Source organism: Pleurodeles waltl, chromosome 1_1 (genome assembly GCF_031143425.1).
Source record: "Pleurodeles waltl isolate 20211129_DDA chromosome 1_1, aPleWal1.hap1.20221129, whole genome shotgun sequence".
Classification (NCBI taxonomy): domain Eukaryota; kingdom Metazoa; phylum Chordata; class Amphibia; order Caudata; family Salamandridae; genus Pleurodeles; species Pleurodeles waltl.
This window is the reverse complement of record NC_090436.1, coordinates 22,538,315-22,682,493: the sequence shown is the minus strand read 5'-3', so window position 1 is coordinate 22,682,493 and position 144,179 is coordinate 22,538,315. Positions and strand designations below refer to the sequence as shown.

General features: G+C 47.6%; 1 protein-coding gene across 2 annotated transcripts; it reads left to right on the top strand.

Moving 5' to 3' along the window:
* The first annotated feature begins 69,919 nt into the window (after window positions 1-69,919).
* On the top strand, window positions 69,920-136,850 carry LOC138265699 (uncharacterized). 2 transcript variants are annotated; one of them, XM_069217420.1, is made up of 5 exons: window positions 69,920-70,049; window positions 92,592-92,674; window positions 92,843-92,887; window positions 104,519-104,629; window positions 133,767-136,850. In XM_069217420.1, exons 4-5 carry the CDS (start codon window positions 104,551-104,553, stop codon window positions 135,452-135,454), a joined length of 1,767 nt encoding a protein of 588 aa, XP_069073521.1. In that variant the 5' UTR covers window positions 69,920-70,049; window positions 92,592-92,674; window positions 92,843-92,887; window positions 104,519-104,550; the 3' UTR covers window positions 135,455-136,850. The 2 variants fall into 2 exon arrangements, with proteins under 2 accessions (XP_069073521.1, XP_069075328.1); XM_069219227.1 differs by lacking the exons at window positions 69,920-70,049; window positions 92,592-92,674; window positions 92,843-92,887 and adding an exon at window positions 97,862-97,962 and having other exon boundaries at window positions 133,767-135,472.
* The last annotated feature ends 7,329 nt before the right edge of the window (window positions 136,851-144,179 follow it).

Here is a 144,179-nt window from a genome sequence, read left to right as displayed (position 1 = left end):
TTTGTTCAAAAACCCTTGCTCAAAACGAATACTTGAATCTTTTTGATGTTTGTTGTAAGGACACTGATATCATTGGTGGTTTCTCTGTTGACCTTGAGATAGCAAGCGCCATCCCCCAGTTATGTCAGCATTTCAGTGCGTTAGTGAGATATGTCCTGGATGAAAAATCCACCACCCTTGTCTGCCAATTTGATTACTATATCGGGGTTCTTTTTAAGTCCCATAATGGCCTGCTTTTCAGTCTTAGTTATGTTATACTTAACGCTTCTCTTTGCTCAAGGAATCAATGTGTCTCTGTTGGAAAAGGCCCTTTTTGCAGGATTATCCCCAAACTTTTTGCCTTCTTCCTCCTATTTTTTTCAAGTCTGTTTTTGCTGGTTTATTGTCTCTGCACACTTTACCACTGCAAAACAGTGCTAAAGTGCATATGCTCTCTGTGTAAATTGTACTCTTGATTGGTTTATCCACAATTGGAATATCTGATTTACTTGTAAGTCCCTAGTTGTAGGAGGCTGGCCTGGCTTATAGTGGGTACCAAGGGTACTTACACTCTGTGCCAGGTCCAGTTATCCCTTATTAGTGTAGAAGAGGTGTTTCTAGCAGCTTAGGCTGATAGAAGGTAGCTATGGCAAAGCAGCTTAGGCTGAACTAGGACACATGCAAAGCTCCTACTATACCACTAGTGTCATATGCAAAATATTATAAGAAAACACAATACACAGAATTACTAAAAATAAAGGTATTTTATTTTTATGACAATATGCCAAAAGTATCTCAGTGAGTACCCTCAGTATGAGGATAAGTTACATACACAACATATATATGTACACAAACCAAAATTAGGTAAGTAATAGCAAGAAAAGTAATGCAAACAGTGTAAAATTACAATAGGTTGCAATAGGAGCACATAGGGATAGGGGCAACACAAACCATATACTCCAAAAGTGGAATGCGAACCACGAATGGACCCAAGACCTATGTGAGCTTGTAGAGGGTCGCTGGGACTGTAAGAAAACAGCGAGGGTTAGAAAAATAGCCCACCCCAAGACCCTGAAAAGTAGGAGTAAATTACACCTACTACCCCCAGAGAGCACAGAAGTTGCGATAGGGGGTTTCTGCAGGAAGAACAAACACCAGCAATGCAACAACAGTGGATTTCCGGACCTGAGTACCTGTAAGACAAGGGGACCAAGTCCAATAGTCGCGACAGTGTCGAGAGTGGGCAGGAGCCCCGGAAATACCAGCTGAGGGTGCAAGGAAGCTGCCACCTGTTGGAAGAAGCTTGGAGTTCTGCAAGAAAGAAGAGAGCTAGGGACTTCTCCTTTGGAAGATGGATGTCCCGCGTCGCGAGGAAGTTCCCACACAGAAAGACCACAAATAAGCCTTGCTAGCTGCAAGGGTCACGGTAGAGGTTTTTGGGTGCTGCTGTGGCCCAGGAGGGACCAGGATGTCGCCACTTGGAGGAGGAGACAGGCGGGGCGCCCAGCAACACAGGGAGCCTTCACAGAAGCAGGCAGCACCCGCAGAAGTACCTCAACAGGCACTTGGAAGAAAAGTGAACCGGAGTCCAACCGAAGTCACAAAAGGGAGTCCAACGATGCCAGAGGACAACTCAGAAGGTTGTGCACTGCAGGAAGGAGTGTCAGGGACCCAGGCTTGGCTGTGCATGAAGGAAATCCTGAAAGAGTGCACAGGAGCTGGAGCAGCTGCAAATCACGTGGTACCCAGCAATGGGGTCTAGCGTGGGGAGGCAAGGACTTACCTCCACCAAACTTGGACTGAAGAGTCACTGGACTGTGGGAGTCACTTGGACAGAGATGCTGTGTTCCAGGGACCACGCTTGTCGTGCTGAGAGGGGACCCAGAGGACCAGTGATGCAGTCTTTTGGTGCCTGCGGTTGCAGGGGGAAGATTCCGTCGACCCACGGGAGATTTCTTCAGAGCTCCTGGTGCAGAGAGGAGGCAGGCTACCCCCAGAGCATGCACCACCTGGAAACAGTCGAGAAAGCCGGCAGGATGAGGCGATACAAGGTTGCTAGTAGTCGTCTTGCTACGTTGTTGCGGTTTTGCAGGCGTCCTGATTAGTCAGCGGTCGATCCTTTGGCAGAAGGTGAAGAGGGAGATGCAGAGGAACTCTGATGAGTCTTGCATTCGTTATCTGAAGAATTCCCCAAAGCAGAGACCCTAAATAGCCAGAAAAGGAGGTTTGGCTACCAAGTTAGGAGGATTGGCTACCAAGAGAGGTAAGAGCCTATCAGAAGGAGCCTCTGACGTCACATGCTGGCACTGGCCACTCAGAGAAGTTCAATAACGTGGACGTTGTTTCACCCAGGCTGCAGTGGCAGGCCTGTGTAAGAATTTTCAGAGCTCCCTATTGGTGTCAAAAGAAATGCTGCAGCCCATAGGGTTCTCCTGGAACCCCAATACCCTGGGTACCTCAGTACCATATACAAGGGAATTATATGGGTGTACCAGTGTGCCAATGTGAATTGGTAAATTTAGTCACTAGCCTGTTAGTGACAAGTTTGGAAAGCAGAGAGAGCATAACCACTGAGGTTCTGGTTAGCAGAGCCTCAGTGAGACAGTTAGGCATCACACAGGGAACACATACAGGGCACATACTTATGAGCACTGGGGCCCTGCCTGGCAGGGTCCCAGTGATACATGGACTAAAACAACATACATACAGTGAAATATGGGGGTAACATGCCAGGCAAGATGGTACTTTCCTACACTAGTAAAGTGCACTAGAGGTGCCTAGGGCCTGTAAATCAAATGTTACTAGTGGGCCTGCAGCACTGGTTGTGTCACCCACATTAGTAGCCCTGTAAACATGACTCAGACCTGCCACTGCAGTGTCTGCAGTTTCTAAATTGCCAATTCGACTTGGCAAGTGTACCCACTTGCCAGGCCTAACCCTTCCATTTTACTACATGTCAGGCAACCCTAATGTGGGCCCTAGGTAGCCCCAGGGGCAGGTGCAGTGTATGTTTAAGGTAGGACATATAGTAGTGTGTTTTATATGTCCTAACAGTGAAATGCTGCCAAATTCGATTTTCACTGTGCAAGGTCTATCTCTCTCATAGGTTAACATGGGGGCTACCTTAAATATCCCTAAAGTGTAGATTCCCTTTGAGAGCAGATACAAATATGGAGTTTAGAGTCTCTGAACTCACAATTTAAAAATACATATTTTGGTGAAGTTGGTTTTTATACTGTCTGTTTGAACCTGCCACTTTTAGAAAGTATGCATTTTCTTGCTTAAACCATTCTGTGACCCTGCCTGTTTGTGGATTGTCTGTCTGGGTAAGTTTGACAGTTGGGCTGTGTTAGACCTGACATGCCTTAGGGTGGTCACCCATAACTTTTTGCCTGCCTCCCTCCACTTTTTGTACCCTGTTTTGCTGGCTTTTAGACTCTGCGCACTTTACCACTGCTAACCAGTGCTAAAGTGCATATGCTCTCTCCCTTTTTAAACATGGTAACTTTGGATCATACCTGATTGGACTATTTAATTTACTTATAAGTCCCTAGTAATGTGCACTATATGTGCCTAGGGCCTGTAGATTAAATGCTACTAGTGGGCCTGCAGCACTGGTTGTGCCACCCACTTAAGTAGCCCCCTTAACCTTGTCTCAGGCCTGCCATTGCAAGGCCTGTATGTGCAGTTTCACTGCCACTTCGACTTGGCATTTAAAAGTACTTGCCAAGCCTAGAACTCCCCTTTTTCTACATATAAGTCACCCCTAATGTGTGCCCTGGGTAACCCCTAGAGCAGGGTGCTGTGTGGGTGAAAGGTAGGACATGCACCTGTGTAGTTTACATGCCCTGGTAGTGTAAAACTCCTAAATTCGTTTTTGCACTACTGTGAGGCCTGCTCCCTTCATAGGCTAACATTGGGGCTGCCCTCATACATTGTTAAAGTAGCAGCTGCTGATCTGAAAGAAGCAGGAAGGTCATATTTAGTATGGCCAGAATGGTAATACAAAATCCTGCTGACTGGTGAAGTCGGATTTAATATTACTATTCTAGAAATGCCACTTTTAGAAAGTGAGCATTTCTTTGCACTTAAATCTTTCTGTGCCTTACAATCCAAGTCTGGTTGGGCTTGGTTGACAGCTCCTTGTGCATTCACTCAGACACACCCCAAACACAGGGTACTCAGCCTCACTTGCATACATCTGCATTTTGAATGGGTCTTCCTGGGCTGGGAGGGTGGAGGGCCTGCTCTCACACAAAGGACTGCCACACCCCCTACTGGGACCCTGGCACACAGGATTGAACTGAAAGGGGACCTGGTGCACTTCTTAGCCACTCTTTGAAGTCTTCCACACTTCAAAGGCACATTTGGGTATAAAACAGGGCCTCTGCCCTACCTCATCAGACACTTGCTGGAGAAGAAAGCTGAACCAGAAACTACATCCTGCCAAACAGAACTGCCTGGCTGCTCAAAGAACTCACCTGTCTGCTTTCTACAAAGGACTGCTGCCTTGCTGTTGGCCTGCTGCCTTGCTGAACTCTTGTCTGGCTGTGAAAGTGCTCTCCAAGGGCTTGGATAGAGCTTGCCTCCTGTTCCCTGAAGTCTCAGGACCAAAAAGACTTCTCTTTTTCACTTGGACGCTTCGTGCGCCCAAATTTTCAACGCACAGCTTGTTCCGCAGGAAAAAACGCCGCACACCAACACTGATCGACGCAACGCCTTCGGGACAACCGGAACTTCAACGCACGGCCTCGCAAGGACAACGCTGCCCGATCTCCATAGGAGAAATCGACGTGACGCCTGCTGTGAGAGCGAAACTTCGACGCACAGCCCCGCAGAATGACGCGCAGCCGGAAAAACAAGCAGGAGAATCCACGCACAGACCCGGGACATCTGGTAATCCCCGCGATCCACAGAAAGAGACTGTCCGCGTGCCGGAAAACGACACACGACTTCCCCGCGTGAAAAATAACTACGCAAGTCCGTGTGTGCTGGGGAGAAATCGACGCACACACCATTTTTCCACATATCTCTTCTTCTGCGGCCCTCTGCGGAGATTTTCCACTCCAAACCAGGTACTTTGTGCTTGAAAGAGACTTTATTTGCCTTTTAAAGACTTAAGACACTTTATATCACTTTTCAGTGATATCTTTACAAATTCACATTGCAACTTTACTCGTTTTGACCTACAATTATCCCGATAAATATGATATATTTTTCTAAATACTGTGTGGTGTATTTTTGTGATGCTATATGGTGGTATTGTATGATTTATTGCACAAATACTTTACACATTGCCTTCTAAGTTAAGCCTGACTGCCTGTGTCAAGCTACCAGAGAATGGGCACAGGCTAATTTTGGATTGTGTGTGACTTACCCTGACTAGAGTGAGGTTTCTTGCTTGGACAGAGGGTAACCTGACTGCCAACCAATAACCCCATTTCTAACAGGCTGTATTGCACCTCTTTAGACAGTGACACAAAAGGGGGCGGGGTGTAGCCTGCATATCCTGATGAGCCATCTGAGCTAGAGGGGAGGGAGAAGTGGTCGTTCACACCTGAAAGGACTGTGCCTGCCCTCACACAATGCAGTCTCTGACCACCTGGTGTGTGTCTGGGGCCTGGCCTGGACAAGGAAGGATCTAGCAAACACTTGAGACTTTGCTTTGAAGTTTGCCAACTTCAAAGGCAGAACAGGGTATAAGAAGAAGACCCAAAACCCCCCGACTTTCTGTCTCAGGGACACCAAAGAATTCAGTTTCCTCGACCTGCAGCACTGGGAACTGTGTGTTTTGTGCTGTTCAAGAGGAGAAACCACCACTTGCATGCACTGTGACATGCCGCCGCACGAAGTCGCATTGCCCCACTTTGCACTGCGACCCTGGTCTCACAGACGACTTCACTGACGCGCTGCTCGCCCCACTACCTGTGGGCCCAGCACTCCAGCATCGCCTGCTCACACCGAAGCCTGGGCCTCCCTGATGACGACACTCCTGCTGACACCGGTGCCGCTGCCTGCACCGTGGCCTGTGAACACCACTCGTGAGGAGCACGAAGCACCGTCCCATCCCACAACGCAGCCCCGGTCCACCGTCGCCAGCACCATTGACTCCAGTGTCGTCACCAGGCATCCCTGCCTGCACCGTGGCCTGTGGACACCACTTTGAGGGACACGAACCACCGTCCCATCCCGCACTGCTGGCTTGGGCCTACCGATGACAGCGCTTCCGCAATGACGACGCCGCTGCTTGCACTGTGACCTGTGTACACCGCACGTTGCACCGCCCCGCTTCACACCGCATCCCTGGTATCACCGACACTGCTGGATGCCGTCACCGAGCCGCTGCCTGCACAGTGACCTGTGTGCACCACACGTCGCATCGTCCCACTTTGCACCGCAGCCTCGCCGTCATCCACGCCAGCGCTCCTGACTTCATCAGCCCGGAGTTCGATCTGCAATGCATGTGACTTCAAGGGCCCGACGACTCCTGCACCGACTCTGGAACCGACACTGCAACGTCAGCGATGCCATTCTCCAGAGCTCACCGCAAGGATCACGACGCCCTAAAAATCCAAGGTACTGTTTGCGGGTCTTCCCAACACCGTTGATCATGACGCCGTGATAGCCCCAGGTGGAGCTATTGACTTCAAGGAACTGTATTTTTAAGATAAATCTTGCAAAATTCATATCTTGAACACTGTATGTTGGATTTTTATCGTTTTGGTCCTGTTTTACACAGATAAATATTGGCTATTTTTCTAAAACTGGTGTGGTGTTCTTTTGTAGTGTTTTCACTTATTACTGTATGCTATGTGCAAATTGTAGGAAAGTACCATCTTACCTGGCATGTTACCCCCATTTTTCACTGTATATATGTTGTTTTAGTTGTATGTGTCACTGGGACCCTGGTAACCCAGGGCCCCAGTGCTCATAAGTGTGCCTGTATGTGTTACCTGTGTAGTGACTAACTGTCTCACTGAGGCTCTGCTAATCAGAACCTCAGTGGTTATGCTCTCTCATTTCTTTCCAAATTGTCACTGACAGGCTAGTGACCATTTTTACCAATTTACATTGGCTTACTGGAACACCCTTATAATCCCCTAGTATATGGTACTGAGGTACCCAGGGTATTGGGGTTCCAGGAGATCCCTATGGGCTGCAGCATTTCTTTTGCCACCCATAGGGAGCTCTGACAATTCTTACACAGGCCTGCCACTGCAGCCTGAGTGAAATAACGTCCACGTTATTTCACAGCCATTTTACACTGCACTTAAGTAACTTATAAGTCACCTATATGTCTAACCTTTACCTGGTAAAGGTTAGGTGCAAAGTTACTTAGTGTGAGGGCACCCTGGCACTAGCCAAGGTGCCCCCACATTGTTCAGAGCCAATTCACTGAACTTTGTGAGTGCGGGGACACCATTACACGCGTGCACTACATATAGGTCACTACCTATATGTAGCTTCACCATGGTAACTCCGAATATGGCCATGTAACATGTCTATGATCATGGAATTGCCCCCTCTATGCCATCCTGGCATTGTTGGGACAACTCCATGATCCCAGTGGTCTGTAGCACAGACCCTGGTACTGCCAGACTGCCCTTCCTGGGGTTTCTCTGCAGCTGCTGCTGCTGCCAACCCCTCAGACAGGCAGCTGCCCTCCTGGGGTCCAGCCAGGCCTGGCCCAGGATGGCAGAACAAAGAACTTCCTCTGAGAGAGGGTGTGACACCCTCTCCCTTTGGAAAATGGTGTGAAGGCAGGGGAGGAGTAGCCTCCCCCAGCCTCTGGAAATGCTTTGTTGGGCACAGAGGTGCCCAATTCTGCATAAGCCAGTCTACACCGGTTCAGGGACCCCTTAGCCCCTGCTCTGGCGCGAAACTGGACAAAGGAAAGGGGAGTGACCACTCCCCTGACCTGCACCTCCCCTGGGAGGTGTCCAGAGCTCCTCCAGTGTGCTCCAGACCTCTGCCATCTTGGAAACAGAGGTGCTGCTGGCACACTGGACTGCTCTGAGTGGCCAGTGCCACCAGGTGACGTCAGAGACTCCTTGTGATAGGCTCCTTCAGGTGTTAGTAGCCTTTCCTCTCTCCTAGGTAGCCAAACCCTCTTTTCTGGCTATTTAGGGTCTCTGTCTCTGGGGAAACTTTAGATAACGAATGCATGAGCTCAGCCGAGTTCCTCTGCATCTCCCTCTTCACCTTCTGATAAGGAATCGACCGCTGACCGCGCTGGAAGCCTGCAAACCTGCAACATAGTAGCAAAGACGACTACTGCAACTCTGTAACGCTGATCCTGCCGCCTTCTCGACTGTTTTCCTGCTTGTGCATGCTGTGGGGGTAGTCTGCCTCCCCTCTGCACCAGAAGCTCCGAAGAAATCTCCCGTGGGTCGACGGAATCTTCCCCCTGCAACCGCAGGCACCAAAAAGCTGCATCTCCGGTCCCTTGGGTCTCCTCTCAGCACGACGAGCGAGGTCCCTCGAATCCAGCGACACCGTCCAAGTGACCCCCACAGTCCAGTGACTCTTCAGCCCAAGTTTGGTGGAGGTAAGTCCTTGCCTCACCTCGCTGGGCTGCATTGCTGGGAACCGCGACTTTGCAAGCTTCTCCGGCCCCTGTGCACTTCCGGCGGAAATCCTGTGTGCACAGCCAAGCCTGGGTCCACGGCACTCTAACCTGCATTGCACGACTTTCTAAGTTGGTCTCCGGCGACGTGGGACTCCTTTGTGCAACTTCGGCGAGCACCGTTTCACGCATCCTCGTAGTGCCTGTTTCTGGCACTTCTCCGGGTGCTACCTGCTTCAGTGAGGGCTCTTTGTCTTGCTCGACGTCCCCTCTCTCTGCAGGTCCAATTTGCGACCTTCTGGTCCCTCCTGGGCCCCAGCAGCGTCCAAAAACGCCAAACGCACGATTTGCGTGTAGCAAGGCTTGTTGGCGTCCATCCGGCGGGAAAACACTTCTGCACGACTCTCCAAGGCGTGGGGGATCCATCCTCCAAAGGGGAAGTCTCTAGCCCTTGTCGTTCCTGCAGTATTCACAGTTCTTCAGCCTAGAAAGAGCTTCTTTGCACCAACCGCTGGCATTTCTTGGGCATCTGCCCATCTCCGAGCTGCTTGTGACTTTTGGACTTGGTCCCCTTGTTCCACAGGTACCTTCAGACAGGAATCCATCGTGGTTGCATTGCTGATTTGTGTTTTCCTTGCATTCTCCCTCTAACACGACTATTTTGTCCTTAGGGGAACTTTGGTGCACTTTGCACTCACTTTTCAGGGTCTTGGGGAGGGTTATTTTTCTAACTCTCACTATTTTCTAATAGTCCCAGCGACCCTCTACAAGGTCACATAGGTTTGGGGTCCATTCGTGGTTCACATTCCACTTTTGGAGTATATGGTTTGTGTTGCCCCTATCCCTATGTTTCCCCATTGCATCCTATTGTAACTATACATTGTTTGCACTGTTTTCTAAGACTATACTGCATATTTTTGCTATTGTGTATATATATCTTGTGTATATTTCCTATCCTCTCACTGAGGGTACACTCTAAGATACTTTGGCATATTGTCATAAAAATAAAGTACCTTTATTTTTAGTATAACTGTGTATTGTGTTTTCTTATGATATTGTGCAGATGACACTAAGTGGTACTGTAGTAGCTTCACACGTCTCCTAGTTCAGCCTGAGCTGCTTTGCTAAGCTACCATTATCTATCAGCCTAAGCTGCTAGACACCCTATACACTAATAAGGGATAACTGGGCCTGGTGCAAGGTGCAAGTACCCCTTGGTACTCACTACAAGCCAGTCCAGCCTCCTACATTGGTTGTGCAGTGGTGGGATAAGTGCTTTGAGACTACTTACCACTCTTGTCATTGTACTTTTCATAAGAGAAAAATATACAAAACAAGGTCAGTGTATATACACATAGCCAAAAAGTTTTGCATTTCCTCTTTTCACTCTTTTCTAAGTGCTGAAAAGTACTTCTAAACTTTCAAAAAGTTCTTAAAAGTTTAAAAAGTTTTTTTTTCTGTCTTTGCAAAAAGTTCTGAAAACTTTTTTCTCTTTGTCTATCACTTTTACTCTCTCTAAAAAATGTCTGGCACAGGCCAAAAAGTTGAACTGTCCAAACTTGCATATGATCACCTTAGCTGGAAAGGAGCAAGGAGTCTCTGCATAGAGAGAGGTTTGAGTGTAGGGAAGAATCCTTCCTTAGAACTGTTAATTAATATGCTTAGAGTACAGGATAAGGCCATAAGTGCCCAATCTGTAGAAAAAGTAGCTAATGGTTCTCAATCTGATCCAGGGACTCCCCCAGGAAAAGGTTCAGGAAAGAAACTTCTCAGCCTGCCCATTACTAGACAGTCTAGCATAGTTGGTACAGAGGTTGAATCACATCATACTGATGATGTGCTCTCACATTATACTGGTAGCCAAGCTGTTAGGGTGCCCTCTGTAAGGGACAGGTCTCCTTCTGCTCATTCCCATCATACCTCTGTATCTAGAAATGTCCCTCCCACCCACCCTGATGACAGATTGTTGGAAAGGGAGCTCAATAGATTGAGAGTGGAGCAAACCAGACTGAAGCTCAAGAAGCAACAGCTGGATTTGGATAGACAGTCTTTAGAAATAGAGAGGGAAAGACAGAAAATGGGTTTAGATACCCATGGTGGCAGCAGCAGTATTCCCCATAGTCATCCTGCAAAAGAGCATGATTCCAGGAATCTGCATAAGATAGTTCCCCCTTACAAGGAGGGGGATGACATTAACAAGTGGTTTGCTGCACTTGAGAGGGCCTGTGCTGTACAGGATGTCCCTCAAAGGCAGTGGGCTGCTATCCTATGGCTATCATTTACTGGAAAAGGTAGGGATAGGCTCCTTACTGTAAAAGAAAATGATGCTAACAATTTCCAAGTTCTTAAGAATGCACTCCTGGATGGTTATGGCTTAACCACTGAACAGTACAGGATAAAGTTCAGAGATACCAAAAAGGAGTCTTCACAAGACTGGGTTGATTTCATTGACCAGGCAGTGAAGGCCTTGGAGGGGTGGTTACATGGCAGTAAAGTTACTGATTATGACAGCCTGTATAACTTAATCCTGAGAGAGCATATTCTTAATAATTGTGTGTCTGATTTGTTGCACCAGTACTTGGTGGACTCTGATCTGACCTCTCCCCAAGAATTGGGAAAGAAGGCAGACAAATGGGTCAGAACAAGAGTGAACAGAAAAGTTCATACAGGGGGTGACAAAGATGGCAACAAAAAGAAGGATGGTAAGTCTTCTGACAAGGGTGGGGACAAATCTAAAAATGAGTCTTCATCAGGCCCACAAAAACACTCTGGTGGGGGTGGTGGGCCCAAACCTTCCTCTAATCAGAACAAGGAAAGGAAACCATGGTGCTATTTATGTAAGATAAAAGGCCATTGGACAACAGATCCCAGTTGTCCAAAGAAAGGCACCACAGCTCCTACCACTACAACCCCTACTGCTACACCTAGTGTCCCTACTAATAGCAGTGGTGGTGGGAGCAAACCTACTAATAGCCAATCCAAGGGAGTAGCTGGGCTCACTTTTGGTAATTTAGTTGGGGTTGGTCTGATTAGGGAGACCACAGAGGCTACTTTAGTCTCTGAAGGGGCTATTGACTTAGCCACTTTGGTTGCTTGCCCCCATAACTTGGAGAAGTACAAGCAACTAACCCTAATAAATGGTGTTGAGGTCCAGGCCTACAGGGACACAGGTGCCAGTGTCACAATGGTGATTGAGAAACTGGTGCACCCTGAACAACACATACTTGGACACCAGTACCAAGTAACCGATGCTCACAACATAACACAAAGCCACCCCATGGCTGTTGTAAATCTCAACTGGGGGGGGGTATCTGGTCCAAAGAAAGTTGTGGTAGCTTCAGATTTACCTGTAGACTGTCTATTAGGGAACGATTTGGAGACATCAGCTTGGTCAGATGTGGAGTTGGAGGCCCATGCAGCAATGCTGGGCATCCCAGGGCATATTTTTGCTTTGACAAGGGCTCAGGCCAAAAAGCAAAAAGGACAGGGAAGCTTGGATCCTGGAACAATGGACCAAGTGCTCCCTAAAGCTAGGGCTAGTAGAAGCAAACCACTTCCTACTATCCCTCCCTCTACAGTGGATTCTACTTCTGAGGAAGAAGAATTCCCTCCCTGTGCAGAACCTACACCAGAGGAGCTGGAAGCAGACACTGCTGAGCTTTTGGGTGAAGGGGGGCCTGCCAGAGAGGAGCTGAGTGTGGCACAGCAAACCTGTCCCACATTAGAGGGTCTCAGACAGCAAGCTGTCAAACAGGCTAATGGGGATGTCAGTGACTCACACAGAGTTTACTGGGAGGACAACCTCTTGTACACTGAGCAAAGGGATCCTAAACCTGGAGCTGCCAGGAGATTAGTGATTCCTCAGGAGTACAGAAAGTTCCTCCTAACACTGGCACATGACATTCCCTTAGCTGGACACCTGGGTCAAATGAAAACTTGGGACAGATTGGTACCACTGTTTCATTGGCCTAGGATGTCTGAGGACACAAAAGATTTTTGTAAGTCCTGTGAAACCTGTCAAGCCAGTGGCAAGACAGGTGGCACTCCAAAGGCACCCCTTATCCCACTGCCTGTGGTTGGGGTTCCCTTTGAAAGGGTAGGGGTTGACATAGTTGGCCCCCTTGACCCTCCTACTGCTTCAGGCAATAGGTTTATCTTGGTGGTAGTGGACCATGCCACAAGATATCCTGAAGCTATTCCTTTAAGGACCACTACAGCTCCTGCAGTGGCAAAGGCCCTCCTGGGAATATTTTCCAGGGTGGGCTTCCCAAAGGAAGTAGTATCAGACAGAGGAAGCAATTTCATGTCTGCATACTTAAAGGCCATGTGGAAGGAGTGTGGTGTAACTTACAAGTTCACAACACCCTATCATCCACAAACAAATGGACTGGTGGAGAGATTTAATAAAACTCTCAAAGGCATGATTATGGGACTCCCTGAAAAACTCCGCAGGAGATGGGATATCCTTCTACCATGCCTCCTTTTTGCCTACAGGGAGGTACCCCAGAAAGGAGTGGGCTTCAGCCCCTTTGAACTTCTTTTTGGACACCCTGTTAGGGGTCCACTCACACTTGTAAAGGAGGGTTGGGAACAACCTTTAAAAGCTCCTAAGCAGGATATTGTGGACTATGTACTTGGCCTCAGATCAAGGATGGCTGAGTACATGAAAAAGGCCAGTAAAAACCTTCAGGCCAGCCAAGAGCTCCAGAAGCAATGGCATGATCAGAAGGCTGTTTTGGTTCAGTACCAACCAGGGCAGAAAGTGTGGGTCTTGGAGCCTGTGGCCCCAAGAGCACTCCAAGATAAATGGAGTGGTCCACACACAATTGTTGAAAAGAAGGGTGAAGTCACCTACTTGGTTGACTTAGGCACTGCCAGGAGTCCCCTTAGGGTGCTCCATGTCAACCGCCTGAAACCCTACTATGACAGGGCTGATCTCACCCTGCTCATGGCAACAGATGAGGGACAGGAAGAAGACAGTGATCCTCTACCTGATCTCTTCTCTTCCACAGAACAAGATGCTCTTGTGGAAGGGGTAGTTTTGGCTGATTGTCTTACTGCTGAGCAGAAAGATAATTGCATAAATCTCCTAGGACAATTTTCAGAACTCTTCTCCATTGTGCCAGGCACCACTTCTTGGTGTGAGCACACTATAGATACTGGAGACAGTTTACCTGTCAAAAGTAAGATCTATAGGCAGCCTGACCATGTCAGGGACTGCATAAAGCAAGAAGTTCAGAAGATGTTGGAACTAGGAGTGGTTGAGCACTCTGACAGTCCATGGGCTTCTCCTGTGGTACTGGTACCAAAACCCAATTCTAAAGATGGAAAGAAGGAAATGAGGTTTTGTGTAGACTATAGAGGTCTCAACTTGGTAACCAAAACAGATGCTCACCCTATACCCAGGGCAGATGAGCTAATAGATACACTGGCATCTGCCAAGTATCTAAGCACTTTTGATTTAACTGCAGGGTATTGGCAGATCAAAATGTCAGAAGATGCTAAACCTAAGACTGCATTTTCTACCATTGGAGGACATTACCAGTTTACTGTAATGCCTTTTGGTTTGAAAAATGCACCTGCCACTTTTCAGAGGTTGGTGAACACAGTCCTGCAAGGGCTGGAAGCTTTCAGTGCAGCATATTTGGATGATATAGCTGTCTTTAGCTCCAGCTGGGATGATCACCTGGTCCACCTTTGGAAAGTTTTGGAGGCCCTGCAAAAGGCAGGCCTCACTATCAAGGCTTCAAAGTGCCAGATAGGGCAGGGTAAAGTGGTTTATCTGGGACACCTTGTTGGTGGGGAACAGATTGCACCACTTCAGGGGAAAATCCAAACTATTATTGATTGGATTCCCCCTACCACTCAGACTCAGGTGAGAGCCTTCCTAGGCCTCACTGGGTATTACAGGAGGTTCATTAAGAACTATGGCTCCATCGCAGCCCCTCTTAATGACCTCACATCCAAGAAAATGCCTAAAAAGGTATTATGGACAGCAAACTGTCAGAAAGCTTTTGAGGAGCTGAAGCAGGCCATGTGCTCTGCACCTGTCCTGAAAAGCCCTTGTTACTCTAAAAAATTCTATGTCCAAACTGATGCATCTGAATTAGGAGTAGGGGCAGTCCTATCACAACTTAATTCTGAGGGCCAGGATCAACCTGTTGCTTTTATTAGTAGAAGGTTGACCCCTAGAGAAAAGCGTTGGTCTGCCATTGAGAGGGAGGCCTTTGCTGTGGTCTGGGCTCTGAAGAAGTTGAGGCCATACCTGTTTGGCACTCACTTCATTGTTCAGACAGACCACAAACCTCTACTTTGGCTAAAACAAATGAAAGGTGAAAATCCTAAATTGTTGAGGTGGTCCATATCCCTACAGGGAATGGACTATACAGTGGAACATAGACCTGGGAGTAGCCACTCCAATGCAGATGGACTCTCCAGATATTTCCACTTAGACAATGAAGACTCATCAGGTAATGGCTAGTCTTATTGTCCTTCGTTTGGGGGGGGGTTGTGTAGGAAAGTACCATCTTACCTGGCATGTTACCCCCATTTTTCACTGTATATATGTTGTTTTAGTTGTATGTGTCACTGGGACCCTGGTAACCCAGGGCCCCAGTGCTCATAAGTGTGCCTGTATGTGTTACCTGTGTAGTGACTAACTGTCTCACTGAGGCTCTGCTAATCAGAACCTCAGTGGTTATGCTCTCTCATTTCTTTCCAAATTGTCACTGACAGGCTAGTGACCATTTTTACCAATTTACATTGGCTTACTGGAACACCCTTATAATCCCCTAGTATATGGTACTGAGGTACCCAGGGTATTGGGGTTCCAGGAGATCCCTATGGGCTGCAGCATTTCTTTTGCCACCCATAGGGAGCTCTGACAATTCTTACACAGGCCTGCCACTGCAGCCTGAGTGAAATAACGTCCACGTTATTTCACAGCCATTTTACACTGCACTTAAGTAACTTATAAGTCACCTATATGTCTAACCTTTACCTGGTAAAGGTTAGGTGCAAAGTTACTTAGTGTGAGGGCACCCTGGCACTAGCCAAGGTGCCCCCACATTGTTCAGAGCCAATTCACTGAACTTTGTGAGTGCGGGGACACCATTACACGCGTGCACTACATATAGGTCACTACCTATATGTAGCTTCACCATGGTAACTCCGAATATGGCCATGTAACATGTCTATGATCATGGAATTGCCCCCTCTATGCCATCCTGGCATTGTTGGGACAACTCCATGATCCCAGTGGTCTGTAGCACAGACCCTGGTACTGCCAGACTGCCCTTCCTGGGGTTTCTCTGCAGCTGCTGCTGCTGCCAACCCCTCAGACAGGCAGCTGCCCTCCTGGGGTCCAGCCAGGCCTGGCCCAGGATGGCAGAACAAAGAACTTCCTCTGAGAGAGGGTGTGACACCCTCTCCCTTTGGAAAATGGTGTGAAGGCAGGGGAGGAGTAGCCTCCCCCAGCCTCTGGAAATGCTTTGTTGGGCACAGAGGTGCCCAATTCTGCATAAGCCAGTCTACACCGGTTCAGGGACCCCTTAGCCCCTGCTCTGGCGCGAAACTGGACAAAGGAAAGGGGAGTGACCACTCCCCTGACCTGCACCTCCCCTGGGAGGTGTCCAGAGCTCCTCCAGTGTGCTCCAGACCTCTGCCATCTTGGAAACAGAGGTGCTGCTGGCACACTGGACTGCTCTGAGTGGCCAGTGCCACCAGGTGACGTCAGAGACTCCTTGTGATAGGCTCCTTCAGGTGTTAGTAGCCTTTCCTCTCTCCTAGGTAGCCAAACCCTCTTTTCTGGCTATTTAGGGTCTCTGTCTCTGGGGAAACTTTAGATAACGAATGCATGAGCTCAGCCGAGTTCCTCTGCATCTCCCTCTTCACCTTCTGATAAGGAATCGACCGCTGACCGCGCTGGAAGCCTGCAAACCTGCAACATAGTAGCAAAGACGACTACTGCAACTCTGTAACGCTGATCCTGCCGCCTTCTCGACTGTTTTCCTGCTTGTGCATGCTGTGGGGGTAGTCTGCCTCCCCTCTGCACCAGAAGCTCCGAAGAAATCTCCCGTGGGTCGACGGAATCTTCCCCCTGCAACCGCAGGCACCAAAAAGCTGCATCTCCGGTCCCTTGGGTCTCCTCTCAGCACGACGAGCGAGGTCCCTCGAATCCAGCGACACCGTCCAAGTGACCCCCACAGTCCAGTGACTCTTCAGCCCAAGTTTGGTGGAGGTAAGTCCTTGCCTCACCTCGCTGGGCTGCATTGCTGGGAACCGCGACTTTGCAAGCTTCTCCGGCCCCTGTGCACTTCCGGCGGAAATCCTGTGTGCACAGCCAAGCCTGGGTCCACGGCACTCTAACCTGCATTGCACGACTTTCTAAGTTGGTCTCCGGCGACGTGGGACTCCTTTGTGCAACTTCGGCGAGCACCGTTTCACGCATCCTCGTAGTGCCTGTTTCTGGCACTTCTCCGGGTGCTACCTGCTTCAGTGAGGGCTCTTTGTCTTGCTCGACGTCCCCTCTCTCTGCAGGTCCAATTTGCGACCTTCTGGTCCCTCCTGGGCCCCAGCAGCGTCCAAAAACGCCAAACGCACGATTTGCGTGTAGCAAGGCTTGTTGGCGTCCATCCGGCGGGAAAATACTTCTGCACGACTCTCCAAGGCGTGGGGGATCCATCCTCCAAAGGGGAAGTCTCTAGCCCTTGTCGTTCCTGCAGTATTCACAGTTCTTCAGCCTAGAAAGAGCTTCTTTGCACCAACCGCTGGCATTTCTTGGGCATCTGCCCATCTCCGAGCTGCTTGTGACTTTTGGACTTGGTCCCCTTGTTCCACAGGTACCTTCAGACAGGAATCCATCGTGGTTGCATTGCTGATTTGTGTTTTCCTTGCATTCTCCCTCTAACACGACTATTTTGTCCTTAGGGGAACTTTGGTGCACTTTGCACTCACTTTTCAGGGTCTTGGGGAGGGTTATTTTTCTAACTCTCACTATTTTCTAATAGTCCCAGCGACCCTCTACAAGGTCACATAGGTTTGGGGTCCATTCGTGGTTCACATTCCACTTTTGGAGTATATGGTTTGTGTTGCCCCTATCCCTATGTTTCCCCATTGCATCCTATTGTAACTATACATTGTTTGCACTGTTTTCTAAGACTATACTGCATATTTTTGCTATTGTGTATATATATCTTGTGTATATTTCCTATCCTCTCACTGAGGGTACACTCTAAGATACTTTGGCATATTGTCATAAAAATAAAGTACCTTTATTTTTAGTATAACTGTGTATTGTGTTTTCTTATGATATTGTGCAGATGACACTAAGTGGTACTGTAGTAGCTTCACACGTCTCCTAGTTCAGCCTGAGCTGCTTTGCTAAGCTACCATTATCTATCAGCCTAAGCTGCTAGACACCCTATACACTAATAAGGGATAACTGGGCCTGGTGCAAGGTGCAAGTACCCCTTGGTACTCACTACAAGCCAGTCCAGCCTCCTACACAAATCCTTTACACATTGCTTCTGAGATAAGCCTGACTGCTCGTGCCAAGCTACCAAGGGGGTGAGCGGGGGTTATCTGAGCTGGTTTCTCCCTTATCCTGACTAGAGTGAGGGTCCCTACTTGGACAGGGTGCAAACCGACTGCCAACTAGAGATCCCATCTCTAACACGCTCATTACCATCTTTTAAAAAAGCAGGATGATGCTTGGCATTTTGTGTGAGGGTGGCATGAATGTAGAGTGTGGTCTAAGCCCTGTAGCGTCAAGTTTAGCTAGAGTCGAGCTGCCAACAAAGAAGTGATTCAATCCGATCTTTCTAAAGAGCTGCTGCATCTCGAGTTTGGTCTAACAAATGTTTGGTCTGGTGGTAGGTACAAGGGCAGCCCCCTCCTAAGGATGTCAACCTTGCTGGGTGAAAGTATGTTTGGACAGATTATTCATAGGTGCAGTGGTGATAAGACCAGTAGAGGTAGTAGTGTTTGTATCAACTACCAGTGGTATTGCAGGCACTTTGTCTGCTGCTCGCAATGTGATTCTTGGTAAGAGTGACTCCTGCCTCTCCCTCTCTATCCCCTTAGGGGACTCCCCTCCCCATTTGTAGGAGGCTGGCCTGGCTTGTAGTGGGTACCTGATGGTACTTACACCTTGTGCCAGGTCCAGTTATCCCTTATCAGTAGATTAGTAGTGTTCTAGCAGTTTAGGCTGATAGAGGTAGCTATAGCAGAGCAGCTTAGGCTGAACTAGGAGACATGCAAAGCTCCTACTATACCACTTATATCATATAGCACTATATCATAAGAATCACAATACTCTGCTACTAAAAATAAAGGTACTTTATTTTAGTGACAATGTGTCAGAAATATCTCAGAGGATATACTCCCTTAGGAGGTAAATAAAATATACAAAATATACACACAAACCAAAATCAGGAAAGTAAACAGTTAGAAAAGTAGTGCAAACACTGTAGGATGCAATAGGCCTACGGGCAACACAAACCATATTCTAAGAAAGTGGAATGCGAACCACTTAGGGACCCCAGGCCTAGTGTAGTGTGTAGAGGGTCGCTGGGAGTGTAAGAAAACACTGAGAGTGTCCAAGATACCCCACCCCAAGACCCTGAAAAGTAGGAGTAAAGTTACCCTACTTCCCAGAAACACACTAAAGTCGTGATAGGAGATTCTGCAAAGACAACAACTGACTGCAAAGCACTGAAGACGGATTCCTGGACCTGAGGACCTGCAAAGGAAGGGGACCAAGTCCAAGAGTCATGAAAGTGTCCAGGGGGGGGCAGGAGCCCACTAAACCCCGGATGAAGGTGCAAAAGGGCTGCATCCGGGTCGAAGATGCTGAAGGAACTTCTCCTTTGCACAGAAGATGTTACACGGCATGCTGGAGGCTGCAGGGTTATTTCCACGCAGAAAGAACGCAAACAAGCCTTGCTAGCTGCAAAGGTCGCGGATGAAGAAAATGGGTGCTGCCCAGGTGCGTGAAGGTCTAGGAGGTCGCCCTTTGGAGGAGGAGACAGATGGGGGCGCTCAGCAACACAGAGAGCCCACACAGAAGCAGGCAGCAGCTGTAGAAGTACTTCAACATGGGTTCAAGAAAACTGAGCACAGCGGTCGTCTCAACACTACAAAGGAGGGTCCCACGAAGCCGGTGGTCAACTCAGCAAGTTGAGCAATGCAGGACGGAGTGCTGGGGACCTGTGCTGTGCGGTGCATGAAGGATTCCTTGCAAAAGTGCACAGAAGCCCTAGCAGCTGCAGTTCACGCAGTACAAAGGATTACTGTCTGGCATGGGGAGGCAAGGACTTATCTCCACCAAATTTGGACAGATGGACCACTGGACTGTCAGGGTCACTTGGATCCAGCTCCTGTGTTCCAGGGACCACGCTCGTCACAATGAGAGGGGACCCAGAGGACCGGTGATGCAGAAGTTTGGTGCCTGCGTTAGCAGGGTAAGATTCCGTCGACGCACAGGAGATTTCTTCTTGGCTTCCAGTGCAGGGTGAAGGCAGACAGCCCCCAGAGCATGCACCACCAGGAAACAGTTGAAAAAGCCGGCAGGATTAGGCACTACAGTGTCGTTGGTAGTCTTCTTGCTACTTTGTTGCAGTTTTGCAGGCGTCCTGGAGCAGTCAGCGGACAATCCTTGGCAGAAGTCGAAGAGGGATATGCTGAGGAACTCTGGTGAGCTCTTGCATTCTTTATCTGAAGAGAAGCCCACAGGGGAGACCCTAAATAGCCCTCAGAGGAGGATTGGCCACCTAGTCAGGTAAGCACCTATCAGGAGGGGTCTCTGACGTCACCTGCTGGCACTGGCCACTCACAGGCCTCCATTGTGCCCTCACACCTCTGCATTCAAGATGGCAGAGGTCTGGGACACACTGGAGGAGCTCTGGGCACCATCCCTGGGGTGATGATGGACAGGGGAGTGCTCACTCCCCTTTCCTTTGTCCAGTTTTGCACCAGAGCAGGGGCTGGGGGATCCCTGAACCAGTGTAGACTGGCTTATGCAGGAGGGCACCATCTGTGTCCTTCAAAGCATTTCCAGAGGCTGGGGGAGGCTACTCCTCCCCAGCCCTGAACACCTATTTCCAAAGAGAGAGAGTGTAACACCCTCTCTCAGAGGAAATTCTTTGTTCTGCCTTCCTGGGCCTGGGCTACCCAGACCCCAGGAAGGCAGCAGCCTGTCTGTGGGTTGGCAACAGTGGCAGCTGCAGTGAAAACCCCAGAGAGATAGTTTGGCATGCTGGAGCCCCGGGATGTATCAGATTGGCACCCCAATACCAGAGTTGGCATGGGGGGACAATTCCATGATCTTAGACATGTTACATGGCCATATTCGGAGTTACCATTGTGAAGCTACATATAGGTATTGACCTATATGTACTGCACACGTGTAATGGTGTCCCCGCACTCACAAAGTCTGGGGAAATTGCCCTGAACTATGTGGGGGCACCTTGGCTAGTGCCAGGGTGCCCTCACACTTAGTAACTTTGCGCCTAACCTTCACTAAGTGAGGGTTAGACATATAGGTGACTTATAAGTTACTTAAGTGCAGTGTAAAATGACTGTGAAATAACGTGGACGTTATTTCACCCAGGCTGCAGTGGCAGTCCTGTGTAAGAATTGTCTGAGCTCCCTATGGGTGGCAAAATAAATGCTGCAAACCATAGGGATCTCCTGGAACCCCAATACCCTGGGTACCTCAGTACCATATACTAGGGAATTATAAGGGTGTTCCAGTGTGCCAATAAAAAATTGGTAAAAATGGCCACTAGCCTGTTAGTGACAATTTTAAAGGCAGAGAGAGCATAAGCACCGAGGTTCTGATTAGCAGAGCCTCAGTGAGACAGTTAGGCACCACACAGGGAACACATTCAGGCCACAACTATGAGCACTGGGGTCCTGGCTAGCAGGATCCCAGTGAGACAGGCAAAATCAAACTGACACACAAGTAAAAAATGGGGGTAACATGCCAGGCAAGATGGTACTTTCCTGCACGATGGTCTCTATCTAAAAAAGTATGTGGTTCTGCTTGCTTGGGTGCAGTGTTTGGCCCTGGTGTTACCTCGGTGTCAGAACCTCCTGTTTAGACGTGTGTGAGAATGTAATGTAGCACCTGTACCCACCTGGCCCCTGTAATGTATCTACCAGTCTCGTCCTGTTTGTAGTAGTCGTCTTTAATGTAGGGGTATTTTTGATATTTGTCATATTTTGCAATATCTTTTGTTAGCTTGTCGAGTTTATGCTGTTGAGTGACAAAACTGAACTCTTCAATTGATTTCTCTAGAGCTTCTAATGCGTCCTTGGCGTTGTGAAGTCCAGTGTCATCACGATTCTCCTTAGTCAGATCTGAAGTCACCTCCTCTAGTTTTGCAATGTGTTGAGGGCAGTGTGCATGCCTAGAACCATCATCCAGTGAAGTGAACACCGGTTGGCAACAAAGCTAAAATCATTACAAAACGTAGGGTTCTCAACAAAGGTCGCTGGTTCGTTTCACACTTGTAGACCAATAGGAATGACATTGGCCCAGAGACATTCTTTCAATAGATGCTCGTGTAAGTGGGTTCTGATGAGTTTGTGAACACCACTTCAATTTAGAATGCCCAATATAATTGAGCTTAATGAGTTCTTTTTTTCAATTCTAAATGTTGAACAATTAAATATGTAAGTGTATTTTTTCTAGTAAAACCAGTCCACCGATGGTCCATCACTAGTTACCGAAGAAGCGGAGGTTCACACTACCCCCTTCAGTGACCATTGTTTACTTTTTCTGAGTAATACTCAGGTACCAGGGTTACTGGGTTGCCCCTTGTTTTACGAATAATAAAACATTGAAGCAGCATTCAGGCTCCTCGATTGTCATAACTATTATTGAAGTGAGCACCGGCCCTCCCCACTCAGGAGTCTTTCAGTGCCCAGGTATGACCAGGCAACATCAAACACCTTTTCCTGACCCCAAGGCCAAAAGCAATTTCCCAGGGGGACAAATTTGTTTAAAAAAATAGTTACCAGATTGTAAAGAAATTATCTCTAACATTCACTTCATTAATCATTGGTAAAGCCAGAAGATTGCGGTGCTAAAAGGCTGAGCTATTGGCTTTTCCAATGCTTGCATGGCACATATTATCTGAGTCACATATAGGTGTCTGGGTCTCTGGGTGAGATTAGGTGGTTGGTTGTTGTCCATGATGGGACACGATTAAGAGCTCTGTAGCTGTGGTGAAGATAGTGGGACATTTTCACAGTGCTTGTCAGTGGACCATAATATTGTTCAGATAGTGCGACCGGCATCTCTGCTCCTTTTCGGTGCTCGCTCTGCAGAGTAACAGAGGGAGCCTGAATTGCAGGTACCTAATTGCTCATGCTTCAAGCACAAACTATAAAAAGTGATATACTACGGATAATGCGGGAAGAAAATAGGCCCATGACTTGAGCTGTGGAAGGATACAACACATCTAATGTGCAAAACAAATTGGTAAAAGAGCTATGCTCCAAGGGCGGGACACATTAAAGCCATGAAAGAAATGAACTGAAAGCAGAACATTCAGGACAGACAACAAAGGCAGCCAAGGAAAGAGCCTAAAGTTGAAGGAAAGGTATAGAGTGTATGGTGCCACCCGGCCTCAACTATACAATGTTGTGAGCACACACCCCGAGGGCGGGGTGCGCCCCAAGGTTATAAATAAATGCAGATAGGTAGCTCACAGCCACTCCGCAAATAATATACTCCAGTGGTTCTCAACCTGTGGTCTGGGGACCCCTGAGGGTCCACTAAAGCTTCTCAGGGAGTCAGTGACTGTTTAGAAAATTAACTAATAATAACAGATTAATAAAGTGAATATAAATTAGTGGCTAAATGTACAGATGAAAATGTTAAAACATCCTGTACATGAAAATTGAAATTGGAGGCCAAAAATTAAATTAGTATCCTCAGACTGATTTGTGGGAGCAGTGTTGGTGCATCAAACAGAATATAGTGTGTACGATGTATGGCTTCAATTGAATTTAGAAAAGCCCCAACCTTCCTATTACTATTTTTTTATTTTACTTGTTTGCAAATTAAGCAAAATATTTATCATTTGTGTATGTGTTTGATGGAATGTTTGTTTCTGTATTTTGTGTGTATTGTTTTGTGGTTCAAATCATCAACAATGTTTAGGTCTGGGTCTCCGGCTTCCCGGGATGACGCAGTGGGGGATCCCGGGTTCCAGTAATGATAAAGTGCTATACTCAACACATGTGAGTTATTTGCTACCCACGGGGCCCGTGAGGCAGGTTTGATACATTGAGGTCGCAGTAGTGAGAGGACTGGGACAGATGGGAGTCTCTGCGCCCTGCTTCTGATGTTACCATTAAACGTTTACGCAAACATTTACATTTGAATAAGAACAGCATCTGCTGCATAGAGGGCGAAAACCGAATGAAAAGATGAAAACTCAATCCCATATTTCTTCTTCTCCTTCTGCTACTGCATGAATGATTCAGAGAAGGGACCTAGACCTCTCGCCTAAGTAGGACTAACACAGACTGTCCTGCTGAAGCCCTGCTGATGACGGTCATGCAGAGAAGAGTGCAGCCGTCCCAGAGAACCCACCAGCAACTGGAAGTTCAATCTACCCCTCACCGTAAGACCAGGGTGGGCTGCTGAAGAAGGGACCACAACTACAACTGGTATTTGCAAACACTTACTAAAGCAGGTGGTCTCCAGAAAGATCTAGGGATGCAAACATGCAGGTAACATGGGAGGTGATTCTGCCTGGTGAGCACACCTCACCCTGCAATAGATGTAATTTCTCTGTTGCCTCCGGACATTGCTCAGAGTGCAGAGGTGCAGCCCTCTGTTTGCTTGGTAGCTAGTTGGATCCAGAGACTCTTGTGATCAAGGGCTTGCACTCTGCAACTGGGATTGCCATCATTGTTTTCCCACAAACACACAAATGTTGGCCAAATCCTCGGTGCAGGACGATGCACACACGAACCCGAGAACCTGCCTACCTTTCTTTGCATTTACCCCAGAGGTTTATTTGAGCCGGTGGTTTCCGATGATCAGCACCACACTTATTTCTCAACACTGGCACCACTGACAGTCCACCAGATGGTGGTGATGTCTGCCTAATTTTGAAATTAGCACACCGACAGTGATTAATATTTCAATATACATTAAAAATGAACAATGCCTGCAGCCTATGCCATTTTTATAGCCTCGGCGGCCTGTAATAGTCTCAACTGTCACACTTGTAGGGTGTGATGGTTAGTAGTTGTGTTTGTACTGCTACTGGCTGTGTGGGCAGTGGGTGGTCAAGTTGTGGTGGGCTCCTGAGATGGCCCTGGCACCTACAATTGTTTCATTGTTTGTCTACGTTCATACACTTTTGGGTTTCTAAACCTTAATACAGAGGTATCCTGTTTTGGAGAGAAGAGTAAGATCCTCTATTTAGTTATTGCATCTTTTACACTACCCTTGTAAGCATTGTGAATATTACCTGTTTGTGAACTTTGTGACCTCACACTACTGTATGTACACTGCATTGTGTTGGCATGATTGTTTTGTGCAGGAAGCAAGAGTCACGAGAGGCATTTTTCTTATTCTATGTGTGCTGCAGAGTGCAGGATACGTGGAAAGAGTAGAACACGGGGACAAATGTGTAGGAAAGTACCATCTTGCCTGGCATGTTACCCCCATTTTTACTTGTATGTATGTTTGTTTTTGCCTGTGTCACTGGGATCCTGCTAGACAGGACCCCAGTGCTCATAAAGTGTGCCCTGTATGTGTTCCCTGTGTGGTGTCTAACTGTATCACCGAGGCTCTGCTAACCAGAACCTCCGTGTTTATGCTCTCTCTGTGACAAATTTAGAAAGCAGAGAGAGCATAAGCACTGAGGTTCTGGTTAGCAGAGCCTCAGTGACACAGTTACGCACTACACAGGGAACACATTCAGGCCACAAACTACGGGCACTGGGGTCCTGGCTAGCAGGGTCCCAGTGAGACATATACAACACACTGACAAATAGGGTTTTCACTATGAGCACTGGGGTCCTGGCTAGCAGGATCCCAGTGAGACAGTAAAAACACCCTGACATATACTCACAAATAGGCCAAAAGTGGGGGTAACAAAGCAAGAAAGAGGCTACCTTCCTACACAACCCCCCACAAACGAAGGACAATAAGGCTAACCTTGGCCAGATGAGTCTTTATTGTCTAAGTGGTAATAAGTGGAGAGTAGCTCTGCAATAGATTGGTTACTCCCTTTATTATCCACTGTATAGTTACTTCCCTGTGGGGATGTAAACCACCCAACAATGTGTAGTTATATTCTCAGAGTTCCTATTAGTATTTTTTAGTTTAGAGCAGTGGGATTGGTCCACTGTGTAGGAAAGTACCATCTTGCCTGGCATGTTACCCCATTTTTACTTGTGTGTAAGTGTGCCCTGTATGTGTTCCCTGTGTGGTGCCTAACTGTATCACTGAGGCTCTGCTAACCAGAACCTCAGTGTTTATGCTCTCTCTGCTTTTAAAATTATCACTGCGGGCTAGTGACTCATTTGACCAATTCACATTGGCATACTGGAACACCCTTATAATTCCCTAGTATATGGTAGGGAGGTACCCAGGGTATTGGGGTTCCAGGATATCCCTATGGGCTGCAGCATTCTTTTTGCCACCCATAGGGAGCTCTGACAATTCTTACACAGGCCTGCCACTGCAGCCTGAGTGAAATAACGTCCACGTTATTTCACAGCCATTTTACACTGCACTTAAGTAACTTATAAGTCACCTATATGTCTAACCTTTACCTGGTAAAGGTTAGGTGCAAAGTTACTTAGGGTGTGGGCACCCTGGCACTAGCCAAGGTGCCCCCACATTGTTCAGGGCAAATTCCCCGACTTTGTGAGTGCGGGGACACCATTACATGCGTGCACTACACATAGGTCACTACCTATGTGTAGCTTCACAATGGTAACTCCGAATATGGCCATGTAACATGTCTAAGATCATGGAATTGCCCCCTCTATACCATCCTGGCATAGTTGGCACAATTCCATGCTCCCAGTGGTCTGTAGCACAGACCCTGGCACTGCCAAACTGCCTTTTCTGGGGTTACACTGCAGCTGCTGCTGCTGCCAACCCCACAGACAGGCTTCTGCCCTCCTGGAGTCCAGCCAGGCCTGGCCCAGGATGGCAGAATAAAGGACTTCCTCAGAGAGGGGGTGTTACACCCTCTCCCTTTGGAAAATGGTGTGAAAGCAGGGGAGGAGTAGCCTCCCCCAGCCTCTGGAAATGCTTTGTTGGGCACAGAGGTGCCCAATTCTGCATAAGCCAGTCTACACCGTTCAGGGACCCCTCAGCCCTGCCTGGGCGCGAAACTGGACAAAGGAAAGGGGAGTGACCACTCCCCTGACCTGCACCTCCCCTGGGAGGTGCCCAGAGCTCCTCCAGTGTGCTCCAGACCTCTGCCATCTTGGAAACAGAGGTGCTGCTGGCACACTGGACTGCTCTGAGTGGCCAGTGCCCACAGCTGACGTCAGAGACTCCTTCTGATAGGCTCCTTTAGGTGTTGGTAGTCTATCCTCTCTCCTAAGTGGCCAAACCCTCTTTTCTGGCTATTTAGGGTCTCTTTCTTTGGGGATTCCTCAGATAACGAATGCAAGAGCTCATCAGAGTTCCTCTGCATCTCCCTCTTCACCTTCTGCCAAGAAATCAACTGCTGACCGCGCTGGAAGCCTGCAAAACTGCAACAAAGTAGCTAAGACGACTACTGCAACATTGTAACGCCGCTCCTGCTGCCTTCTCGACTGTTTTTCTTGGTGGTGCAACCTGTGGGGGTAGCCTGCCTCCTCTCTGCATCAGAAGCTGCGAAGAAATCTCCTGTGGGTCGACGGAATCTTCCCCCTGCTAACGCAGGCACCAAAAAGCTGCATCACGGTCCCTTGGGTCTCCTCTCACGACGACGAGCGAGGTCCCTTGAATCCAGCAAGACTGTCCAAGTGACCCACAGGGTCCAGTGACTCTTCAGTCCAAGTTTGGTGGAGGTAAGTCCTTGCCTCCCCACGCCAGACTGCATTGTTGTTTTTCGCGACTTTTGCAACTTCTCCGGCTTCCGTGCACTTCCGGCGGAAATCCTTTGTGCACACCCAAGCCTGGGTCCCCGGCACTCTAACCTGCATTGCACGACTTCCTAAGTTGTTCTCCGGCGACGTGGGACTCCTTTGTGTAACTTCAGGCGAGCACCGTTTCACGCATCCTCGTAGTGCCTGTTTCTGGCACTTCTCCAGTTGCTACCTGCTGCTGTGAGGGCTCCTTGTCTTGCTCGATGTCCCCTCTACCTCCTGGTCTAATTTGCACCATCCTGGTCCATCCTGGGCCACAGCAGCATCCAAAAACGCTAACCACATGACTTGCAGCTAGCAAGGCTTGTTGGCGTCCATCCGGCGGGAAAACACTTCTGAACGACTCTCCACGGCGTGGGGGATCCATCCTCCAAAGGGGAAGTCTCTAGCCCTTGTCGTTCCTGCAGAATTCCTTGCTTCTTCAGTCCAGTAGAAGCTTCTTTGCACCAACAGCTGGCATTTCTTGGGCATCTGCCCATCTCCGACTTGCTTGTGACTTTTGGACTCGGTCCCCTTGTTCCATAGGTACCCTCGATTGGAAATCCATTATTGTTGGGTTGGGTTATTCTTGCATTATTCCTCTATCACGACTTCTGTGTCTTTAGGGGAACTTTAGTGCACTTTGCACTCACTTTTCAGGGTCTTGGGGTGGGGTATTTTTCTAACCCTTGCTATTTTCTAATAGTCCCAGCGACCCTCTACAAGGTCACATAGGTTTGGGGTCCATTCGTGGTTCGCATTCCACTTTTGGAGTATATGGTTTGTGTTGCCCCTATCCCTATGTGCCCCCATTGCATCCTATTGTAATTATACACTGTATGCACTGTTTTCTAAGACTATACTGCATATTTTTGGTATTGTGTACATATATCTTGTGTATATTTCTTATCCTCATACTGAGGGTACTCACTGAGATACTTTTGGCATATTGTCATAAAAATAAAGTACTTTATTTTTAGTATAACTGTGTATTGTGTTTTCTTATGATATTGTGCATAATCATTTGTGGTACTGTAGTAGCTTCACACGTCTCCTAGTTCAGCCTAAGCTGCTCAGCTAAGCTACCATTATCTATCAGCCTAAGCTGCTAGACACCCTATACACTAATAAGGGATACCTGGGCCTGGTGCAAGGTGTAAGTACCACTTGGTACTCACTACAAGCCAGTCCAGCCTCCTACATTGGTTGTGCAGCGGTGGGATAAGTGCTTTGAGACTACTTACCACTCTTGACATTGTACTTTTCAAAGGAGAAAAATATACAAAACAAGTTCAGTGTATGTACACATAACTAAAAAGTTTTGCATTCCCTCTTTTCACTGTTTTCTAGTGCTGAAAAGTACTTCTAAACTTTCTAAAAAGTTCTAAAAAGTTTTAAAAGGTTTTTTTTCTGTCTTTCTAAAAGTTCTGAAAAACTTTTTCTTCACTTTTTCTATCACTTAACTCTTTCTAAAAATGTCTGGCACAGGCCAAAATGTTGATCTGTCCAAACTTGCATATGATCACCTTAGCTGGAAAGGAGCAAGGAGTCTCTGCATAGAAAGAGGTTTGAGTGTAGGGAAGAATCCTTCATTAGAACTGTTACTTAACATGCTTAGAGAACAGGATAAGGCCATAAGTGCCCAATCTGTTGAAAAAGTAGTTGATGGTTCTCAATCTGATCCAGGGACCCCCCTGCAGATAGATTCAGTAAGGAAACTTCCCAGCCTGCCCAGTATCAGACAGCCTAGCAGGGTTGAAGATGATGCAGAGTCACACCATACAAATAGTGTGGTCTCTCATCACAGTAGGAGGTCTCACCATACAGATGGTGGAATCTCACATTATACTGCTAGTCAACTTGTTAAGGTTCCCTCTGTTAGGGACAGGTCTCCTTCTGTCCATTCTCATCACACTTCTGTTTCTAGACATGTCCCTCCCACCCACCCTGATGACAGAATGTTAGAAAGGGAGCTCAATAAATTGAGAGTGGAGACTTCCAGACTGAAGCTCAAGAAGCAACAGCTGGATTTAGATAGACAATCTCTAGAGATTAAAAAAGAAAGACAGAAGCTGGGTTTAAATACCCATGGTGGCAGCAGCAGTATTCCCCATAGTCATCCTGTAAAAGAGCATGATTCCAGGAATCTGCACAAGATAGTTCCCCCTTACAAGGAGGGGGATGACATTAACAAGTGGTTTGCTGCACTTGAGAGGGCTTGTGTTGTTCAAGATGTCCCTCAAAGGCAGTGGGCTGCTATCCTATGGCTATCATTTAGTGGTAAGGGTAGAGACAGACTCCTTACTGTGAAAGAAAGTGATGCCAACGATTTCACTATTCTTAAGAGTGCACTCCTTGATGGTTATGGCTTAACCACTGAACAATACAGGATAAAGTTCAGAGAGACCAAAAAGGAGTCTTCACAAGATTGGGTTGATTTCATTGACCATTCAGTGAAGTCCTTGGAAGGGTGGTTACATGGCAGTAAAGTGACTGACTATGAAGGCCTGTATAACTTGATCCTGAGAGAGCATATTCTTAATAATTGTGTGTCAGATTTGTTGCACCAGTACTTGGTAGACTCTGATCTGACCTCTCCCCAAGAATTGGGAAAGAAGGCAGACAAATGGGTCAGAACAAGAGTGAACAGAAAAGTTCATACAGGGGGTGACAAAGATGGCAAGAAGAAGGTTGGTAAGCCTTCAGAGAAAGATGGTGAAAAATCTCAAGATAAGCATGGGGATAAGGGTAAAACCAAAGATTCCACTTCAAATCTTAAACACTCTTCAGGGGGTGGAGATAAAACTAATTCTTCCTCGTCTTCTCAACCTACACAATTTAAAAAGCCTTGGTGCTTTGTGTGTAAAAATAGAGGCCGTAGGCTCAAGTGGTTTACCTGGACAGGACTTAAGTCCTGTCCAGGTAAACCACCTGAGCCTACCACCACTAATACATCAAGCTCTAGTGCCCCTAGCAGTAGTGGTACTAGTGGTGGGACTGCTAGCAACAGTCAAGTGAAGGGTGTAGTTGGGTTCACTTATGGGTCCATAGTAGAAACTGGGGTAGTCAGTCCCAAGACAGTTTCTGTCACACCTAGTGGCATTGGCCTTGCCACACTGGCTGCTTGTCCCCTTACAATGGATAAGTACAGGCACACAGTTTCAATAAATGGTGTTGAGGCCTTGGCCTACAGGGACACAGGTGCCAGTATCACTTTGGTGACTGAAAACCTAGTGCACCCTGATCAACACATCATTGGACAACAGTATAAGATTATTGATGTCCATAACTCCACTAAGTTTCTTCCCTTAGCTATAATTCAGTTTAGTTGGGGTGGAGTTACTGCCCTAAGCAGGTGGTGGTATCACCTAGCTTACCTGTAGACTGTCTCTTAGGTAATGACCTAGAGGCCTCAGGCTGGGCTGATGTAGAGTTTTATGCCCATGCAGCCATGCTGGGCATCCCTGAGGAATTGTTCCCTCTCATTTCAAGTGAAATGAAAAAGCAAAGGAGAGAAGGCCTGAAAACTCAGGATCTCTCTCCATCAACAGGTAAAAAGGGTATCACAGTATCCCCTAACCACCATACCATTCAGGATACCATTCCTGTGGTGGGAGAAACCTCTCCTGGGGTGGCACCTGTTCCAAGGGAATCATCAGCTGGCAAAACTGTACTCCCTGAGGTAGAAGTACCTCTCTGTGGGATAACTAACATTGGTGAGAAACAGAGCACCATTTTAGTTAACATGGAGCATCCCTCCAACCCTCCCAGAGAAACTTTAGTGCAGAAACCCTGCACCGCCTCACAACACTTAGGACAGCATCCCTGCCCTAGTGTGGAGCTCATAGGACAGCATCCCTGCCCTGCTCCAACTCAAGAGAAACAGCATCCCTGTTCTCTCTTCCAGCCATATGGACAAAGTTTTTGCCCAGCTATGGCTTTTGTGAGACAGCATCCCTGTCTGGCATTTCCATCACTACAAATAGGTTCAGTGGACAATTCCCACTGCTCTAAACTAAAACTTACTGATAGAAACTCTAAAAATACATCTTCACATTGTTGCTTAGCTAAAAAAACTTCAAACAGGGTGGTTTACATCCCCACAGGGAAGTAACCATATAGTGGACGATAAAGGGAGTAACCAGTCTATTGCAGAGCTACTCTCTACTTATCACCACTTAGACAATAAAGTCTCAACTGGCCAAGGTTAGCCTTATTGTCCTTCGTTTGGGGGGGGGTTGTGTGAGAAAGTAGCCTCTTTCTAGCCTTGTTACCCCCACTTTTGGCCTGTTTGTGAGTGTATGTCAGGGTGTTTGTCACTGTTTTCACTGTCTCACTGGATCCTGATAGCCAGGCCCCAGTGCTCATAGTGAAAACCCTATGTTTTCAGTATGTTTGTTATGTGTCACTGGGACCCTGCTGGTCAGGACCCCAGTGCTCATAGGTTTGTGGCCTATATGTATGTGTCACTGGGACCCTGCCACACAGGGCCCCAGTGCTAATAGGTGTGCATGTATGTGTTACCTGTGTAGTGCCTAACTGTCTCACTGAGGCTCTGCTAACCAGAACCTCAGTGGTTATGCTCTCTCATTACTTTCAAATTGTCACTAACAGGCTAGTGACCCATTTTACCAATTTACATTGGCTTACTGGGACACCCTTATAATTCCCTAGTATATGGTACTAAGGTACCCAGGGTATTGGGGTTCCAGGAGATCCCTATGGGCTGCAGCATTTCTTTTGCCACCCATAGGGAGCTCTGACAATTCTTACACAGGCCTGCCACTGCAGCCTGAGTGAAATAACGTCCACGTTATTTCACAGCCATTTTACACTGCACTTAAGTAACTTATAAGTCACCTATATTTCTAACCTTTACCTGGTAAAGGTTAGGTGCAAAGTTACTTAGGGTGTGGGCACCCTGGCACTAGCCAAGGTGCCCCCACATTGTTCAGGGAAAATTCCCCGACTTTGTGAGTGCGGGGACACCATTACATGCGTGCACTACCCATAGGTCACTACCTATGTGTAGCTTCATAATGGTAACTCCGAATATGGCCATGTAACATGTCTATGATCATGGAATTGCCCCCTCTATACCATCCTGGCATAGTTGGCACAATTCCATGCTCCCAGTGGTCTGTAGCACAGACCCTGGTACTGCCAAACTGCCTTTTCTGGGGTTACACTGCAGCTGCTGCTGCTGCCAACCCCACAGACAGGCTTCTGCCCTCCTGGGGTCCAGCCAGGCCTGGCCCAGGATGGCAGAACAAAGGACTTCCTCAGAGAGGGGGTGTTACACCCTCTCCCTTTGGAAAATGGTGTGAAAGCAGGGGAGGAGTAGCCTCCCCCAGCCTCTGGAAATGCTTTGTTGGGCACAGAGGTGCCCAATTCTGCATAAGCCAGTCTACACCGGTTCAGGGACCCCTCAGCCCTGCCTGGGCGCGAAACTGGACAAAGGAAAGGGGAGTGACCACTCCCCTGACCTGCACCTCCCCTGGGAGGTGCCCAGAGCTCCTCCAGTGTGCTCCAGACCTCTGCCATCTTGGAAACAGAGGTGCTGCTGGCACACTGGACTGCTTTGAGTGGCCAGTGCACACAGCTGACGTCAGAGACTCCTTCTGATAGGCTCCTTTAGGTGTTGGTAGCCTATCCTCTCTCCTAAGTGGCCAAACCCTCTTTTTTGGCTATTTAGGGTCTCTTTCTTTGGGGATTCCTCAGATAACGAATGCAAGAGCTCATCAGAGTTCCTCTGCATCTCCCTCTTCACCTTCTTCCAAGAAATCGACTGCTGACCGCGCTGGAAGCCTGCAAAACTGCAACAAAGTAGCTAAGACGACTACTGCAACATTGTAACGCCGCTCCTGCTGCCTTCTCGACTGTTTTTCTTGGTGGTGCATCCTGTGGGGGTAGCCTGCCTCCTCTCTGCATCAGAAGCTGCGAAGAAATCTCCCGTGGGTCGACGGAATCTTCCCCCTGCTAACGCAGGCACCAAAAAGCTGCATCACGGTCCCTTGGGTCTCCTCTCACGACGACGAGCGAGGTCCCTTGAATCCAGCAAGACTGTCCGAGTGACCCCCACGGTCCAGTGACTCTTCAGTCCAAGTTTGGTGGAGGTAAGTCCTTGCCTCCCCACGCCAGACTGCATTGTTGGTTTTCACAACTTTTGCAACTTCTCCGGCTTCCGTGCACTTCCGGCGGAAATCCTTTGTGCACACCCAAGCCTGGTTCCTCGGCACTCTAACCTACATTGCACGACTTCCTAAGTTGTTCTCCGGCGACGTGGGACTCTTTTGTGTAACTTCAGGCGAGCACCATTTCACGCATCCTCGTAGTGCCTGTTTCTGGCACTTCTCTGGGTGCTACCTGCTGCTGTGAGGGCTCCTTCTCTTGCTCGACGTCCCCTCTAGCTCCTGGTCCAATTTACACCATCCTGGTCCATCCTGGGCCACAGAAGCATCCAAAAACGCTAACCGCACGACTTGCAGCTAGCAAGGCTTGTTGGCGTCTATCCGGCAGGAAAACATGTCTGCACAACTCTCCACGGCGTGGGGGATCCATCCTACAAAGGGGAAGTCTCTAGCCCTTGTCGTTCCTGCAGAATTCCTTGCTTCTTCAGTCCAGTAGAAGCTTCTTTGCACCAACAGCTGGCATTTCTTGGGCATCTGCCCATCTCCGACTTGCTTGTGACTTTTGGACTCGGTCCCCTTGTTCCACAGGTACCCTCGATTGGAAATCCATTGTTGTTGCATTGTTGGGTTGTGTTATTCTTGCATTATTCCTCTATCACGACTTCTGTGTCTTTAGGGGAACTTTAGTGCACTTTGCACTCACTTTTCAGGGTCTTGGGGTGGGGTATTTTTCTAACCCTTGCTATTTTCTAATAGTCCCAGCGACCCTCTACAAGGTCACATAGGTTTGGGGTCCATTCGTGGTTCGCATTCCACTTTTGGAGTATATGGTTTGTGTTGCCCCTATCCCTATGTGCCCCCATTGCATCCTATTGTAATTTTACACTGTATGCACTGTTTTCTAAGACTATACTGCATATTTTTGGTATTGTGTACATATATCTTGTGTATATTTCTTATCCTCATACTGAGGGTACTCACTGAGATACTTTTGCCATATTGTCATAAAAATAAAGTACCTTTATTTTTAGTATAACTGTGTATTGTGTTTTTTTGTGATATTGTGCATAATCATTTGTGGTACTGTAGTAGCTTCACACGTCTCCTAGTTCAGCCTAAGCTGCTCAGCTAAGCTACCATTATCTATCAGCCTAAGCTGCTAGACACCCTATACACTAATAAGGGATACCTGGGCCTGGTGCAAGTACCCCTTGGTACTCACTACAAGCCAGTCCAGCCTCCTACACCCATATTTCACTGTATGTATTTTGTTTTAGCCCTTGTGTCACTGGGATCCTGCCAGGCAGGACCCCAGTGCTCATAGTATGTGCCCTGAATGTGTTCCCTGTGTGGTGCCTAACTATATCACTGAGGCTCTGCTAACCAGAACCCCAGTGTTTATGCTCTCTCTGCTTTCTAAATTTGTCACTGCAGGCTAGTGACAAAATTTACCAATTCTCATTGGCACACTGGTACACCCATATAATCCCCTTGTATATGGTACCTAGGTAACCAGGGTATTGGGGTTCAAGGAGATCCCTATGGGCTGCAGCATTTCTTTTGCCACCCATAGGGCGCTCTGACAATTCTTACACAGGCCTGCCACTGCAGCCTGAGTGAAATCACGTCCACGTTATTTCACAGCCATTTTTCACTGCACATAAGTAACTTATAAGTCACCTATATGTCTAACCTTCACTTAGTGAAGGTTGGGTGCCAAGTTACTTAGTGTGTGGGCACCTTGGCACTAGCCAAGGTGCCCCCACATCGTTTAGGGCAAATTCCCCGGACTTTGTGAGTGCGGGGACACCATTACACGCGTGCACTATACATGGGTCACTACCTATATATAGCGTCACAATGGTAACTCCGAACATGGCCATGTAACATGCCTTTCCGGGGTTTCCACTGCAGCTGCTGCTGCTGTCAACCCCTCAGACAGGATTCTGCCCTCCTGGGGTCCAGGCAGCCCTGGCCCAGGAAGGCAGAACAAAGGATTTCCTCTAAGAGAGGGTGTTACACCCTCTCCCTTTGGAAATAGGTGTGAAGGGCTGGGGAGGAGTAGCCTCCCCCATTCTCTGGAAATGCTTTGATGGGCACAGATGCTGCCCATCTCTGCATAAGCCAGTCTACATCGGTTCAATGATCCCCCAACCCTGCTCTGGTGCGAAACTGGACAAAGGAAAGGGAAGTGACCACTCCCCTGACCAGTACCTCCCACGGGAGGTGCCCAGAGCTCCTCCAGTGTGTCCCAGACCTCTGCCATCTTGGAAACAGAGGTGTTGGGGGCACACTGGACTGCTCTGAGTGGCCAGTGCCAGCAGGTGACGTCAGAGACCCCCTCTGATAGTCTCTTACCTTTCTTGGTAGCCAGTCCTCCTTTCTTGGTAGGCAAACCTTTTCTGGCTATTTAGGGTCTCTGCTTTGGGGAATTCTTCAGATAATGAATGCAAGAGCTCACCAGAATTCCTCTGCATCTCCCTTTTTGACTTCTACCAAGGATCGACCGCTGACTGTTCCAGGACGCCTGCAAAACCGCAACAAAGTAGCAAGACGACTACCAGCAACATTGTAGCGCCTCATCCTGCCGGGTTTCTCAACTGTTTCCTGGTGGTGAATGCTCTGGGTGTCGCCTGCCTTCACCCTGCACCAGAAGCCAAGAAGAAATCTCCCGTGGGTCGACGGAATCTTCCCCCTGCTAACGCAGGCACCAAAAGACTGCATCACTGGTCCTCTGGGTCCCCTCTCATCCTGACGAGCGTGGTCCCTGGAACACAGGAACTCTATCCAAGTGACTCCCACAGTCCAGTGATCCTTCAGTCCAAGTTTGGTGGAGGTAAGTCCTTCCCTCCCCACGCTAGACTGCAAACCTGTGTACTGCGTGATTTGCAGCTGCTCCGGCTCCTGTGCACTCTTCCAGGATTTCCTTCGTGCACAGCCTAGCCTGGGTCCCCAGCACTCCGTCCTGCAGTGCTCAACCCTCTGAGTTGGCCTCCGACGTCGTGGGGCCCTCTTTTGTAACTCTGCGTGGACTCCGGTTCACAAATCTTCCAAGTGCCTGTTCAGGTACTTCTGCGGGTGCTGCCTGCTTCTGTGGGGGCTGAGTTGCTGAGCGCCCCCCCTCTGTCTCCTCCTCCAAGGGGCGACATCCTTGTTTGCGGTATTTCTGCGTGGGAATACTTCTGCAAACTTCATCGCGACGTGGGACATCTTCCATCCAAAGGAGAAGTTCCTAGTCCTCTATGTTCTTGCAGAATTCCAAGCTTCTTCCATCCGGAAACAGCTTCCTTGCACCTTCCTCCGGGGTTTCCTGGGCTCCTGCCCCCATGGACACTGTCGTGACTATTGGACTTGGTTCCCTTGCTTTGCAGGTCCTCAGGTCCAGGAATCTGTCTTCAGTGCGCTGCTGGTGTTTGTTGTTCTTTCAGAATCCCCTTATCACGACTATTGTGCTCTTCTGGGGTAGTAGGTGTACTTTACTCCTACTTTTCAGGGTCTTGGGGTGGGGTATCTTGGACACCCTGACTGTTTTCTTACAGTCCCAGCGACCCTCTACAAGCTCTCATAGGTCTGGGGCCCATTAGTGATTCACATTCCACTTTTGGAGTATATGGTTTGTGTTGCCCTAAGACCTATGTTTGCCTATTGCAACCTATTGTAATTCTACACTGTTTGCATAACTTTTCTGACTCTTACTTACCTGTTTTGGGTTTGTGTACATATAACTTGTGTATATTACTTACCTTCTTACTGAGGGTACTCACTGAGATACCTGTGGCATATTGTCATAAAAATAAAGTACCTTTATTTTTAGTAACTCTGTGTATTGTGTTTTCTTATGATATTGTGCATATGATATAAGTGGTATAGTAGGAGCTTTGCATGTCTCCTAGTTCAGCGTAAGCTGCTTTGCCATAGCTACCTTCTATCAGCCTGAGCTGCTAGAAACAACTCTATTCTACTAATAAGGGATAACTGGACCTGGCACAGGGTGCAAGTACCATAGGGTACCCACTATAAGCCAGGCCAGCCTTCTACATTGGTGGTGCAGCGGTGGAATAAGTACTTGCAACTGCTTTACCACTTTGTCATTGTGTACTTTTCATAAGAGAATCATATACCAAACAGTTCAGTGTATGTACACTTAACCCAAAAAGTTTGCTTTTCTATCCTAAAACTTTTACAAAGTTCTGAAAAGTTTCTTAAAACTTCGAAAAGTTTTCTAAAAGTTAGAAAAAGGGTTTTTCTCTGTGCTTTCAAAAAGTTCTGAAAACTTTTTCTCTCTTCTCACTATCCTTAAACCTTTTCTATCATGTCTGTTGTAGATTCTACTCTCAAAACAGTTAATGCAACCTATAAGAGTTTGAACTACAAGAGTTTAAGGGGTCTCTGCCTGGATAGAGGTTTATCTATAGGAAAGAACCCTACAAAAGATTTTCTCGTTAATAAGCTTGTTGTGGATGACTAGAACCAGTCTGGCCCATCAAATGAGAGATTAGAAAAGGGAGAAGCTTCCCAGTCTGATTCAGAGGAGTTCCCTGGAGAAGCTGGGGAGGGTTATGACAATGGTCTGCCCCCTAGCAGGGCACCTAGTGATGCTGGCAGTGAGAAAGGTTCCCATAACAGTAGGGCATCCTTTATCCCTAGAGGCCAGGTTACCACGGTCCAGACAGTTAGGGACTGGCCCCCCTCTGAAGTTTCCAATTTGTTATCTGTGTCAAAGCATTCCCAGCCCTCCCACCCTGAGGATAACGTATTAAAAAGGGAACTCAAAAGGTTGAGGGTTGAAGAGACCAGACTGAAGCTTAAACAGCAACAGCTGGCCTTAGATAGGGAATCCGTAGACATTGAGAAGGAAATACAGAGGTTGGGGTTAGTTCCCCATGGTGGAAGCAGCAGTATTCCCGATAGCAATCCTGTTAGAGAGCAAGATTCCAGCAAGAATCTGCACAAGATAGTCCCCCTTAGAAGGAGGGGGATGACATCAATAAGTGGTTTGCTGCACTTGAGACGGCCTGTATGGTACAGTTGGTCCCTCAAAGGCAGTGGGCTGCTATTTTGTGGCTATCTTTCACTGGAAAGGGTAGGGATAGGCTCCTTACTGTTAGAGAAAGTGAAGCCAACAACTACACAGTATTGAAAGATGCCCTCTTGGATGGATTTGGATTAACCACTGAACAATACAGGATTAAGTTCAGAGACAACAGAAAAGAGTCTTCTCAAGACTGGACAGACTTTGTGGACTGTTCAGTGAAGGCCTTGGAAGGGTGGTTACATGGCAGTAAGGTATCTGACTATTAAAGCCTGTATAATCTTATTCTGAGAGAGAATATTCTGAACAACTGTGTGTCTGACTTGTTGCACCAATACCTAGTGGACTCGGATCTGACCTCTCCCTAAGAATTGGGAAAGAAGGCAGACAAGTGGGTCAGAACAAGGGTGAACAGAAAAGTTCATACAGGGGGTGACAAGTATGGCAAGAAGAAGGATGGTAAGTCTTCTGACAAGGGTGGGGACAAAAGAAAACATACTGAGTCTTCATCAGGCCCACAAAAATCCTCTTGGGGTGGTGGGTCCAAATCCTCTTCTAATAATAAACCTAAAAAGCCTTGGTGTTATTTGTGTAAAGTCAAAGGCCATTGGGCAACTGATTCCAGTTGTCCAAAGAAAAGCACCAAACCTCCCACCACCATAACCCCTGCTGCAAATTCTAGTGCCCCTAGTAATAGCAGTGGAGGTGGGAAATCTACTACTAATAGCCAATCCAAGGGTGTAGTTGGGCTCACTATTGGCAATGTAGTTGGGGTTGGTCTTGTTAGGGAGACCACAGAGGCTTCTTTAGTCTCTGATGGTGGCATTGATTTTGCCACCTTGGTTGCTTGCCCCCTTAATATGGATAAGTACAAGCAACTTCCCCTAATAAATGGTGTTGAGGTTCAGGCCTACAGGGACACAGGAGCCAGTGTACCTATGGTGATAGAAAAACTGGTCCACCCTGAGCAACACCTACTTGGTCAGCAGTACCAAGTGACAGACGCTCATAACAACACTCTTAGCCACCCCATTGCTGTTGTGAATCTCAACTGGGGGGGGGGAGGTTACTGGTCCAAAGAAAGTTGTGGTTGCCTCAAATTTACCTGTAGACTGTCTACTAGGGAATGATTTAGAGACATCAGCTTGGGCAGAAGTGGAGTTGGAGGCTCATGCAGCAATATTTTTGCTTTAACCAGGGCTCAGGCCAAAAAGCAAAAAGGACAGGGTAACTTGGATCCTGGAACAATGGACCAAGTGCTCCCTAAAGCTAGGGGTAGCACGGGTAAATCCCTACCCACTATCCCTCCCTCTACAGATGATTCCCCTTCTGAGGAAGAGGAATTTCCTCCTTGTGCAGAACCTACACCAGAGGAGCTGGCAGCAGACACTGCTGAGCTTTTGGGTGGAGGGGGGCCTGCCAGGGAAGAGCTGAGTGTGGCACAGCAAACCTGTCCCACATTAGAGGGTCTCAGACAGCAAGCTGTCAAACAGCAAAATGGCGATATCAGTGACAGCCATAGAGTATACTGGAAAGATAACCTCTTGTGCACAGAGTCAAGGGACCCAAAACCTGGACCAGCCAGAAGATTGGTCATTCCTCTGCAGTACAGAGAGTTTCTTCTCACTCTAGCACATGACATTCCTTTGGCTGGGCATTTGGGCCAGATAAAAACTTGGGAAAGACTTGTCCCCTTGTTTCACTGGCCTCGTATGTCAGAGGACACCAACGAAGTCTTGTGTGACCTGCCAAGCCAGTGGCAAGACTGGTGGCACTCCAAAGGCCCCTCTAATTCCACTTCCAGTGGTTGGGGTGCCCTTTGAAAGGGTAGAGGTTAACATAGTTGGCACCCTTGACCCTCCTACTGCTTCAGGCAATAGATTTATCTTAGTGGTAGTGGACCATGCCACAAGATATCCTGAAGCCATACCTTTAAGGACCACTACAGCTCCTGCAGTGGCAAAGGCCCTCCTGGGAATCTTTTCCAGGGTGGGTTTTCCTAAAGAGGTAGTATCAGACAGAGGTAGCAACGTCATGTCTGCATACTTGAAAGCAATGTGGAAGGAGTGTGGTGTTACCTACAAGTTCACCACCCCTTACCATCTAGAGACAAATGGACTGGTAGAGAGGTTTAATAAAACTCTTAAAGGTATGATAATGGGACTCCCTGAAAAACTCAGGAGGAGATGGGATGTCCTTTTGCCTTGCCTCCTTTTTGCTTACAGGGAGGTACCCCAAAAAGGAGTGGGCTTCAGCCTCTTTGAACTCCTCTTTAGGCACCCTGTAAGAGGTCCACTCACTCTTGTGAAGGAGGGTTGGGAACAACCTTTAAAAGCTCCTAAACAGGACATAGTGGATTATGTACTTGGCCTAAGATCCAGAATGGCTGAGTACATGAAAAAGGCCAGTAAAAACCTCCAGGCCAGCCAGGAGCTGCAAAAGCAATGGCGTGACCAGAGGGGTGTTCTGATCCAGTACCAACCAGGACAGAAGGTGTGGGTACTGGAGCCTGTGGCCCCAAGAGCACTCCAAGACAAATGGAGTGGACCCCATCTAATTGTTGAGAAAAAGTGTGAAGTTACCTATTTGGTAGACCTGGGCACTGCCAGGAGTCCCCTTAGGGTGATTCATGTCAACCGCCTAAAACCCTACTATGACAGGGCTGATCTCACCCTGCTCATGGCAACAGATGAGAGACAGGAAGAAGAGAGTGACCCTCTCCCTGATCTCTTTTCCACCACTGAAGCAGATGCCTTAGTGGAGGGAGTAGTTTTAGCAGATTGTCTGACTGCAGAACAGAAAGACAACTGCATAAATCTCCTAAGCCAATTTGCTGACCTCTTTTCACTTGAACCAGGTACAACATCCTGGTGTGCACACAAAATTGACACTGGAGACAGCCTGCCTGTCAAAAGTAAAAGTTATAGGCAGCCTGACCATGTCAGGGACTGCATTAAACAAGAGGTGCAGAAAATGTTGGATTTAGGGGTGATTGAACCTTCTGAAAGCCCATGGGCTAGCCCAGTGGTGCCTGTACCGAAACCTCACACCAAAGATGGAAAGAGGGAGATGAGGTTTTGTGTTGATTACAGAGGTCTCAATCAGGTAACAAAAACTGATGCTCACCCTATACCCAGGGCAGATGAGCCCATTGATACACTGGCTTCTGCCAAGTATCTTAGCACTTTTGATCTGACTGCAGGGTACTGGCAGATCAGATTGGCAGAAGATGCTAAACCAAAGACTGCATTTTCAACTATAGGAGGGCACTACCAATTCACAGTGATGCCCTTTGGTTTGAAAAATGCACCTGCCACTTTTCAGAGGTTGGTGAACACAGTCCTGCAACGGTTGGAGGCTTTCAGTGCAGCATATCTTGATGATATTGCTGTCTTTATCACAACCTGGGATGCGCACCTGGTCCACCTTTGGAAAGTTTTGGAGGCCCTGCAAAAGGCATGCCTCACTATCAAGGCCTCAAAGTGCCAGATAGGGCAGGGGAAAGTGGTTTATCAGGGCCACCTGGTTGGTGGAGAACAGGTTGTACCACTACAGGGGAAAATCCAGAATATCATGGATTGGCTTCCCCCTACAACTCAGACCCAGGTGAGAGCCTTTTTAGGCCTCACAGGGTACAACAGGAGATTCATCAATAATTATGGCTCCATAGCAGCCCCTCTTAATGATCTTACAAGCAAGAAAATGCCTAAAAAGGTGTTATGGACAGCTAGCTGTCAGAAAGCTTTTGAGGAGCTCAAACAGGCCATGTGCTCTGCACCGGTCCTAAAAAGCCCATGTTACTCCAAGAAATTCATTGTTCAAACTGATGCATCTGAATTAGCGGTAGGGGCAGTCTTATCACAACTGAATTCTGAGGGCCAGGATCAACCAGTTGCTTTTATCAGCAGAAGGTTGACCCCTAGAGAAAAGCGTTGGTCTGCCATAGAGAGGGAGGCCTTTGCTGTGGTCTGGGCACTGAAAACGTTGAGGCCATACCTGTTTGGCACTCACTTTATTGTTTAGACAGACCACAGTCCTCTACTTTGGCTAAAACAAATGAAAGGTGAAAACCCTAAATTGTTGAGGTGGTCCATATCTCTACAGGGAATGGACTATACAGTGGAACATAGACCTGAGAGTACCCACTCCAATGCAGATGGACTCTCCAGATATTTCCACTTAGACAATGAAGACTCATCAGGACAAGGCTAGTCCTGGTACTTGCACCTTGTGCCAGGTCCAGTTATCCCTTATTAGTAGATTACTAGTGTTCTAGCAGCTAGATAGAGGTAGCTATAGCAGAACAGCTTAGGCTGAACTAGGAGACATGCAAAGCTCCTACTATACCACTTATATCATATAGCACTATGGCCCTCATTTCAACATTGGTGGTAAATCCCGCTTACCGCTGTGCAGAAGATCGCCAACACACCGCCGCGGCAGCGGAATACCGTCACAGCCATTTTGACCCACAGCTCGGAATCCGCCAAAATTCAGACATCCACACAAGTCCGCAACACCAAAGGTCAGTGAGAAACTGGCGAAAACAAAACCTCCACCATCACGCCAACAGAAATACGCCCACACTATCACAACCCACGAATCCATGCAGCAGTCTTTCAACCGCGGTATTCCATTGGCGGTACACACCGCTGCGCTCAAAATACACACACTCTTACAAAACACTACCACATTGGACAAATCGAAATACACACACCTGATACACATACACACACCACTCCCACACACCCACTACAATATAAAACACACACCCACATCACCCACAAACCTCTACGACCACAATTACTGAGAGAAGGCCAGAGAGAGACACCACAAACAACTACCAAGCATCCACAGGCACACAGGGGGTTATTCCAACTTTGGAGGAGGTGTTAATCCGTCCTAAAAGTGACGGTAAAGTGACGGATATACCACCAGCCATATTACGAGTCCATTATATCCTATGGAACTCGTAATACGTCTGGTGGTATATCCGTCACTTTTAGGACGGATTAACACCTCCTCCAAAGTTGGAATAACCCCCACAATACCATCACCCACAGAACTTCCACGCACCTCACACAACACACCACTAAATATCACCCCACTTATCACTATACACACCACCCCACACATCACCCATACCACCCCATGGCACGGCAAAAACACCCCAGGTTCTCTGAGGAGAAGCTCAGGGTCATGGTGGAGGAAATCGTCCGGGTAGAGCCACAGCTATTCGTATCACAGGTGCAGCACACCTCCATAGCTAGGAAGATGGAGCTATGGCGAAGTATAGTGGACAGGGTTAACGCAGTGGGACAGCACTCAAGAAATAGGAATGACATCAAGAAGAGGTGGAACGACCTACGGGGGAAGGTGCGTTCCGTGGTCTCAAGACACCACCTGGCGGTTCAGAGGACTGGCGGCGGACCCATCCTCCTCCCCCACAACTAACAACATGGGAGGAGCAGGTCTTGGCGATTCTGCATCCTGAGGGCCTCGCAGGAGTAGATGGAGGAATGGACTCTGGTAAGTCAAAGATATACTATTACATCCCCCACCCTACCTGCATCCCATCACATACCCCCACCCTCACCCTCACCCCCATCACTCCTACTCCTCACAAATGTCCCACTATCACAACCCACCCATTCCAACACCAAGCCCTGCATGCAACAACAAAGCATGAACACCCATCACCAAAGCATGGCCACTGCACATACCCACACCCCCCCATAAATCACCATCACACAAGGTCCCACACAGGAATGCAAGTACTGGGGTACACGGTCACACACACATTGCACACCATGGCACACACAGATGTAATAAACAACCTTTTATACCCCTGCAGGACCCCGACCCAACGTCACCGGACAGGAGGGTCCACACATGTCCACACTGTAGGAGGCTGGCCTGGCTTATAGTGGGTACCAAGGGTACTTACACTCTGTGCCAGGTCCAGTTATCCCTTATTAGTGTAGAAGAGGTGTTTCTAGCAGCTTAGGCTGATAGAAGGTAGCTATGGCAAAGCAGCTTAGGCTGAACTAGGAGACATGCAAAGCTCCTACTATACCACTTGTATCATATGCACAATATCATAAGAAAACACAATATAAAGAGTTACTAAAAATAAAGGTACTTTATTTTTATGACAATATGCCACAAGTATCTCAGTGAGTACCCTCAGTATGAAGGTAAGTACTATACACAAGATATATATATACACAAACCAAAATTAGGTAAGTAATAGCAAGAAAAGTAATGCAAACAGTGTAGAATTACAATAGGTTACAATAGGAACACATAGGTATAGGGGCAACACAAAACATATACTCCAAAACTGGAATGCGAACCACAAATGGACCCCAGACCGATGTGAGCTTGTAGAGGGTCGCTGGGACTGTAAGAAAACAGTGAGGGTTAGAAAAATACCCCACCCCAAGACCCTGAAAAGTAGGAGTAAAGTGCACCTGCTACCCCCAGAGAGCACAGAAGTCGTGATGGGGGATTCTGCAGGAAGAACAAACACCAGCAATGCAACAACAGTGGATTTCCGGACCTGAGTACCTGTAAGACAAGGGGACCAAGTCCAATAGTCGCAACAGTGTCAAGAGTGGGCAGGAGCCCAGGAAATGCCAGCTGAAGATGCAAGGAAGCTGCCACCGGTTGGAAGAAGCTTGGAGTTCTGCAAGAAAGAAGAGGACTAGGGACTTCTCCGTTGGAAGACGGATGTCCCATGTCACGATGAAGCTTGCAGAGGTGTTTCTGTACGGAATGACCACCAACAAGCCTGGCTAGCTGCAAGAGTCGCGTTAGAGGTTTTTGGGTGCTGGGCCCAGGAGGGACCAGGATGTCGCCACTTGGAGGAGGACACAGAGGGGGCGCTCAGCAACTCAGAGAGCCCTCACAGAAGCAGGCAGCACCTGCAGAAGTACCCCAACAGGCACTAAGAAGAAGTGTGAACCAGAGTCCATGCAAAGTTACAAAAGGGAGTCCCACGACGTCTGATGCCAACTCAGCGAGCTGGGCACTGCAGGACAGAGTGCTGGGGACCCAGGCTAGGCTGTGCATGAAGGAAATCCTGGAAGAGTGCCCAGGAGCCAGAGCAGCTGCAAATCACGCAGTACACAGGTTTGCAGTCTAGCGTGGGGAGGCAAGGACTTACCTCCACCAAACTTGGACTGAAGAGTCACTGGAGTGTGGGAGTCACTTGGACAGAGTTGCTGTGTGCCAGGGACCACGCTCGTCAGGATGAGAGGGGACCCAGAGGACCAGTCATGCAGTCTTTTGGTGCCTGCGTTAGCAGGGGGAAGATTCCATCGACCCACTGGAGATTTCTTCTGAGCTTCTGGTGCAGGGTGAAGGCAGGCTACCCCCAGAGCATGCACCACCTGGAAACAGTTGAGAAAGCCGTCAGGATGAGGCACTACAATGTTGCTGGTAGTCGTCTTGCTACTTTGATGCCATTTTGCAGGCGTCCTGGAGCAGTCAGCGGTCGATCCTTTGGTAGAAGGTGAAGAGGGAGATGCAGAGGAACTCTGATGAGCTCTTGCATTCGTTATCTGAAGAATTCCCCAAAGCAGAGACCCTAAATAGCCAGAAAAGGAGGTTTGGCTACCAGGTTAGGAGGATGGGCTACCAAGAGCGGTAAGAGCCTATCAGAGGGGGTCTCTGACGTCACCTGCTGGCACTGGCCACTTAGAGCAGTCCAGTGCGCCCCCAACACCTCTGTTTCCAAGATGGCAGAGGTCTGGGACACACTGGAGGAGCTCTGGGCACCTCCTCTGGGAGGTACTGGTCAGGGGAGTGGTCACTCCCCTTTCCTTTGTCCAGTTTCGCACCAGAGCAGGGCTGGGGGATCCCTGAACCGGTGTAGACTGGCTTATGCAGAGATGGGCAGATTCTGTGCCCATCAACGCATTTCCAAAGGCTGGGGGAGGCTACTCCTCCCCAGCCCTTCACACCTATTTCCAAAGGGAGAGGGTGTAACACCCTCTCTCAGAGGAAATCCTTTGTTCTGCCTTCCTGGGACCAGGCTGCCCAGGCCCCAGGGGGGCAGAAACCTGTCTGAGGGGTTGTCAACAGCAGCAGCTGGAGTGGAAACCCCGGAAAGGCAGTTTGGCAGTACCCGGGTTCTGTGCTAGAGACCCGGGGGATCATGGAATTGTCCCCCCAAAAGCAGAATGGTATTGGGGTGACAATTCCATGATCTTAGACATGTTACATGGCCATGTTCGGAGTTACCATTGGGAAGCTATACATAGGTAGTGACCTATGTATAGTTCATGCGTGTAATGGTGTCCCCGCACTCACAAAGTCCGGGAAATTTGCCCTGAACGATGTGGGGGTACCTTGGCTAGTTCCAGGGTGCCCACACACTAAGTAACTTGGCACCCAACCTTCACCAGGTGAAGGTTAGACATATAGGTGACTTATTGCATTCGTTATCTGACGAGAAACCCACAGGAGAGACCCTAAATAGCCCCCAGAGGAGGATTGGCCACCTAACCAGGTAAGCACCTATCAGGAGGGGTCTCTGTCGTCACCTGCTGGCACTGGCCACTCAGAGGCCTTCATTGTGCCCTCACACCTCTGCATTCAAGTTGGCAGAGGTCTGGGACACACTGGAGGAGCTCCGGGCGCCACCCCTGGGGTGGTGGTGGACAGGGGAGTGGTCACTCCCCTTTCCTTTGTCCAGTTTCGCCCCAGAGCAGCGGCTGCGGGATCCCTGAACCAGTGTAGACTGGCTTATGCAAGGAGGGCACCATCTGTGCCCTTCTAAGCATTTCCAGAGGCTGGGGGAGGCTACTCCTCCCCAGCCCTTAACACCTATTTCCAAAGGGAGAGGGTGTAACACCCTCTTTCAGAGGAAATTCTTTGTTCTGCCTTCCTGGTGCTGCCTGCTTCTGTGAGGGCTCCCTGACTTGCTGGGAGCCCCCTCTGTCTCCTCATCCAAGTGGCGACATCCTGGTCCCTCCGGGGCCACAGCAGCATCCAAAAACCCTAACCGCGACCCTTGCAGCTAGCAAGGCTTGTTTGCGGTCTTTCTGCGTTGGAACACCTCTGCAAGCTTCTTCACGACAATGGACATCCATCCTCTAAAGGGGAAGTTCCTAGTCCTCTTCGTTCTTGCAGAATCTACAGCTTCTACCATCCGGTGGCAGCTTCTTTGCATCCACAGCTGGCATTTCCTGGGCATCTGCCCACTCTCGACATTGTCGCGACTCTTGGACTTGGTCCCCTTGTTTCACAGGTACTCAGGTCCGGAAATCCACTGTTGTTGCTTTGCTGGTGTTGGTCTTCCTTGCAGAAACCCCCTATCACGACTTCTGTGCTCTCTGGGGGTTATAGGTGCACTTTACACCTACTTTTCAGGGTCTTGGGGTGGGCTATTTTTCTAACCCTCACTGTTGTCTTACAGTCCCAGCGACCCTCTACAAGGTCACATAGGTTTGGGGTCCATTCGTTGTTCGCATTCCACTTTTGGAGTATATGGTTTGTGTTGCCCCCATACCTATGTGCTCCTATTGCAATCTATTGTAACTTTACACTGCTTGCATTACTTATTTTGCTATTACTGCATAATTTTGGTATTGTGTACATATATCTTGGGTATATAACTTATCCTCATACTGAGGGTACTCACTGAGATACTTTTGGCATATTGTCATAAAAATAAAGTACCTTTATTTTTAGTATATCTGTGTATTGTGTTTTCTTATGATATTGTGCATATGACACCAGTGGTATAGTAGGAGCTTTGCATGTCTCCTAGTTCAGCCTAAGCTGCTCTGCTATAGCTACCTTTTATCAGCCTAAGCTGCTAGAAACACCTGTTCTACACTAATAAGGGATAACTGGACCTGGCACAAAGTGTAAGTACCCCTTGGTACCCACTACAAGCCAGGCCAGCCTCCTACACCCACCTAAAGAATTTTCCCCTCGCACCAGCTTTCGACGGAAATTTTCTTCTAGCTCTGCACGTCGACGATGACGTCACAATTGCCCGACTCCAAGCAATGCCGTATGACGTCATCCAGGTAATAAGAAGCCCTTGTTGACGTGCAGACGTCAGTTATCACCATTTTGTACGTGCGTTTGAGGCGAACAGGTCAATATTGACATTATAGAAGTGATATAAGTACATCAATCAAACGTATATACCAACGTTTATTCCAAAAATATGAAACGAAACTAATGGAAACAACAACACAAATTATGCATATAAATAAATGTACATATCTACACATGTTCCCTTTTATATATATAATTATATATATAAAGAAATACATAAACATTGCATCATCATATACATATGTACAATATACAGGTGCTCACCCAAGGAATTCGTAGTAAGACCAGTCAGGCAACGGGGAGGCGGGTGGGACTGTGAGGAATCCACAGGTAGCTAGTGTTTCCACCAGAAAAGGCGTTACCGAAGGTAAGTAACTTGTTCTTCTGATGGATGTAGGAGGCTGGCCTAGCTTATAGTGGGTACCTTGTGGTACTTACACCCTGTGCCAGGTCCAGTTATCCCTTATTAGTAGAATAGAGGTGTTTCTAGCAGCTTAGGCTGATAGAGGGTAGCTATAGCAGAGCAGCTTAGGGTGAACTAGGAGACATGCAAAGCTCCTACTATACCACTTATATCATACAGCACAATATCATAAGAAAACACAATACTCAGAGTTACTAAAAATAAAGGTACTTTATTTTTATGACAATATGCCAAAAGTATCTCAGTGAGTACCCTCAGTTAAAAGGTAAGTAATATACACAAGTTATATGTACACAAACCCAAAACAGGTAAGTAAGAGTCAGAAAAGTAATGCAAACAGTGTAGAATTACAATAGAATGCAATAGGCAAACATAGGTCTAGGGGCAACACAAATTATATACTCCAAAAGTGGAATGTGAATCACAAATGGACCCCAGACCTATGGGAGCTTGTAGAGGGTCGCTCGGACTGTAAGAAAACAGTCAGGGTGTCCAAGATACCCCACCCCAAGACCCTGAAAAGTAGGAGTAAATTACACCTACTACCCCAAAAGGACACAATAGTCGTGAAAGGGGGATTCTGCAAGAACAACAAACACCAGCAAAGCACTGAAGATGGATTCCTGGACCTGAGGACCTGTAAGACAAGGGGACCAAGTCCAAGAGTCGCAATAGTGTCCAGGGGGGGCAGGAGCCCAGGAAACCCCAGATGAAGGTGCAAGGAAGCTGCCTCTGGATGGAAGAAGCTAGGATTTCTGCAACAACGAAGAGGACTAGGAACTTCTCCTTTGGATGGAAGATGTCCCACACCGTGATGAAGGTTGCAGAAGTGTCCCTACGCAGAAATACTGCAAACAAGCCTTCCTAGCTGCAAAGGTCGCGGTAGAGGTTTTTGGTTGCTGCTGGGGACCAGGAAGGACCAGGATGTCGCCCCTTGGAGGAGGAGACAGAGGGGGCGCTCAGCAACTCAGAGAGCCCCCACAGAAGCAGGCAGCACCCGCAGTACCGGAGCAGGCACTTAGAAGATTTCTGAACTGGAGCTGGCTCAGAGTCACAAAGGAGGGTCCCACGAAGCCGGAGGCCAACTCAGAGGGTTGAGCACTGCAGGACGGAGTGCTGGGGACGCAGGCTAGGCTGTGCATGAAGGAATTCCTGGAAGAGTGCACAGGAGCCGGAGCAGCTGCAAATCACGCAGTACACAGGTTTTCAGTCAAGCGTAGGGAGGCAAGGACTTACCTCCTCCAAACTTGGACTGAAAGATCACTGGAGTGTGGGAGTCACTTGGATAGAGTTCCTGTGTTCCAGGGACCACGCTCGTCAGGATGAGAGGGGACCCAGAGGACCGGTGATGCAGTCTTTTGGTGCCTGCGTTAGCAGGGGGAAGATTCAGTCGACCCACGGGAGATTTCTGCTTGGCTTCCAGTGCAGGGTGAAGGCTGTTGACCCCCAGAGCATGCACCACCAGGAAACAGTCAAGAAAGCCGGCAGGATGAGGCGCTACAATGTTGCTGGTAGTCGTCTTGCTACTTTGTTGCAGTTTTGCAGGCGTCCTGGAGCAGTCAGCGGTCGATCCTTGGTAGAAGTGGAAGAGGGAGATGCAGAGGAACTCTGGTGAGCTCTTGCGTTTGTTATCTGAAGAATTCCCCAAAGCAGAGACCCTAAATAGCCAGAAAAGGGGGTTTGGCTACCAAGAAAGGAGGATTGGCTACCAAGAAAGGTAAGAGCCTATCAGAGGGGGTCTCTGACGTCACCTGCTGGCACTGGCCACTTAGAGCAGTCCAGTGCGCCCCCAACACCTCTGTTTCCAAGATGGCAGAGGTCTGGGACACACTGGAGGAGCTCTAGGCACCTCCTCTGGGAGGTACTGGTCAGGGGAGTGGTCACTCCCCTTTCCTTTGTCCAGTTTCGCACCAGAGCAGGGCTGGGGGATCCCTGAACCGGTGTAGACTGGCTTATGCAGAGATGGGCAGCATCTGTGCCCATCAACGCATTTCCAGAGGCTGGGGGAGGCTACTCCTCCCCAGCCCTTCACACCTATTTCCAAAGGGAGAGGGTATAACACCCTCTCTCAGAGGAAATCCTTTGTTCTGCCTTCCTGGGACCAGGCTGCCCAGGCCCCAGGGGGGCAGAAACCTGTCTGAGGGGTTGTCAACAGCAGCAGCTGGAGTGGAAACCCCGGAAAGGCAGTTTGGCAGTACCCGGGTTCTGTGCTAGAGACCCGGCGGATCATGGAATTGTCCCCCCAAAAGCAGAATGGTATTGGGGTGACAATTCCATGATCTTAGACATGTTACATGGCCATGTTCGGAGTTACCATTGGGAAGCTATACATAGGTAGTGACCTATGTATAGTTCATGCGTGTAATGGTGTCCCCGCACTCACAAAGTCCGGGAAATTTGCCCTGAACGATGTGGGGGTACCTTGGCTAGTTCCAGGGTACCCACACACTAAGTAACTTGGCACCCAACCTTCACCAGGTGAAGGTTAGACATATAGGTGACTTATAAGTTACTTATGTGCAGTAAAAAATGGCTGTGAATTAACGTGGATGTTATTTCACTCAGGCTGCAGTGGCAGACCTGTGTAAGAATTGTCTGAGCTCCCTATGGGTGGCAAAATAAATGCTGCAGCCCATAGTGATCTCCTGGAACCCCAATACCATGGGTACCTGAGTCCCATATACAAGGGAATCATATGGGTGTACCAGTGTGCCAATGTGAATTTAGTCATTAGCCTGCAGTGACAAATTTAGAAAGCAGAGAGAGCATAAACACTGAGGTTCTGGTTAGCAGAGCCTCAGTGATACAGTTAGGCACCACACAGGGAACACATACAGAGCACATACTATGAGCACTGGGTCCTGCCTGGCAGGATCCCAGTGACACAAGGGCTAAAACAACATACATATAGTGAAATATGGGGGTAACATGCCAGGCAAGATGGTACTTTCCTCCACAACCCCCCCCCCCAAACGAAGGACAATAAGACTAGCCATGACCTGATGAGTCTTCATTGTCTAAGTGGAAATATCTGGAGAGTCCATCTGCATTGGAGTGGGTACTCCCAGTTCTATGTTCCACTGTATAGTCCATTCCCTGTAGAGATATGGACCACCTCAACAATTTAGGGTTTTCACCTTTCATTTGTTTTACCCAATGTAGAGGTTTGTGGTCTGTCTGAACAATAAAGTGAGTGCCAAACAGGTATGGCCTCAACTTTTTCAGTGCCCAGACCACAGCAAAGGCCTCCCTCTCAATTTCAGACCAGCGCTTTTCTCTAGGGGTCAACCTTCTGCTGATAAAAGCAACTGGTTGATCCTGGCCCTCAGAATTCAGTTGTGATAAGACTGCCCCTACCCCTAATTCAGATGCATCAGTTTGAACAATTAATTTCTTGGAGTAACATGGGCTTTTTAGGACAGTTGCAGAGCACATGGCTTGTTTGAGCTCCTCAAAAGCTTTCTGACAGCTAGCTGTCCATAACACCTTCTTAGGCATTTTCTTGCTTGTGAGATCATTAAGAGGGGCTGCTATGGAGCCATAATTCTTGATGAATTTCCTGTAATACCATGTGAGGCCTAAAAAGGCTCTCACCTGGGTCTGAGTTGTAGGGGGAACCCAATCCACGATTGTCTGGATTTTCCCCTGTAGTGGTGCAATCTGTTCTCCACCTACCAGGTGGCCCAGATAAACCACTTTTCCCTGCCCTATCTGGCACTTTGAAGCCTTGATAGTGAGGCCTGCCTTTTGCAGGGCCTCCAAAACTTTCCAAAGGTGGACCAGGTGCTCATCCCAGGTTGAGATAAAGACAGCAATATCATCAAGATATGCTGCACTGAAAGCCTCCAACCCTTGCAGGACTGTGTTCATCAACCTCTGAAAAGTGGCAGGTGCATTTTTTCAAACCAAAGGGCATTACTGTGAATTGGTAGTGCCCTCCTATAGTAGAAAATGCAGTCTTTGGTTTAGCATCTTCTGCCAATCTGATCTGCCAATACCCTGCAGTCAGATCAAAAGTGCTAAGATACTTGGCAGAAGCCAGTGTATCAATGAGCTCCTCTGCCCTGGGTATAGGGTGAGCATCAGTTTTTGTTACCTGATTGAGCCCTCTGTAATCTACACAAAACCTCATCTCCCTCTTTCCATCTTTGGTGTGAGGTTTTGGTACAAGCACCACTGGGCTAGCCCATGGGCTTTCAGAAGGTTCTATCACCCCTAAATCCAACATTTTCTGAACCTCTTGTTTGATGCAGTCTCTGACATGGTCAGGCTGCCTATAAATTTTACTTTTGACAGGCAGGCTTTCTCCAGTGTCAATTGTGTGTTCACACCAGGATGTTGTACCTGGTACAAGTGAAAAGAGGTCTGAAAATTGGCTTAGGAGATTGATGCAGTTGTCTTTCTGTTCTGCAGTCAGACAATCTGCTAAAACTACTCCCTCCACTAAGGCATCTGCTTCAATGGTGGAGAAGAGATCAGGGAGAGGGTCACTCTCTTCTTCCTGTCCCTCATCTGTTGCCATGAGCAGGATGAGATCAGCCCTGTCATAGCAGGGTTTTAGGCGGTTGACATGAATCACCCTAAGGGGACTCCTGGCAGTGCTCAGGTCTACCAAATAGGTAACCTCACACTTCTTTTCAACAATTAGATGGGGTCCACTCCATTTGTCTTGGAGTGCTCTTGGGGCCACAGGCTCCAATACCTACACCTTCTGTCCTGGTTGGTACTGCATCAGAACAGCCTTCTGGTCATGCCATTGCTTTTGCAGCTCCTGGCTGGCCTGAATGTTTTTACTGGCCTTTTTCATGTACTCAGCCATTCTGGATCTTAGGCCAAGTACATAATCCACTATGTCCTGTTTAGGAGCTTTTAACGGTTGATCCCAACCCTCCTTTACAAGAGTAAGTGGACCTCTTACAGGGTGCCCAAAGAGGAGTTCAAAGGGGCTGAAGCCCACTCCTTTTTGGGGTACCTCCCTGTAAGCAAAAAGGAGGCAAGGTAACAGGCCATCCCATCTCCTCCTGAGTTTTTCAGGGAGTCCCATTATCATTCCTTTGAGAGTTTTATTAAACCTCGCAACCAGACCATTTGTTTGTGGATGGTAAGGGGTGGTGAACTTCTAGGTAACACCACACTCCTTCCACATTGCTTTTAGGTATGCAGACATGAAGTTGCTACCTCTGTCTGACACCACCGCTTTTGGAAAACCCACCCTGGAAAAGATTCCTAGGAGGGCTTTTGTTACAGCTAGAGGTATGGCTTCAGGATATTTTGTGGCATGGTCCACTACCACCAAGATAAATCTATTGCCTGAAGCAGTAGGAGGGTTAAGGGGGCCAAGTATGTCAATCCCTCCCCTTTCAAAGGGCACCCCAACCACTGGAAGTGGAATTAGAGGGGCCTTTGGAGTGCCACCAATCTTGACACTGGCTTGGCAGGTCACACAAGACTTGCAAAAATCTTTAGTGTCCTCTGACATGTGAGGTCAGTGAAACAAGGGGACAAGACTTTCCCAAGTTTTCGTCTGGCCCAAATGCCCAGCCAAAGGAATGTCATGTGCTAGAGTGAGAAGAAACTCTCTGTACTGCAGGGGAATGACCAATCTCCTGGCTGCTCCAGGTTTTGGGTCCCTTGACTCTGTGTACAAGAGGTTATCTTCCCAGTATACTCTATGACTGTCACTGACAACCCCATTTGGTGTTTGACAGCTTGCTTTCTGAGACCCTCTAATGTGGGACAGGTATGCTGTGCCACACTCAGGTCTTCCCTGGCAGGCCCCCCTCCACCCAAAAGCTCAGCAGTGTCTGCTGCCAGCTCCTCTGGTGTAGGTTGTGCACAAGGAGGAAATTCCTCTTCCTCAGAAGGGGAATCATCTGTAGAGGGAGGGATAGTGGGTAGGGATTTACCATTTCTACTCCTAGCTTTAGGGAGCACTTTGTCCATTGTTCCAGGATCCAAGTTACCCTGTCCTTTTTGCTTTTTGGCCTGAGCCCTGGTTAAAGCAAAAATATGCCCAGGAATGCCCAGCATTGCTGCATGGGCCTCCAACTCCACTTCTGCCCAAGCTGATGTCTCTAAATCATTCCCTAGTAGACAGTCTACAGGTAAATCTGAGGCAACCACAACTTTCTTTGGACCAGTAACCCCCCCCCCCAGTTGAGATTCACAACAGCCATGGGGTGGCTAAGAGTGTTGTTATGAGCGTCTGTCAGTTGGTACTGCTGACCAAGTAGGTGTTGCTCAGGGTGGACCAGTTTTTCTATCACCATAGTTACACTGGCTCCTGTGTCCCTGTAGGCCTGAACCTCAACACCATTTATTAGGGGAAGTTGCTTGTACTTATCCATATTAAGGGGACAAGCAACCAAGGTGGCAAAATCAATGCCACGATCAGAGACTAAAACAGCCTCTGACGTCTCCCTAACAAGACCAACCCCAACTACATTGCCAATAGTGAGCCCAGCTACACCCTTGGTTTGGCTATTAGTAGTAGATTTCCCACCACCACTGCTATTACTAGGGGCACTAGAATTTGCAGCAGGGGTTGTGGTGGTGGGAGGTTTGGTGTTTTTCTTTGGGCAGCTGGAATCAGTTGCCCAATGGCCTTTGACTTTACACAAATAACACCAAGGCTTTTTAGGTTGATTATTAGAAGAGGATTTGGACCCACCACCCCAAGAGGATTTTTGTGTGCCTGATGAAGACTCAGAATGTTTACTTTTGTCCCCACCCTTCTCAGAAGACTTACAATCCTTCTTCTGGCCATCCTTGTCACCCCCTGTATGAACTTTTCTGTTCACCCTTGTTCTGACCCACTTGTCTGCCTTCTTTCCCAATTCTTGGGGAGAGGTCATATCCGAGTCCACTAGGTATTGGTGCAACAAGTCAGACACACAGTTGTTCAGAATATGCTCTCTCAGAATAAGATTATACAGGCTTTCATAGTCAGATACCTTACTGCCATGTAACCACCCTTCCAAGGCCTTCACTGAACAGTCCACAAAATCTGTCCAGTCTTGAGAAGACTCTTTTCTGGACTTAATCCTGTATTGTTCAGTGGTTAAGCCAAATCCATCCAAGAGTGCATCTTTCAAAACTTTGTAGTTGTTGGCTTACTGTCTAACAGTAAGGAGCCTATCCCTACCCTTTCCAGTGAAAGATAGCCACAAAATAGCAGCCCACTGCCTTTGAGAGATCAACTGTACCATACCGGCCCTCTCAAGTACAGCAAACCACTTATTGATGTCCTCCCCCTCCTTGTAAGGGGTGACTATCTTGTGCAGATTCCTGGAATCTTGCTCTCTAACAGGATTGCTATCAGGAATACTGCTGCTGCCACCATGGGGAACTAACCCCAACCTCTGTCTTTCCTTCTCTATGTCTAGGGATTCCCTATCTAAGGCCAGCTGCTGATGTTTAAGCTTCAATCTGGTCTCTTCAACCCTCAACCTTTTGAGTTCCCTTTCTAACAAGTTATCCTCAGGGTGGGTGGGTTGGGAATGCTTTGACACAGATGACATGTGGGAATTAACAGAGGGGGACCTCTCCCTAACTGTCTGGACCCTGGTAACCTGGCCTCTATGGATAAAGAATGCCCTACTGTTGTGGGAACCTCTATCACTACCAGCATCACTAGGTGCCCTGCTAGGGGGCAGGCCTGAAAAGAACCCTCCCCACCCTTCTGAGGGAACTCTCCTGAGTCAGACTGGGAAGCTTCCCCATTTTCTAACCTCTCTTTGATGGGCCAGACTGGTTCTGGTCATCCACAACAAGCATGTTAAAAAGAAACTCTTTTGTAGGGTTCTTTCCTATACATAAACCTCTATCCAGGCAGAGACCCCTTAAACTCTTGTAGTTCAAACTCTCATATGTTGCATTAACAGTCTTGAGAGTGGAATCTACAACAGAGATGATAGTAAAGGTTTAAGGATAGTGAGGAAAGAGAAAAAGTTTTAGAACTTTTGAAAGCACAGAGAAAAAAAGTTTTCTAACTTTTAGAAAACTTTTAGAAGTTTTAAGAAACTTTTCAGAACTTTGTAAAACGTTTTAGGATAGAAAAGCAAACTTTTTGGGTTAAGTGTACATACACTGAACTGTTTTGTATATGATTCTCTTATGAAAAGTACAAAATGACAAAGTGGTAAAGCAGTTGCAAGTACTTATCCCACCGCTGCACCACCAATGTAGGAGGCTGGCCTGGCTTATAGTGGGTACCTTGTGGTACTTACACCCTGTGCCAGGTCCAGTTATCCTTTATTAGTAGAATAGAGGTGTTTCTAGCAGCTTAGGCTGATAGAGGGTAGCTATAGCAGAGCAGCCTAGGCTGAACTAGGAGACATGGAAAGCTCCTACTATACCACTTATATCATACAGCACAATATCGTAAGAAAACACAATACTCAGAGTTACTAAAAATAAAGGTACTTTATTTTTATGACAATATGCCAAAAGTATCTCAGTGAGTATCCTCAGTTAGAAGGTAAGTAATATACACAAGTTATATGTACACAAACCCAAAACAGGTAAGTAAGAGTCAGAAAAGTAATGCAAACAGTGTAGAATTACAATAGGATGCAATAGGCAAACATAGGTCTAGGGGCAACACAAACCATATACTCCAAAAGTGGAATGCGAATCACAAATGGACCCCAGACCTATGAGAGCTTATAGAGGGTCGATGGGACTGTAAGAAAACAGTCAGGGTGTCCAAGATACCCCACCCCAAGACCCTGAAAAGTAGGAGTAAAGTATACCTACTACCCCAAAAGGACACAATAGTCGTGATAGGGGGATTCTGCAAGAACAACAAACACCAGCAAAGCACTGAAGATGGATTCCTGGACCTGAGGACCTGTAAGACAAGGGGACCAAGTCCAAGAGTCGCGATAGTGTCCAGGGGGGGCAGGAGCCCAGGAAACCCCAGATGAAGGTGCAAGGAAGCTGCCTCCAGATGGAAGAAGCTTGGATTTCTGCAACAACGAAGAGGACTAGGAACTTCTCCTTTGGATGGAAGATGTCCCACGTCGCGATGAAGGTTGCAGAGGTTTTCCCACGCAGAAATACTACAAACAAGCAGTCCTAGCTGCAAGGGTTGCGGTAGAGGTTTTTGAGTGCTACTGGGGACCAGGAGGGACCAGGATGTCGCCCCTTGGAGGAGGAGACAGAGGAGGCGCTCAGCAACTCAGAGAGCCCCCACAGAAGCAGGCAGCGACTGCAGAAATACCGGAGCAGGCACTTAGAAGATTTGTGAACCAGAGCTGGCTCAGAGTAACAAAGGAGGGTCCCACGACGTCAGAGGCCAACTCAGTGGGTTGAGCATTGCAGGACGGAGTGCTGGGGACCCAGGCTAGGCTGTGCATGAAGGAAATCCTGGAAGAGTGCACAGGAGCCGGAGCAGCTGCAAATCACGCAGTACACAGGTTTGCAGTCTAGCGTGGGGAAGCAAGGACTTACCTCCACCAAACTTGGACTGAAGGATCACTGGACTGTGGGAGTCACTTGGATAGAGTTCCTGTGTTGCAGGGACCATGCTCGTCAAGATGAGAGGGGACTCAGAGGACCGGTGATGCAGTCTTTTTGTGCCTGCGTTAGCAGGGGGAAGATTCCGTCGACCCACGGGAGATTTATTCTTGGCTTCCAGTGCAGGGTGAAGGCAGACAGCCCTCAGAGCATGCACTACCAATAGGATTAGGTCTGTGTCCCCCTCCCCAAAAGGAGTGGACACCGGAAGGGTGAAGTAACCCTCAGGGACAGTAGCCATTGACTACTGTCCTATGACCCCTGTAATGCCCCTACATCCAGGATTTAAGGGCTCTCTTGAACCTAGCTCGTCAGATTCCTGATGACCGCAAGAAGACAACAAGAAGAAAGAAGAAGGACTGCTAAGCTGACCTCCAGCAGAGAAGACTGCAGACACCAACTGATTTGGCCCCAGCCCTAACGGCCTGTCTACAGCTTCTGAAGCCCCTGCTACAAAAAGGGGACACTGACTGCAGGACCAGTGACCTCTTCAAATCCCTAAGAGGTCTGCCTGCCCACCAGAGTACCAAGATCTCCCGAGGACAGCGGCCCTGTCCACAAAGAAACTCCAGCAACGGACTCCAGAACTGCCCCAGATCCGCAAGCCCTGCCCACTGTGCAGCCAACACCCACGGCCCATGTCCAGGTAGCCCACTGGTCTGGGGTAGGTCCCCAGGTGATTCCGACCTAGTGTCCACCCTGGGTTGACCCCTCCTGACCAACACAATGACACCTGCAGACTAAATCAAGAGGATCCCCCTGCCCGTGAAGGATCCGGACGCAGATACCGATGCCAAAAGGCAACCTGCACCTGCAGCCCCCTGGCCTTGGGGAACCCGACCTCGGGTGCAACAGCATGCAGGAGGCGGCCCTCCTCTCTGTCCAGCCTGTGGTTTCCCTGAACCGACCTCCTGGACCCAGCCTGCAGCCTACTTGTGACCCCCAGGTTTCCCCTATAAAAAAGCACTGGGAGCCCGACGCTGAGTTTGCACCCTGCACCCGGCCTCCCCTGCGCCTCTGAGGGTCTGTGTTTGGTGCTGACCTGTGTCCCCACCCCAGTGCGCTCTTAAAACCCCCAGGTATGCCCTCTGAAGACATGGGCACTTACCTGCTGGCAGATCCAATTTCGAGTGCCACCAGACTCCATAAGAACCAATTGTAAATCTTGCAGCAACTTTGACCTCTGCACCCAGCCAGCCCCAAGTTGCTGGTGGTGGGTGTTGAGGGCTAACTTGAACCCCACCATGTGGACATCCTAATGCCCGGAGACTGGAAATGTAAGTCTCGTACTTACCCCAAAACTGTACTAACCCCCCCCCCCCCCAAAACTGTCTTTGAAAATTGCACTGTCAACTTTTAAAGCAGATTATTGCTATTTACTTGAAAACGGTTTAACTTGCCAAATTGAAACAAAGTGGTGTTGATACATATGCTTGCTACTTACTTGCAAATGTACTTACCTGCAATCAGAATCTTTTTATTCTAAAATAAAAGTAACAACCCAGTGGCTGCCTTACAACTGTTTAGTTAGCAGGCTGAGCCTGCCATTTCTGCCCCCTTATGGGAAACCTGGGTGGACAGATTGAACAACTATGGTGCTGTCAAGCGATCTCTTCTGTCCCACTACGTGGGAGAAGGGATTTGCAAGCTCTATGAGCACCTCTCTGATACATGGGAGGTTGATGACTATGATGTGGCAGTGGGAGCTTTGAACAGCCATTTTGCCCTGTAGCTGAAACCGGACTTCAAGCGCTTTGAGCTGCGGCAGGTGCACCAACACGAAGGGAAATTGGTCGATAACTTTTACGCTGCCTTTGCGATCTGCCAAGAATCTGTAAAGTGGACGACCAGGCAAAAAAAGTCAGGCGCAGATCATTCAAGGCTGCAGATCTAAGCCACTCTGGGGCCTGGTCCTTCAGCAGTCCAAGATCAGCCTGGAGGACATCTGTGAGTTGGCTCAATGACATTACCTATCTTGCAGTGCAGGCAGCTGAGATGGATATGGCTTTGACACCAAGCCAGAGAGGCAGCAAGTTGCCCAACATTAAAACAGAGATAGTAGCTGCGATCACCACCAAGTCAAGAAGCAACTGGTAGAAACAGACTACACCCAATGTAAGATGCTGGAATTTTGCAAAGAAAAAGCACACTTTGGAGTACTGTCTAGGTTAAGGAAAAACATGTTCCAGCTGCAGCAAACTCAGCCATTTTTGCCAAGGTGTGTGGTTCTTATTCATGGATCACCGTAAGAAAAATCGACGTCCGCAGCCGACGTGCACAGGGTGGATGTAGCTGGCACAGCCATTAAGCCCCTAATTGACACAGGCGCTTCTGAGAACGTGATATGCTACCACCAGTAATGCTGCCTCCACCCCAGGCCAAAGCTCTTGCCCTCATCGACCAGGATTTATACCTATGGGGGGGCAGATACCCCTGTCACTAACAGGCACTATGGATGTATGGGTGCAGTTCAACGGAAAGGAGTCCACAGCTAAGTTCCACACCACCGAAGGGGAAGCCGAGACCTCACTGGGTGTCACAGAGTGGAGGCCCTGGTTCTGGTGTTGTTTACCGTGCAGGTGCTAGCCAGATCGCAAAGGCAGGCACAGAGGGTGTTGATCAATTCTCCTTTGATTTGATTTGTTTGCTGCAGGTTGAAGCACTCAAAGTCCAAGTTCAGCTGTGCATCAAAATGGGCATCTGAAGCTCCCAGTGCTTCATCATAGTCATCATCTGCCCCAGTGCCAGGGAGGTGCTCGAAGAGCTTGTAAATCTCTTCTAGTAAACAGGAGAGATCGCTTGACAGCACCATCGGTTTCTCTGGTGGTCCTGAAGTACTTGTTCAATCTGCCCACCCATGTTTTCCACTAGGCCTGGCTCTGTCAGCGGCCTACCTACCCTTCACACAATGCAGTGATATAATCTGCTTGTTAAACAAATACACCTTCTAGTTTTCACCTGCACAGCACTTGTGCTGGGCTTGTGAAATCTATTGTATTTAATATCAATCTAAAAATGGACTTACCTCCCACCCCCTTGCTTTCCTTGCTTTTCATTTGTTCCTGTGCTTGCCAATTACTTTTCCTCGGTTTCCATTGGCTGCAGCACTATTTCTTGCATTTACCAATGCTCTTTCCTCTGTGTTTGCTCCTATCAGTGTCCCGAGGCCCCAGTACTGTGTTCAATTGCTTTGGTTTCCTAACTTCCTTTCTTAATTTATTTGTTACTCTACACATAGTGCGAACCCCAACGAAGGCATTGGAGCGCTTTACAGGCATGGAGAGACTAAGGGGGTCATTACAACCCTGGCGGTCAAAGACCGCCAGGGTTGTTCCGAGGGAAGCACCGCCAACAGGCTGGCGGTGCTTCCGATGTTATTACGACTGCGGCGGAAGTGCCACGGTCGCACCGCCGGATCCGGCGGTTTACCGCCACGGTGGTCCCAGCGGTTTACCGCCACGGTGGTCCCGGCGGTTTTAATCCGCCAGGGCAGCGCTGCTTGCAGCGCTGCCCAGGGGATTACGAGTCCCCCTACCGCCAGCCTTTTCCTGGCGGTTTGAACCGCCAGGAAAAGGCTGGCGGTAGGGGGAGTCGCGGGGCCCCCTGACAAGGCCCTGTGCAGCTTTTCACTGTCTGCTAGACAGACAGTGAAAAGCGCGACGGGTGCAACTGCACCCGTTGCACAGCCGCAACACCGCCGGCTCCATTTGGAGCCGGCTCCTGTGTTGCGGCCGTGATCCCCACTGGTCCGGTGAGCGCAAATAAGGTTTCCGCCCGCCGGCCCAGGGGGGATCTCAGAATGACCGCGGCGGGAGTGTGGCCGCATTGGCGGTCGCCGGGCGGTCCAACCTTGGCGGGCGGCGGCTGCCGCCGGCCAAGGTGGTAATGAGGGCCTAAGTGATTTACAAAGAAACACTGGATGTTGTACCTCACAGCGAGATGCTCGCAAGGGCACTCAGCAGTCCCCCCAGAGCGACACACACTCAACAGTACCCCCCAGGGGCCAAAGCAGGCACCCACTCTAGTGCTCCCTTTTTTTGTTGAACATGCATTAACAATGAGAAGCGCAAAGCAAAAGGTCAGAAGGAAGGCTTAAGAAAGTTTCTCGGCTGTCGAAGTACAATACCATAAAGCATATTTTATTGCTTCCCGCTCATCAAAGAAGATGTGAGCCCTGCTAAGACAGTCAGCTACAGAAACATGAAAGGAATGAAAGACGATTTTACAAGGCAATGTCCAGGTTTTTAGCTTTGCAGCACCATTTGCACTGATGATCAACGCAAGAAAGAGCTTTACGATCTCCCCCCAATACCAAATTAGGTTTTGAACTACGCTGTTGGAGCGAATTACATTTCTGCACAAGACAGATGTGCACATTTCTTAAAATATGTGTTGTAAGTTTACATAGATGTTTTCACCAACATCTATCGTTAAAAAAACATTAGCAACAGCTGAAGAATGCAAAAGTAGTTTGCACTGGTTTGTCAATGTGCATCAAAAAGCAAAAGCACTAGTTGGTCAATGCAAAATCCACAGCACCAATGCAAAGTGTATGCAGTCTGCCATTCGTAAAGTTATCCTTAAAGAAAAAAATGGCAAAGTACGTTGTGAAAGAGGGTTTGGAAGCGAAGAACTGTTTTCAGGCTCTGTCTGTTACACCATTGTAAAGTTAGAAAATACATCATGACCATGCCTGCACCCCCATGAAGTAGAGCAAAGAGGCATCAGCAACCCCGGACAGTCATTCTATGCTATTGGGAGGAGATGAGACATGACCCCATGTCTGTCACACCACACTGTGGGGAGGAAACGATGCATAATCTCTGTTTGTCACAGTATTATGTGGAAAAAAGAGATGTAATCACTGTAGGAGGCTGGACTGGCTTGTAGTGAGTACCAAGGGGTACTTACACCTTGCACCAGGCCCAGTTATCCCTTATTAGTGTATAGGGTGTCTAGCACCTTAGGCTGATAGATAATGGTAGCTTAGCAGAGCAGCTTAGGCTGAACTAGGAGACGTGTGAAGCTACTACAGTACCACTAATGCCATATGCACAATATCATAAGAAAACACAATACACAGTTATACTAAAAATAAAGGTACTTTATTTTTATGACAATATGCCAAAAGTATCTCAGTGAGTACCCTCAGTATGAGGATAAGAAATATACACAAGATATATGTACACAATACCAAAAATATGCAGTATAGTCTTAGAAAACAGTGCAAACAGTGTAAAATTACAATAGGATGCAAAGGGAGCACATAGGGATAGGGGCAACACAAACCATATACTCCAAAAGTGGAATGCGAACCACGAATGGACCCCAAACCTATGTGACCTTGTAGAGGGTCGCTGGGACTATTAGAAAATAGTAAGGGTTAGAAAAATACCCCACCCCAAGACCCTGAAAAGTGAGTGCAAAGTGCACTAAAGTTCCCCCAAAGACTTAGAAGTCGTGATAGAGGAATAATGCAGGAAAGACACAACCCAGCAATGCAACAACAATGGATTTCCAGTCGAGGGTACCTGTGGAACAAGGGGACCGAGTCCAAAAGTCACAAGCAAGTCGGAGATGGGCAGATGCCTAAGAAATGCCAGCTGTTGGTGCAAAGAAGCTTCTACTGGACTGAAGAAGCTGAGGATTCTGCAGGAACGACAAGGGCTAGAGACTTCCCCTTTGGAGGATGGATCCCCCACGCCGTGGAGAGTCGTGCAGAAGTGTTTTCCCGCCGGATGGACGCCAACAAGCCTTGCTAGCTGCAAGTTGTGCGGTTAGCGTTTTTGGATGCTGCTGTGGCCCAGGATGGACCAGGATGTCGCCAATTTCGTCTGGGGACAGAGGGGACGTCGAGCAAGACAAGGAGCTCTCTCAGAAGCAGGCAGCACCCGCAGAAGTGCCAGAACAGGCACTACGAAGAAACGTGAAACGGTGCTTGCCTGAAGTTACACAAAGGAGTCCCACGTCGCCGGAGACCAACTTAGAAAGTCGTGCAATGCAGGTTAGAGTGCCGTGGACCCAGGCTTGGCTGTGCACAAAGGATTTCCGCCGGAAGTGCACGGGAGCCGGAGAAGTTGCAAAAGTCGCGATTACCAACCGGACTTACCTCCACCAAACTTGGACTGAAGAGTCACTGGACCGTGGGGGTCACTTGGACAGTCTTGCTGGATTCGAGGGACCTCGCTCGTCGTCGTGAGAGGAGACCCAAGGGACCGGTGATGCAGCTTTTTGGTGCCTGCGGTTGCAGGGGGAAGATTCCGTCGACCCACAGAAGATTTCTTCGCAGCTTCTGATGCAGAGAGGAGGCAGACTACCCCCACAGGATGCACCACCAGGAAAACAGTCGAGAAGGCAGCAGGAGCAGCGTTACAAGGTTGCAGTAGTCGTCTTAGCTACTTTGTTGCAGTTTTGCAGGCTTCCAGCGCGGTCAGCAGTGGATTCCTTGGCAGAAGGTGAAGAGGGAGATGCAGAGGAACTCTGATGAGCTCTTGCATTCGTTATCTGAGGAATCCCCAAAGACAGAGACCCTAAATAGCCAGAAAAGAGGGTTTGGCTACTTAGGAGAGAGGATAGGCTAGCAACACCTAAAGGAGCCTATCAGAAGGAGTCTCTGATGTCAGCTGCAGGCACTGGCCACTCAGAGCAGTCCAGTGTACCAGCAGCACCTCTGTTTCCAAGATGGCAGAGGTCTGGAGCACACTGGAGGAGCTCTGGGCACCTCCCAGGGGAGGTGCAGGTCAGGGGAGTGGTCACTCCCCTTTCCTTTGTCCAGTTTCGCGCCTAAGCAGGGCTGAGGGGTCCCTGAACCGGTGTAAACTGGCTTATGCAGAATTGGGCACATCTGTGCCCAAGAAAGCATTTCCAGAGGCTGGGGGAGGCTACTCCTCCCCTGCCTTCACACCATTTTCCAAAGGGAGAGGGTGTAACACCCCCTCTCTGAGGAAGTCCTTTGTTCTGCCATCCTGGGCCAGGCCTGGCTGGACCCCAGGAGGGCAGAAGCCTGTCTGTGGGGTTGGCAGCAGCAGCAGCTGCAGTGAAACCCCTGAAAAGGCAGTTTGGCAGTACCAGGGTCTGTGCTACAGACCACTGGGAGCATGGAATTGTGCCAACTATGCCAGGATGGTATAGAGGGGGCAATTCCTTGATCTTCGAATATGGCCATGTAACATGTCTGAGTTACCATTGTGAAGCTACACATAGGTAGTGACCTATGTGTAGTGCACGCATATAATGGTGTCTCCAGCACTCACAAAGTCGTGGAATTTGCCCTGAACAATGTGGGGGCACCTTGGCTAGTGCCAGGGTGCCCACACACTAAGTAACTTTGCACCTAACCTTTACCAGGTAAAGGATAGACATATAGGTGACTTATAAGTTACTTAAGTGCAGTGAAAATGGCTGTGAAATAATGTGTGCATTATTTCACTCAGGCTGCAGTGGCAGGCCTGTGTAAGAATTGTCAGAGCTCCCTATGGGGGGCAAAAGAAATGCTGCAGCCCATAGGGATCTCCTGGAACCCCAATACCTTGGGTACCTCAGTACCATATACTAGGGAATTATAAGGGTGTTCCAGTAAGCCAATGTAAATTGGTAAAGTTGGTCACTAGCCTGTTAGTGACAATTTGTACAGAGAGAGCATAACCACTGAGGTTCTGGTTAGAAGAGCATCAGTGAGACAGTTAGGCACCAGACAGGGAACACATACATATAGGCCACAAACTTTTGAGCACTGGGTTCCTGACTAGCAGGGTCCCAGTGACACATAACAAACATACTGAAAACATAGGGTTTTCACTATGAGCACTGGGCCCTGGCTAGTAGGATCCCAGTGAGACAGTGAAAACAGTGAAAACACCCTGACATACACTCACAAACAGGCCAAAAGTGGGGGTAACAAGGCCAGAAAGAGGCTACTTTCTCACAATCACCCCTTGTCTGTCACTCCCTCCTTTGGAGTGGAAAACAGAGTTCATCATCTCAACTGACACCTAGTCAGCCAGCATCCAGACCCCCCCGGCAACCACCAACACCACAGATTCACCTCCGACCAACCTCCTGCTCTCCTGAAACCCCGTCAACGATAACGACACCATTGAAATCATGAACACCATCCACTCCGGCTCTCCATCTCACCCCTGCCCTCTCCACATCCCTAACAAAGCAAGCTTCGTCATCGCACCCCAACTACGGAAGATCATCAACAGCTCCTTGGAATCCACCACCTTCCGGGACAGCTGGAAAGATGCCAAGATCAAAGCTCTCCTCAAAAAACACAAGGACCTCAAGAACTTCCGGCCTATCTCCCTGCTCCCCATTCCCGGCAAAAGTCATCAAGAAGGCAGTTAACAGACAACTAACCAGCTTCCTAGAGGAGAACCGCACCCTGGACCCTTCCCAATCCGGATTCCGCAGCAACCACAGCACCGAAACCGCCCTCATCGCCACCACTGACAACATCAGAACCACACTGGACAGCGGCGAAACCGCAGCCCTCATGCTCCTGAACCTCTTGGCTGCATTCAACACCGTCTGCCACCAAACCCTACGCTCACGTCTCAGCAATGCTGGAATCCGCGACAGAGTCAAGGACTGGGTCACCTCCTTTCTCACCGGCAGAACCCAGAGAGTCCGCCTCCCTCCATTCTGCTCGGAGGCCACCAAAATCATCTGTGGCGTACCCCAGGGTTCGTCCCTCAGCCCGACCCTCTTCAATGTCTACATGGCCCCGCTCGCTAACATCGCCTGATCCCACAACCTCAACATCATACACCGACGACACCCAGCTGATCCTCTCCCTCACCAAGGACTCCGCCAAGATCTACCTCCACGAAGGAATGAAGGCCATCGCCAAATGGATGAAGAGCAGCTGCCTCAAACTCAATTCCGACAAGACGGAAGGCCTTATCTTCGGCTCCACCCCCTCCGCATGGGATGACTCCTGGTGGCTTGCCACTCTCGGAGCCGCTCGGACTCTCACTGACCACGCTCCCAACCTAGGATTCCCCTTGGACCCCTCACTATCCATGACCCAGAAAGTCAACGCCATCTCCTCCTCCTGCTTCAACACCCTCCACATGCTCCAAAAGATCTACAAATGGATCCCCACCGAAACCAGAAGAACAGTCACCCAAGCCCTCGTAACCAGCAAGCTGGACTACGGCAATGCCCTCTATGCAGGAACCATGGCCAAACTCCAGAAGAGGCTGCAACGCATCCAGAACACCTCCGCACGCCTCATCCTGGACATCCCCTGCCACTGCCACATCACAGACCACCTGTGAAACCTGCACTGGCTCCCAGTCAACAAGAGAATCACCTTCAACTCCTCACCCACGCTCACAAAGCACAACACTGGACCAGAATACCTCAACAGACGGCTCTCCTTCTACACCCCGACCTGGCATCTCCGCTCCGCCGACCTCGCCCTCGCAACCATCCCACGCATCCGCAGAACTACAACCGGTGGTAGATCATTCTCGCGCCTCGCCGCCAAAACATGGAACACTCTTCCCACCCACCTGCGCCCGGGACCAAAGACCGCCTTACCTTCAGGAAACTTCTCAAGACCTGGCTGTTCGAGCAGTAGCAGCGCCCCCACCCCCTCCTTGTCCCCCTCTCCTGATTGATTGATTGATTCAGTGCTATAAAAAAGAGACAGCATTACCTCCTGTAACCTCAATGTGTAGAGAGGAGAAGAGGAAACTTCACAACCTGTTTCCCATCCCATGCAATAGAGCGGACAGATATCATCTCCCATGATGCAGGGAGAAGCGACATCTCCGGTCTGGGACACTCTTTGAATCTCACTTTGGACGGTATCCATGGTGCTAGAATGGGTTAGTTTCAGCACATGCGTTGAGTGCCTTGAGGTAAGACGCATGGCTGACGCTAGCTGGTAGCGTTGCGTTGTGAATGAAGCTGTGTATGGAGTGAATATTCAGTAACTGATGAGGTCTGTGCAAGATCACGCTTTATGATCAATAGGGAAAGGCGGGATTACGGACTATGGCCTTCTGGCTCCACAGTGAAGAACTTTAAAACGTTCACACCTTGGCACTGCCCCAGGTGTGCTTTTAATACGAAGGCACAACTGTGACTTGTGACTGTGTGCAAAGCTAATAACTGGCAAATCGTACGCTTTACAGATGGGCTCAGCCCCAGAGCAGTAAAACGTCAGACTGTTTAGTTATATCTAGGTAAAACATCTTGTCAGCAGCTGATCTTCAGACTAAAGAGAATGTAATTTAAAGAGTTCAGGGGGGCTTCCATGCAAGACTACAAGTGTTGTGATTGCGGAGGGCGGATAAAGGTGGCTTTAGTAAGCAGAGAGCCTATCACTGACCTTTGTTTTATTCCTCAGTGGCACATAAGCTATATAAGCATCGCCCCCACCTATCTTGACCTGCCTGAAGGACACAAATTGTCAGACGGCTTTTCTTTGGATTTCTTGGCCAGTGCCCGAGACCCTCTCACTGTGGTGCGATGGAATTCACAACTTAGCTTCGCATCCTCGTCCAATCCCCTTTCTATTCCAGAGAGTGGGTAAATCTGGCTTTAACAGCATCACACAAAGGTACAGGACCGCTTTATATAATCGCCAAATATTGCACAATATACAACTCATATTGCACAACAACTTAAAAGTTACCAAAAATATATTCTTAACCACATAGGCGAAACCTAATGCGTTTACCAATGCTTGTTTCAGTTCTGAAGCTACTTTACCATAGTTTCGCCTGACCTTTGTTGCATGGTTTCTATGATAAGTATTTCCAAGGCTCGGCTCTTCGAGCCGGCACCGACTCCTCTTGGCTCGGCTCTCGCTATTAAACTTGTTGGATCCCCCGACATCTGACTGTGAATCTCGAGCCTTGTAAAGCGGCATGGGTTCCTCCGTGGCAGGTGAGCCTGGCGTTGGAAAACCCCGCCACGTCCCGCAAGTTTCATTTTCCTAAATTTACGGCCGTTCAAGAAACCAAACTATTTTCGGTCGGAGGACAAAGGAGAAACGAAGGTGAAACTTAGCGGGTCGCCGGCGCTGGTCTGAGATAAAGGGACTGGATGTCTATCCGTCTGTCAGAGAAAGGACCGCCCGTCCGTGCATCACAAGGGAGGCGCTATAAAGCGGCGCTGTGGGCGCTATCGGGGGACTCCACCGCGGAGACGGAGATAGCTGGAAGAGGGCAGGAAGAAAAGCAGAAACAAATAGGAGATCCTGTAAGTTTTTATATATTGCCTAGGCTATTTCACTTACTGTTTTTGCAGAGGTGTTTCTAATACTTGCCAGACTGAACCGTGCCACTCGGGAACATTAGTCCCAGGCGTTAAATTACCAGCTTGATGCATTCTGGGGTTTGCAGTGCGCGGTCATCTCCCGCGAGCCCTCAAGAGGAGGTTCTGCATTACAGGAGTCCGAAGAAGGAAACAGTCTTCTCAAATAGCCATCTCTTATGGCAAAGAGTCAACTAGCATGAAATCTGTGCTTTACACGATTAGCACAAAAACTGTGATCATGAACAGCACACAGTCATATATAGTCCTGCTACTTAATGTTAAATAGCGAGAAGCAGAGAGATGCACTGTTGTGGAACAACGAGATTTTATTGCATTTTACAGCGCTTCATGCCTTTTGCTAGGCTCCAAAGCGCATTATTGCATCAGTAGCACGTAACACCACGGGGTGGGCGGGTGCTCGGTTGGTTGGTGCTGTGCTTGCAATGAAATCTATGTGGGTAGAGTTTTGGCTCGGATCCTGTCTTAAATCACAGCGCCTAACAGTGAGCTGCAGGAAAGAAGCGCTTGGAGTTTACATGAGTCAGCAGGTCTGAGCTACTGGGGAGGTCCCATATGAATGTTTTTAGGTGACCACCGGCCACCACCCCAAGTCCTGTGCTGGACGCAGCAGTAAACACAACCTCTCAGCATATTGTTGGAGGGGGAGAGGCCCCCCCAACAGGGTGTGCACAAAGTCACCCCAGAGCGAGCATCAATGCAGGACGGGAGTAGAGGGGCGTATTTATGAGCGGTGTGCACCACACAACGTGGTACACGCGTAGCGCAAACCACTAAGTCATATCTTTGAAACTGCACAAAGCCACTTTACATGGCTGGATGGCTTAAAAAATGTCGAGTAAGGCAAGGCAAATGGCTGCGTTGTCTTACTCTGCACCAGGGAGGTGTTCCTATGCAACATCCATGGATGTTGACGTATTCCCAGATTTACCAACCCTGGTAAACCTGGGAGTGCGCCAAAATCCTACACCTCCCCGGGTGAGGCATAACAAGGAGAAATGTTTCTATTTCTCTTATTTTTTTCCTCTTTCTATAGAAAGAGGAAAAAGCCTCATAATTTGTGCAGGTTTTTGTGCAGAAATGTGCCCCTTCCTGCACAAAAACAATCCTGCATGCAACACAGGCGCCCTTGCAGCGTGGTGCATGGGTGCCTGCATTGGCGCTAGACAGGCGAAAGAGCATCACCGCAGGGGGAAAGGACAGGAATGTGCACGTATTGGATAAATATGTCCCACTAGAAGGAGGAAGCCCACCTAACCCCGCTATACCTCGGCCAGACACACATATACATGAAAATACCGCATAGAAGGGGTACATTATAAATACGATTTCTTCTACCCCAGAGTACATATATTACCCTGGGAACAGGAAATAATTTTAGCCAACAAATTTAATTATTATGCCCACACTCTCGAATACCTTCCAAAATCTTGATATATTTTTTCAACACCACATAAACACATTAAGTCTCAACAAAAGACACAACTTTACATTAAAAAAACATATATTTTCCTTTTTAGGCTGCACCATTGATTCAATAGCAGTCGTTTAAAGAGGTAGTCTCTCAAGGCAGTCCCGTGACATAGGCGGATGTCCGCTCATATATTCCATTCGGGAAATGCCTTATAAATACATTTAATTTCCAAATCCAAACTAAGGTTAACTTTTCCAATTATATATGTTGACTCGTTTCGGCCGTCTCATTACAGGCCTCTTCAGGACAACAAAATGGAAGACCTATCCATCTAAAGAAATGCATATACAATATTTTTTATCACAACTTAACACATAAAGCTAACACTGAGGTGCTCATACACATAGAAACTAGTGTACATTACACAGATGTAGTATTACTGAGAAGGGGAAAACAAAAAACAATGTTAAATTAAATAGCCCCTGGTGCAGTTACGGCTATTAAGGCAGAAAATCCCATGAACCATCGTAGAAAGTTAAACACACCCCATGCACAATGGATAAATATGGCACATTCCTCCCATTTCCCTGTGACTCAGGACAATGCAGCAAGGTGACTTCCCTGTAGGAAAGTAGCCTCTTTCTAGCCTTGTTACCCCCACTTATGGCCTGTTTGTGAGTATATGTCAGGGTGTTTTTACTGTCTCACTGGGATCCTGCTAGCCAGGGCCCAGTGCTCATAGTGAAAACCCTATGTTGGCAGTGTGGTTGATATGTGTCACTGGGATCCTGCTAGCCAGGACCCCAGTGCTCATAGGTTTGTGGCCTATATGTGTTTCCTGTGTGGTGCCTAACTGTATCACTGAGGCTCTGCTAACCAGAACCTCAGTGTTTATGCTCTCTCTGTCTTTAAAATTGTCACTGCAGGCTAGTGACTAATTTTACCAATTCTGATTGGCACACTGGGACACCCCTATAATTCCCTAGTATATGGTACCTAGGTACCCAGGGTATTGGGGTTCCAGGAGATCCCTATGGGCTGCAGCATTTCTTTTGCCACCCATAGGGAGCTCAGGCAATTCTTACACAGGCCTGCCACTGCAGCCTGAGTGAAATAACGTCCACGTTATTTCACAGCCATTTTTCACTGCAAATAAGTAACTTATAAGTCACCTATATGTCCAACCTTCACTGGGTGAAGGTTGGGTGGCAAGTTACTTAGTGTGTGGGCACCCTGGCACTAGCCAAGGTGCCCCCACATTGTTCAGGGCAAACTCACCGGACTTTGTGAGTGCAGGGACACCATTACACGCGTGCACTACACATAGGTCAACACCTATGTGTAGCGTCATAATGGTAACTCCGAACATGGCCATGTAACATGTCTAAGATCATGGAATTGTCACTCCAATACCATTCTGGTATTGGGGGGACAATTCCATGATCCCCCGGGTCTCTAGCACAGAACCAGGGTACTGCCAAACTGCCTTTCCGGGGTTTCCACTGCAGCTGCTGCCAACCCCTCAGACAGGTTTCTTCCCCCCTGGGGTCCAGGCAGCCCCTGGCCCAGGAAGGCAGAACAAAGGATTTCCTCTGAGAGAGGGTGTTACACCCTCTCCCTTTGGAAATAGGTGAGAAGGGCTGGAGAGGAGTAGCCTCCCCCAGCCTCTGGAAATGCTTTGATGGGCACAGGTGGTGCCCATCTCTGCATAAGCCAGTCTACACTGGTTCAGGGATCCCCCAGCCCTGCTCTGGCGCAAAACTGGACAAAGGAAAGGGGAGTGACCACTCCCATGACCTGCACCTCCCAGGGGAGGTGCCCAGAGCTCCTCCAGTGTGTCCCAGACCTCTGCCATCTTGGATTCAGAGGTGTTGCAGGCACACTGGACTGCTCTGAGTGGCTAGTGCCAGCAGGTGACGTCAGAGACCCCCTCTGATAGTCTCTTACCTTTCTTGGTAGCCACTCGTCCTGTCTTGGTAGCCAAACATCTTTTTCTGGCTATTTAGGGTCTCTCCTCTGGGGTATTCTTCAGATAACGAATGCAAGAGCTCACCAGAGTTCCTCTGCACTTCCTTCTTCGACTTCTGCCAAGGATCGACCGCTGAGTGCTCCAGGACGCCTGCAAAACAGCAACAAAGTAGCACGACGACTACCAGCAACCTTGTAGCGCCTCATCCTGCCGGCTTTCTCAACTGCTTCCTGGTGGTGCATGCTCTGAGGGCTGTCTGCCTTCACCCTGCACTGGAAATCCCGAAGAAATCTCCCGTGGGTTGACAGAGTCTTCCCCCTGCTCAAGCAGGCATCAAACTTCTGCATAACCAGTCCTCTGGGTCCCCTTTCATCATGACGAGCGTGGTCCCTGGCACACAGGAGTGGCATCCAAGAGACTTTCACAGTCCAGTGATTCTTCAGTCCAAGTTTGATGGAGGTAAGTCCTTGCCTCCCCACGCCAGACGACATTCCTGTGTTCTGCGTGATCTGCAGCTGCTCCGGCTTCTGTGCACTTTTCCAAGACTTCCTTGGTGCACAGCCTAGCCTGGGTCCCCAGCACTCCATCCTGCAGTGCCCAGCTCCCTGAGTTGACATCCGACGTCGTGGGACCCTCTTTTGTGACACTGAGTCCTCTCCGGCTCACAAATCTTCTAAGTGCCTGCTCCGGTACTTCTGCGGGTGCTGCCTGATCCTGTGGGGGCTCTCTGAGTTGCTGAGCGCCCCCTCTGTCTCCTCCTCCAAGGGGCGATATCCTGGTCCCTCCTGGGCCCCTGCAGCACCCAAAAACCTCTACCAAAACTCTTGCAGCTAGCAAGGCTTGTTGGTGGTATTTCTGCGTGGGAACACCTCTACAATCTTCATCGCGACGTGGGACATCTTCCATCCTAAGGAGAAGTTCCTAGTCCTCTTCGTTGTTACAGAATTCCAAGCTTCTTCCATCCGGAGGCAGCTTCCTTGCACCTTCATCCGGGGTTTTCTGGGCTCCTGCCCCCCCTGGACACTATCGCGACTATTGGACTTGGTCCCCTTGCTTTGCAGGTCCTCAGGTCCAGGAATCCGTTTTCAGTGCTTTGCTGGTGTTTGTGGTTCTTGCAGAATCCCCCTATCACAACTATTGTGTCCTATTGGGGCATTAGGGGTACTTTACTCCTACTTTCTAGGGTCTTGGGGTGGGGTATTTTGGTAACCCTCACTGTTTTCTTACAGTCCCAGTGACCCTCTACAAGCTCCCATAGGTCTGGGGTCCATTCGTGATTCGCATTCTACTTTTGGAGTATATGGTTTGTGTTGCCCCTAGACCTATGTTCACCTATTGCATCCTATTGTAATCCTACACTGTTTGCATTACTTTTCTTACTATTACTTACCTGTTTGGGGGTTGTGTACATATATCTTGTGTATACTACTTACCTTCTAACTGAGGGTACTCACTGAGATACTTGTGGCATATTGTCATAAAAATAAAGTACCTTTATTTTTAGTAACTCTGTGTATTGTGTTTCCTTATGATATTGTGCTATATGATATAAGTGGTATAGTAAGAGCTTTGCATGTCTCCTAGTTCAGCCTAAGCTTTGCCATAGCTACCTTCTATCAGCCTAAGCTGCTAGAAACACCTCTATTCTACTAATAAGGGATCACTGGGCCTGGCACAAGGTATAAGTACCACAAGGTATCCACTGTAAGCCAGGCCAGCCTCTCACATTCCCGCACTGCCATGTGCCACAAAGTTCATAAATCTGGGCCAGAGTTTATGGTACATGATAGCATCTCCCTCTGCAGCTGGTGAGAGGCGAGATCTGGACCTGAAGGGATGGTCTGTATTAATGTCATCCCAGATGATGACCTAATGGCTGCATACAATGATAAAAAGGCCAATGGCCTCGTTCTGTACACTCCAGCCTCCAGAAACTACACCTGGTCAGAATCAAAGAGTGAAGTTAAGACTCTTTGTATAGTGCACAATATTCTGGTCCTGATTTACAACTTGGCAGAAGGTTTACTCCGTCGCAACACTGATGGATATCCCATCCGCCAAAATCCAAATTCCATTCTATCATATGGGATTTAGATTTCGGCAGATGGAATATCTGTGACTGTTGTGACAGAGTAACCCATCCGCTGAATTCTAAATCAGGCCCTCTGTCAGGTCATTCACCAGATTTGATTATAATTCGTCTTTAGAGCTACTGCCCTTGTAGAGCCCTCCACTGCGGCTAACCTACCAACTGTTCCAAGGTTCCTTTAGAGCAGGCTTGTGGCTCAAAATTTTGCAATAGTTGCAGCAAAACTCTGAAACTCTCTGCATGATACAATGTGTCTGTGTAGGAAGTTGGCTCTGTATATACTATCTCAAAGTGAGAGATAGTGTGCACAGAATCCAGGGGTTCCCCTTAGAGATTGATAGTGACAAAAATAGATAATACTAATGCTCTATTTGTGCTAGTGTGGTCGAGCAGTAGGCTTATCAGAGGGTAGTGTTAAGCATTTGTTGTACACACACAGGCAATAAATGAGAACACACACTCAAATACTTAACTCCAGGCCAATAGGTTTTTATATAGAAAAATATTCTTTTCTTAATTTCTTTTTGAACCACAAGATTCAGAATTCAAGTAAATACATAAATTGTAAGGTACTTGGTATAGGTAAGTATGAAACTTTGAAAATAAACAGTAAGGTACACAGTTATGGCAATAAGCTATTTTAAAAGTGGACACTGCAAAAATCAACAGTTCCTGTGGGAGGTAATTACACGTTAGTTCAGCATGACAGTAAAGCACTTACAAGTTTTGCCTCTGGGGCATAGGCAGCCCACCGTTGGGGGTTTAAGTCAACCCCAAACTCCCAGCACCAGCAACACAGGGCCTGTCAGTTGCATAGGTCAAAGAGGGGCCCAAATAACATAGGCGCCTATGCAGACTAGGGGTGCTCTGGTTCCAGTCTGCTAGCAGGTAAGTACCTGCGTTCACGGGAAGCAGACCAGGGGGGTTTTGTAGAGCACGGGGGGGGGGTCACAAACAGGCCAACAAAATACACCCTCTGCAGCACAGGGGCGGCCGGGTGCAGTGTGCAAAGTAGGTGTTGGGTTTTGAATAGAAACAATGGAGGGACCCGGGGGGGTCACTCTGGTGATGCAGGCAGGGCACAGGGGGGCTTCTTGGGCCAGCCACTGACTGGGCAAGGGGGGGGCGCCTGCTGGTCACTCCTGCACTGGTAGTTGGTTCCTCTCGGGTCTGGGGGCTTTCGGGTGCAGTGCTTCTTCCAGGCGTCGGGTTCTTTGTTACCAGGCAGTCGCGGTCAGGGGGATCCTCTGGATTCTCTCTGCAGGCGTCGCCATGGGGGTGCAGGGAGGTCATCTCTGGGTGTCCTCATCGTGGGAGTTGCCTGGGGGTCCTCGTTGCAGTGTTGGTTCTTCTGGACACAAGCCGGGGGTGTCGTGTGCAGAGTGTTGGGGACTCACGCTTCAGGAGTGAGGCTGGAGTCCCTTTAAAGTTGGTTTCTTCTTGGTTGCTTGGACAGAGCCGCTGTCCACTGGAGTTTCTTGGTCCTTTGGGTGCAGGGCAGTCCTCTGAGTCAGCAGAGGTCGCTGGTCCCGCTGGATGCATCGCTGTTGCAGGTTCTCTGAGTCTGGAGACAGGCTGGTATGTCTCCGTTGTCTCTGCGGGGCTTTCAGGTCAGCAGTCCTTCTTCTTCTTTAGGTCGTCAGGAATCTGTTTTCCTGGGTTCAGGGTAGCGCCTAAATACTCAATTTAGGGGTGTGGTTAGGGCTGGAGGGCAGTAGCCAATGGCTACTGTCTCTGAGGGTGGCTACACCATCCTTGTGCCTCCTCCCTGTGGGGAGGGGGGCACATCCCTAATCCTATTGGGGGGAATCCTCCAAAGCAAGATGGAGGATTTCCTAAGGCAGGGGTCACCTCGGCTCAGGACACCTTAGGGGCTGTCCTGGCTGGACCGTGTCTCCTCCTTGTTTTTCTCATTATCTCCTCTGGACTTGCCTCCAAAAGTGGGGGCTGAGTCCGGGGGTGGGCGGGCATCTCCACTATCTGGGGTGCCCTGGGGCATTGTAACACCAGGATTGAGCCTTTGAGGCTCACCGCCAGGTGTTACAGGTCCTGCAGAGGGAGGTGTGAAGCACCTCCACCCAGAACAGGCTTTGTTCCTGGTCACAGATTGCACAAAGGCACTCACCCCATGTGGCCAGAAATTAGTCTGGAAGTGGCAGGCTGGCAGAGACCGGTCAGCCTAGCACTAGCAGTTGGGCTGGCATACAGGGGGCATCTCTAAGATGCCCTCTGTGTGTATTTTTCAATAAATCCCACACTGGCATCAGTGTGGATTTATTGTGCTAAGTGTAGCCATTATGAAACTGTGGAGTTCGTGTCTGACAAACTCCCAGACAATATACTCTTTATGGCTACCCTGCACTTACAATGTCTAAGAATTTGCTTAGACACTGTAGGGACATAGTGCTCATGCAGCTATGCCCTCACCTGTGGTATAGTGCACCCTGCCTTAGGGCTGTAAGGCCTGCTAGAGGGGTGACTTACCTATGCCACAGGCAGTGGGTTGTGGGCATGGCACTCTGAGGGGAGTGCCATGTCGACTTAGTCTTTTTCTCCTCACCAGCACACACAAGCTGTGAGGCAGTGTGCATGTGCTGAGTTAGGGGTCCCCAGGCTGGCATAATACAGGCTGCGGCCCTTTGACACCTTCCGTGGCCACAGGGCCCTTGGTACCAGGGTACCTTTTACAAAGGACTTATCTGTGTGCCAGGGCTGTGCCAATTGTGGAAACAAAGGTACGGTTTTAGGAAAGAAAACTGATGCTGGGTCCTGGTTAGCAGGGTCCCAGCACACTTTCAATGATAACTAGCATCAACAAAAGGCAAAAAGTTAGGGGGTAACCATGCCAACAGTGGCATTTTCCTACAGTCTTCAAAAGTCCTTAACCAGGCTTCGATATCTACTTAAAGCCTGTTTTTTAAATCAGGCCTTCTCTTAATAATGTTCTCTGCAATATTTCCAGCTGGATTTCTCCCCTCAATAAAGCAATCCTTGGTGATAGTATGTTTAATAAATGCAATGTAACATAACATAAAACATTGTCCTGTTTTGATCTTATGTTGTAATAGTAGCATTTGCCGTCATGAAGAAGAGATGTCTCAAAGTGCCTTAGATGATGCATAGAGAGCAGGGTGACTACACAAAATATACAAATATGTATATGTTCACACTACTGTGAGGTGTTAGGAAGCTACTATCCTTTCTACCCGCGTAAACCAAGTCTCTTGTGGTAAGAAGTGTGATATTAAGTAGTTTGGACTAATGTAATGCCATACTGTTGGGAGCCCCTGGTTATCTAGTTAATAGATTACTTAACGTCCAGGTTGCAGCAGCCAAACTGTTACTGAATAGACCCCCGAGATTCACTGTGTCTGAGGCCTTGAAAGATTTACATTGGCTTCCGATAAGGCACTGTGACTAGAAAACTTTGGCCCCTTTAAAGCCCTACAAGGTAGGGGTCCAGCCCAGCTAAGAGAAGGATTGAGAAGCTACACTCTTGGAAGATCCCTTGGCTCAAGCACCAGAAATTTGGTGTGTGTCAACAGGTTTTGGAAATCTCGCCTAGGTGGTCCGGCCTTCACATTGAAAGCGGGTCAACTATGGATTAAACTGCCTCCGATCCTTAGATTGTCAGATCTGTTAGAGTTTAGGAAAGCCTTGAACACCTGACTTTTCCCGTAATCACTTTAAATTTGCCTTATTTGAATTGAATTTATGTCTGTAGAATCAGTTGTTTGTTTTCTGTCCTTAGCACCAGGACTACTGTCCATGTCCTGGGACATCTGCATGAAGTGCTGGTGGCAGTGTACCATTCTTTCTGATTGATAGTGCTAACAGACCTTTTACGGTTTTGCCTGCACAGCGCTTGTGCTGTGCTTGTGAAATCTATTGTGTTTAATATAAATCTTAAATGGGGCTCACATCCCGCCCCTTTTGCTTTCCTTGCTTTCATTGGTTCCTGGTCTTGCCACTTACTTTTCCTCCATTTCTATTGGCTGTCGCACTATTTTCTTGCATTTACCAATGTGTGTTCCAAGTGTGTTTGGTCTTTTCAGTATCTCGAGGCCCAAGTACTCTGTTCATCCACTAGGACATAGCGTGAGAGAACTAGTACAGAAAACTATGCAACTTGAGGTTACGGACACTTCTTACAGACATTGAAAAAAAATGGCCTCTCAGGACAGCCAGCAGAAGACAGCTGACAACTATTTGCCCAGCAGACCGGAAACCACCAGTGAGGAGCTGTTCTCACAAAAATAGGTGTCAGGATTGCATCAGGTGACCCTGGCTGACCTCCTACTGACTGCATTCCCTCATCTCTCAAGCAGGCAGCTACCGGTCCCTCCAAGGTGGACCGGAAGTCAGTGAAAGGGCACAAGGAAATGGCGGAAGAAGGGAGCTGTGGCTAAAGTGGCATGTTTGACAGGTCATATAGGAATAAAGTGCACGAGAGGCCAGCCCCAGACTAGAATGCTCCAAGATTACAAAGTGAACCCTTGAGTAATGGAGCAGTTTGATAACATCACTTCCATTCAGCTCATCATGCCTCACGCAGTTTGACTTTGCCATTTTCATAAAATGCATTGCAGAAGCACATAAAATAATGTCAATACTAGGGGTGGGCAGTGAGCTCCGCTCCGCTGGCAGAGCTAATGGAGTTCCCCAGCAGTGGAGCAGAGCTCACCACGTGCGCACTGCAGCACAGTTTTGGGTCCCACAGCGCAAGAGCAGACAGCCTGCGCTTGCGCTGTGTGGCCCATAACTGGACTGCAGTGCTCACTCAGCCTAATGTCAGCAGCATGGAGCTGCTTCTGGTGCCAGCTCTGGATCCAGCTATCCAGGCCTCCCTCCGGCCCCACTAACAGCCCGGGAGCATGGAGCAGAGGGAGGCAGAGAACCAGGCCGCCGGCATGTGGCAGTGGGGACCCTGGAGTCGACCTGGACGGAGGTAAGACCCTTTTTTCCCTGAATTAAGGCCGTAGGCAGCGAAAGCTGCTGTTACAGGCCTCTTGTGCACCGGCCTGCCCAGGCCTCTTGTGCTCAAGCTTTTGCTGCCTACAGCCTGGCCTGAATGCACCCATTCTCTGAAGCGTAAAGAAGGGTCAGGCCTGGCTAACCAGACCCAACCCTGCTTAGCGCTTCCGAGATCGGGTGCATTCAGGACAGGGAGCCATTAGGGCAGGCGGCACTCCACCGCTCACGAAACTTTGTGGAATTACACAGAGTTTTAAATCAACTCCGCAAACGTCTGTGGAGTGGAACTCCATGAGCCGTGCCCACCCCTAGTCAAAACACTCTTTGTTTAATAATTCGAGCCCTCTTGCTTGGCGTGTTTGTCATGTTTATTCTCCAATTAATTGGTAGATGTAGGAAGGTAGCCTCTTTCTAGCCTTGTTACCCCCACTTTTGGCCTGTTTGTGAGAATATGTCTGGGTGCTTTTACTGTCTCACTGGGATCCTGCTAGCCAGGGCCCGAGTGCTCATAGTGGAAACCCTATGTAGTCAGTGTGTTTGATATGTGTCACTGGGATCCTGCCAGCCAGGACCCCAGTGCCCATAAGTTTGTGGCCTATATGTGTTTCCTGTGTGGTGCCTAACTGTATCACTGATGCTCTGCTAACCAGAACCTCAGTGTTTATGCTCTCTCTGCTTTTAAAATTGTCACTGCAGGCTAGTGACTAATTTTACCAATTCTGATTGGCACACTGGAACACCCTTATAATTCCCTAGTATATGGTACCTAGGTACCCAGGGTATTGGGGTTCGAGGAGATACCTATGGGCTGCAGCATTTCTTTTGCCACCCATAGGGAGCTCAGACAATTCCTACACAGGACTGCCACTGCAGCCTGAGTGAAATAACGTCCACGTTATTTCACAGCCATTTTACACTGCACTTAAATAACTTATAAGTCACCTATATGTCTAACCCTCACTTAGTGAAGATTAGGTGCAAAGTTACTTAGTGTGAGGGCACTCTGGCACTAGCCAAGGTGCCCCCACATTGTTCAGGGCAAATTCCCTGGACTTTCTGAGTGCGGGGACACCATTACATGCGTGAACTACATATAGGTCAATACCTATGTATAGCTTCACAATGGTAACTCCGAACATGGCCATGTAACAGGTCTAGGATCATGGAACTGTCCCCCCAATACCATTCTGGTATTGGGGGGACAATTCCATGCATCCCCGGGGCTCCAGCATGGACCCCGGGTACTGCCAAACTATCTCTCTGGGGTTTTTTCTGCAGCTACCTCTGCTGCCAACCCCTCAGACAGGTTTCTGCCCCCCTGGGGTCTGGGCAGCCCAGTCCCAGGAAGGCAGAACAAAGGATTTCCTCTGAAAGAGGGTGTTACACCCTCTCCCTTTTTGAAATAGATGTTAAGTGCCTGAGAGGAGTAGCCTCTCCTGGCCTCTGGAAATGCTTTGAAGGGCACAGATGGTGCCCTCCTTGCATAAGCCAGTCTACACCAGTTCAGGGATCCCCCCAGCCCTGCTCTGGCGCGAAACTCGACAAAAGAAAGGGGAGTGACCACTCCCCTGACCAGCACCTCCCAAGGGGAGGTGCCCAGAACTCCTCCAGTGTGTCCCAGACCTCTGCCATCTTGGTGTGGGCACAATGGAGACCTCTGAGTGACCAGTGCCAGCAGGTGACGTCAGAGACCCCGCCTGATAGGTGCTTACCTCTCTCTGTAGCCAATCCTCCTCTGAGGGCTATTTAGGGTCTCTCCTGTTGGTTTCTCACCAGATAACAAATGCAAGAGCTCACCAGAGTTTCTCTACACTTCTCTCTTCAACTTCTGCCAAGGATCGACCGCTGACTGCTCCAGGACGCCTGCAAAACTGCAACAAAGTAGCACGAAGACTACCAGCAACATTGTAGCCCCTCATCCTGCCAGCTTTCTCGACTTTTTCCTGGTGGTGCATGCTCTGAGGGATGTCTGCCTTCACCCTGCACTGGAAGCCAAGAAGAAATCTCCTGTGGGTCGACGGAATCTTCCCCCTGCCAACGCAGGCACCAAACCTCTGCATCACCGGTCCTCTGGGTCCCCTCTCATCTTGACGAGCGTGGTCCCTGGAACACAGGAGCTGGATCCAAGTGTCCCCGACAGTCCAGTGGCCCTTCTGTCTAAATTTGGTGAAGGTAAGTCATTGCCTCCCCACGCCAGACAGTAATCCTGTGTACTGCGTGAACTGCAGCTGCTAGGACTTCTGTGCACTTTTGCAAGACTTCCTTTGTGCACAGCACAGCCCAGGTCCCCAGCACTCCGTCCTGCATTGCTCAACTCGCTGAGTTGACCTCCGACTTTGTGGGACTCCCTTTTGTTGTGCTGAGACGACCACCGTGCTCAGATCTTTTGAACATCTGTTCAGGTGCTTCTGCGGGTGCTGCCTGCTTCTGCGTGGGCTCTCTCTGTTGCTGAGCGCCCCCTCTGTCTCCTCCTCCAAGGGGCGATCTCCTGGTCCTCCCTGGGCCCTGGCAGCACCCAAAATCCTCAACTGCGACTCTTGCAGCTAGCAAGGCTTGTTTGTGGTCTTTCTGCATGGAAATAACTCTGCATCCTCCAGCACGCCGTGGGACATCTTCTGACCAAAGGAGAAGTTCCTCACACTTTCCGTTGTTGCAGAATCTTTGGCTTCTTCCACCCAGAGGCAGCCCTTTTGCACCTTCATCCGGGGTTTAGTGGGCTCCTGCCCCCCCGGACACTTGCGTGACTCTTGGACTTGGTCCCCTTCCTTTGCAAGCCCTCAGGTCCAGGAATCCATCTTCAGTGCTTTGCAGTCAGTTGTTGTCTTTGCAGAATCCCCTATCTCGACTTTACTGTCTTTCTGGGGTAGTAGGGTAACTTTACTCCTACTTCTCAGGGTCTTGGGGTGGGGTATCTTGGACATCCTTAGTGTTTTCTTACACTCCCAGCGATCCCCTACACACTACATTAGGCCTGGGGTCTCTTCGTGGTTCGCATTCCACTTTCAGAGTATATGGTTTGTGTTGCCCCTAGGCCTATTATCTCCTATTGCATTCTATTGTGTTCTACAGTGTTTGCACAACTTTTCTAAGTGTTTTACTTACCTGATTTTGGTCTGTGTGTATATTTTGTGTATTTTACTTACCTCCTAATGGAGTATATCCTCTGAGATACTTTTGGCATATTATCACTAAAATAAAGTACCTTTATTTTTAGTAACTCTGAGTATTGTGTTTTCTTATGATATAGTGCTAAGAGATATAAGTGGTATAGTAGGAGCTTTGCTTGTCTCCTAGTCCAGCCTAAGCTGCTGTGCTATAGCTACCTCTATCAGCCTAAGCTGCTAGAACACTACTAATCTACTAATAAAGGATAACTGGACCTGGCACAAGGTGTAAGTACCACTAGGTACCCACTGTAAGCCTGGCCAGCCTCCTGCAATAGATCAATTAATTCTGTTTCCCTCATACTCCCTCCTGCCACAAATTATTAGACACTCTGCCCCCACCCCCTAAACTCCCGCCCAAACCCTGCAAATTGGGTCCAGCATGAGGACCTAATTTGCGCTTGATTCAGGTGAGTTGGGGGAGGTGCAAGATGTATATGTTCAGTGGCCAGTCACAACCGTGATGTAATCAGCCACAAAATGGGCTCTCTGCTGCCTACAATTATTTACCACCAGCAGCGAGGGCCCAGGGGGCTATCCCGGCCGTCTCTGCCAAAGGGCAGCAGAGTGCTGTACAGGGGACAAGGTAAAGATAATGGCAACGCTTGATTCAAGAGCCAGCTGGTTTCAAAGAGCAAAAATGAATTGTTACTGCACCATAATGTGGTTATGCATGTTGGTGGTACTGCTGTAATGTGAACAGTGACATCCTAGGCAATTTACTTGAAATAGTTTTCTTTTCCCCTCGGTTTCCTGGAAGTTGATGATTGAAATTATCAAAGGGGAGGAAATGAAACTTGAAGAAGGCATGCTAGTTTGCGAGCTAACGGTAGGTGGCAGTATAAAATAGAAAATGAGCAAGGAATGCTTTATCGATCGATATGTAAGAGGCGTTGTCAACATTTGGATATTTTTACTCTCGAAGGACTCAGATTAGGCAGTAATGTAAAAGAAAAACAGACATTAAACAGTTAATAACTGTCATCTGAAATTTTCAGGACAACTGCAGACGTCAGGCTTCCTCCCTTTGCCATTATTTCCCTTTCTTTCCATACTCCTTTGTTTTTTCTGCTTTCTTTCTTGCCATGAGTGTCAGTGCCCACCACCTGCGAACACCAACATTGTTAAATGCTCCTTTGTTATTCACAGCCTTTTATAAAGTAATTTGTTTGTTTCTATGTGAAAAGCTTTGAAACACACATGTGCTTGTATGTTTTTTCACATAGAAACAAACACAGGCACCTGATAGCAAAGGAGTCTACAGTCATTTGTTTCTCTGTTTTCCACATAGAAACTAAGGGGCACATTTAGTAATATGTCACACAGCGCTGCCTGAAAGGGCCATGGTGCAAGAGGGCCTTCCTGCACAAAAACAATCCTCTGAGACATTCTCCTCTTTCCATGTGTGCTGCAGAATCCTGAGCATTCAGAAAGAAGAACAGGCATTTGCAATGCAATAGGTCTTGCATTTTCTTGTGTTAGAGCTACTGGCATTGTAAATTCATAACTGGACTTTTCTTGCCACATAAATTGGTCAACCCTGCCTCATATTTTCATCTTTTCCTGCCATATAATTCCAGTGGCCCTCCATATAACTAAAGCACTTGCATTTACAATCCCTCGAACGAGTGAAAGTGATGGGCATGAGGTTGCCTGTTTTCGGGGAGCCTTGATTGGTTATTCGCCCTCAATGTTCGTTCCAAGCTAAAGTTTTATAGCCATACGTTTTTTTGTTTGTTTGTTTGTTTACCTTTAGGCTGTATATCTGTATTTAGGTCTTTTATCAGTTGCTTCTCCCAGGGCCAATTAGGAGTGCCCGTGCGTGTGCTGAGATATTTGTGGCACCTAATAAATGCCAGCACTGCTGGGCAAAGTATTCAAGAAGGCACTCGATAAATGGAAAACATGCTGTTCCTACACATATCAGTATTTATTGTCCTTCGTAACCAGGGCCTAGGTGTGAATCTGGGGTTTTCTCCTTTCTCTTGGATTGTGAAGCCTTTGTACCACTAGGAGGAGCCCGGGATCCAAAGATAGATACAGGCGCACATTACATAGAGTTGTAATCCCTTTTTTTTTAATTGTCATTTTGTCATTGTCTCCCCACGCCAGACAGTAATCCTGTGTACTGCATGAGCTGCAGCTGCTAGGGCTTCTGTGCACTTTTGCAAGACTTCCTTCATGCACAGCACAGCCCAGGTCCCCAGCACTCCGTCCTGCATTGCCCAACTCGTTGAGTTGACTTCTGACTTCGTGGGACTCCCTTTTGCTGTGCTGAGACGACCGCCGTGCTCCGATCTTCTGAACGCCTGTTCAGGTGCTTCTGCGGGTGCTGCCTGCTTCTGCGTGGGTTCTCTCTGTTGCTGAGCGCCCCCTCTGTCTCCTCCTCCAAGGGGCGATCTCCTGGTCCTTGGCGCACATTACATAGAGTTGTAATCCCTTTTTCAGTAAATAGCGTGTGGGCCCCCTTATCTGGGCTCCTCCTGATTTATATAACCAGCGATGCTAGTGGCTGAAGGAGCACACACTTATTTATGTATGTCAGGGGATGGTGAAGATATAAAGAATCATGAAAGAGTCTTGTCTTGTTTTTGCCTCAGAGCACACATTTATAGAGATCGTGCAATGGTTTGTTTATAAATTGTCAAAGGAGAAAAAGATCTTTGTAATGAACAATTCGTCTGAAGAACCTCCTATAAAAAAAAAACCTTTAAAATCAAGACAGAGTGGAGAAAGGAACCGGTTGCACTGCTGGTGAATCGAGGGATTCCTGCCAAGGGGCTCAGTGCATCGTATAAGAGCCAATCAGCACCCGCTGGTCGCCTTGGTTTCAACATTCAGACTGAACTGTTCAATTACAATATTGTAAAGAAAAATCGAAATGAACAGTGACATTGCAAGCAAAGGTCAAAGCGTAATTGTGTCGCGGCTGCAAGGCCAGCGCAGCAAAACTGTCATTTTCCTGACTGCAAACAGGTGGGTGTTCGATGTGCAGACTCACAGAAATGTAATTTATTATTACACACGCCGACCGACGTAGATTATCAGTACAGACAGATTTTAAAGAATTCCTTTGACTCTTATTTCACACAGGGCATTTGGCTATCTTCTAATGTGCCTCCACCCAGCCTCCTTTTGCAATAGAAAGTCTCCGCCAGTCGTCTCAGTATTGGGAACCTGTTTGGGTGCAGTTGCAATATCGGAATGGCAGCGATCCTTTCACAAAGAGGTTATGGGATTCTGCGACGACTACAGGGGACAGATGCCTGACTTTGAAAAGGCCAGTGCAATGAGTGACACATCTCTTCTGTGGAATTGTTTCCAGTGAACAGGCAAAGATAAGCATCACAGGGTACAAATCCCCAAAAAGGAGAAAGGCCTGCGACTCCAGAGTTACAACCATTAACTCAGCGATGGGAAAATCAAAGTCGGAAACAGGAAATTAAGTAAATAGGGATTTGGCTGAACAGAGATTGTGCCACTCCGGAACTCTACCACTTTCCTGCCCCCACCCCATGCTCTGATTCAAAAACACAAAGCTAAATGTCTTCCATACCTCTCATCCACCCCACTAGTTTACAGGACACACTCTGATCACAAAAGACTGCTCACCATTGCCAGTTCAAAAACGTCGCCACAAAGGCATATAGATGCCCATGTCCCACTAGTCTTCCGGATTACACTTCTAAAGTACTAAACAAGAGAGAAGCTCGACCTAATTTCAACAAAGCTCTAATTAAGTTAACAGAGCAGCCTGAGAAGATTTATGGCCCCAATAAAGGAGATAAGCAATGCCCTGTGTGCAATGTCATGAGTGCTTTCAGGGTGGGGCCCTGTAGAGAGAAAAACTCTGGGATGCCATGCAAGGGGATATGGTGTTTGTTTAGTAAAACAAGCTTAATTTGGGAGACATTTGTTTAGTAAAATAAGCTTAAACAAATGTCAGCGACATGGAAGGAGGTGAGATGAATGGAATGCTGCAATAAAACGCAGGCAGCTACCAGCCTAAAACACGCACAGTGAAATATCAAAAATAGTCCCTCACACAACAGATAAAGAAAGTAAGTGGAAGAATACAGTTCTTTATCACTGCTCTGAAACAGAAAAAGGAGGGAGAAAAAAGGCAGAATTGACCACTAGCAACCAAGAATTTTTAAAGGACACGTCAACTGACAAATACAATTGCTTTAACCCACAGTTTAAGTATACTTAAGTATACACCAGGTCAAAAGCTAACGCTTGACCTACAAAATGAGGAGAATTAATGCTGTTGCTCGTCGTTGCGACTCACCTGGGGAGGTGTAGCATTTTCACACATTCCTAAATCTACCAGTAATAGTAAATCTGGGAATGCGCCAACATCCATGGATGGATGCATGGGAACACCAATGCTCCACCCATGGAACACCTTCCTGGTGCAGAGTAACACAACGCAGTGATTTGCGCTGCGTTACATTACTCTAGGTTTTATCAAGCCACTCAGGGTCACGCAAGGTGGCCTTGCATGGCTTGATAAATCTGACTTAGCAATTGAATCGCCCTTGAACCCCCTTGCGTGGCACAAGGGTGACTTAACTACTTAATAAATATGCCCCTGATAGTGCATTATAAAGAAGACACATATTTTTCTCACAGAGACTATAAAGAAGGTTCCACATTGCAAGAGAGATTTAATCTGAACCTGCGTCTGGTGAAGCAGAGTTACAAGCGGGTTCCTACGCTATTTATTTATGTGAAAGCACAAAAGTGGGAGATTTTGAAATTAAAATCATGGGAATGTATTTTCCCCAGTGACTCCTATTAAAGTAGAGGCAATTTCAGGTGGGAGACACCTAAAATAAAGTCATTTTATCTACAAAAAACAGGAGACTCCACCTCAATCGAGTCTTTTTGGCATGCATGGATTGCATTGTTCAAATGAAAAAATTAATTGCCAAATTTTTGCTTTGCCTCTTACTGCTTATACTGCCTTTGTGCTCATTTTATGACATCAGTTTACAAATAGCGTAGTCACATCTTATGTTTACTCAGTTATAAATTATATTTTAAGTGAAGAATGACTGATAGTTTTTTCTTTTAATCATGTTGAAATGCCCAGATATAGTCAATTTCAACAATCCTGGGCTTCTCTAGTCTTTTCATACAATTCTAAATTTGCTCCGAAGGAGACGCAGGACCATGATGACGTATCCTTTGCCAGCCCGAGCTATTGTTATAGCAATAACAATATAAGAATAGCTCGTGTTGGCAAGCGATCCTTCGTAATGGTCTTTCTTCTGCTTCTTAGCAAATTGAAAATTGTATGAAAAGGCTGGACAAGCCGAGAATCGTTGGATTTGCCAGTGCTTGTATTACATAGCATTTTATAATGCTGATTTGATTTTTCTAAGCACTATACAATTAATGGTACTGAGCTTTGGATGGAGAAACATTTTGAGCTGGGCTTGCCAAGATTCAAACTCGTCATAAAGATCACATCACTTCTGAAAAGCCAGTAGATAACTCAATGAGCCTTCTTTCCATACAGCAGATATGCCAATCAGTATAAAGAAATCAGTTTATTTTGCGCATGACACGAACATTCATTGATCTCATATGGTTTATAATTAATAGTTTAATAAAGAAATTAGAAATGATACAACAAATACAAATGAATTTAGGGTTGAGTGTTGCAATATGCACAATTGCAACAGAAAAAGTAATATCTTCGAAAACTCTAATCCATACCATAGATATATTTATTTGCAATATAATTTGGATAAATGAAAAATAAACATAACAATACATGTTAAGGCTTCTTTCTACAGAAAGTTATTTAGGTTGTTTATGCAATTCTTTTTGACATAGCTTGTTCATTGAGACCTTCCAGTGCATTCTCAATGTTCACTTTTGAGGCTGTTTTCCAATTTCTGAAGATAAACATTTTAACATTTACAATGACATCCCAGGGCTGACAAGACCATCTCTTGAGCTTGGCAAATGCCCAGTTAACTCTTTACGTTGAAAGGGTTTGCCCACATTGCTATGCAATCTCGTTGACATTTGGAGCAGTTCACGGTATGTAACCTGCACCTTCCAATGCAGACTGCAGTTTGAGCTGCTAGGACTTCAGAGTTGGGGGATGCTCAATGGAAGTAGCAATCTGTATCCAGCAACGAAGATATTGTTTAAAATATACTCCTATATATGGTATTGTTGATTTTATTATTCCTTTGTAATGTTATGGATGCGTAATTGCTGCCTTTACAACTCCTCTACATTGTTGGTTTTCCCACACATTTAATGGTCTACAATCCATGGTTGTGGTAAGGTATGGGTGTTCTGAGCATCATTTATTAGGTCCAGCTTAGACAGTGTTCATGCGCTATCTGCAAGACCTGTTGGAATGAGTAAAGGCCTATGCTCCCGCCTGCCACTGCCTGCCACTTACCATAGGTTGAAGGCAGTGTCGCTCTTGTTTTGCTGCCTCCTAACTGGCTTGGAAGCTGATACATCACTTCCTGTTCTCGGCTGAGGAGCAACGGCCAAGTATAGTTTAATTATGCTTGGATTATTTTTCTGTTGTTTGGACAGACTATTTTTTTTTTGTTTTCCCTGCCTCTCATGTTTGTTAGTAAGCACTCGTGTTCATGCGTGCGCACAGTTCATTTTTCGCATTTATCTTACACTTGGGCCTTACTTTAGATAATCAGTAAATATATGTAGTTTGTCTTGTGTGTGTGCGTTTTGTACATTTGTTTGTGGCTTTATAGAGCATAAAATCGACCCAGGTATTGAATCCTCAACAGTGGCTCTCACCACACAGTAGGAGAGTTGATACTACAATATTCACTGCACTCGGAGAAACTCACCCAATAATGCTTTACAGACATTCCTTTTACAACACAAGTTTGCCAATAACTCAGCCTAACATTCAGAACAACGTGCCCTTTCAGCCCAGGCCACATTAGGTTAGAGGAGGCCCAAAAATCATAACCTCTTCCACCATTTTTAATGTATATTTAATCTCACTTATAGCTAGAACTTTATTTTTTTTTACAGCTGAGAGAAGTATGTGTTACAAGGGCCTTGTTTGTAATAATATTCTGAAAGCCCTGCTAGGCCTGCAAAACATGTAATGCACTACACTCTCCAGGGGCTGGAGGATCATTATTTCCCCAAGGCACAACTATTCAGTTGGGGCTCCACAGGGACATCGAGCCACAACCAGTGTACTGCACCTTCTGCTGTTGACTCTAAAGGTACATCTAGCCACGACCAGTGGTAATGCACCTTCTGCTGTGGACTCTACAGTAACATCTAGTAACGACCAGTGGTGCTGCACCCTTGTGCCACTGATTCCACAGTTAAAGGATATTTAAAATGCCTTCTAGGCCTGAAAATGTGTATTCATTATATGGTTACACTGCAATGTTCTTTGTCTTTATTTTTTCATGTGATTATGCCCTCTAGGGGCTGACTATATGGTTGCATGACCATGTTTCTTCCAAATGTTATTTTTACTCTGGTGCTCTGTAGGCTCTGTTTAAACCATTACAGTCTAATGCCAAGTGTATGAAGGAATGCACAAAAGGTTTAATGTGCGGGATGGCTAAATATTTCAGCCATTTCACTAAGGACCTGGTACTTCTCTAGACGTTTCTGGGTTTAGGGGACATTCTGACCTCCTGACGTCAGAAGAGGTTCTGGCATCGTTCTGTGACACTGTACTCTGAGTGATTTTGGCTCCACAGGGACATCTAGCCACAGCCAGTGTTACTGCACCTTCTGCTGTTGACTCTACTGGGGCATTTAGCCATGACCAGTGGTAATGCACCTTCTGCTATTGAATCTACAGGGACAGCTAGTAAAGACCTGCGGCACTGCACCCTTGTGCCACTGACTACACTGTTAAATGATATTTAACCCCCTGGGAACTTGGGGCGAGCTGGTCTCCGCTCATCATGCACCCGGCCCGGGGGGGGGAGGGGGTAGTGCTAGCACCCCCCCATGGGCCTCCCACCCACACCCCCCTTCGAGGATGGAAGGAGAATCCCTTCCACCCCATACCCCACCCTCGGCAATCTGATGACATCAGCACGCCGTCATCAGAAGCTGCCGAGGACACGCTGGAAGCCATTTGCTTCCAGAGCAAGGGAAGAGAGGATGTCCTTCTGGGTAAGTCCTTCTCCTGGGGGGTTTTGAGGGGGGAAAACAGACATGAGGGGAAAGGAAAGAGCTTTTCCTTCCTCCCTGTGCCTGTTTTCAGTGGATTCCTGGTCCACGCAGGAATCCCCACTAGGCACCAGGGATTTTGTTTTGCTTTTATTTTGAGTAGCGCCCCTTTGGGCAAGGTTCGCTCCCCTGGGGGGCTATTATTAATCCTATTTCGCCCCCCCGGGGGCAGATCGGCCGTTTTTTTGGCTGATCTCACCCCCAGGGGGGGTCGAAACCCACTGGGTGCCAGGGATTGTTTGGTATGTGTGTGTGTTTTGTGTGTTTGGGGCACCCCTTGGGCAAGGGTCGCCCCCCCAAAGAGGGAAAAATTAGTATTGCCCATTTCTGCCCCCCATGGGCCTATTTTTTTAGGCCCATCGGCCTCCAAGGGGGGCAGAAACTACCAATACGCCAGGGATTTTTTGTTTTGTGCTGGAGGCGCCCCCTTTGGCAAGGGCCGCCCCCCCCCCCAAACAGGGTACAGAGCTGTTGGCCATTTCTGCCCCCCTTGTGGGCAGATTGGCCTTTTTTTTTTTTTTTTAGGCCTATCTGCCACTTAGGCACCAGGGAAAATTTCTAAGTTCTTGGTGGCGGGTGTTTGTCAACTGGCGAAGTATTTGTATTTGTGATTATAACAGTTTATTTCTTCTTTTTGTTCTAGTTCAAAGCTTTTGCTTCCTTTGCTGTGGATCCTTGCAGTTTTGGCAGTAGTTGTCCTGCGGTTTGCATAGTTGCATTTTTTAGGTAAGTGAAAGCAATTTACTCCAAAGTAGTATTGTTGACATGCATGAATGACATGTTTGTAGGTGGTGTACTAAATGCAGTATTGTGTGTGAAATTGTCCTTAGATTTGAGCACAATGATATTTGTGTTGTCATATGTCTAATTTGCTTTTTTCTTTTTTCTTTTTAGTGGGATATCATTCGTGATTGCTGTGTCTGTGCAGAGTAGGTGCTGGTGAGTAGCTTTTTCAGGCAAGTGAGTGGTAAAGTTTTTCAGTACATAACTCTTTGTGATAAAGTTACACTTTGTTTTTTACTTATTTTAGTGCTGGTTGTTGTTGGCAATCCATTTGTTGTTATTGAGGATCATGGCTAGCCGCAGAGTGACCGCTCAGCAGGTTGTTGGCATGTTTTTTGAGTCGTCTTCAGACCATGATTACGAGACTGACTCTGCATCTGAGGCAGAGGAGGAAGTGAGAGATTCTGGCAGTGAGTTTTCTGACCAAGAGGATTCTTCTGATGAGGAAGCCACTCTCAGTGCAGATGAAGGGCCTGTTTTGGAGGAGGACATTGATGTGCCAAGAGTGCAGCAGCCTGGGGCTGAAGGGTTTCCCCATTAGAAGACCTGACACCTGGATTACCCCAAACATGAAGCAGCCACAGTTACCTGCATTTACTGGTCTCCCAGGGTGTAGAGTCAATACGGAAAACTTTTTGCCTGTCAATTTCTTTCACTTGTTTATGGATGATGTATTTTTGGAAGAGATTGTGGAGCAGACTAATTTGTATGCGGAGCAATATTTGAGGGACAACGCTGCCAGACATAGGCCTCAGTCTAGAGCTACTCAGTGGGTTCCCACATATCTGGAAGAGATGAAAACGTTTTTAGGTTTGACTTTTTTGATGGGGTTGATAAGGAAGCCGTCACTGGCTTCTTATTGGTCTACTAGTCCCTTGATGGCAATGGCTATATTTCCTGCAACTATGACTGGTAATCGCTATTTGCTTCTTCTTCGCATGCCTCATTTTGTAGACAATGCTTTAGCCTTGCCACGAGATCACCCTAATTGTGACCGTCTTTTTAAGATTAAGCCTGTCCTTGATCATTTTGTAGATCGGTTTTCAGAGGTCTATGTTCCAGGCAAAGAGATAAGTGTGGACGAGTTTTTGGTCCTTTTCAAGGGGCGTTTTTAAGCAGTACATTCCTAGTAAGAGGGCACGGCATGGGATTAAATTGTATATACTGTCAGAAAGTAGTGCAGGATACGTGTATAATTTTCGGGTCTAGACTGGCAGGGATTCCAGTATTGACCCTCCTGGTTGTTCGGCCACTTTTAGAGTTAGCGAAAAAATAGTGTGGGAACTTGGTAGATGACTGTTTAACAAAGGTCACCATTTGTACGTAGATAATTTCTACACTGGAGTGCAGTTGTTCAAGGAGTTGTTTAGAGTGGACACTGTTGCTTGTGGCACAATCCGTTCTAACCAGAAAGGCTATCCAAGGGAGCTTGTCTGTATAAAACTTGAGCGGGGACAGTATAGTGCATTGCGTAATAATGAGCTGCTAGCTCTGAAATTTTCAGAGAGGGATGTGTACATGCTATCTACCATCCATGATGAGAGTACTTCCACTGTGACTGTTTGGGGTCAGGTTGCCGAAGTGCGCAAACCTGTGTGCATTTTGGACTACAATAGGCACATGGGTGGTGTTGATAGAGTAGATCAGAGGTTAGAACCTTACATTGCTCTTCGTAAGTCTTACGTGTGGTATAAAAAGTTGGCCCTACATTTATTTCATTTGGCAACTTTTAATGCTTTTATTCTGTATGATTAGACATGTGTGTCTAGCCTAAATAGGAATGAACTATCGAGGGTCTCTGGTATGATCAGTAGCCCATTCAGGGAAATATACTTGAGTACAAGCAAAAAGAAAATGAGCTACAACCAATATTCAACATTATCAAACAAATACAAAACACAAGAATTTTTATAACAATAGATTCAAAAAATGATATTTATTAAGTGTGTATGTACAACAAAACAAAGATATCTTAACTATATGGATATACAGATATAGCACAGGGAAGAAAACAAATGTAAGCCTAAATCATACATAAATATTAAGGATTGTTCACCTGAGTCAAGGATGAAATTTGTTAAATTTCAGGAGTCAGTGATAGAGAGCCTTATTGTGGTGGAACAGGCAAGAGTTCCTAGAGTAGCAGTGGTGGAGGATGTGGCTAGATTGAAAGATCGCCACTTTCCAGATCACATTCCTCCCACTCCCAAAAAAGACTTGCCCACTAAGAAATGTAGAGTATGTGCCCGAAGAGGTATCCGGAGGGATAGCCGGATGTACTGCCCTGATTGTCCTTCAAAGCCTGGGCTGTGTGTGGCTGGCTGTTTCAGAAATTACCACACTAAGAAAGTTTTCTGGGAAATACCGTGAGCGTAAACTGCCTATTTTATATTTTCATATGTTCAGTTTCACGGTTCGCATTACTGTCATGTATTTAGTTAGAGCTTTTGTGTTTGTACTTGTGTACTTATTTTATAATTAGTGGTTTCTTTGTTGTTTATAAACAAACAAAAAAGTGATGGCGGTGTGCATGGGGTGGCGCTTGACTGACGGTGTGCGTGGGATGGCGCTTGGCTGGCGGTGTGTGTGGGGTGGCACTTGGCTGGCGATGTGCATGGGGTGGCACTTGGCTGGCGGTGTGTGTGGGGTGGCGCTTAGCTGGCGGTGTGCGTGGGGTGACGCTTGGCTGGCGGTGTGCCTGGGGTGGCGCTTGGCTGGCGGTGTCCTTGGGGTGGAGCTTGGCTGGCGGTGCCAGCTTAAAGTCAGTCCACACACTCCCATCAGCTAGTGTGATTGCTGTATCAGGCATGTGGGCGTGTGTAAGTGATGGGCCCTTGAGTGGCGCTGTCGGTCGATGCGAGTGTTGTGATGTGCTGGGCATGTGGCTGGCGGAGTGAATGGTCTTGTGCATGTCATTTATGAAAGGTGTGTGAATGGACTGTAAAACAGTTGGTGCCTTGACGCAGCTTTACAGCTCACGAGCTGTGAGTCATTGGTTCAGTTTTTTGGCCTTTCAGTTATTAACAGTGCATTTCACTTTTGTGAAATCTCTTGTTAATAAAATTTGATCTACTGAACCATCACTCACCCTTGTGCCAAATCCAACCAGTATGTGTGGTGCAAATGGCAAAACCTGCTCCACTGTAATCAGGCGTCGCAGCACACTTGTGACACGCTAGGTGTCTCAGGTGGGACCCCTATGATGAAGCATGCCACCAACTTGGTTGGTGGGTGAGGGGTCTTTTTCACATAACCTAAGTGCGTTTCTTTTCACAATTTTAGTGTTTGGCACATTACAGATGTACGTGGACACATCAAAATGATATATTGCAAAACTACCTGTGTTTGGGGGGAGGGGGCACCTATGTTTTAGGTCCTGGGTGCGTCCTTCATCTAGCCTACCAAACCCAGACATTTTGTTTAAAAACTAGACACCCCAAGGAGTCCAGGGAGGTGTGTCATGCGTGGATCCCCCAACATTTTCTTACCCAGACTCCTCTGCAAACCTCAAAAGTGGATTAAAGCATATTTTCCTGACTTTTCTTAGTAGGATCACCGCTCCAGCACAAAATTCCTACTCCCTAGCGTTCCCCTCAGTCTCCCAAGTAAAATGACACCTCACTTGTGTGGGTCCCCAAAGTAGAGTCAGCCTAAAGATGTATAATAGAAGAATATGTGCATATCAACTCGCTGTGCTATCCCCTCAATCTCTACAAGTTTTTGGCCTTTTTCTGTTGCAGGCACCTTGCCCACCCACACAAGTGAGGTATCATTTTTATCGGGAGACTAGGGGGGGGAACGCGGGGTGGAAGGACATTTGTGGCTCCCCTCAGATTCCAGAACTCTCTGTCACCGAAATGTAAGGAAAAAGTGTTTTTTTAGCCAAATTTAGACGTTTGCAAAGGATTCTGGGTAACAGAACCTGGTGAGAGCCTCACAAGTCACCCCATCTTGGATTCCCCTAGGTCTCCAGTTTTCAAAAATGTCCAGGTACGGTAGGTTTCCCTAGGTGCCGGCTGAACTAGAGGCCAAAATCCACAGGTAGGCACTTTGCAAAAAAGACCTGTTTTCTGTGGAAAAATGAGATGTGTCCAGATTGTGTTTTGGGGCATTTCCTGTCAGGGGCACTAGGCCTACCCACACAAGTGAGGTATCATTTTTATTGGGAGACTTGGGGGAACGCTGGGTGGAAGGAAATTTGTGGCTCCTCTCAGATTCCAGAACTCTCTGTCACCGAAATTTGAGGAAAAAGTGTTTTTTTAGCCAAATTTAGAAGTTTGCAAAGGATTCTGGGTAACAAAACCTGGTGAGAGCCCCCACAAGTCACCCCATCTTGGATTCCCCTAGGTCTCTAGTTTTCAAGAATGCACAGGTTTGGTAGGTTTCCCTAGGTGCCGGTTAAGCTAGAGGCCAAAATCCACAGGTAGGCACTTTGCAAAAAATACCTCTATTTTCTGTGGAGAAATGTGATGTGTCCACATTGTGTTTTGGGGCATTTACTGTTGCGGGCACTGGGCCTTCCCACACAAGTGAGGTATCATTTTTATGGGGAGACTTGGGGGAACATAGAATAGCAAAACAAGTGTTAGTGCTCTTTGTCTTTCTCTACATTTTTTCCTTCCAAATAAAACAGATTGTGTAAAAAAAGACGTCTATTTGAGAAATACCCTGTAATTCACATGGTAGTATGGGCACCCTGGAATTCAGAGATGTGTAAATAACCACTGCTCCTCAACACCTTATCTTATGCCCATTGTGGAAATACCTATTCTTGATACCTATTTTTCACTCTTTACATTTCTCTCTAGATTTCGGCAAATGAATTGCTGTATACCCGGTATAGAATGAAAACCCACTGCTAGGTGCAGCTCATTTATTGGCTTTGGGTACCTAGGGTTCTTGATGAACCTACAAGCCCTATATATCCCCACAACCAGAAAAGGCCAGCAGACGTAACGGTATATTGCTTTAAAAAATCACAGTAAAAAGTTACAGAGTAAAACGTAGAGAAAAATGGCAGTTTTTTTCCCCTCAATTTCAATATTTTTTTATTTCAGTTGTTATTTTCTATAGGAAACCCTTGTAGGATCTACACAAATTACCATTGCTGAATTCAGAATTTTGTCTACTTTTCAGAATTGTTTGGGTTTTTGGGATCCATCATTGGTTTCACACCCATTTCTGTCACTGACTGGAAGGAGGCTGAAAGCGCAGAAAATCGTAAAAATGGGGTATGTCCCAGTAAAATGTCCAAATTGTGTTGAAAAATGTGGTTTTCTGATTCAAGTCTGCCTGTTCCTGAAAGCTGAGAAGCTGGTGATTTTAGCACCGCAAACCCTTTGTTGATGCCATTTTCATAGAAAATACCACAAGCCTTCTTCTGCAGCCCTTTTTCCCCATTTTTTTGAAAAAAAAACTACATTTTCACTGTATTTTGGCTATTTTCTTGGCCTCCTTCAGGGGAACCCACAAAATTTGGGTACCTCTAGAATCCCTAGGATGTTGGAAAAAAAGGACACATATTTGGCGTGGGTAGCTTATGTGGACAAAAAGTTATGAGGGCCTAAGCGCGCCCTGCCCCAAATAGCCAAAAAAAGGCCTGGCACCTGAGGGGGAAAAGGCCTGGCAGCGAAGGGGTTAAAAGGCTTGCTGGGCCTGAAAATGTGTAATATACTATGTCCTCAAGGCATTGATTAAATGGTTACACTGCAATGTTCTTTGTCATTCTTTTTTCCATGTGATTATGCCCTCAAAGGGCTGACTATATGGTTACATGACTGTATTTCTTCCAAATGCTTTTTTTTACTATGGTGCTCTGTAGGTGTAGTTCAAACCATTACTAATGCGAAGTGTATGAAGGAATGCACAAACACAGTTTATTTCTGATAAAGGTTTATTATGTGGCATGGCTAATTATTTGAGCCATTTCACTGAGGACCTGGTACTTCTCTAGCCATTTCCAGGTTTGGGGGACATTCTGAGCTGCTGACGTCAGAAGAAGTTCTGGCATCGTTCTGTGACACTGTACTCGGAGTGCTTTTGGCTCCACAGGGACATCTAGCCACAGCCAGTGTTACTGCACCTTCTGCTGTTGACTCTACTGAGGCATTTAGCCATGACCAGTGGTAATGCACCTTCTGCTATTGAATCTACAGGGACAGCTAGTAAAGACCTGCGGCACTGCACCCTTGTGCCGCTAACTGCACATTAAAATTATATTTAAAGGGCCTTAAAATGTGTAATACACTATGGGGGTCATTCCGACCCCGGCGGTCAAGGACCGCCGGGGATGCGGGAGCACCGCCAACAGGCTGGCGGTGCTCCTCAGGACATTCTGACCGCGGCGGTTCAGCCGCAGTCAGAACAGGAAAACCGGCTGTCTCCCACCGGTTTTCCGCTGTGCTGCAGAATCCTCCATGGCGGCGCAGCTTGCTGCGCCGCCATGGGGATTCTGACACCCCATACCGCCATCCTGTTCCTGGCGGGTCGCTGCACCCGTCGCACATACCCACTCCGCCGGCTCCATTCGGAGCCGGCTTCCCGCTGGGCTGGCGGGCGGCCTTCTGGCGGTCGCCCGCCAGCCCAGCGGGAAAGCCAGAATGGCCCTCCCTCCAGGCGGGCGGCGACCGCCGCCCGCGTGGGTCAGAATGACCCCCTATGTCCTCAAGGGGCAGATTATATGGTTACACTGAAATGTTCTTTGCCATTCTTTTTTCATGTGATTATGCCCTCTAGGGGCTGACTATATGGTTACGTGACCATGTTTCTTCCAAATGCTATTTTTTTTGTGGTGCTCTGTAGGGGATGTTCAGACCATTACCGTCTAATGCCAAGTGTATGAAGGAATGCACAAACACAGTTTATTTCTGCTAAAGGTTTAATGTGCAGCATGGGTAAATATTTCAGCCACTTCACTGAGGACCTGGTACTTCTCCAGCTGTTTCTGGCTTTGGGGGATATTATGAGCTTCTGACGTCAGAAGAAGTTCTGGCAGCGTTCTTTGACACTACTCTGAGTGTTTTTGGCTCCACAGGGACATCTAGCCACGACCAGTGGTACTGCACCTTCTGCCATGGTCACTACAGGGACATCTAGTAATGACCTGTGGCACTGCACCCTTGTGCCGCTGATTCCACAGTTAAATGATATTTAAAAGGCCTGCTAGGTCTGAAAATGTGGTTACACTGCAATGTTCTTTGTCATTCTCTTTTATGTGATTATGCCCTCTAGGGTCTTACTATATAGTTACGTGACCATGTTTCTTCCAAATGCTATTTTTACTATGCTGCTCTGTAGGGTCTATTCCAACCGTTACAGTCTAATGCCAAGTGTATGAAGGAAAGCACAAACACAGTTTATTTCTGATAAAGGCTTAATGCGTTACATGGCTAGATATTTATAAGATCCCAAAGGCGAGATTGTCATTATTATTTACAACGCCAACAGCTCTAACTCTTGCTAATTCCAGACCTAGTGCATTGCAAATGCTTGTTACGCATTGGGGTCACCAGAAAAGGTGTTACAGCAGGCGTGGGTGAGCTATATCTGTTGAGTAGCAGATTTCCAGTGGGCCACAATTCACGTTTATAGTACAGTCAAGCAACATGTTAAATGCTGAAGTACTGGTATCACATTTACTGCTGAGTTTAGTAGTAATTCATTCTCCAGTGCTCCAAGGTCATTGCTGTTGCTCCTGAGGGTTCTCCGGGATTCCTGGTCGACACTTCAGAAGGGGTGTTTGGGCCAAAGTTTTTTTAAAGAGGGTGTTTAACTGTGTGAAGCAAAGTCCAGGATTCACACAGCGATCTGGGATTTGAGGAAGCAAGGTATTCTCTCAGAATATGAGCCACTTTTATGTTTTGCGTGCTCATTGCTTGCGCTGTGCTTGTTTTTCAAGTGCTGGCATTTCTTTTAGGAGAGACATCCATCATTCTTTCACTCCCCTCTTTTGAGGCTCATCCTGGTTTCTATCATGCCAAAACACCACAGTCCCCTAGGCCACTTCCAAGACCTTTTCCCTCTTTTCCCTGGTCACGGTCTAGTCTTTTCGTATATACCAGTCTGAGCTCCTCGCTAACCTCTGCATTGACTGTGATTGCCAGCCTATGAGAAGTTGCTTCTCCAGCACCCGCATACCGTACGGTAAGGCAGTTATATTTCAGGTTAGTGGTCAGCAGTGACATTATCAGCCATGTAATACGAGTAAGTGACAAAACAGCTTGATAATTGCTCCCGAACATATAAGCTATGAAGAAAAGAGTCTGTTCCAGCTTTGTTCACTAACAGTTCCTGCGCAAATCATCCTAACATCATTATTATGTCTGGTGTGTGCCAATTCACTCTGTTTATTTTGACGTGTAACTGGCCTGATTAGACATATGTGTCTAGCCTAAATAGGAATGAACTATCGAGGGTCTCTGGTATGATCAGTAGCCCATCCAGGGAAATATACTTGAGTACAAGCAAAAAGAAAATGAGCTACATCCAATATTCAACATTATCAAACAAATACAAAACACAAGAATTTTTATAACAATAGATTCAAAAAATGATATTTATTAAGTGTGTATGTACAACAAAACAAAGATATCTTAACTATATGGATATACAGATATAGCACAGGGAAGAAAACAAATGTAAGCCTAAATCATACATAAATATTAAAAAACAATTCAATACAATAAGTACCAATACACAGATGACTCACAGAGACAAAGTGCCACAGCTGGAGAAGTACCAGGTCGTCAGTGAAATGGCTGAAATATTTAGCCATGCTGCACATTAAACCTTTATCAGAAATAAACTGTGTTTGTGCTTTCCTTCATACACTTGGCATTAGACTGTAACGGTTCAAATAGACCCTCTATAGCAGCATAGTAATAATAGCATCCTTCCCAACCATCAATGACCTGCAGCCAAGGCGAAGATATGAGATACTCCGATATGGGCCGCTTCACTAAGGATGGTAGATTTAACGATAAAGTTTATCCCAGGGCATCTTCTCCATTGTTTTTATTCATCACAACTCTTCCATCTCGACGTTAGCAGGGATCCTCTAATCCTCGGCTCGCAGCGCCACCAGTATCTGTTGAACCGGCATTGGAATCAGAAAGGTTGATAACTTCCAATTTCAGTAGGATTTTACTCATATCTTCGCCTTGGCTGCAAAATTAACAAAGCCTGCGATTTCTGTATCATAAAATACTTAAGGAGCTGCCCTGATGAAGGCGGCCTCCCAGATGAGAGGATTACCGGCGAAACGCGCGCAGGCTTGGTTCCTACTGTTGCTGATGTAGAGTAATTATATTTTGGTGATCATTAGACAAGACTGAGGGGGTCATTCTGACCCCGGCGGGCGGCGGTCGCCGCCCGCCTGGCGGGAACAGCCATTTGGCCGCTCTGCGGTCAAAAGACCGCTGCAGCCATTCCAACCTTCCCGCTGGGCCAGCGGGCGCTAACATTGTTAGCGCCCGCCGGCCCAGCGGGAAGGGGGCCTGCAACACTGAAGCCAGCTCCGAATGGAGCCGGCGGTGTTGCAGGAGTGCGACGGGTGCAGTTGCACCCGACGCGCTTTTCACTGTCTGCTAGGCAGACAGTGAAAAGCAGGCTGGGGCCCTGTTAGGCGGCCCCTAGACACCCGTTACCGCCAGCCTCTTCCTGGCGGTGTAAACCGCCAGAAACAGGCTGGCGGTAAGGGGGTCAGAATCCCCATGGCGGCGCTGCTTTCAGCCCCGCCATGGCGGATTCGCCCAGCCGGGAGAAATCCGGCGGGAAACCGCCGGACCCGGGTTTCTGACTGCGGCTTTACCGCCGCGGTCAGAATGGGCAGGGAAGCACCGCCAGCCTGTTGGCGGTGCTTCCGTCATTCGCGGCGGGTCGGAATGACCCCCTGAGTGACTATTGTTGATTGTAATAACAGAATTATGTTATTTTGAATTGTGTCAGGGTTATTGCCGTAGGAGGAACCACTTATATTTAACTGTAATTTAACATACTTTTGAGGTTTTATAGATTTATGTGTTAATTGTTGTGTTATCACTATTGTGCTTGTCTTGTCTTGTGTGGCACTTTGTCTCTGTGAGTCATCTGTGTATTGGTACTTATTGTATTGAATTGTTTTTTTATATTTATGTATGATTTAGGCTTACATTTGTTTTCTTCCCTGTGCTATATCTGTATATATTTATATAGTTAAGATATCTTTGTTTTGTTGTACATACACACTTAATAAATATCATTTTTTGAATTTATTGTTATAAAAATTCTTGTGTTTTGTATTTGTTTGATAATGTTGAATATTGGTTGTAGCTCATTTTCTTTTTGCTTGTACTCAAGTCTAGTCTAAATAGGACAATTGTTACTTGCTTTAATGCGGGTACCTTGGGGCACTGATTCATTAGTTGCAGCAGGAATTACATGCGCCGTCAGGGCCTTTCCAGACCACACAAATCACTGAGCGGATGCTGGCTCTTACCAGGGAACTCCGCCTGCATCCGGTTGCCAGGAGCATCCATTTAAGGATATTAATGCCAGTTACAGAAGCCATGCTTGTTACCATCCTGCAGCCTTTATTTTTAGAATTGAGTTCTACTTTCCCAGAGTTCAATGGATTACTATTTTCATGTGTTTTATGTATTTCACATGGGTTTGTTTTAGCATGACCGAACCTGATTTAGTGGTACGTAATAACCGATTGGAACCTAGGGCCAGATTTAAGGGAAAATGACGGTGCACGTCGCTGCACCAAATTTAGCAGCATCGCGCACCATCATTTTCAGAACGCAGGGATGCGCCGTATTTAATAGAATGTGGCGCACCCCTGTGTTTCCCCCTTTGGTATTACAGAAGGGGCTGCAGATGCTTGTGCGCCCCCTTCTGTAAAACCGATAGCGCTGGCGCACAGATAGCACCAGCACTATCACTGGAGGGTGTTCCCTTGTTTACATGGGGGCGTGGCCCCATGCAAATGAGGGAATCACTTTGCCTCTGTGCTCGGGCCCGTTTACTGACATGGGCTCAGAGGCAAACATGCCTTTAGTAGGCACACTGAAAGACTGGCACAAAAAGGTGGTGCACTTTTAGGGCACCTTCTACAGGCAGCCCTCTGTGAGGGAGAAAATGGATCCCATGAACCCCCCCAGACATCCCCTTGAGGACAGGTACAGTCACTTACTGCACCCGCCTGCAAGGGGATCTCTAATACCACTTAAAAGTGCAGGCGGGATGCTGCCTGCACAGAGAAACACAGCAGCTTTTAAACAGCTGCTCTGTAGATCTCTTAAATGCGCTGCCCTGAGGACAGCACGAGTTGGCAGCTGCCATGGTGCAGCGCATCAACTCTAATATGGCGCACTTTGCTTGTTTGCGCAGGGTGCACCTTTTGAAAGGTGAAAATGCATTGTATGAGTCATACAGCACCTGTTGTGCTCATCGCTAAATTAGATAGACAACACCACCATGTCGCAGACTGTAATAAGTGCCAGTGTTGGCAATGAAGTGCCCGGGAACCACCAGCTCAAATTAAGCATTGGTTGCACCTATATGGGTTCTGACAGAGGGAGTATCTGCAATTGAACACAGTCAATGTCTAAATTTAGTAAAACTTCTATTATAGGATTTTGGAAGGAATGAAAGAGCCTCATAGAATGTTTCGGAGAATGCACATTAAGGAGTTGAATCAAGCGTTCCATTGATCACACTTGACATAATTCACTCTTCTGCAGTGCAGATCAGCGAACAATAAATATCACCAGACAACGTACTTACATGTGACATATTACTTTGCAGATTAACATCCAGCCTAAGCATCCTACAAAAAGATGGGTAAAAGAAAAGGAAAAATCAATAGGCAGTCATGTGAATCAAGAGGTCATGGATGTGCAGATGCCTTTCTTGCAGGTAAGAGGGGGTAAATCTTTTCAGTTTCACCTGTGCTTCTTTCTCTGTCAAGTGCAATCTCTGCATCATTACACCGTGTATAGCTTGGCATTGCGACAAATTGAGAGTTGGCAGTAAAAGAAGTCCTTACGACTCACAATGGAGTCTACCTGCAGCCCACCTTGCCTAACAACACGCCTGCCATTGTCAGGCTACTTGCCAGGGTCTGAGGCTCTCAGGGGGAAACCAAGCCATCTTTGCAACAAATATTGTAGTTGTACGTGGAATCATTTATACTCTTAAAAGCTCACTGAATTACCTAGCACCTTCTCCTAGCTGCCACCAAGCCACAGCAACCAGCTGTGTCCCGGAGGTGGGCACCCCAGGACATAGCAGGAGCCGGACCTGGGGGGTGGCGGTCCCCAGGGCCATCAGTGGCTCCTCCAGGGCGGCCGCACCTCCCTCCCCCCCAACATGCATAGCCCCGAGGAGGTGGTGGCCCCCAGGGCTGCAGGGGGGGGGAATCCTAAAAAAAAAAGAAGTTACAAAATAATAAATAATAGGGGCCAGGTAGAGACACCCTGATCCCTTAGTACTGATGGGTGTGTCCCAGAGGGACGCCCCCCCAAGAACAAAAAAGCATTTTATTTACTTATTTTTTTGCCGCTAAATTGCAGCAAAATGTGTTTAAAAAAAGTGCGGGCTCTTTTTCATAGGCTCCTGGGTGGGCCAGGTCCAAAGTCATTGCTAATTTTGTGTGGTGGGGGGCCCTGGCCCCCCACAGCTCTGGGAACCACCACCTCCCTGGGGTTTTCATTTTCATTTAAGCAGGGGGCCTGTGGCCCACCCATGCCCCAGAGACCACCACCTCCCCGGGGCTTTGATTTTGGGGGCCCACATCTTCCCCTGCCTTGGGGCAACATTGTATTTGGAGCGGGAGGCCACACGGCCCCCCTGCAGCCCCGGTGGACCACACCCCCCCCAGGGCAAATGTTTAAAAAAAGAAAGGGGACCCTCAAGCCCCGGGGACCACCACCTCCCCAGGGCTTCCTGCGGCCCCCCTCGAGGAGCCTCTGATGACCCTGGGGACTGCCACCCCGCAGGGCCGGCTCCTGCTATGTCCTGGTGTCCCCACCCCCGGGACATAGCTGTTTGCTGTGGCTTGGCTGCAGCCAAGCCACTTACAACACCTCTGGTTTTGACAGCAGGACCTTTAAAGCAGGTCCAACTGTCAAAATCCGAAGTTTCATCGCTGTCCCCTGCACACGTGTAGGGAACAGAGATGAAATGCTTCAGCAAGCAGAGAGCTGCTGTTAAAGCAGCTCCATGCTTGCTGATGCAATGGCACTGTGAGGGAAGCCTTAAGTCTTCCCCTGCAGTGTCAGGTAGCCCGTAAAGGGCATTTTGTTAAAAATAAAATATACATATATGTTGGGACCATGGAGGAGCCCTGGAGGGCCCTCCTCAAGGTCCCTGATAGCCCATAAATGTCTAAAAAAAATACTTTAAAAAAAAAGGCAATTACACTGAGGGTTAAGGTTTCTAGCCAGCTGGACTCGTTTCCCTTTAAAAAAAAAAAAACGACAAATCTGTATATATCATAATGAAAGGTAATCTTACGCTTTTTAAAATAACAAATAATTTTTTTTAAAATTTGTCCAGAAATATCTCATTCTAAGTATGTCATATATCAAAGCCTAAACAACTATCTCTCTCACTTTCTCTCTCTCTCTCTCTTTCAATCTTTTACCCACTTAGACACTTACACACCCACTCACAGACCCACTCAGGCACTCATGCACCCACTCACAGACCAACTCAGACTCTCATGCACTCACTCACAGCCCAGTCAGTCCAGTCAGACCCTCACACACCCACTCAGTCAGTTACGCACCCACTCACACACCCATTCATACTGTCACACACCGACTCACAAACCCACTGACACCCTCATGCACCCACTCAGACCCGCGCACATGGTGATGCACCCACTAAAACAATGATGTACACACTCTCACACTCAGACACACACGTTGACAGCCACTCTCATCCCCAGATACACCCTCTAACACCTATTCTCACACCCAGAGTGGCCGCAGCCAACTTCACCTGCGCACAGCGAAAGGGGCATGCACAGCATGGGGTTGGGTGGCTAGGGGAGTTGGCCGCAGGGACTGGTTACAGGCCAGCCCTTGTGGGCAACCCCTACTGCACACGGGTCGAGTGCCGTAATTTGTGGGTTAATTAGCAGTGCATGGCGAGGGCGCGAGTTATAGTTACTTGAGCTAACTCTAACTGGTGAATTTCTATGGTTTTGTACGTTTAAAATGTGAACTATAACCTCCCTGTAACCTTTGGTTTCTTAAGTGACTTTCTATGTTTTTTAATTCTAGTTCCTAATTATAACATCCCTGTAACCTTCGTTTTTTTCAGTGAATTTCTATGTTTTTTTTAAGTAAGCACCACACCTTGCACCGTGTATGGCCTTCACCCATGCGCAGCAGAAGTTGCCTGCAAGACCTGGCTTGCAGCCAGACCTTGCGGCCAACCCGCCTAACCACCCAGCCCCATGCTGTGCACAGCCCTTTGGCTATGCGTGGCAGTAGTTGGCCGCAGCTTCCCTGGGTGTGAGAATAGATGTGAGAGGGTGTATCTAGGGGTAAGAGTGGCTGTGAGAGTGCCTGTGTGGATGTGAGACTGTTTTACTTGGTGCGTCAGTGTGTGTGCTGGCTTGTGAGTGGGTGCATGAGGCTGTCAATGGGTCTGTGAGTGAGTGTCTAAGAGTCTGAGTGGGTCTGTGAGTGGGTGTGTAACTATCTGAGTGGGTCTGTGAGTGGGTGAGTAAGGGTCTGACTAGGGCTGTGAGTGGGTGCACGAGGGTCTGAGTGGGTCTGTGAATGGGATCGTGAGTGTCTTAGTGGGTCTGTGAGTGGATGCGTGAGTGGGAGAAATTGATTGAAAGAGAGACAGAGAGAGAGAGAAAGTGAGAGGGAGAGACATAGGGTGTTTTTTAGGCTTTGATGTACGATATACTTAGAATGAGATATTTCTGCACAAATTAAAATGAAAAAAATGTATCTATCATTTTTTTAAAGTTAAAATAATTTGTGCTTTAAAGAAAAAAAAAAAGAGGGAAGAGAGTCCGGCTGGACTCGAACCCTGAATGCTCAGTGTGTGACCTTCACACCGAGCTATTCTTTCTTTTCTTTTTTTTTTAAGCACTTTATGTGCTATCTGGGACAGTGAGGGAGCCCTCAAGGGATCCCCCGCGGTCCCTACACATTTATTTATTTATATTAATTATTTATGAAAATGCCTTTCACAGGCTACTTGGCACTGTGAGGGAAGCCTTAAGGTGCCATTGCTTCAGCAAACAGGGAGCTGCTTTAACAGCAGTTCCGTGCTTGCTGAAGCATTTCATCTCTGCACCCTGCACGCATGCAGGGGACAGAGATGAAATCTCCGCTGTTTGATAGCGGTACCTGCTTTAGAGGTCCCGCTGTCAGACAGCGGAGTGTTTGCTGTGGCTTGGCTGCAGCTTCAGAGCTATAGCAAAAAACAATGTGGTCACTTCAGCTGCTATCTGGAAAGTTTCAGGGTGATCCATCAAGTGGGGGCCAAGAAAAAGGGGGGTCCTAAAATTTCTTTTTCCTGTTCATTTTTCCTTAGGGATTTTGAACAACAATAGCACCAAAACCCCTGGATGGAATTGCACCAAATTTGGCAGAAAGGTAGCTCTTGGTCAAGAAAGAGCCCTTTTTGTTATTTGGTGTAAATCCATTCAGTAGTTTTTGAGAAATTTGGAAATCCAAATTTGTATATCTAGGGACGCGAAGGAATCGCAACCCCTCCTGATCTCGTGCTGAGATCTGATTGGCTTCAACCAGGAAGTGATGGCAGACATCTTGGGATTCCGCTTGAGCCCAGTCCCAGACAAAAATGTAAATAAAAAAGAAAATGGGCCAGGGTACAAACACACTGACAACTTAGCTCTGGTGCTGGGGTCCCAGAGGGGGAACGTCACCCTCCCACCCAGGGGCAAAAAACATTTTCTACAAAATTTTCACCGTGATTCTTGGCTGATACGCGGATCCAGGCAAATTAAAAAAAAAAAAAAAAAAAAGCACGGCTCCTGAGCTTCGTCTTTTTGGGTGGGCCAAGTCCTGGGGGCAATGTTTATCTGTAATGGGAGATACCCGCCACCCCCCGTAGCCTCGGGCCTACCACCTCCCCAGGGCGATGCATAAAAAATGTGCGGGGGCTACGTGCCCCCCATGCCCGGGGGACCACGACCTCCATTGGGGAAAATGTTTAATCTGTGTGGGGGAGGCCCATCGCCCTCCCCCACAGCTCCGGGGACCAACACCTCCCCTGAACATATTGTGATGTGGGGAGGGGGGTGTCCGGCAAAAAGTGAAGGGGGTTCATTTCGGAGCCCCAGGGGACCAGCACCTCCCCGGGGCATTGTTCATAGGAGGGGGGGCCACGTGGCCCCCCTCAAGGAGTCACTGATGGCCCTGGGGACCGCCACTGCCCCAGGGTCAGCTCCTGCTACGTCCTGGGGTGCCCACCCCAGGTATATAGCTGTTTGCAACCAACCAAAAGCAAAGAAATCCACCTTCTGACAGCGGGACCTGTCAAACAGATCCTGCTGCCAGAAAGCGGAGTTTTCATCTACTTCCCTGCCCTCAGACATGCGTGCAAGGAAGAGAGATGGAAACATTGATCCAGCAACCAGGGAACTGCTACTTAAAGGTGGTCCTTGGTTGCTGGAACAATGCCAACTCCCGCAGGAGGCCGGAGCTGGCTGGGACCACGGGGAAGGCCTTGAGGCAGAAAGGCAGACATAAAGGAAGAAACAAATAGAAAGGCAGAAAGAGAGGGTGAAAAGAACAGAAAGGTAGAATGACAGGGTAGAAACAAAAAGAAAGACACAAACAGGGGGCAATAAACAAGGAGAAAACTGGCAGAAAGGCAGAAACAGAGGGCATGGAATGAGCAAAAAGGAAGAAACAGATGGCAAGAAACGAGCATAAAAGGACCAAAAAGGCACAGAGGGAAGAAATAGGCAGAAAGGCAAAAACAGAGGGCAAGAAACAAGCAGAAAAGGGGCAGAGAAGCAGAAAAAGAAGGCCAGAAATGGGCAGAGATGGACAAACAGAAAGCAAGAAATGAGAAGAAAGGCAGAAACAGAGGGAAGACGACACAGGGTTTGATGATTATAGGGGGTTGGTTGCAGATCCTGGCCACAGACCAGGCTCTGCGGCCAACTCCTGCTGTGCACAGCCCAAGACCATGCATGGTGTGGGGTGGCTTGGTTATAGGGGGTTGGCAGTAGGGCCTGGCTGCAGGCCAGGCCCTGCAGCCAACCACTGCAGCGCACGGCCAAAGGCTGTGCACAATGGTGGTTGGATTAACGTATAGTTATTAGAATAACTTTACGTAAAAAAAACATAGAAATTCACTTAAAAAAAACAAAAGTTACAGGAACCTTATAGTTAAGCTCACATTTTGAACGTACCAAACCATAGAAATTCACCAGTTGGAGCTAGAGTTATGTCAAGTAACTATAAGTTGTGTCCTAAGGTAACTATAACTAGCACATTCACCATGCACTGCTAATTACCCCACAAATTACGGTACTCATGGCATCTTTGATAACATTGATAATGTCACTGTAACATCTGCAGCAAAATTACGTTATAGTTAGGCTCACATTTTAAACATACCAAACCATAGAAATTCACCAGTTATAGTTAGAGTTATGTCAAGAAACTATAACTCGTGTCTTAAGGTAACTGTAATTCACACCCTCGCCATGCACTGCTAATTACCCCACAAATTAAGGTACTCATGTCATCTTTGATAACATTATTGATAATGTCACTGTGACATCTGCAGTAAAATTATTGATCAGATAACTGTGCATGGCGAGGGCGCAATTTATAGTTACCTTAGGACGCAAGTTATAGTTACTTGAGATAACTCTAACTTGCGAATTTCTATCGTTTAAAATGTGAGCCTAACCTTTGTTTTTTTTAAGTGAAAAGACAGATAGATAGATAGACTAATAGAACCTGATGCTATAGCCTGTAATATGATAGTATGAAATCTCTGCATGAGGGCTTGGTGTGACTTTCGAGCGGCATACATGAATGCATATGGGCAGTGTTGAAGGCTGGCCCTCTATGTAGTGCACAAAAACCAAGTACACTATGCAGAGGGTCCGAACAACCACATATTAGTCTTCACGGGTAAAAATCAGACCACCTAATTCTCTAATTTTTAAGGTGGTCGAGCAGTTAGGCTAATCCAGGAGATGTGCTAAGCATTTGCTGTACTCACAAATCCAATCATGCACCACACACACTCAATGAATAACTCGAGACCAGATTTTATAAAAATACTTCAGACTTTTATATAATTTTTAAGACCAACATCTTTAGAATGCGTTAAGTACTTTTATAGTTATGAATTTTTGAAGTTTTAGCAAAGTTTGTGTTTCTGTGCGTAATTACGCACCATGGGAATCAATAGGCAGTCACTTTTAAAAATGCATTTAAAATCGTACAGTTGGGTTACCAGTCTCTTCTTTTGCAGGGTGGTCGCAGTCGTCTGTGGGCACCTCGTACCAGCGAGAGAGCCTCGGGCGGCTCCCGGTTTCGGCGGGAGCAGCGTTGGGGAAGTTCTTGGCACAGGCAAAGGGCCACCTGGATGGGCCACTCGGAAAAGGAGCTGGTTTGCAAAATCAAAGTGGAGCCTGGGGGTCCCCTTAGGCTGGTGAGGTCGCAAGGGGTTAGGGACCCGGGGCACACAGCAGTTCCCGCGATGCAAGGCCCAGGGCGGCCAGGTGCAGGGCGTCTTGGAAGTCTTTGAGGCTGTGCGCAACAGAGTCCATTGGAGCAGGAGGTGAGTCTCTTAGAGGGCGGATTACAGGACAACGGGGGCACTCTGGTTGGAGGTCCAGGGTGTTCCTGAAGTCCCTCAACTGGGGCTTTCTCCTGATCCTTTTTCAGCTCAGAGGGAGCTGGTTTTCGCCTAGTCCGATGTCAGCTGACCAGGACCCAGGGTATTGCTCTATCTCAGCCGCTGGGGGTGGCAGCGCCACCAAACTCGGGTCAGTTGGGAGGCACGTCCAGGCAGTCGTCAGTGTCGTCGTGTCCGGCTGTGACTTCCGGTTGCGGAGATATCGCCGATTTAGTGAAGTGACATTCACTGGTTTCTTGGTTCTTTGTGGTTTCTGGAGTGATGCTTTCACTCAGGAGGGAGATCTGGGTGGTTCCTTGAAGCCTGGAGGTTCCCGGGGCTTCATAGGGTCTGTCCAGTATCCAGCTCCTCTGCTGTCGCGATTGTCGGGACTCTGGTGCAGCAAGCAGGGGTCTTTTCTCCTCTTCTGGTGCAGCAGGTCCTCAGTTCTCGTCCTGGCGGCTTCTTTGGGGCTCGTCTTCTTTCTTCTTGGAGTTCTTTTCAAATCTAAAAACTGGGTCTAGGGGAGCCCACTAAATACTGAATTTAGTGGGCGTGCTAGGGGTAACCAGGTAGTGTCCAATGGGACACTTGCCCTTGGGTGGCTACACCCACTACAGTGACCACTTCCTGTGGGAAGGGTCACTTCCCTAAACCCTGTTGGCTACTTTTCTCCATTCCAAGATGGAAAAAACTGAATTAGAGGGTACACTTTGCATGCAAGCCCCTAGGGGTGGTGCCTGGTCAGTGTGGCCACTCCTCCTACCCTTTGTCTGGTTTCCCGCCTTTGCTCCCGCCAAAAGTGAGGGTTTGCAAAGGGGGAATACCTCTGCTGCTAGCAGCAGGCCTGGAGGCTCGAGTTTCAGGGGCAGTAGCCCTTTGAAGCTCACCGCCAGGGTGTTGCAAATTCCTGAGGGAGGGGGTGTTATCTCCTCCACCCAGGAAGGGCATTGTCTTACAAACCCAGAGAGCCAAGGCTCTCCCCCAGGTTTTGTATATTGGCTGTCTGGAGTGGCAGCTGGATGGAACCAGCCAGCAACCATGCCAGGATAGTTAGCTTTTGCAAGGGGCACCTCTAAGGTGGCCCCTGGGTTTAATTTGGATTAAATCCAATACTGGTATCAGTTTGGATTTAATATTCTGAGTTGTTTGATACCAAACAACCCAGGGTGCAGAGTGGACATTATATAGCTGGGGAACTCATGTTTGACCAGAGCCAAGTACATTCATTTAAATGGCTGCGCTGTTCACTCACTATGTCCTATGTTTGGTAAGGACACAGTGGGGGCATATTGCTCATGCAATGCTGCCCTCACATATAGTATGGTGCACCCTGTCTTAGGGCTGGTAGGCCTGCTAGAGTGGTGACTTACCCATAATATATGCAGTGCATGGTGGACAGGGCACACAGATGATGTGCCATGTCGAATTTGTCTTTTGGGGTTGCCCCAGTACACTCAGTCTGCCATGGCAGTGCTGGGTGCATCTGGGAGCAGGGCTCTTGGGTGTGGCACAATCTGTGCTGCTGCCCCCAGGGGCCTACTCTTAATATATCTTGCCCTGGGTACTGGGTACCCATTTACTAGGGACTTATAGGGGTATTTAAAAGTATAACCAATTGTGCCAAGCATCACAACAGTTTTAGGGAAAGAGCTCTGGCCCAGCACACCTGTTTAGCAGGGGCATGGGCACTACCAACTTTTAGAACACATCAACATCCGGCAAAAAGTGGGGGCGACCCATGCAAAAAGAGGCCTCCTCTCACACTACCCCCTCACCCCCAAACGAGACTACCCTTTCCCTAGTGAGTCTTCATCTTCTAAGTGGAAGAACCTGGAGAGGCCATCTGCATTGGCATGGGTAGTCCCAGGTCTGTGTTCCACTTTAAAGTCCATACCCTGTAGGGAAATGGATGTAGGAGGCTGGTCCAGTTATCCCTTATTAGTGTAGAAGAGGTGTTTCTAGCAGCTTGGGCTGATAGAAGGTAGCTATGGCAAAGCAGCTTAGGCTGAACTTGGAGACATGTAAAGCTCCTACTATACCACTGGTGTCATATGCACAATATCATAAGAAAACACAATACATAGATATACTAAAAATAAAGGTACTTTATTTTTATGACAATATGCCAAAAGTATCTCAGTGAGTACCCTCAGTATGAGGATGAGAAATATACACAAGATATATGTACACAATACCAAAATTATGCAGTAATAGCAAAAGGAAGTAATGCAAGCAGTGTAAAGTTACAATAGATTGCAATAGGAGCACATAGGTATAGGGGCAACACAAACCATATACTTCAAAAGTGGAATGCGAACCACGAATGGACCCCAAACCTATGTGAGCTTGTAGAGGGTTGCTGGGACTGTAAGAAAACAGTGAGGGTTAGAAAAATAGCCCACCCCAAGACCCTGTAAGGTAGGTGTAAAGTGCACCTACAACCCCCAGAGAGCACAGAAGTCGTGATATGGAGATTCAGCAAGGAAAACCAACACCAACAATGCAACAACAGTGGATTTCCGGACCTGAGTACCTGTAAGACAAGGGGACCAAGTCCAAGAGTCGCGACAGTGCCAGCTGAGGGTGCAAGGAAGCTGCCACCGGATGAAAGAAGCTTGGTGTTTTGCAAGAACGAAGAGGACTAGGAACTTCCCCTTTGGAGGATGGATGCCCCATGTCATGAAGAAGCTTGCAGAGGTGTTCCCACGCAGAAAGACCGCAAACAAGCCTTGCTAGCTGCAAGGGTCACGGTTAGGGTTTTTGGATGCTGCTGTGGGCCAGGAGGAACCAGGATGTCGCCACTTGGATGAGGACAGCAAGTCAGGGAGCCCTCACAGAAGCAGGCAGCACCCGCAGAAGTACCGGAACAGGCACTTGGAAGATGAGTGAACCGGAGTCCACGCGAAGTCACAAAAGGGAGTCCCATGACGCCGGAGGACAACTCAGAAGGTTGTGCACTGCAGGTTAGAGTGTCGGGGACCCAGGCTTGGCTGTGCACGAAGGAAATCCTGGAAGAGTGCACAGGAGCCGGAGCAGCTGCAAATCACGTGGTACCCAGCAATGCAGTCTAGCGTGGGGAGGCAAGGACTTACCTCCACCAAACTTGGACTGAAGAGTCACTGGACTGTGGGAGTCACTTGGACAGAGTTGCTGAGTTCCAGGGACCACGCTCGTCGTGCTGAAAGGGGACCCAGAGGACCGGTGATGCAGTCTTTTGTTGCCTGCGGTTGCAGGGGGAAGATTCCGTCGACCCACAGGAGATTTCTTCAGAGCTCCTGGTGCAAGAAGGAGGCAGGCTACCCCCAGAGCATGCACCACCTGGAAAAAGCCGAGAAAGCCGGCAGGATGAAGCGATACAAGGTTGCTAGTAGTCGTCTTGCTACTTTGTTGCGGTTTTGCAGGCGTCCTGAGCAGTCAGTGGTCGATCCTTTGGCAGAAGGTGAAGAAGGAGATGCAGAGGAACTCTGGTGAGCTCTTGCATTCGTTATCTGAAGAATTCCCCAAAGCAGAGACCCTAAATAGCCAGAAAAGGAGGTTTGGGTACCTAGGAAGGAGGATTGGCTACTAAGAGAGGCAAGAGCCTATCAGAAGGAGTCTCTGACGTCACCTGCTGGCACTGGCCACTCAGAGCAGTCCAGTGTGCCAGCAACACCTCTGTTTCCAAGATGGCAGAGGTCTGGGGCACACTGGAGGAGCTCTGGGCACCTCCCCTGGGAGGTGCAGGTCAGGAGAGTGGTCACTCCCCTTTCCTTTGTCCAGTTTCGCACCAGAGCAGGGCTGGAGGATCCCTGAACCGGTGTAGACTGGCTTATGCAGAGATGGGCAGCATCTGTGCCCATCAAAGAATTTCCAGAGGCTGGGGGAGGCTACTCCTCTCCAGCCATCACACCTATTTACAAAGGGAGAGGGTGTTACACCCTCTCTCAGAGGAAATCCTTTGTTCTGCCTTCCTGGGCCAGGGCTGCCTGGACCCCAGGAGGGCAGAAACCTGTCTGGGGGGTTGGCAGCAGCTGCAGTGGAGACCCCGGAAAGGCAGTTTGGTAGTACCCGGGTTCTGTGCTAGAGACCCGGGGGATCATGGAATTGTCTCCCCAATGCCAGAATGGCATTGGGGTGACAATTCCATGATCTTAGACATGTTACATGGCCATGTTCGTAGTTACCATTGTGACGCTATACATAGGTAGTGACCTATGTATAGTGCACGCGTGTAATGGTGTCCCCGCACTCACAAAGTCCGGGGAAATTGCCCTGAACGATGTGGGGGCAACTTGGCTAGTGCCAGGGTGCCCACACACTAAGTAACTTTGCACCCAACCTTCACCAGGTGAAGGTTAGACATAGAGGTGACTTATAAGTTACTTAAGTGCAGTGGTAAATGGCTGTGAAATAACGTGGACGTTATTTCACTCAGGCTGCACTGGCAGGCCTGTGTAAGAATTGTCAGATCTCCCTATGGGTGGCAAAAGAAATGCTGCAGCCCATAGGGATCTCTTGGAACCCCAATACCCTGGGTACCTCAGCACCATATACTAGGGAATTATATGGGTGTACCAGTATGCCAATGTGAATTGGTGAAATTGGTCACTAGCCTGTTAGTGACAATTTGGAAAGCAGAGAGAGCATAACCACTGAGGTTCTGGTTAGCAGAGCCTCAGTGAGACAGTTAGGCATCACGCAGGGAACACATACATATAGGCCACAAACTTATGAGCACTGGGGTCCTGGCTAGCAGGGTCCCAGTGACACATAACAAATATACAGACAACATAGGGTTTTCACTATGAGCACTGGGCCCTGGCTAGCAGGATCCCAGTGAGACAGTGAAAACACCCTGACATATACTCATAAACAGGCCAGAAGTGGGGGTAGAAGGCAAGAAAGAGGCTACTTTCTCACAATGGACCACCTAAGCAGTTTGGGATTTTCGCCTTTCATTTGTTTGAGCCATCTGAGAGGCCTGTGGTCAGTCTGAACTGTGAAGTGAGAGCCAAACAAGTATGGCCTCAACTTTTTCAGGGCCCAAACCACAGCAAAGGCTTCCCTCTCTATGGCACTCCATTTTTGTTCCCTAGGGAGTAGCTTCTTGCTAATAAAAAGCAACTGGCTGGTCATGTCCATCATCATTCCTTTGGGATAGGACTGCTCCTATTCCCAAATCTAAAGCATCTGTCTGGACTATGAATTCTCTTGAGTAGTCTGGTGCTTGTAGGACTGGATCAGAGCACATGGCTTTCTTCAGAGTGTCAAAGGCCTCTTGACAACTCACTGTCCAGTTGATTTTCCTAGGCATTTTCTTGGAGGCGAGTTCTGTGAGGGGGGGAACTATGGTGCCATAATCCTTCACAAACCTCCTATAATACCCAGTCCAGCCAAGGAATGCACTGACTTGGGTCTGGGTTGTAGGAGCTTCCCAAGCCTAATAGTCTGAATCTTGGATTGCAGAGGTTGCAACCAGGTGGCCCAGCTACACAACTTTTCCCTGCCCTATCTGGCACTTACTGGCCTTGATAGTGAGGCCTGCCTTCTGCAGAGCCTCAAGGACCTTTCCCAGGTGGATCAAGTGATCCTGCCAGGTGGAACTATAGACAGCTATATCATCCAGGTAAGCTGCACTAAAAGTTTCCAGTCCAGCAAGGACTTGGTTCACCAACCTCTGGAAAGTAGCAGGTGCATTTTTGAGTCCAAAGGGCATAACAGTGAACTGGTAATGCCCACTAGGAGTAGAAAAAGCTGACCTCTCGTTGGCTCCTGGGGTCAGGCCAATCTTCCAGTACCCTGATGCTAAATCAAAAGTACTCAGATATTTGGCTGCCCCTAGTCTCTCAATGAGCTCATCAGCTCTTGGAATTGGGTTTGCATCAGTTTTGGTTACTGAGTTGAGGCCCCTGTAGTCCACACAAAACCTAATTTCTTTCTTGTCACCCTTGGAGTGAGGTTTGGGGACTAACACTACTGGGCTGACCCAGGGGCTCTCAGAGGGTTCAATGACACCCAAATCCATCATTTTCTTGACTTCAGCTTCTATGCTTTCTCTGACATGGTCAGACTGTCTGTAAATTTTGTTCTTGACAGGCTGGCTGTCACCAGTGTCCACATCATGGGTACACCAGTTTGTCTTCCCAGGGGTCAGAGAAAAAAAGCCCAGCATGCTGGTTAAGCACTTTTCTGCAATCAGTCTGCTGTTGTCCTGAGAGGGTGTCTGATAAGATCACTCCATCCACAGAACCATCTTGGGGGTTGCTGAAGAGGAGATCTTCCTGTCCCTCATCTGTGACAATGAGCATAGTCACATCAGCTCTGTCAAAGTAGGGTTTTAGGCGGTTGACATGGATGATTCTTTTGGGGTTTTTGCAACTGCCTAGGTCTACTAGATAAGTGACTTCCCCTTTCTTTTCAAGAATGGGATAGGGCCCAGACCATTTGTCCTGGAAGGCCCGTAGAGCAACAGGCTCCAACACCCAAACCTTCTGCCCTGGTTGGAACTCCACCATAGCAGCTTTTTGGTCATACCAAAGCTTTTGAAGCTCTTGGCTGGCCTGAAGATTTTTGCTGGGTTTCTCCATGTACTCAGCCATTCTGGAACGTAGGCCAAGCACATAGTCCACAATGTCCTGTTTGGGCTCTTTGAGAGGTCTCTCCCAGCCTTCCCTTAGAAGACTCAGTGGTCTCCTAACAGGATGCCCAAACAAAAGTTCAAAGGGTGAAAAACCCACTCCCTTCTGTGGCACTTCTCTGTAGGCAAACAGCAGGCAAGGAAGTAGGACATCCCATCTCCTCCTGAGCTTTTCAGGGAGTCCTCCAATCATGCTTTTTAAGGTCTGGTTGAACCTTTCTATCAGCCCATTGGTTTGTGGATGGTATGGGGTAGTGAACTTATAGGTCACACCACATTCCTGCCACATGTGTTTTAAGTATGCAGACATGAAGTTTGAGCCCCTGTCTGATACTACCTCCTTAGGGAACCCCACCCTGGTAAAGATACCCAGGAGGGCTCTGGCCACTGCAGGTGCAGTGATGGTCCTAAGGGGAATAGCCTCAGGATACCTGGTGGCATGATCCACTACCACTATGATGCATCTATGTCCTGAGGCTGTTGAAGGGGCAAGGGGGCCAACAATGTCAACCCCTACCCTCTCAAAGGGAACCCCAACCACAGGCAGTGGAATTAAAGGGAGCTTTAAGTGCCCACCTTCCTTGCCACTGTCTTGGCAGGAGGGACAGGACTGACAGAATTCCTTCACTTTTTGGGACATCCCTGGCCAGTAGAAGTGGTTAACCAACCTACTCCATGTCTTGTACTGACCCAGGTGCCCTGCTAGGGGGATGTCACAGGCTAAAGTGAGAAGGACGTCTCTGAACTTCTGGGGAACTACCACCCTCCTGGTTGCACCAGTTTTGAGGACTCTGGCCTCAGTGAACAGGAGCGAGTCCTCCCAGGAGACCCTGTGGGTACCACTGACATTTCCTAGCTCCTCCTGAGCAGCTTGCTGTCTCAGGCCTTCAAGAGTGGGACACTCTCTTTGTCCCTGGCACAGATCTTCCCTAGAGGGTCCCCCTGGGCCCAAGAGCTATGGGTGGTACGGCCCAAGCTCTCCAGGCTCAGTTCCCTCTAAGGTGGGTGACTCCTCCTCCTGAGGAGAGGGGTCCTGTCTTGTGATCTGTTGTGAAGCTGATCCCCCAGTCTTCTTGCCTTTTCTCTTGGGAAGCTGGTCCACTATTTCAGAATCCAGCTCTCCTTTTTCTCTCTGAAGTTTGCTCTGTGCCCTAGTCTTGACACAAGCCCACTCAGGGATTCCAAGCATAGCTGCATGGGTTTTTTAGCTCTACGTCAGCCCATGGGGAATGTTCCAGATCATTACCAAGTAGGCAATCTACAGGGATGGATGAGGACACAACCACTTCTTTCTGCCCTGCTACTCCTCCCCATTCAAAGTTTACCATGGCCATGGGGTGGAACTTGGTCTCATTGTCAGCAATGGTGACAGGATAAGACATCCCTACTAGGAACTGAGTTGAGGGGACCAGGTGCTGTGCAACCATAGTGATGCTAGCCCCAGTATCCCTCAAAGCTTCTACTTTATCCCCTTTAATCACAGGGTGCTGCCTGTAATTGGACATATTACTTGGCCAAGCAGCACAGGATAAATCTACCCCACCCACAGTGACTAGTGTTGCCTCTGTGGGGACACTGACAAGGTCAGACCACACCTCTGACCCCATCTGGATACTGGCAACTGCATTTACTGCAGGTTGACTAGAGGCATTCTTTTTGCTTTTACAGCCGGAGTCTCCAGTTCGGTGCCATTTTGTCTTAAAGTCTTGGCACCAAGCCTTGCTGGGGTCAAAGTGTTTCCCTTTGTACCCTCCCATGGTCTGTGAGTGGTCTCTGGGCCCACCCTCCTGTGAAGATTTTTGGGGGCCTTGAGAAGACTCTTTGTTGTTTTTACCCTGGCTCCCATCTTTCCCTTGGTGGGGCTTTTTGGCCTCTTTCTTTTGGTCTCCCCCACCAGTGGTAGTTTTGGTAACCCTTGTTTTGACCCAGTGGTCTGCCTTCCTTCCCAACTCTTGAGGGGAAAGTGGACCTAGGTCTACCAGATGTTGATGTAGTCTATTATTGGAACAATTACTCAAAAGATGCTCTTTCACAAATAAATTGTACAGCCCATCATAATCTTGTACCTTGTTCACAGCTAACCAACCACCCAGCATTTTTACTTAATAGTCCACAAAATCAACCCAGGTCTGGCTCTGGGATTTTCGAGCTTCCCTGAATTTTATCCTGTACTCTTCAGTTGTAAATCCAAAGGCCTCAATTAGGGTACCCTTCATGAGATCAAAGGATTTAGAATCTGCCTCATGCAGTGTCAGGAGCCTATCGCTGCACTTTCCTGAGAATAACTCCCACATCAATGTGCCCAAGTGTTTCTTTTCAATTTCCCACCCAATGAAAGCTCTTTTAAAGGCAGAAAACCATTTCACTATATCATCCCCTTCAGTGAAGGGAGGGACAACTCCGTTTGGGAGTTTAATGTTGAAAGCTTTCTCTTTCAACACTTGTGTGCTGCCACCAGAGATGGGTGCCAAGCCCAACTCTTTTCTTTTTTGTTCTATCTCCAAAAGCTGACTTTCTAAAGCCAGTCTTTTGGTCAGCCTGGCAAGTTCCAGGTCTGTGTCTGTGGGTGCTATATAGCTTGTTTGAGAAGAGGAGCTACCCTCTTCTCCATTTACCACAGTATCTTCCTCCTCTTCAGAGTCATCATCATTAGCTGGAGGATGATCTTTTTCATACTGGGTCACCAGAAACCTAAGTTTCTCTGTTTTGGTTTTTTTTCCAGTTTGAATTTTATATAGTCAGCAGAGTTTCCTTAATTGGTCATAGGTATATGCCTCATAAGGTTCCAGGTTGAGTTCCTGGTTTCTGGACTCTGAATCAGACATTTTTATTCTACTAAAGTTGGGATCTTTTTGGAATTTAGAACTCCCCTTTTTTGATAACCAAGTAAAGGAAAAACTTTAAAAAACTTTTTCTAAGTTGTAGGGACCTAACCAGGGCCCTGACAGATATTTTAGAAATTTGTAAAAAATCGTAGTCAATTAGAAAAATTAAAAATAATTATCTAAAAGACAATTTGGAGAGTTATTCGTGTGTTAACACAATTGTAAAAGTGGTATCAGCAAATACAAAGTCTTTATCCCACTGCTGATACACCAAATGTTGGAGGCTGGCCCTCTATGTAGAGCACAAAAACCAAGTATACTATGCAGAGGGTCCGAACAACCACATGTTAGTCTTCAGGGGTAAAAATCAGACCACCTAATGCTCTCATTTTTAAGGTAGCTGGTCGAGCAGTTAGGCTAATCCAGGAGATGTGCTAAGTATTTGCTGTACTCACAAATCCAATCATGCACCACACACACTCAATGAATAACTCAAGACCAGGTTTTATAAAGATACTTCAGACTTTTATATAATTTTTAAGACCAAAATCTTTAGAATACGTTAAATACTTTTATAGTTATGAATTTTTGAAGTTTTAGCAAAGTTTGTGTTTCTGTGCATAATTACGCACCATGGGAATCAATAGGCAGTCACTTTTAAAAATGCATTTAAAATCGTACAGTTGGGTTACCAGTCTCTTCTTTTGCAGGGTGGTCGCAGTCGTCGGTGGGCACCTCGTACCAGCTGGAGAGCCTCGGGCGGTTCCCGGTTTCGGCGGGAGCAGCGTTGGAGAAGTTCTTGGCACAGGCAAAGGGCCACCTGGATGGGCCACTCGGAAAAGGAGCTGGTTTGCAAAATCAAAGTGGTGCCTGGGGGTCCGCTTGGGCTGGTGAGGTCGCAAGGGGTTGGGAACCCGGGGCACACAGCAGTTCCCGAGATGAAAGGCCCAGGGCGGCCAGGTGCAGATCGTCTTGAAAGTCTTTGAGGCTGTGCGCAACGGAGTCCACTGGAGCTAGAGGTGAGTCTCTTGGAGGGCGTCTTACAGGACAAAGGGGGCACTCTGTTCGGAGGTCTGGGGTGTTCCTGAAGTCCCTCAACTGGGGCTTCCTCCTGATCCTTTTTCGGCTCAGAGGGAGCTGTTTTTCGTCTGGTCCGATGTCAGCTGACCAGGACCCAGGGTATTGCTCTATCTCGGCCGCTGGGGGTCGCAGAGCCACAAAACTCGGGCACTTCCGGGCAGTCGTCGGTGTGTCGTCATGTACGGCTGTGACTTCCGGTTGCGGAGATATCGCTGATTCATTGAAGTGACCCTCACTGGTTTCATGGTTCTTTGTGGTTTCTGGAGTGATGCCTTTACTCAGGAGGGAGATCTGGGTCGTTTCTTGAAGCCTGGAGGTTCCCGGGGTTTCTTAGGGTCGGTCCGGTATCCAGCTTCTCCGACTGTCGCAACTGTCGGGACTCTGGTGCAGCAAGCAGGGGTCTTGTCACCCCTTCTGGTGCAGCAGGTCCTCAGTTCTTGTCCTGGCGGCTTCTTTGGGGCTGGTCTTCTTTCTTCTTGGAGTCCTTTTTGAATCTAAAAAGTTGGTCTAGGGGAGCCCACTAAATACTCAATTTAGTGGGTGTGTTAGGGGGAACCAGGTAGTGTCCAATGGGACACTTACCCTTGGGTGGCTACACCCACTACAGTGACCACTTCCTGTGGGAAGGGTCACCTCCCTAAACCCTATTGGCTACTTTTCTCCATTCCAAGATGGAGAAAACTGAATTAGAGGGTCCACTTTGCATACAAGCCCCTAGGGGTGGTGCATGGTCAGTGTAGCCACTCCTCCTACCCTTTGTCTGGTTTCCCGCCTTTGCTCCCACCAAAAGTGGGGGTTTGCAAAGAGGGAATACCTTTGCTGCTAGCAGCAGGCCTGGAGGCTCGAGTTTCAGGGTCAGAAGCCCTTTGAAGCTCACCGCCAGGGTTTTGCACATTCCTGAGGGAGGGGGTCCTAGCCCCTCCACCCAGGAAGGGCATTGTCTTACAAAACCAGAGAGCCAAGGCTCTCCCCCAGGTTTTGTATATTGGCTGTCTGGAGTGGCAGCTGGATGGAACCAGCCGGCAACCATGCCAGAATAGTTAGCTTTTGCAGGGGGCACCTCTAAGGTGGCCCCTGGGTACATTTGGGATTAAATCCAATGCTGGTATCAGTTTGGATTTAATATTCTGAGTTGTTTGATACCAAACAACACAGGGTGCAGAGTGGCCATTATGTAGCTGGGGAACTCGTGTTTGACCAGTGCTCAGTACATGTATTAAAATGGCTGCTCTGTTCACTCACTATGTCCTATGTTTGGTAAGGACACAGTGGGGGCATATTGCTCATGCAATGCTGCCCTCACATACAGTATTGTGCACCCTGCCTTAGGGCTGGTAAGCCAGCTAGAGGGGTGACTTACCCATAATATATGCAGTGCATGGTGGACAGGGCACACAGAGGGTGTGCCATGGCGAATTTGTCTTTTGGGGTTGCCCCAGTACACTCAGTCTGCCATGGCAGTGCTGGGTGCATCTGGGAGCAGGGCCCTTGGGGATGGCACAATTTGTGCTGCTGCCCCCAGGGGCCTACTCTTAATATCTCTTGCCCTGGGTACTGGGTACCCATTTACTAGGGACTTATAGGGGTATTTAAGAGTATAATCAATTGTGCCAAGCATCACAACAGTTTTAGGGAAAGAGCTGTGGCCCAGGGCACCTGTTTAGCAGGGGCCCTGGGTACAACCAACTTTTAGAACACATCAACATCAGGCAAAAAGTGGGGGCTAACCATGCAAAAAGAGGCCTCCTCTCACAGGCAGTGACTTACTTAACAATGGTAACAGGAAAGGTTTTTGGGTCTTATTTCTTTTATTGTGCACACTCACAGTTGATGTGGCTGGCAGTGATAGAAACTGCAGGGCTCTGGTACCGATCATGGGGCAACAACCCACAAGCAGTTGTTATTCATTAGCGAGTGCTGTTGCTGTAGCAGGTGAGCATCGTGGAAGAGCATGTCACTCTAAGGTTTCTGCATTCACTCTAAAAACTTGATCAGATGCTGCAGCAACTTAATAGGGTGACAGTCCAAGTCTCTTTGTATTAAATGACAGCCACAACTTTGGCATACTGGAGTCAACAGTGACCAATACAGAATCAGGAGGGGTCTGGATGATTCTGGAAGGAAACATGAAACAGTTGTGGTAGCAAGGTGCCACTTTGGAAGTCTGAAAGCTCATATCTACCACGAGGAGTGTGTCAGATGGAAGTCTGTTCAAGGAGGTCCAGACCTCAAGAGGGACTACATATTTGGGCTGTGCTCTACAGAGACCAGGGACTTCCAGCTTTTAATTCAATGGTAGGTCTGGCAGGGTTTTTGCTCTTTCTGCTTGCACCCTAGCGACCATCAATTATATACATGGTTGACCTGTCAAGTCACAAGCCTCTAGTTTTGGAAGCCTTGGCAGTAGACTTAGGCCCTGGACTGTTACATTTCAGGCAGTCTATACTTTTTTGTTTATGTTAAAACAGCAGCTATGTAATTTCCTCAGTCCTCGTGTATCTAATCAAATTTTCTATTTCTCAAGAATTTACACCATTCTGTACCACAGAGGTATTAGGCATGGTCCTATCTCCGGAGCCACCTCTAATAACATCCTGTGGTGTATTACAAATGGACATGTCAGAAAGATTGCAGTGATTAATTTGTGAAAAAATAAGTGTCAGGGCCTTTGTCAGGAGGCCACTGCAGCTTGCACCACCCATTGCTCCTGCCAGCACTGCCAGTGACAGTGTCATCACACCTACTAACCATCACACTGCTGTAAGTGTGATAATTCAGACTATTCCAGGATCCCAAATCTATAAGAATTGCTTGGGAGGCAGGTATTAGTCAGTTTAAGGCATATAGAATGAACAAACAGTTGTTGTTGTGCTCAACAAACAGCACCACCATGTGGCAGACTTTCATAAGTACTGGTGTTCACAATTAAGTGCTGATGCCAGGCACCGGAAACCACTGGCTCAATTTAAGTACTGGAAGACTGATATCTTGGTGGACTCTCCTACAGGAATAAAGCCTGTCTGATTCATTGTTGAGGATGTAGAAGTGATATAGGGGTATTTACCTGATTCAGAACCAAAGAAGTTCCTCTCACTCCTAGCCTCACGGTAACCCCAGGAACACTAGTTGACGTGTTTACTCCAGTAGGAACTGTCAAAGTATGTGTCACAGCTCCAGACGATTCAGGTTTATGCAGAGGATCTGCAGGACCAATTATGACTGGAACAGCTAATGCATCTTGGGTACTGGGAAAAATGAAGTTAGCAGCGGTACTAATCCCTGAACTCTCTCCCATCAGATTCTGACTCATTTTTGACAATGTGAAAATGCTCTCCTTAGTGAATACTTCCTAAGCTTCTGCTCTCAACATAACTGACTAACACTGGGGCCCTAATTCTGATCTCAGCGGGGAAACCCGCTGAGATCAGCGCTGGCGGTCAACAAAAGACCGCCAGCGTGACAGCCCCCCCCGCCTGCCACATTCTGAACATTTAGCTGGGCCGGCTGGTGGAAACACTATTTCCGGCCGCCGGCCCAGCTGAATACGGGCATTAACATTAACGGCAGCTCCAAAAGGAGCCGCCGCCAATGTTGTTGTGCGGCAGGTGCAGCAGCACCCGTCCTGCATGTCACTGCCCGTAAATCGGGCAGTGACATGCGCGACGGGGCTGTGCATGGGGGCCCCTGCACTGCCCATGCCAAGTGCATCAGCAGTGCAGGGGCCCCAAGGGGGCCCCAAATCGCCCCCAGACACTCATTCTGCCAGCCTTTCCCTGGAGGTGGAAACAGCCAGGAAAAGGCTGGCGGAATGGGTATATTTATCCAGAGGGCAGCGCCACTGGTGGTGGCGGTGTTTTCCGCCGTGGGGTTTTGGGTGGTTTGAAATATGGCGGTCTGGACCGCCATGCTGGTGGCGGTAATTACCGCCGCCACCGCCGGCATGGCGGTCCAGACCGCCATGTTCCAAATGAGGGCCTTAGTGTCTATTGAACACACTATAGACTGCGGCTAGTGCCCTCCTATACTCCATAGCTGAGGAACTGCATGACTAGACTCATTGTCGACTTAAATCACAACTCATCAACATCATCACAATATCAAAGTGTTTACAATTCTGTAAATTGATTAATAATTTTGTCTCCCATGGGCTGCCTGCTTCTGCGGGCTAGGAATCCCTTGAGCCTTCAAAATTCTGTATAGAGACGTTATGCACAGATATGCGTAGTACACTAGTGAGTTAGGAAGTTCGGAGTCTTGCACTTGTGCACTCACCGAGTGCAGGGAGCCGACAAAAAGCCACAGACCACGACAATAACTTTAAATGCTGACTAAGCGCTTGATTTACTATTCTCCAGTTGCAACTATCGCAATGGAACAACTGAAAATCATTGCGACTCGAATGTTTTCTTATGGCAAAAGATGAAAAGTCCAGCACAGAGCGAGATGCCCAATAAATAGGATCAGGAAAATTCTCCTCATTAATATTAATGAGACGCTCCCTGTGGATGCTGCCACATCTGTAGCGGCTAGTTTAAATGTATAAGAACTCAGAATATGGAAATACAGGTCAAGATTGCCGTCAGGGGTGCCAGAGCATCCATGGAGTCCATCTTTCAGTGTATTTTGTTATATTTTAAGAAAATCCATCCAAAATGGCAACTGTGTATGTGGTTGCATCTGTGGCAGTCATCTTTGAATGGGATTGTTTTTAAATGTACAAATAGGTTGCATTCAGCGATGTGTGCTGTGCATGTAACTGGTTAATTTTTTTTAAATATGGCCGTCCATTGATAGCACAGTTGGAACGGGGAGGCAAGGACCACTGGGTGGTGGATGGTGGAAAAGGAGAGGACCACAATAAAGAGTTGGGGATGGTGGAGGAAGGGGAACAGGGAATCAGAGAGAGAATAGCCCCGCACAAAAAGTCTGGTATCAGCAACGAAATGAGTTATCCTTCAATCAAAACATTGTGAGGGTAGAGTTTGGTCATGGAGTAAGATGGCTGCTTCCGACTGACTGTCCAAAAAATCAACGGGGAAAAGAAAGTCCATGCACAACGAGAACAAACAACCTTTGTGGTGCCCAATAGCAAGTGAAATGAAATTAAACGTGGAAAAAAGCATGGACTGATCACTACTGGCCCAGCAAAATGGGCCTGTGTCCCACACCTAATACAGTAGCAACAATCTTTGGGGTCATACTGTACCATAAATTAGCCCTGAGACCAAGACTCAATACTGTGGTTTCTAAAGGGATTTTCTTCCCGTGGGCAGTGAGGAAACTAATGTCTTTCAGTTTGGTGCTTTGAAAGCTATCATAACAGCTGTGATTGGAGGGAGAATTGAGTATGCCAGCAGCGTGTACCTGGGATTACCGGACTGTGATGTAGAGACTCCAGCTACTGCAGAATGCAGCCGCTAAACTGGTGTTCAAAGCCCCTCACAGAGCACATACTCTCCCGCTGTTGAAAAAGCTTCAATGGCTGCCAATAGTACAGCACATTCAATTAAATTCAATCAATCGATCAGTAGATTTGTAGAGCGCTACTTGTCACTTGTGAGTGTATCTAAACACTGACAGGGTGTAATATCGAACTCCATTGCATGTGCAGAACACACGCAATGGAGCGGAAAGCCTCGCTCGTGGCTGTTCCTCTGAGGTTTGGCTCTCTGCTGCGCGGGCGGGTGTAAGGCAGGAGCCGAGCATCGGTTGGAGATGGCTGGTTGTGTTGGGGGCGGCAACAGGCCGCACTGCGCTGCGCTGATGGGGTGATTTTCCTTGTGGAAATTTCTTATTATAATAAACCTCTTAAATCGGAGCTGGTCGAGTCGAGGTTTATTACATCATTTTAGGCGACGAGGAGTTTGTTTATCACCCCATTGCGCTCACCTGCACTCTTGCCCACATGCTGTTGTTGCTGGCTGCTGTTTAATCTCGAGGAGCCTCCGGACGACCTGGTGAGGCAAAACGGAACTCTCTATTGCCCTCTGCTGTTTTTTTTGTGGATCTTAACAGAAGGTGTGGCCACAAAAGACTTTGTGGGTTTAGGAAATGTGGCGGCCATCTTTAAACAGGTTTCCGTTTCATAGTTTTTTTATTGGAAAGTGCCTAATGTGTTATTCTTAGACTAAAAAGGACATTGACAATTTTTGCTTTTGGTGCAGTCTTAAGTGACATTTATTTTACTCTTTCAAGCGGTCATGCAGTCAGTTAACCCCCCGCAGCCATTCTTGGAAACACCTGGTGAGCCAGCTATACCATGGAAACAGTCGTATGATGCCTTTGAAACGTATTTGGGTGCTATTGGTGCATCAAGATTTAGACCTGAAAGTAAAAAATGCTTGTTGTTGCATTCATTAGGATTCGAAGGAAGATCTGTATTTAAACATTTACCTGACATTCAATTGGAGGATGGCGAAGAACTTGATGAATATGAAGAAGCTCTCAAGAAATTAGTCACCAGATTTGATGGCCCACCAAGTTTGGTCATAGCGAGACACAAGTTTTTTTAGGAGAGAACAGAAAAACGGAGAAGATGTGACCACTTACATAACTGCCTTAAGGAAACTTTCTGCAGAATGTCGTTTTGAAGCTTTCGCTAATCAGTTAATACGTGATTAGTTCATTTGTCACTGTTCGGATAGATCCATCAAACAAAAGCTGTTGTCTCTGGGTGACCCATCTTTAACGGACTCTATTAGAATTGCCAAGAGTATTGAAATGGCGATTAAATCTGCTAAAGAGTTGGATCATCCACCGGTGGAACAAATTAATGTGATTCAAAGAACAGACGACAGACGTAGAATGAACCTTGCTTCGTCCAGCAAAGGAGCTGGTGCTGTTCAAAAACGTTTTTTCAAACAAACAAACATTTGTTTACGGTGTGGTTATTCACCACATCTGAAAGGAGGAAAGAGTTGTCTTGCAAAGAATGTGCAGTGTAGATCTTGTGGCAGAACTGGACATTTTGCTAAAGTCTGTCAAAGTGTCAAAATAGTAACTCCAATGTCAACGTTGTCGCTGATGAGGGTGATGATAGAATGGATGAATTGATGTGTGAAATCCAAGAAATGATTCTGGCTGTGGGAGAACATCACATAAGATATGGTAATCCTGATCACTGTATTGACCCGTCCGTTTTAGTTCAAGTAGGTGATAAGCACTTAAGATTGTTAGCGGATTCAGGTGCCAGGATCACTATGATTACACAGGAGTTATTTGAACAAAAGTGGGGTACACGGAAACTGGACCCTCCAGATAGATCACCGGTATCATATGAAGGGAGGAGGATTGCCTTAGTGGGTTTCTTTGAGGATGTTCTAGTTTTTAAAGGTCGACGGATTTTTGGGAAGGTTTACGTGGCTGTCAAAGGATTGAACATTTTAAGTTGGTTTTACCAAGGGTTGTTCGGTATGGTATTGCGTCCAGGCACAGGAGACCAGGTTACTGTTATAAGGGATTCTTCTGATGTAGATTTGCTTAATTAATTCCACAAAGTTTTTTCTGGAGAACTGTGCAAGATAAGAGGATTTAAACATAAAATTAAAGTCAAAGACAATGCCATTCCGGTCAAGCATAAATTGAGAAGTGTACCATTCAGTTTCAGAGATGAATTGGAAAGAGAATTAGAGAGTTTAAGAATGTAGGGAATCATTGAACCTGTTAAAGCTTCTTTATGGTTGTCACCTTTGGTAGTGGCTAAGAAGAAAATGGTGAATTGAGAGTGTGCATTGACTTGAGGGCACTTAATAGAGAAGTCTGGGTAGACTCTCATCCGCTGCCAAAGATCAGTGAGATGCTTTCTTGCATAACCGGAGTTAAACTGTTTACTAAACTTGATTTGGCCGCTGCTTACCACCAGGTAGAATTGACACCTGATTCTCAACATTTCACTGCCTTTGTTTCTCCGTGGGGGTCTTTCCAGTACTGCCGAATGCCATTTGGTCTGGCATCGGCAGCGTCAGTTTTTCAAAGAATGATGTTGACTCTACTTAAAGGCATTAACAAAGTATGTGTCTTTCAGGGTGACTTGTTAATTCATGCTTGTGATCGTCAGGAACATGATGTGATTTTGAGACAGGTTTTGCAAGTGTTTGGTAATGCGGGTGTGGTATTGAAAAGAGAAAAATGTCAGTTTTTGCAAACGTCTTTAGAATACTTGGGGCATGTCATGACAGCTGAAGGTGTATATCCCAATCCTGGCCTTGTGGAAGCTATCGTAGAAGCACCGGCACCTCTGGACAAAGTGGGGGGTCAAATCATTTTTAGGTCTGTGTGAGTTCTATTCCAGGTTTATTGAAAATGTTGCTACGTTAGCAAGAACCATTTCGAATTCACTGAAAACAGAAGCAGACTTTGTGTGGGATGCTGAGTGTGTGGAAGCTTTCAACGCTATAAAACAAAAGTTGGGAAGTGTAAGTGTTCTACGATCTTATGATCATAATTTAAAGTGTTGTTTGACCGCTGATGCAAGCAAATTCGGTGTTGGTGCTGTTTTGACGCAGGTCAGTGGAAACCAGGAATATACTATTGGCTTAGCGTTAAGGGTTCTTAGACTGAATGAAGTACACTATTCGGTAATAGAAAAATAATTGTTGGTGTGTTGGTGGGCTATTGAAAAATTCAAATGTTATCTGTGGGGAAGACATTTTTTACTCCAAACAGATCATAAACCTTTGGTTACTATTTTGAATGGTAATAACGTCAAGAGTAACACACCAAGGATTGCAAGGTTTGCGGCCAGGTTGTTGCAGTTTGATTTTTCTGTTTTACACATTTCTGGTGGAAAAAATGTGAGGGCAGGTTATCTCTCTAGGAATCCGGTTTCTGGAGAAATTGATGAAAAAGATGACATTCAAGATGAAAATTGTTTTATTGCTGCGGTTGAATTAGAAAGTGTTGGGTCCATTTCCGAAGCGGATTGGAAAAGAGCATCTACGAATGATCAGTTACTCGCTAGAATCTTGACATACGTTGAGGAAGGTTGGCCTCATGAGAAAAGTTTGGAGTTGTCTGCTCAGCCTTATTTCAAAGTATCAGACGAACTAGCTATTGAAGATGGCATTCTTTTAAGTAATGACAAAATTGTGCCTCCTGAGGTCATTAGATCTATTATTTTGGAAAAAGCGCACGAAGGTCACTTGGGCTCCACACTCACCAAGAAAAGGGTGAGAGAATACTATTGGTGGCCCCAAATGGACAAAGACATTGAAATGTTAGTCAAATGTTGTCATATTTGTTCTACCAGTGATAAAACAGTGAAAACGTCTACGCCTCCCCTACAACCTATTGAGTGTCCATCGGGTCCATGGGAAAAGATTAGTATTGATCTGATAGGGCCTTTCCATCTACTTCCACCTAAATTACGATATGCTTATATGGTGCTTGATTACTTTTCCAAGTGGCCTCATGTGAGATTTGTTGGTGATGCTAACTCTAAGTCAGTGGTATCTTTCCTTAAAGATATTTTTTTGGAGGAGGGTTTTCCAAAGGAGCTTGTCTCTGATAATGGAGTGCAGTTTGTGTCAACTGAAGTTGAGAGTTTTCTGAATGAATGTGCTATCAGACACTTGAAGAGTTCTCTTTACCAACCACAAACTAATGGTTTGGTTGAGCGTTTTAACCGGGTGGTTGGTGAATGTGTGCAGTGGGATTTGGCTAATGGGTGTGTAGTTGATGCGGCTGTGAAAAGTATGCTTTGGTTCTACAGAACAATGCCCCACTCGAGCAGGGGGGTTTCTCCTTTTGAAGCTCTTAGATGTGTAAAAAAAAATCAATTCATGGTTGGTGATTGGGTACGAGTTAAAATGCCTAGCTTTGTCAAGAAGGGTGACTCAAAGTTCTCTGAACCATGAAGGGTTGATAAAGTGTGTGGTAATGCTGTTCGTGTGAATGGACATGTTTGGTGGAACGTAGGAAAAGTGGCAAAAGTCTCAGGAGATGAGTGTCGTGCAACCTGGTGACACGCTAATTGAAGTTGGGTGGAATCTTGAAACGAAGAAATCCTCTAGTGTACATAATCCCGGTGAGGTCGAACTCTTTGCCTGTTAGGAAATGTCATTGAACTCGTAACTTACCTTAACTTACCTTAACTTAAACGAGTATTTTTTTTGTTTTGTTTTTGTTTTAGTAAGGATATGACGTTATTCCATTCAAACCATGTGTATTTAGTTGCCAGTGTACTTGTTGTAAGACAAAATGTTTGATGGTTTCTGTTAAAAAAAAAAAAGGGAAAACTAAATGTAATATCGAACTCCATTGCGTGTGTAGAACACGCGCAATGGAGCGGAAAGCCTCGCGCGCGGCTGTTGCTCTGAGGTTCGGCTCTCTGCCGTGGTTGAGCCGAGCGTCGGTTGGAGATGGCTGGTCGTGTTGGGGGAGCGACAGGCCGCACCGCGCTGCGCTGATGGGGTGATTTTTCTTGCGGAAATTTCTTATTATAAAAAACCTCTTAGATCTGAGCTGGTCGAGTCGAGGTTTATTACATCACAGGGTCCAGTTGATTAGCTGAAAAGCCAGGTCTTCAGAGACTATTGGAACTCGGGAAGAGATGGGGAGGTCCGGAGATGAAAGGGTGGCTGGTTCCATGTCTTCGCTGCTATGTAGGAGAAGGAAACACCTCCACGTCTGCAACATCGGATGTGGGGGGTGAGGGGTAGAGAAAGGGAAGCGGAGTGGAGGTGTCTGGTGGACTTATGGAAGTTCAGGTGGTGGTTCAAGTAAGAGGGTCAGCAGTTGTGTAGGTCATTGTAGGGTCAAGTGCTTGAACTGGCTCCAGACCCACACAACTCAAAGTTTGCTGTCTTGCTTTCAAGGCCATTCATGGTTTAGTCCCACATTTTCTTGTTAAACACATAGTGATATATGCTCCAGCCAGGGTGCCACGCTCATCCCAGGCCAATTTACTAACTGTCCCTAGATTTTGAAAAGCAAGGAGGGGAGGGTGCAGATTCTCAATCTTACTGCCTAGAATTTGGAACTCTCTTCCAGCAGCTATCATTCAATAGTCACTAGGACCATTTAGATGGGCATTGACAACGTGACTGTTTGAGGGGGCATTTTCTTAAGTCGTAGCGCCAAGATATCCTCAGATGAATGTGCGCTTTATTAGTCCTACACTACCAATGTCCTATATATGCACTTACTCCAGCCTTTTTAAGGAGTGTATTTGTGTGCATAAAAGAGACGAATGTCCACAAAAATATCCCTCAGTAGTCGCTTCCTATCTTCACAATGGGCACCCTCCTCCGATGCCACCTGTGTCCTCATCCCTCACCTTTAAAGTAAACAAAGGAAATTTTTCCTAGTTGGTGCATGTTCGGGGCAGTAGGCTCAGCCTGTACATATAAATAGCTACTAGCTGCGTATTCTGAGTTAGGTGCGGGAGAAGGGGGGGGTTATGCCCTCAGATGGCATATTTTGCACAATTGCATTTAACTTAGGTGATCAAAAGATGCTGTGAATTGAACCAAATGTAGGAACTATCAAGGTACAACATCTAGTAAAGAATCTATTGATGTGTTAAAGAGGCATGCAGAAAACAAACTATTTATGTATTAATTTTGTATTGTACATCTTCATCTACTTTGCATTAGATTAATTTGTAAAATACTATTGACGAGTGTATACATGTGTACAATATGTTTAAGATATTTAAATGTCTCAACAGATCACAAGCTCAGTTCGGCAGATGCTTTTCTGAAGAAAAGCATTCAGATTGAGAAGGAAAAGAGCAAGCCATCCATTCACAAACTTCTGCTTCGAAAACGGAAGATTGACAAGAATGGATATCGTCAGATGTGCACTTTTGGACCCTGGAAACCTACTTACAATGACAAGGTTATCATGCTTCTTGGAGCAACAGGCTCAGGAAAGACCACTTTAATCAACGGGATGACCAACTACATCTTAGGAGTTAAGTGGGAAGATGATTTCAGATTTAAACTAATCGATGAAGAGACCAATCGTTCACAAGCAGAGAGCCAGACCTCTTCAATAACTTCGTATCACCTCATTCACCAGGAGGGTTTCCAGGTGCCACACAGCCTCACTATTATAGACACACCAGGATTCGGGGAAACTAGGGGCATCGACAGAGACAGGTTCCTTGTTGAACAGATCAGAGAGTTCTTTTCTACACCCGGTGGTGTTGATCATCTAGACGCAGTATGCTTTGTAGTCCAGTCCTCATTGGCTCGTCTCACTCCTTCACAGAGATATATATTTGATTCCATACTCTCCATTTTTGGTAAGGATGTGGCCGACAACATACTCGTACTGGTCACCTTCGCTGATGGTCAAAAACCTCCAGTGCTGGAAGCAATTAGAGTGGCGGAGATGCCTTGTCCGATGGACAGCGGTACCCCTGTCCATTTCAAATTCAACAATTCTGCTTTGTTTGCTTACAATGGATGCGATGAATCCACGGAGGACACAGAAGAGGATGAAAACTTCGACAAGATGTTTTGGAAGATGGGTGTCAACAGCCTGAAGAACTTTTTTACAGCACTAAAAAAGCTGGAAACCAAGAGCTTGCGATTAACTAAGGAAGTTCTTGAAGAGCGCAAGCAGCTAGAGGTTGTTGTAGAAGGTCTGCAGCCCCAGATCAGAGCTGGCCTGACAAAGCAGGAGGAGATCAGGAACACAAAGGCGGTCTTGGAGCAGAATAGGGATAAGATGAAAGCCAATGAGAACTTTGAGTATGAAGTACCCAAAACTGTGGCAAAAAAAAAAGAAGTAACCAATTTCATAACTAATTGTCAGAAGTGTCACCACACCTGTCACTATCCATGTCAGATTCCTGATGATAGTAAGAAGTATGGATGTAGGGCAATGGATGGAAATAAGACGTGCCGTATTTGTCCAGGGCACTGTATCTGGAGTGTTCATTTCAATCAGAAATACAAATGGATTTATGAAATTGAGATTGAAACCGGAACTTACCAAGAGTTAAAGGACAACTACGAGAAGGCACGAGGCGAAGTGATGACGGCTGAAGGGATATTTCAGCAGCTGAATGAGGAGCTTGCTTGCGTTGAAGAAAAAGTTGTAGATCTAATTGATGAGTTGTTGAGGTGCCTCCAGAGACTAGAAGAAATTGCCCTGAAGCCAAACCCACTCTCAACCCCAGAGTATATTGACCTACTGATCCTGTCAGAGAAAGAGGAAGCCAAGCCAGGCTACATGGAGCGCATCCAGTCACTGATGGCCATTAAGGAGGGGGCTGTGCTGATTACCAAAGTCTCTAAAAGAGAGGAACTAATGCCAACAGACCAGGCCCCTTTGAGTTCTGAGAAAAATACCACAAGGGGTTTCTTTAGGTATTTCGATGTTAGAAGTTGGTTTACATATAAATAAAATTTTCTGGGTTAAGATATTGATCATCCTCCCCATCAATTCTTACTTTAAAGCTGAGTATCAAAGCTGTGAAGTGAATAATTTCTTCTGAAGAAAGACTACTCAGGCTGTGTGTTTGCCCAACTTCAGGTAACATACGTCCAGGACGCACAACACACAGCTCTTGATTCTTGTGTCAGACATCCGAGACATCAACTTGGGGTATTGAGGACCTTAGGAGACACATTAAGAACAGATGGAGTACTGAGAAAAGAAGTATGAGGGAGAGGATTTGAAAAAAAAAAAAGGAAGCATGGGAGGAACAATAAAAGGTTTTTTGTAAATCAGTATTGAGGTGTAAAAATCTACATATCCACAGATATTCCCATTATTTTACTCTGACCTTAGAAGATAGGGCCTCATTACGACTTCGGTGGTCCTTTCACAGGACTGCCAAAGCCGCCAGTCTTGGAGGTCTTTTGCCTGCCATATTAGGAGTGTTCCACAGGGCCAGCGGAACACTCACCACAACATTGAAGCCGGCTCGTAATCGAGCCGGCGGCAATGTTGAGGTGCGTCGGGTGCAGCAGCACCCATCGTGCGATTCACTGCCCGTAATTCGGGCAGTGAAATGCACGATGGGGCTGTGCATGGGGGCCCCTCCACTGCCCATGCCAAGTGTATGGGCAGTGCAAGGGCCCCCAGGGGCCCCCAGATGCCTCCATTCCACCAGCCTTTCCATGGCGGTGTTAACTGCCATGGAAAGGCTGGTGGATGGGGACTCGTAATTCCCAGGGCAGCGCTGCTTGCAGTGCTGCCCTGGCGGATTGCAACTGCCGGGACCGCCAGGCTGCAGGCTAGCTGCAGCCTGGCAGGGTCAACGATTGGACCGCCCTATCTGTGGCGGTCCAACCGCCATTCCGAGGCTGGCGGTCTTAGGACTGCCAGCCTCGTAACGAGGCCCTTAGTGTTTGATGCATGAATCTCTCTCCACTGATCACCTTGATGTGTTTTGCTTCCAATATCCTGAGTCACATCTTTTCTCTGTTCTTTTGCTTGAACATACATATAATTGTGGTTTGTCTTCTGATTCGCTGGTTCACGCCAGTAATAACACCACTCATACTCACATGTTATGTCAACAGTCCCAGTAATGATTCACTTAAATCTGGTATTACCATCTAGATGTTACTTTTTATTTCTGTAAAAATACGTGGGTGGAAGTTTTAGGGGTAGAGGGTGGGCAAAGGGGAAATGTAGAGATGAAGTGTTTTTAATGGTTGTTGATTTATTGGTATCTACTGGTTCTTATTCTCCTGGTACAACTGTCTCAATGCACATGTATTATGGAAAGATGCTTTCTATGTACTGCTACTTATTGAAATGCCAATAAAATCAACTTTATAAGACAAAAGGTAATAAAAAGTCCTACCCAAGATATGAACAAGAAAACACAGATCAAGAAGGGCAGAGAACCCTTAAAAGTGCCTCTCGAAAGATTGTTAAAAGCCACTTTACTTTGCAGCTGAGTTTAAGATTCTTTCTTGCCACGGGATACAGCCACAGATTGGACTCACTCGCAAAAAATCTCCACCTGGTATATTCCTGAAAATCCCTGCTTCAAAAATTGACCGTGAATTAAACTTTTACTTTTTCCCTCTACTATATGTTTTGAATGCACCTCTGCCTCCCTTCTACCCACCTCTGGCATATATAAACTACTCTAAGGCACTGATTTAAGCCAAAGTGGCGGAGTGCGGTGCTGCGCCAAAAATAGCACCACCACGATGCGCCACTTTTGAAACGCAGGGATGCGCTGTATTTACAGGAATACGGTGCAGCCCTGTGCTCCCCCCTGCGCCAGTGCTAAATTAAGCTGCCTGCGCCAACACAGGCACCCTTGCACCATAGTGAAAGGGTGTCTGTGTTAAGGGGATTGATTGTTTATGTGCAGGAAGGGACACCTTCCTGCACATAAACAGTCATCCATGGCATTTTGCTCTTTCTATGCGTGCTGCTGAATGCAGCACACATAGAAAAAGTGAAAAACAAGGAGGAATAAAAGCATTCCTCCTCGTTTTGCCATGCTAATGCCACCCCTGGGGCGGCATTAGTTTTTTACGCTGCCTTAGGTTTACAACAACATGTAAATCTGAGGGAGCATCAAAAGCAATGGGTGTTGCGGTGGAACGCCCACTGCAACACCCAATGCACGCACCTAGGATGCAGAAAACTGCGTCTGAGGGGCCTATATTTACAAGGAGGTGTAACGCCACAAAAAGTGGCATTACACCTCCTTGTAAATATGGAGCAGTGGTTACCCCCACCGGAGCATCACGAAAAGTGGCGCTACGGTGGCGCTAGGGGCTGTTAAATCTGCCCCTAAATCTCAAGCTTGTCAGTTTTTCAAATCATAACAATATTAATTCCAGTAAGCATTTGCTTCTCACATAGTCCCCTCTAATTGTCAGATCTGAGTCACTAATGTACCATAAAGAAACTGGAGTGAATGTATGAAATGGTTACCTTTAGTATGCAGGACTAACAGACTCGGGCCTGATTTAGAGTTTGGCCGAGGGGTTACTTTGTCACAAACGTGACGGATATCCCGTCCGCCGTACTACGATTCGATAATAGTCTATAGAGATCGTAATACCCGGGCAGGATATCTGTCAAGTTTGTGACAGAGTAACCCCTCCACCAAACTCTATATTAGGCCCAAATCCCAATAACTAATGGACTGGCCGCTAACTTTGGCCTCATTGCTGAAAAGTGATTAAACGCCTCGTCGGGGGTAGTAAGCGCTATATAAATGCAATTTCAATTGAATTCAGTTCAATAGAGGCTAGCTATTAAACATTTACAGCTCACTGGACATGATTTAAGTGAAACAAGAGTATCACTTGTAAGTACAATAATGGTACCAGAAAGTGAAAAAAACGTTTAAAGCAAGGAATTGTACAAAACATGAGGCTGGAGAGAGGCTCAGAGTAACCAGACAGGGTGAGGGAGGTGGTGAGCGGGAGAGTAAGGGAAAGGAAGGAAGGAGGGAGGGAGTAGGGGTCATAATTATCACTTGCAAAGGTAAACAAACATTGCCAAAGCCAGTAGATCAGGGGTATAAGGCAAAGTGCCTCTTTGTTGTTTACTTGTGTAGTTGGGCAACTAATGTGAGAATGAGTATGTGACTGAGGGCATGGATGAAGGACAGATGCAAAAGTGGATGCATGTTCGACTAAAAGGGACAAATGAAGCGTACGGGGGCATGGTGTGGTAGTAAGCCTGAAGCAGTGGGGTCAGTGGGAGAAAGGCTAGTGAATGGGTGAGTGACAGAGTGCATTGTGTAATAGTGACGTGATGGTTGGATGTGGGGCTCGATTAATGCTTGAGTGTTTGAACAGGGCAAGGGCTGTATTGCTAATATCACAGTCATCCAAGAGCTTCCAGCAGCCCAACTGATCCAACTTCGTGCAGCTGTTGCCGGGTAGGAGCCAGCCTTCGGTGACAGCAATGCCAACTCCGTGCCAGCTGATGAAGGTTGAGATGAAGGTGCTATACTGCACACCTCTGGAGGCCAAGCGAGGTTACAGAGGTACTATGAGTTTCCACAAAAAGGTCCCATGCAGGAAGACCACACAAAATCTACTGCCAGGATGAGGTTGTGCAGTGCAAGCAGATGCAAAGTGTTACACTACATCAAAATGCCAAGGTAGGCAGGGGCTGTGCAATGCACTACTGTGTCGGGGGTCGTGTGGGGGGTGGGGGAGGGCGCAGGGCACACAAACACTCTCAAGGCTGCACAAGCTGAACTATGGTTAGGCTAGGCGAGCAGAGTGCTGAGCACAGAAACCACAATGGTGAAGGAGTGGTGAATAATTTCAGGAAGTAATGGTTAGCAATGGTGAGAGTTGTGTGTAATGTGAGACTGTAAAAATATTGGTGACTCTGTAGTGAATGATGTGAGAGTAAATGGGTGGCAATAATGAGGACAATGAGAGTGTTGCTGGGAGCTTTAATGATAGTGGTAAATCATGTGAGTGCAGTGCTGATGAGGGCTGTGAGTGATGGGAGTGTGATGTGGCGAGACTGGTTAGTGAAGTTGCTGTGTGATTAATGGAGATGGTAAGGGTGTGGAAAGTAGTGCTAGAGAGGGATGTGCTGTGATGATGAGGCTCTGGTGAGCGATAGTGATTTTGGAAGTGTTATAAGTTGTGATGATGAGTCTCTGGTCAGTAGTGCAAGACAGGGATGTGTTGTGATGGTGAGGCTCTGGTAAACGATAGTGACTGTGGAAGTGTGATGAGTTGTGATGATGAGTCTGTGGTAAGTAGTGCTAGAGAGGGATATGTTGTGATGATGAGGCTCTGGTGAGCGATAGTGGCTGTGGAAGTGTGATGAGTTGTGATAATGAGTGTGGTTATTAGCACTAGAGAGAGATGTGTTGTGATGATGAGGCTCTGGTGAGCGATAGTGACTGTGGAAGTGTTATTAGTTGTGATGATGACTCTCTGGTCAGTAGTTCGAGACAGGGATGTGATGTGATGGTGAGGCTCTGGTGAGCAATAGTGACTGTGGAAGTGTGACGAGTTGTGATGATGGGTGTGGAAAGTAGTGCTAGGGAGGGATGCGTTGTGATGATGAGGCTCTGATGAGCGATAGTGATTGTGGAAGTGTTATAAGTTGTGATGATGAGTCTCCAGTCAGTAGTGCAAGACCGGGATGTGTTGTGATGGTGAGACTCTGGTAAGCAATAGTGACTGTGGAAGTGTGACGAGTTGATGATGGGTGTGGTAACTAGTGAAACAGAGGGATGTGTTGTGATGATGAGGCTCTGATGAGCGATAGTGATTGTGGAAGTGTTATAAGTTGTGATGATGAGTCTCCGGTCAGTAGTGCAAGACAGGGATGTGTAGTGATGGTGAGACTCTGGTAAGCGATAGTGACTGTGGAAGTGTGATGAGTTTTGATGATTAGTCTGTGGTAAGTAGTGCTAGAGAGGGATGTGTTGTGATGGTGAGGCTCTGGTGAGCAATAGTGGCTGTGGAAGTGTTATAAGTTGTGATGATGAGTCTCTGGTCCGTAGTGCAAGACAGGGATGTGTTGTGATGGTGAGTAGATTGACTGTGGAAGTGTGATGAGTTGTGATGATTAGTCTGTGGTAAGTAGTGCTAGAGAGGGATATGTTGTGATGATGAGGCTCTGGTGAGCGATAGTGACCGTGGAAGTGTGAGAAGTTGTGATGATGAGTGTGGTAACTAGTGCAAGACAGGGATGTGTTGTGATGGTGAGGCTCTGGTCAGTAGTTCAAGACAGGGATGCGTTGTGATGGTGAGGCTCTAGTGAGCTATAGTGACTGTGGAAGTGTGACAAGTTGAGATGATGAGTCTGTGGTAAGTAGTACTAGAGAGGGATGTGTTGTGATGATGAGGCTCTGGTGAGCAATAGTGACTGTGGAAGTGTGACGAGTTGTGATGATGGGTGTGGTAAGTAGTGCAAGACAGGGATGTGTTGTGATGGTGAGGCTCTGGTAAGTGATAGTGGCTGTGGAAGTGTGATGAGTTGTGATGATGGGTGTGGTAACTAGTGCAAGAGAGGGATGGGTTGTGATGGTGAGGCTCTGGTGAGCAATAGTGGCTGTGGAAGTGTGACGAGTTGTGATGATGGGTGTGGTAAAATGTGCAAGACAGGGATGTGTTGTGATGGTGAGGCTCTGGTGAGCAATAGTGACTGTGGAAGTGTGACGAGTTGTGATGATGGGTGTGCTAAGTAGTGCTAGAGAGGGATATGTTGTGATGATGAGGCTCTGGTGAGCGATAGTGACCGTGGAAGTGTGACGAGTTGTGATGATGGGTGTGGTAAGTAGTGCAAGACAGGGATGTGTTGTGATGGTGAGGCTCTGGTAAGTGATAGTGGCTGTGGAAGTGTGATGAGTTGTGATGATGGGTGTGGTAACTAGTGCAAGAGAGGGATGGGTTGTGATGGTGAGGCTCTGGTGAGCAATAGTGGCGGTGGAAGTGTTATAAGTTGTGATGATGAGTCTCGGTCAGTAGTTCAAGCCAGGGATGTTTTGTGATGGTGAGGCTCTGGCAAGCAATAATGACTGTGGAAGTGTGACAAGTTGTGATGATGGGTGTGGTAAGTAGTGCAAGACAGGGATGTGTTGTGATGGTGAGGCTCTGGTGAGCGATAGTGGCTGTGGAAGTGTTATAAGTTGTGATGATGAGTCTTCGTCATTAGTTCAAGCCAGGGATGTTTTGTGATGGTGAGGCTCTGGTGAGCAATAATGACTGTGGAAGTGTGATGAGTTGTGATGATGGGTGTGGTAACTAGTGCAAGAGAGGGATGTGTTGTGATGGTGAGGCTCTGGTGAGCGATAGTGGCTGTGGAAGTGTTATAAATTGTGATGATGAGTCTTGGTCAGTAGTTCAAGCCAGGGATGTTTTGTGATTGTGAGGCTCTGGTGAGCAATAATGACTGTGGAAGTGTGACGAGTTGTGATGATGGGTGTGGTAACTAGTGCAAGAGAGGGATGTGATGTGATGATGAGTCTGTGGTAAGTAGCGCTAGAGAGGGATGTGTTGTTATGGTGAGGCTCTGGCGAGCGATAGTGATTGTGGAAGTGTGACAAGTTGTGATGATGGGTGTGGTAACTAGTGCAAGAGAGCGCTGTGTTGTGATGGTGAGGCTCTCTGAGCGATAGTGGCTGTGGAAGTGTTATAAGTTGTGATGATGAGTCTCTGATCAGTAGTTCAAGACAGGGATGTGTTGTGATGGTGAGGCTCTGGTGAGCTATAGTGACTGTGGAAGTGTGACGAGTTGTGATGATGAGTCTGTGGTAAGTAGCGCAAGAGAGGGATATGTTGTGATAGTGAGGCTCTGGCGAGCGATAGTGGCTGTGGAAGTTTGAGGAGTTATTATGTGAGCGATGTGAATGTGACGTGGAGCCATGGTGACACTTGTGAGTGATAGCAACTGTGACAATGCCATGGATTGCGATGATGGGGCTGTGTTAAAAAACGAGGCCAGCAACAATGTGATGGGTACAGGTGGAGAGGTTGAGGTAAGTGGTGTGAGAGTGTTGTGGGTAGCAACATATGAGGAGGACCACCAAGTGACATATGTGTGAAGGTTAGTGTTTATAAAGGGGTCTCTAGTTGGCAGTCGGCTTGCACCCAGTTCAAGTAGGGACCCTCACTCTAGTCAGGATAAGGGAAATACCCACTCAGATAACCCCTGCTCACAACCATGGTAGCTTGTCACGAGCAGTCAGGCTTATCACAGAAGCAAGGTGTAAAGCATTTGCACATAACACACAGTAACCCCAGTCAAAACACTATAACAGGATACAACACCAGGTTTAGAGTAATAGCCAATATTTATCTATATAAAATAAGACCAAATACAATAAAAATCTAACATATAGGAATAAAAATATGAATTCGGTAACATTTACTCAAAAATACAGTTCCATAAAGTCGATAGCTCCACCTGGGGCTATCACAGTGTCGTAATCAACAAAACCAACAGTTCAGGGCAGCCACAGCGCCGCAGGCCAGCTAGGGTGTCAGGAAGACCCACAAACAGTGCCTTTGGAATTGCAGGGCGTCGTGATCCTCGTGGTGAGATCCAGAGAACGGAGTCGCTGGCGTCACAGTTTCGGGTCCGGATTCGGTGCAGGGGTCGTCGGGCCCTTGAAGTCACATACATTGCGGATTGAACTCCGGCTGATGAAGTCAGGAGCGCTGGTGTGGCTGGCATCAGGGCTGCAGTGCGCAGCAGGACGGTGCAACATGCGGTACCCACAGCTCACGGTGCAGGCAGCGGCTCAGTGACGGTCGTCCAGCGACGTGGGTAAGACCAGGGCTGCGGTGTGAAGTGACGCGGTGCGATGTGCGGTGTCACCAGGTCACAGTGCAGGCAGTGGCATTGTCGTTGCTGAAGCGCTGTCGTCAGTAGGCCCAAGCCGGTGGTGCGGGACAGGACAGTGCTTTGTGAACCTCACGAGTGGTGGCCACAGGCCACGGTGCAGGCATGGAGGCCTGGTGACAACACTGGAGTCGATGGTGCTGGTGTTGGTGGGCCGGGGCTGTGTTGCGGGACAAGACGGTGGTTTGTGTACCTACGAGTGGTGTCCACAGGCCACGGTGCAGGCAGCGGCGCCGATGTCGGCAGGAGCTGCAGCGTCGATGATGCCCAGGCTGCGGTGTGAGCAAGGCAATGCCGGAGTGTGGGGCCCACAGGTCGTGGTACAAGCAGCAGCTCGGTGAAGTCATCCAATGACTGCGTAGGTGAGACCAGGGTCGCGGTGCGAAGCGGGGCAGTGCGGCTCCATGTGGCGTCGGCAAGTCACGGTGCAGGTCAGCGGCGTTGTTGACGCCGTCACAGTGGTTTTTCTGTATTTACAGCACATAACACACAGTTCCCCGTTCTGCAGGTCGAGGAAACTAAAGTCTTTGCTGTCCCTGAGACTTCCAACAGGAGGCAAGCTCTACTCCAAGGCCTTGGAGAACTTTTTCAAGCAGGAAACACAGCAAAGTTCACCCTTTGCACTCTTTTAAGGCAGACACAGCAACTGCAGGTCAACCCAGCAAAGCAACACAGCAAGGGGGCAGTACTCCTCCTCCAGCTCTTCAGTCTTGGCAAAGGTTCCGCTTGAGTCCAGAAAGATTCTCAAAGTCTGGGGTTTTGGGTCCAATACTTATACCACTTTCCGCCTTTGAAGTTGGCAAACTTCAAAGGAAAGTCT

What these genes read in the sequence shown, in the direction of transcription:
- LOC138265699 (XM_069217420.1), top strand. Translation starts at nt 104,551, where the DNA reads ATGGGTAAAAGAAAAGGAAAAATCAATAGGCAGTCATGTGAATCAAGA. An exon ending in TGCAGATGCCTTTCTTGCAG is followed by an intron (nt 104,630 to 133,766) that starts GTAAGAGGGGGT and finishes ATGTCTCAACAG; the next exon opens with ATCACAAGCTCAGTTCGGCA.